The sequence below is a fragment of the Manduca sexta genome, chromosome 20 (genome assembly GCF_014839805.1).
Source record: "Manduca sexta isolate Smith_Timp_Sample1 chromosome 20, JHU_Msex_v1.0, whole genome shotgun sequence".
NCBI classification, from domain to species: domain Eukaryota; kingdom Metazoa; phylum Arthropoda; class Insecta; order Lepidoptera; family Sphingidae; genus Manduca; species Manduca sexta.
This window is the reverse complement of record NC_051134.1, coordinates 4715323-4852621: the sequence shown is the minus strand read 5'-3', so window position 1 is coordinate 4852621 and position 137299 is coordinate 4715323. Positions and strand designations below refer to the sequence as shown.

The following is a 137299-nucleotide window of genomic DNA, read 5'->3' as shown; positions in this document are numbered from 1 at the left end:
AATGCATTCTATAAAAAACTAAATATTTACACTAAAAGAGCGATGTTCTACTTCTTAAATTATGGCAGATAATGCAATTTTGCACCTACTGTAGAATGGCTTGGAAGCCTTGAAATTAAAATGGGTACTGCTATATCGAATTATCCTATTGCCCTATATCGCTTTGTTTGTCTGATGGCTACATATTTAGGTTTAGACAATATTGAAGGCTCGGGTTTCGGATAATTAAGATCTGTAAAACTCTTGCGATTGGAAAACACTTGAGCTGCCTGCCCCGATAAGGCGCCAGAAGCATTGTTACATTAAAAGGCTGTGCGAAACGAAGAAACACAAATGAGCTACAATCCAAATACTTTGCAACGAAATAGCAGTCACCCAGGTACTGAACTGCAATATGCTCACAAATGCAGAACACTTTACATAAACAATTCATAATAACCACTGAAGACACGTAAGTAATGACGTCGATGCAATTGGTTGGATCAAAGTCAATGAGGTCGAGCCTCGATGCTGCAGGTTAACGAATAAATCATCGCCGGGGCTCTCGCGGGGCCGTATCAATTTATGTTGTTTATCTGTTGCCCCCCGCTGAAAGCGATGGGAAGAGGGGAAAATAGCGCGTGCATCTCGCATGAAGGTTGACATTCGCTGGCCTCGTTTTGTTTCTAGATCATTCTATTTATAATAGTGCTGTTCATGGGGAGGATTTGAGGTCGTAGAATGCTACAAATAGGTTGGTTAAATTTCGGACCAAACGATCTTTAGGTTTTAACTTATTTGCATTATTAGTATTTGTATATTTTTTGTATAGAAAATAATACCCATTTTACTCACATCTGCGTATTTAGTTGACTTACACTATCATCATTATCATCATCAGCCACATAAAGTCCACTGCTGAACATAGGCCTCTCAACTCAACTAAAGATTTCCAGACGGACCTGTCGAAAGCGCTCTGCATCCAACGTATTCCTGCGACCTTTATCAAGTCTTATAATAAAATAATATTAAATCTCTTCTACATATTCAAGTCGCGTTAGCAAAATACTTAGAAAAAATAAAGTTTGACAGAATTACTCGTAATTAAATTCAATACTACAGTAAGGAGCAAAAGTATTATTACCCGGCACGTTTAAATAAATAAGCAATGCTGAAGAACTCACACCATATAATACAGCAAACAACAATTTAACATTTGGGTCCGCAGAGATATCATCAACGTCACATATGCACGAGGGTCGAACACGCACATGTTATTCTTAATAGCCCAATTTGTAAAGTGGTATTTGTGATAATATACATTACGCTTCTTCGTAATGCAGGGGACGAATAGTCTTGTGGGCGACTACCGCAAGATTCACTACTACAAGTACTTTATGTAAATATAAAACCAAAAAACAGAAAATATTGAAATCGACATAACGTCTTTAAATGTTTACTTCTATACATAAAATTATATTTCTCGTATAATGTAAAGCATTTAGTGAAATTGGCTAATTGCGGGTTCTCACACGGTTCACATACCCCTACATCGTTCACTAATAAAAAGAATAAAGTTAAATACCAAAAATAAAAGAATGAACAAACGAAGCGTTATTTCGTATCGTAGCAAAAAAACACTGGTACTTACTTTTGAAAGCAATTCAATTTGCAAGACCTAAACAATGACAAATGATATCAATAACGATGTTTTTGTGACAAATGACACAAAATGGCGAAGTATTTTATCATTACCTTCACAAAACAACCTCTCTCTTTTTTATACAATGTAATGACGAAAACAGCCAGTCGCACGCCCCACAGTAAACTTCTCGACTGCTCATGAACTCTAAACAGAGTGCAAGGCTATTGCTACACTGTGCTGTTCTTAGATAGACAGAATGAAGGCGGACCATATTGCGAGGGAGGATAAGAGACGCTTCAAATAAATAGAATTTACGAGGGAAGACAGTTCACGCCTTCAGAATTGCTGGAACCGTACGAGTTTCCATCTTCTTGACAATTAAGTTTGACATTTGACAACTTGATATCGCGACGGTCGATTCTGTAACTTCATATCAGCTAGGTCCAGACCTTATAATGAAGAGGCAAACTGCTTTTGCTACATTTTTCATCAAATGTTTTCGTCTTTACATAATAATTACTCGACTCAGACATTGTTAACACGCTACAATGATTTCAAGTCTCGAAAACTGTAACGTTACAAAAAGTACTGTTTCAGTGTTACGCAATGTTTGCCCCAATTCCTAGAACGTGAGATTTTTTGTTTGTCCGAATTTTATCTTAATTGAATGTGTGTTAGACTGCATATTTAGAATGATCGTGAATGTAGGAAGCGATTAATGCAAATGAATTGAAGATTTATGGATTATGTGTTTGTAAAGTAAAAACAGCGTCAATTTATGAGATATTAATCAAGTGTAATAATTTTAGAAGAATTTTATTACTTCTTATAAACAATTTTATCATATTTGTTTATAAGACCATTTAAAATATAAAATCATTAAAAAAGACAAATCAAAATTACTTTAAAATCTTTTTGTTTATTGTGAGCAGCGTGAAAATTTCACTAACATTTACATTCCTCACAAACTATTCATTGAACTCTGAAGAAGTACCAGTTATAAGCTATTGCTGTACCATAAAACTTATCACTTACTTTCACAAATCGTAAAACGAATCGATTCAAAACCGATGCGAATGCAATGTTGTTGGATGCATCTAATGAACGGATTGCGTCCCGTTAGAGCCAGATAATCTGTGGGATGGCCGGTGGCTAGTAACGGTACACAGGCCTTCGGACAAGCTGGCCTGGCGTGACAGAAGCCTTGCAAACGTCCGACTATCGAGTATCGTATGACGTGAGAACATCGGGAAACTAAGCTATGACTACTATGTGAATGTTTGTGACTTGTCTGGTCTTAATCAATATTGAAGACACATTTCAAACTATCATGATGAAAATTCTAAAATTTTGTGATTATAATGTAACGGCTGCATATAGATTTCAAATTGGCCAAATTATGTTCAAATTGCTTCATTTATAGAACTAGGGAAATTATAAATTGGACTCATTTGCGAAGATTTCCAATTCCAGTCATTATAAAAAAATCAGTAGCAGAATATAGTATAGTTTGCTACAAACAAATTACACAATTAAAACATTAGATCGCATAGATCTGTTTAAGAAGCACTTTCTAATCCACCGACCATAGATGGACATCTTATGTTGCCTAATCATTGTTGAAATGTCAATGGATCCGTTTATGATGAGAGCTTTCAGCTTTCACTCTCTTTTATGCAATGAAAGCATTGTACACTAATGCTGTGTGTTGACCTTAGGCATTGCGACCTTAGCAGTTTAAAGCATGATCTCGGGTGTAAAAGTTTTACTGGTTTTCAAGTAATTAAACTTTGAAAGCTGGAAGCCAGAAAAATCTAAAAGACTGGTCACGTATTTTGTTGTAGTTTTATAATTTGCATAGTCATACCGTTGATGAAATTAAATTTGTAATATATTATATTTGACTACTTAAGAAATAAAGTAATTGATACATATCTGTCCGATGCCTTAGAAATTTGTAAGTCAGTTCCAATTTGAAGTTAGCTAATTGTCCCATTCTTTATATTACTGGCTGTATTATCATTTATGATGCAATAATAACAGTTCGCGCAGGCCATGATATTATGCCTGTATTACTCACGCGCAAAATAAATTAATTCCGTCTAACATCGAAACAAAACACCACAATAATTTTCACGGTTGCAAATGCATGACGAGAATTTCTATGAGGGTAGACCACGTGTTCCGTCTATCCTTTTCGTCCTGTTAATTTACATGTAGAGTGAAAGATACAGCACTATAGGTCGGATATCCGTGTTTAGACAATCGACGCGTGACCGTGCCATCCGGCGGTAGGGTGACTTCTACCATGACGCGCACAATAGTCTGGTCAGTGGTGAATGACGTCATAATTTAAGGTAACGGAAATTACATGTATCGCCATCGTCGGTGACAGGCAAGGACGTATTTCTAAATCTAATTTACATAGTAACTAGAACTTGGAACATTGCAGTAATATTTGATTTTTTTATAGGTTAAGGCACGCACAGGGCTGTATAATGCCACATAGATATAGGTTGAGATCCTCAACGATTACTAGAATTATGGCGGCTTACCTGCGATACTACGCTTCGGAATATCAACGAGAACCTAATGAATATAATGGTTCATGAAACAAGATATTTTTTGCACCTAACAATGTTAAATTAGATTACTTATTTGACAAACATTTTCTACAGCGTGGTGAACTTGGCTTTGATCTCTTTAAACAATAATTTAGAGCGTATAATCAATTGTGACACTAAGGCGGACAAGTTTTTGCCAAATTTACTTACAGTAACGCTACTAAATAAGAAGAAATTGAACACAAGGTTAATAAAAGCGCTTTTGAATCTTGTAAAATTGTAAAAAATTGTTTATGAGTTTCAAACACTATTTTATAAAAGAGGGGTCAAGGCTGTTCAAATATATCTCGAGAGAGACCTAATGCGACCAAAACCGAGATAAATGCTAGTCAAGAAGATTTATCATAAAATTATTTCAGTAAATTATAATACACTTAACATGTTCTGCCGTCTATATCACAAGCGTTCTCAATAATAGAACATTTAGAAAATACTTTGTGAATTCCCAACTTCCCATATGTTAATATAACAGACATACTTAAACTCACGTCTCTTACTGGGAAGGAGTGGCAGATAGGCAATTGGGGCAGGTGACAGTAGATCAAGTTTATTTTCGTCTTATTACAAAGATAGCAAACGTATCGGTATGACCGCAACCAATCAGTATTTTTATATTGAAATGTCATTAATTTCGATTAAAGAAAGTTAATATGTCCAAAACCAGCAAGGAACCAGGACCTCAAAGTACAAGAAAGCTTGACATTGACAAATGCAGTAAAACGTAATATCATAAACAAGTTAAAAGTGAAATCATATAACATACCGAACTCATCTCTGATACATTATAACAGACAGTGGCGAAGCCTCCATACAACCGATTCCTACCGGCTTCCTTTTAGGTTTATTACGTTTGTCTTAGTTTTTGTTTTCTGTTAAATTGGCAGCGATATGCTTACTAGGGCAATTTTTTTCACATCGGGTAACCTTTTTGAAAAATGTCACCATTCGCCACTGATAACTGAGGTATATTAGTGTCTTACATGTCTATCAAAATTACGAGTATTATTTCGCTTTCTTACTGCTCTAGTGGCGACAAAACGGTCTTTTTGGAAAGCGTAAGTGTGGTATCGCGATTTGCACACCTTAATATTCTTGTCGTGACTTGATCTACATTGTCTTTGCGTTGTAGACACCGCTACACGGTTCTGTTCTTAAATGGATTTCGTGTTTTTACCAGTTTCATAATGATGTTGTTAAGACTGGACGTTATTTTCTCTTTTTTAATTTTTAATAGGTACCCCGTATCCGACGTCTCGGATCTTTAATATCGTATTCGAAAACAAGCTTTGCTTTAATTGTAGCGGGGCATAATTATTGTCTTGGAATCACCGTGTAAAAAGTATAATGTGATTAAATTGTAGGTAAAAAGTTTATCGAATGGAACAAGGATTTGAAGTTCGTGATAAATCATAAAACGAAAATAAAGTTGATATAATTAAAAAAGGTCCTAAAGTAGACGACAACCGATTGAAAATTATAAATTCAGATCAATATTAGTCCGAAGAAATTTTTGTTAAGCAAATCTACGACTAGCGTTTTTTGATCAGAAATTGCTGCGTATTTGAGGTAAGCATGGAAACCGTTTGTTGAAGTTAGATCAATATGCTTACGTAACCAAATGACGTGGCGTATGCAGACCGCGGCCTTTCCCCTTGATGATTCCTTCAAGGCGAATACATACCTTTCATAAAGTGAGCACATTGATAAGGAAATATAGACTTTATTCTATATTTTATTCTCTTTGAAATGGTATACTTTGCTTAAAATATCACTGTTCATTCAATAAATGTTATTTTTATTTGTATTTAATTATATTTAAACTTAAGCGTTAATAGTTGCATTAATGACAATTTTACGTAGGAATAATTAAGTGTCATTATATTTTTATCGAATTAAATAGTATTACTGTAGGATCGAAAATTCCGGAAAAATATAATACTCGTTCAATCTCTCGAATAAAAAATACGATTGGCAACAATGTTTTCAGTCAACATTTTATTATGAAACATGCTGTTTGTTTAGATTAAAATAATACTTAAATCTAAAAGCTAGACTAGTCACAAAATCTAGAAGTTTTAAGAATAAACCAAAATAACTTCATGGTAAAAACAGGTCATAGAACCTCATCCTCAATGTTTGTCATCGATAATATTGTGTTGAAGACTCGGAGCATGGCGTCATTTATGTCAATGTATTATTAAAAGTTCTATTATCAAGATACAGGAACTTTATCAACTCTTGCTCATAATAAAAATAAACTAAATGACTGTAATAATGTCATATCTATTACTGGAATGTGTATTACTAACGTTACTGTTAATCAACTGAAAGTTAAGGAAAATGATAATGAAATAACTGGATAAAGCCTAGACAAATTTGTCGAAAAATATTGGTAAAATAAGAGTTTCGTGAATTATTTATCCTGAAATAAGACGGATTAAGATATATTTGTCACGAAACCTCAGAGAAGAGATAAGATAAGGAACCTGCATATCAAATTGTATTGATCTATTTCAATAATCACGAATCTCGTGTATCATAATATTAATTTCTATAATTTACTTATTCTCTCTTTAGTAGAAGGCACATAATTAATCATCATGAACATCGATAACAGTCGGAGGGCTACAAAAACTAATGCCGGTCTTAAAGGATTAGAAGATGTAGAGGGCTGTACATATAATCACTAAATGATAATGTTTCCATCGATTACAGTTAGATATTTTAGCCTCTACAAGTGCACATCGGGCTGCAATACAAAGGCTGATGTTATCTAATCGCTCGCATACCTACTGTTCATTTACAAGGCGTGCCTCACTCTACGGGCAAATAAAAGGCATCGATAAAAAAAATTAGAAAACGTTTATTACAATATAATGTTTATAAATTAATAACAAATACATCACATTTGACGACGGGTACCGAATGAGATGCCCGACTGCTGACCCTTGTTGGTGCCGTATTGCAGCGAGATGACGTTCTGTCCGGCCTTCAGCTGCTCTTCGCTGAATTCACGAACGTTCTTATCGGCTTCCTTCGGGCCGATGGACGGCTTGCCGTAATTACCCGCCTTCCTGCCCAAGGACTGCAGACAAATCACCACCGAGTACAGGTTTTGTTTCTCCCACAGATCAATGGTCTGGAAAGTCTCCTGTGGGGGCACGCCGAGCTTCTTCGCCGCTTCCAGGAACGCGTTAATATTCTCCATGCACTTGAAGGCCATCGTCGACTGGTTGACTTTCTTCACTGACCCTTCCTGGATAGCGTTGACTAGTTTGCAAAGTAGCGTACCATCCTTAAGTACCTCGTAAAGATTCTCGGCGGTTCCGGAGGTGTTGGCCGGTTCGCCAGTTAGCTTCCTGATCCACTCGAGGGTCTCCTGTGCAATCTCGTCGTTGTACTTGCTGTGGATGCGAGCCTGGGCCTCGGCGTTGATGCCGGCTTTGCCTGCGCGGTGTTCAGCCATGTTGTGTGTTGACAAGTGTGCGGCTACGTGTCCACTGAACTCCTCGTGATAAGCGTCCTCACAATATCAGCTTGACGATACGTATGATAGCGACTATCGCTTTTTCTACGTACCAGTATACGGTTTATCGCGTCGCAGCATTATCTTGCCGTATAAGTGATTTATAATTGTGATTAAATGACGGCATGCATTAAACTTAGAAAATGTTAGTCACAAGATTAGTTATGTCATGGCCGTATTCATCTGTGCACACAATACAGACTACATTTTTGGAGCTAGACGTTTTAAAATTTGTATCACCAATTTATTATTTATTGCTTTAAAACACTGCACTAAACCTACCGGAAAAATTGCTTGCTCGGTATTGAAATATTACACATTTTATTTTTTATTAATGTGTGTATTTTTTCGTATATATACAAATTGTATCGTGTGGTCTAGAAAGCTCTAGAACAGTCGGTCACACTTATCAGCTGATAGATGCCGGTATTTGCGATTACAAATATTATCGTATCTACTTATTACTATAATATCAGTACGTTTTGGAACACTTCCAATATGTACATTGTATTTAAAAGGTAATTACGAATCATTTATATCTGTTTAAGTGAATATAATAACGTAGCTTGCATTCAGAAACAGAAAATTTTGTGATGTAATATGACTTGAACACAATTAATTACGTATTAAATATTTAAATCTAAGACAAAGAGGAAAGGGGCAGAAGAGGGAATGCATAAAACATGAAATATCCAGTCATGTTGTTAACTATATATCTAACCATAAACGATTATGATTGTATCATTTTGTATAGTCTCCAACCGGAATCAGTTACTAGTCTAATGACTGATATGCCTTACATAAATTATCTAAATCCCGTCTTACTCTAATCGCATTAGGATTTGGTATAATATTATTCCGTTAAGGGCCGATACATTGCATGGTTGTGTTAATGGATTTTGAGTAATATTTCCGTGAAGACAAAGCTGATAATAGTTTGACAGCAAAAAAAATCTTTGCGCTGCGCTCCGCTATATGCTCTGCCTCTAAGGGCGCTGTTTGCAACCATTAACATTGATGACTAGAATATACAACTAAATGCTAAAAACAAGCTTGTCAAGCTGTGACTGTCCTTCATGCATATATTCCAAGTTCAACCGCTTTAGAAAATGACCAAAAAACACAGCTTTGAAATTTAAAATATTTTTTCTTCTTCGACACTAACAGTACGTTACCCATTATAGCCAATTCCAATTTACTTTGCAGCTAATGATATACGCAGTAGTCGCCAGAAATTTCGACCTTCTAACCATTCAGAGACAATACTAATTTGCCGCAAGTTTCGCAGCACAGGACGTTCGCGAGGCACTTACAACATTTCTCATAATCTGGAAAACAATAGCAAATTGCGCATGCGCACTGCAGACACACCGTTGTTATTGAATGGCCACATTTTTACAAACGATCCATTCATTGGTCTGTTGCGAGAGCCAACCTTGTTTTAACGTTACTAGGGCTGCCTCGCTGCTATTCTAAAAATAAATGTCTTATTATAAATTTAAAGATAAGAAATGTGACAGTCCAAAGAATCTTGGGAAATTAACTTCGAAGTATGGTATCGGGAGTACACCAAGAACAATGAAATGTTAATAAATGGTTAAAGATCTTATTAAATATCCTCTAGCGGTGAGAAAATAAGAACTATATTCCTGTGAGCAATGGCATACTCTAAGCATAGAAGAAAGCAGCTTCGAGAGCTTTGACTATATTTCAAAAAATATTTATTTATAAAAACCAACAGCAACATCTTAAGAATTTTCCATCAAACCTCAATGAACGCAAAGCATACAGCATAATGTAAACAAGCAAAATCTAATCAAAATATGTTTAATCATCCGATTACTTTGCTATTTTGAGAGAAACTATTCATAATCGTAGTTCATCTATGTCTATCCGATATACTATTTGAAACGTCACAAAATTTCACTTCTGATTAGATAAATTGCATTACTGAACATGACTTTTAATATTACTTATGGCGTTTAGATCTTCAAGCAGCTATGGAGTATTTCTTCGATTTCAGTAAGTATAGAAATTGATTATGTAATGAAGTAGTTATTTCGAAGACTTTATTTACCTATAAATTTTGTTGGAGTAGACTTGCAACTCATAGCTTTTAGGGAGACCTTTTTTATTATGTGATCGTTAGTACGGACTCCGTAGGGGCGGCTGTGGAAGTAGACTTAGACATTTCCGTCAGAGGAAACTCGCAGTCGTCCCTAATGCGCCGAAGAGGGCCACCGCGGAGTTTTAGTTGGTATGCCGTGCGTTGTATATAGGTTAGGGACTCGGCCCGGCGGTCGCCTGAAGGTCGACATCAAATCCGGGCGGCGCAATGCCGGGTCGTAAGGCACGGTGACCCCAACATAACCGCTCAGTCGCCCCCACGAAGGCTGAGCGGTAGTCATAAGACACTTTCTCCGCGAAAACAAAAACAAAAAAAAAAAGTACGGACTCCGTACTAACGATCACATAATAAAAAAGGACTATATGTTTATACTAATCTACTCCGTACTACGGAGTAGTTTAGTATAAACATATCAGGATTTGCCAGCAACAGTTTGCGTTCAGGACACGAAAACAGTGACGGTGCAGTCTTTGTGGTGTTCACATCCCTATGCTGTTAATCAATAAGGGCACAACCCTGATTTAAAACGTTTTATATAAGGGTCAATAGATGTAAATGAAAGGGAAGAGTAAAATAAAAATAAATCAGTTAATAAGGCAAGTAACGAGTGCCTATTCGCGAACATGTCATTACCGTTTACAATGGGCTAGCCCTATACCCATTTACTTCTTAGTAATTTATATGTTGTAAAACTGGCTTCCAATTATAGACCTTGGAAACAGTGCACTTTTTTTGATTATTGCTTTGAATGACGAGCTCGTCTGATGGTAAGCGATACGACCGCCCATAGCAATACAAACACCATACAATACTTTGAATTACAAAATATTGTGTGATATTGTACTGCGCTCGCCTCCTGAGACATGAGATGTTAAGTCTTATTATGTCCAGTACTTACACTGGCTACAATGTTCTTCAGAGCGGAATATAACAGTGACTACACACTGCTGCTTGGTTGCAGAATTAGACTTTACGGTGTTGCCTACTGAAGCAGACTCTCACATATGAGAGACCCATCACCGGTAATAATGGTTAGGTTTTTAAACAGATAATTTTCGTGACGTGAAACGTTAATAGATGTAATTGTTACCGCGACTGGTAAGTAAGAAACTAGATCACGTATGAACGCGCTCAGTTGACGATTATAGGTCTTGATGTCTCAAGATCAATAGTGTCAATACCTGAAGCGACTTCCATACATGTATCCTCTGATTTATATGGTGTAGTTATGCTCATCATTTTCTCGAAAATTGTAGGAACCATTGAATGACAAATCATCACGTGAATTCTATCCAGTATTTCACTTAATGCAAATGCAGAATTGGAGAGCCTAGATCTTGACCAAAGGTAGTTCGGGATTAAGATTGTAAGGGGTTTTCTTTGAAAATGACAATGATGTAACGCTGCCCTGTTCTATTGTATAAAATATACTTGAAGTACTTTTCGATTAATTTTTCGAATAAATATTTAATGCCTTTACGTACTTAGGATGTACCCAAACAATCAACAATTGCAATGACTGATAAATATGTTTCAAGGTAGATCGAGGTGAACATAATTTGTATATTTCGTAAAATTAATAATATCAATAATGACATTCAGTAATTACGAGCAACAGCTGATAACGGACATTGAAAACAAAGCCTTTTGTTGACATTTCAACAATTTGTGTGCAAAATTAAAGGTCATGTTAGAAGCTATGCCGTACCTTCAAGTGAGTTATTAATTTCCCTTAACCATAGCAATAATAATGCTATGATCATAATAGACCATGATAGGTTTGATATCAGGCTAGTATTCATAAAAACTAGCCAAATGTATTAACGTCATGTTAAAAAGTGTGTTCCCCTATAACCTTCAAGTGTTCTTTAACAGGTAGAAGAACAAGCTATGATAAACCACATAGAAAGTGGACAACTAATTTCTAGAGAAAGACAACTCTTTTGCTATTGACAACCTAGGAAACTCAATAGTATTTAAAAACATTATATAAAAAATAAAAACTACATAGTTTATTAAAATGAGACAAGGTATTGAATGACATGAGGCAGGACAGCACAATTCTGGTGACTATTGCATAATGGGTAGTATATGCGTTGACTTTAGTGTTGACATCAATCAATATCCGTTTTTACAGTACAGACTGAAATATAAATAATATAAAAGATCTTTCTAGTTCCTACAGGCAGCCCTACTGCGGCACAGATGTGCAACACATTATTTTATTGTTGTTCAAAACACAATAGAGGTGCGTTGAATTGTTATAAACAAAGCAAGCACTATCACCAAACTGATAATCTGGACAACAATCTGTATAGGTTTTTTACCTATTCGGTCAAACTTATCTATTATAATTAATTATATCTTTATTATAGATATTGTTATTTTTCTTTGTAGTCTGTATTGTATTTAACGAAAAAATGATAAAATGAACTATTTGGATTATCATTTGATAATGGAAAAATACATTTTGTGTTTTAACAATAATTGTTTGTTCAAAGAAATATAATTTCATATATATATATATATATATATATATAGATGGATAACGAAAAATCTTATTTTTATATTGTTATTTTGTTTGAATTAAACTCTTATGTGTAATCAAATAATCATCTTTATGAAGAGTTTAATGCAACATTATGTTTTACTATAGGAAACAGCAATATTAAAAAGGAAATTAAGGTCTTAAAACTATATCCAAAGGAACTCAATTTACATTGAAAAATCATGTCTAGACAATTTATCCGTCACTACTTATGGTTGCCTGGTAACAAGATTGGAACATTACAAACAAACTGAAAGCATGGACACATTGTTGAGGATGTTAACAGAAAACAAAACTATTAGACTGTCAATAAATTATTATAACACAATAACAAAACATAAAATGTTTTACATAAATCTACTTGTCTTACAAATGCGAAAATGCCTAGACAACTGAAATTAATATTTCTAAAGAATATTACACTATATACAATAAATAAATTTAATCAGATGTAATTTTATACATATTCTTTTACAAATCCTTAAATTTAACAAGCTTAGTTTGCTTGAAATGTCCACTCTGATCAGCTTATATGTATTCTTTCATAATCCCAAAAATGTTTTTTTATCAAAACCCTTGCCCTGTCTGAGGCAGGACCCAAGAACACACTATTAATATTCCCTATTTTAATATCTAAAATATGAGGTCCATTCCTCACACACTCCGACTGTATATGGTGTATTTTTTCTGCAATATCATATTAATATTATGTTATTAATAAAGTCTTATGTACTTTTTTTGTATTCATGTGGGCCTATAGAACTCAGTTTTTATAATTCCATTCTCAGACCTCACCTACACTGGAAATGTGATATAGGTATGCTGAAATAAGTGTTAAACATGTATTTTGGGCATTTACTGTAATAAATAATAGCACAATGACTTGTTCTGAGTCTTTGCTTATTATGTTCATGTTTTGTAATTTTATATAGATATCCGAAAATATTATTCAGCAAAAAAACAACGGGGTTTTAAAATTTACTCGAAATCTTATTAAGTACAGTCCTGTTTAATACTGTTAATTATTTAAACAACTGTATTTATGATAGAATAAGTAATTTTAATTTTTTGTAGTGTAAAATATATACATACATATATATGGTCATCATATATAAACTTACGACATCAAATTTGACCACAGCATGCAAAATTATTTTAAAAGTAAAAAGTTTAAAAAACTTTTTATATGTTGCCGTCCTTTGAAGCCAACTTCTTATTGGAATCTTCTACGATTCGTGAGTAATCGTGACTGAAAGATATAGAGGCGACTGGCTGGCAATAATTTCTCGATAAGATTACAATAAAATCAAACAATACGGCGGCAGGTAAAACAAAGGTGAGAAAACTGAAAACATGTTTAAACTTACCGCAAACACGAAATATATCTGCAATGCCACTTTACACAGTATTTTAAAATTAATTAATATCCATTGTATGATTCACAGTCACTTCGCTTCACTACACATTCACAAGATAAACTTTTTCAGCTGACTACCGGCTGTGCCACGAGAATATAAACGCAACTCCGCTGTCGAACGAAAAATATTGTGCTTGTTCGTTCAGAAATGGCCGGCGTTCCCCCACCTCGTGACAGTTGAATGACAGTTCTCCTTTTCTCACTTGTGATTGGCCAGCATGTTGAGTAATGCCATAGGGTTAAGCTCTCGTATCGATAGAATATGTTCCCATAGTCGATATAATTACAGAAATCGGAAATTTTAATTGTACTGTAGTTAAATTGGTAACATGCAAACTTATCCAACTTGAAGAGTCGTGCTAATTTTTAGCTGGGATATTATAGGCACTAAAGTTATTGGGCGTAGACGAAAAAATGAATTTTAAAACAAAATTTTAGTCTTGGGTAACAAATATTATTTTGATTTGAGCGAAACTGTAAATTACTTATGACACTACCTACTAAATAATGTAAAAAGAAACATAATAAATATTGAATTATGTGCATTTTTTTGTTTGTGTTATTATTATTTATAAAATGGTTAATGGTGTTTCTTAAAAAATAGAATTAAAAAAACGTATACAGTCGGTCCAAATAAATTCATTAGAATATCGATATTTAGATATATGTATTAATCCACACTAGGGATCTGTTACTTTTACAATTGGCATTTCGTTTAGAAATTAATGCCACAGAGTATAAATGTTATTTTTGCAATGTTCATGATTAATGAATTGCAAGGCGCGAAATTTAAACCAGTAACCATTTAAAAAAGTTTTTAATTGTTCATTAATTGTTTAATCAATCGTTCAATACATTCTTTATAGTGACATTATCGTAACAAATAGAAGCAATAATTTAATTTAAGTCTTAAACCTATAATATTTTGTATCGTAAAAAGTAAATGCTTTGACGACAAATCATTAAAATAGTAGCGCATGCACCGCACTACTGTTTAGATTATATATTACCGATTAGATTTTAATTTGTCAAGTATAATGGTGTCAAGATCAGTAGGCTATACATAATTCGTTAAATGATGTATGTATTTACCTTTTTTTTGGCTTCGTGGAGAAAATGCCTTATTACTATGGCCTGACCTTCATGTGGGGTGATTGAGCGGCTATGTTGGAGTCACCGTGTCTTATAACTCAGCGATGAGCTGGCTGTCCGACTCTATATACAACGTACTGAATACCAACTAATACTACACAGTAGCCCACTTCGGTGTATTAAATACTCGTATTATATGGGTATTCCTTAACGGAAGTGTCTACGTTTCCGTCCGCAGCCGCCTCTGCGTGGTGCCGCCTGCTACTGTCCGTATTTTCTTCGAGGAGGTCTCAGAAGACCCCGCGCAACTTAAAACGCTGTCAATGTCAGTGAGAATGCGAGGCCTACCTTAATTTTGACAGACTCTGACAATTCACAATTGCTACTTTGGTAGGTAAGTAAGTTCTCAGATCGCGCAATCGGATTTATTATCAAATTGATCTATTTTTATTTGGAGCTATTAAGGCAAGTATGTGTAGGTAGAAGGTATTAGATTTTTTGTTGCACGTACTAAATATATTAGAAATCCGAAAGTGTGTGAAGATGTTTAGAATTTAGACGTTTTTTAGAACTCAGGAGTAAACGCAGAAACTATTGATAGATTCAGATTAAATTTATCACGCAAACTATGTCCTAGACTAACTTATATAACAGAGCATTTTTAAACCTGGAAAAGTAAATAAAGGGACTAAAACATCTGATTCCGAGTAATTCCTAGGATATTAATTCGTGCGGCCTGAGCCGGGAGCAGCTATGTGTCAATTTATCTGCAGTACACCCACGCTGTAAGCATTAGACATAATTCATAATAATTTACAATATGATTGGGCCCAGGTCGACCGGGATAATACCACGACGCAGGGCCGAATCTAGGCAGGAGGCAACCTAGGGCCTATGCCCAGGCCGCCGAATTCAAACTTGGCAGGCGAATACACAACTCGTCATTAATGCAATTTTGACTACTGATACGTCCAGTACATTAAATACATAAATTAAATTCCGCGGGGCGCGAAATGATATTATGACAAAGGGAAAAATATAGTTGGGCAGGAACGACATTTACTAGATTCTGCCCCGTGTCAAAAAAATACAAGATCCGGCTGCCACGACGATAATACAAAAAACCGATGCAGGGGAACAGTGTGCTTTTGTGTTTTGTATAATACTACATAGTTCGTAGATTTGTGTGATTTTCAGACTGAAGGAATCTGGGCCCCTTTCTAATATTTATCCCATTTCTTTCCACAACTAGATATGCTTAAGGATGGTAGAGTCCTCTATAAACCGCACGTAACCATTATCTTAGTATATACATCTATAAAATAAACTCTTATACAAAAAGTGTGTGGCCTATTTCGTTTTATGATAAAAAAATTACCAGTCATTACATCTACCTTTAACAATGGTAAAGTTCTTAGCATAGAATTATTTTGTACAGATATCGGAAGGGTATACTTGGTTCTAAGATTTTCGATGTAGTATTGTCATCGTCAGTGGCGGACTTCGATCTTAGCGAATGAGACATCCGGCCAAGGCGTCACGCTTGCAAGGGGTACTAAACAAAATCTGAATCCTTCTTCAACTATCGGGTAAAAAGATCTCACTAAGATCTATCCACCCAGAGCCTCGCGTTAGTTGACGCCGTCATTAGCAGATCTCTCAACCAGAGCTAATGTCATCATTGGCAACTGTAATATTTACCTATCTATATATATACAAATGAATCGCCATTTTTCCCTTGGTCATGCCATCACGCGTGAACGGCTGGACCGATTTCACAATTTTTTTTAACAGTCAATTGTTTGAAATAATTGTCAGCGATTGACAGAATGCGCGCTGCAAATTCATAGTTAAGACGGGAAAACGTCTGTCAGGTCAACTAGTATTATATAATATACAATATTGGATGGAATGTAAATTGACGCCCTCAGAAAAAGCCAGTGTATTCTAGAATGAGGCCTGAGCCTTTTTGGTAGAAGAGAATGCCTGTTTCTAGCAGTCCCCATACAGTGCCTGTAAATAGTCTCTATATATAAAAATAAATCTCTATTTCCCTTGGTCATCGCATCCCGAGTGTACGGATGGAACAATTTCGCCAATTTTATTTATTTTGTGTTAATTATTGTGAGGGGAACGTATTATATTTATGTGTGTAAAGAAATAAATGGCTTAAACGGTTTAACGTTCTTATAAAAGAAAAAGTTAAGGAAGTTGAGCAGAACATTAGAAAATTTAAGAAAACTTAACGAAAATATTAATTTTACCCAACTTTTATTTGCTTGAAATATCTGACAGCAATTGGCAGAATACGCGCTGCAAATTCATAGTTAAGACGGGACAACGTCTGTCGGGTCAACTAGTTTTATTACTTACTAGCTTCCGCTCGCAGCTTCGCCCGCGTGGATTTCGGACTTCAAAAATGGAGGAGGTGCTCAATTTATCAAGATGTTTTTTTAAGTATGGTGGTATGCAGGTGGTCCGATTGTCCTGTCAGGGTCTGATGATGGGATCCTGGTGAAATCGAAGGAAGCTTATAGCATGATTCAGTATTCACGCGTGATGGCTTATTATTAGCGTATTTCATGTATAACTTTGGTGTTTCTATACCGATTTCTATGATTCTTTTTTATGGAATATTTAATAATTTTAACTTTTTTAATTAGGGATGACTGAGAGTGTTATAAACGTAAGAGTAGACAAATATAATGAGAAAGCTTCGAACTGCTAAGCTATCGGGAGTTACACGTGTTATTGTGAGTCAACCATAAAAGATAGACATATGCTGTCGTGGGATATTTTTTACATAATTTTAAGGAGAACATTTCCGTCATACATGATTTCTGCGTAGCTTTAACCATTAAGGTTGCACACGCGACGGAAGCTTAAACAGACAGACAGACAGACAAAAATTTTACTAATTGCATTTTTGGCATCAGTATTGATCCCTAATCACCCCCTGATAGTTATTTTGGAAATATATTTCATGTACAGAATTGACCTCTCTACAGATTTATTATAAGTATAGATAACTCGATAAGTGGATGCGGTACTTGGAAATAATAGAGCAACTATCCAAAAGCTCAGGTGTAAAAAAAAAATTCAAAATGTGTGTAACAAGACTATTGGTGGCATTATTTGACGCGAGGGACTCGGAAGCCATAGAAGCTCCACCACCTAGACCTACGAGAGGTATGCAGGAGCTTGAAAATGGCCACATGGTTAAAGGCCGTTATGTCTATTTATTCATATGACCAAAGTCGCATTAACTACACGCCAGCGGTACCCGGTCTTTTCTTTCTTAGACGAGGTAATAAGTAATCGTTTGTTGTACTTGCCCATACTTAGAAACTACACTCGCAGAAACGGTGATTAGGTCAGGTGTCTAATGTTTTCATTTTCTTCTTGAAGGTTTTTAAATATGAATATACTAGATATTGTTAAGACCTAACTGCTTAATTTTCCGTAGTTTGTAGGCAAATACCAGCTCTATTACCTATGTAGTTTATAAGCAGTACTGAGGTCACGGCGCCGGGGATTTATTCTTTATCTCAGAAGTTTTAAACCTGGCGATCAAATCTTAGCCACCCCTATTGCCATGGAATTTCAAATAGGCTGCAACTTTGTGTGTAGATTATTGTGAAGAGTAGAAAAACAAAATGAAGATAAGTACTTAGTTACTTAGGTATTTCTTTATTAGTTAAGTACTATGCTTACAGAATACGGGCTACGGTCATTCGAAAATAAGATAAATATCAATACTGTTATCGCTATATCAGATCTTATGTAGATAATCTTATCTAAACTTTAAGAGATATCACATTGGATACCGAAAATCGGTCCGCCAGAAAATTTTAGACTTCATTTCAATTGGTTCTAGCTATATTCCCCTAGTTTCGTTGTACCGTGCGTCATAACTAGTGGCATTGAATAAAATTGTCATACGTCGATAACTAAAGCTGCTAATAGATAACAGCTATCGTCGTGGAATTTGATTTAGGTGGCATGTAGCGGTGAGACAGGCCGGCGCGATGTAAACAAAACCTAGCGCATCGGCGCGCTGCGGCGGCGCGTGCGCGTGCGCAGGCGCGGCCTCGTTGGGCGGGCGGCGCGGTGGCGCGGGCGGCGGGCGGCGCAGGCGCAGGGCGGGCGGGCGGCGGGCGCTCAGTCCGCGCGCGCCTTTGCCATGGCTCGGTGGCCGCTCGCTCTGGCGGCGGTGCTGCTGCTCGCCGCCGCGACGACCGACGCGCGCAAGTCGTCCCCCGCCCCCCCGGCCAAACAGGAGCCCCGCATCGAGGAGGTCACCGCAAAGCAGCTGGAGCGAGTGCTCGACGAGAAGGACTTCGTGGCGGTGTACTGGTGTAAGTGCGGCGTGCACCGTCGTCGTGTCTCCGTCTAATTTAGCGAAGCCCGCCGGCGGCCGTGGCTGGCCGCCCGCCAGCGCCGCCGAGGGCCCGTCGTACAACGGCGCGGCGGCAGCGCAGGACGGCCGTGCGAGTATTTTGGAAGCGGCTCGGTTGGCGCCCGCAGTTATGCAACCGGGCCGCGGAGACAATAAAACTTGACCCGGGCGCCGGCCGCCGCGGCCGCCGGCGCGACCTAAAATGGTGGCGAGTCTCGTTTCCCCGCGGTGCGCGGCTGCGCCGAGGTCGCGGGCGCCTACGCTCGCGGCTCGGCTAAAACCGTGTGCCGCTGAAATAGACTCCACAGCGCGGTGCCGGCATTCCGGCCGTTTTCTTTTGTCGCCAGCTATCGACGTGGACCCTGCGGTCGCGTCGCATTCCTCGCGGTGGTCTTTTCGCAAAAGTGCCAGTTGTGCGTACTTGTGTGGGACGAGCGCCCGCGCCTGTTGCCGAGTGTCCGATCTAATCTGGTCGGCTATTCATTAAGCATCTTGGCTCGCGCGGGGCCGTTGCCGCGTCTGTTATGCACCTCTCACTCATTCGAGGGATGCGATGACCGGTCTAGACGCAAAAAGTGCAATACATCACTGTCGGGCAGCCACCGATGCAATATTGTCTTTTGGCTAAGGCACCACATCTCATCGTACACATTATGAGAAAAAAGTCCTTCGTATGGCTCTTTTATGGATGCTAAATTTAAACCAATTTGTATTGAGTCACTAACACTTTATTCACACTGGCTCGGTAGCTCATATCCTTCGTTTTAATTTTTTATTATAAAGTGTGCACGATCATAATTATAAGATTGACATTACAATCAAGATAGTATCTAGCGATGGCCAATGTTAATTATCTATCAAATAATCTAAATTTCAAAGCGATTATAGAAGCAAGGGCGAGATCGTCAAAACGTTACAATTTAATAAGGACCTTCCAAGAATTGGTATAATTCCAAGACATCGTGGAATTGTTTCAATGCAAACAACATAGCCTTGATGGCTTGTCGTCCGAAAACATTTTTTGTAACGCAAAAATAGTTTCTCGTTGCCTAGTAAATGTTAGAGTTAGAGAATATACATAATTACGAAGATGCTCTCACGATTACAAATGTTTCTATTGGAAAACGTCCAAAATAGTGGATGCCGCCGTTAATTCCCGAATTAATGAAAATTGCGACAATTCACGCACAAGAATACATTAATTTTAACAAATTAACTTATAATTCAAGTGCTAATGATGGCACGGCACACGTCAACCCAAGAGTTAGTCAGCCAACGAAACTTCCGGAATCTTGCAATCATAATTATTGTACAGGAAACTAGCAACATCATTAAAGTAATAAAATCGTTGATTTTTGCATCTTTACTTTGTCGCATTAGAAATATGAAAATGTGCATGATGTATGTAAAACAATAAATCGGATAAGATATTTCAAAGAAACACCAAACAACATTTGTACTTACGATACAAAAATAACCAAAATTAAAGCTAAGTACCCCGGAGGATAAAGCATAGGTAGCCAAAACTATGTAAAGGATAATATTCCTTTAAGCTTATTACTAAATAGGCATTTGTTTATAACTTTAAATAAGTGTCAACGTCCTAAGAATAATAGGAAGAAATCAAATCTTGCGTATGTCATCTAATCACATTTACATCTCGTTCGTTTTGTTAAATCTCGTCTCTGCATGCAATCATTAGTAAAGTGACAGATGCAACAACCCACTGTCACTCAGCCGCCGATATGTCGGTCGGGTGGATCGTTCTAGTTCATTGACGAGTTTCCTCATTCCAATTCTATTTTTCAAATACTTGTGATTGCCAAACGTTCCATTCCACGTTGGCTCGATAGCCCCTCTATTGCATCTTAAGGGTATCATTTAGACCCTAATTAGAACCACCTACACAATACATAACAATAGAAAATTTCATACCAATGACAACGGCGTATCTTTAGATTTGTTTATCACAATAGGACCGTGGCCTCGTGTACTTTGGTTCCTCGATGAAAATAATTTTTAATCGATGGTGATTCATTCTGATGGACGTTTGGTCTGAGTTGCAGTTATATACGTACGATACTATCTTTTTGAAATTGGAATTTAAGAACGACTATTGATTGGAGAGGTTTCTTAGAATATTGATATTGCCCACGTGTTTCAAAAAGGGAAGTGGACCACGTGTTGTGTTAATTTTATCATCTGACATGTTCAGTTGACGATCTTAGCCGAGGACAAGAATCTCATTCAATGTTACATTTTCTTTTCATTTAGGTAGTTTTATATCTTTTTTAACATAGAAATTTACTACGACATCTAACCAAATGGGTTGCCTTCATTTTCTATTAGATCAATATTGCGTGGCTGCAAATTGCTCTCCTCGGTTTGAGACACGAATGACCTGATTTCGATTATTTAGCAAAATAGATTACTATTACCCTCATTATGCCAATTCGCTATAAACTCATTGTAAATATTAATCGAAATAATGATGATGAAATAATTTCGATGATGTTTATTGAAGTTGAAATATAAATTCTCAAACACAGTATACCAATAGTCGATGTTACAAAAAAAAAACGACTCATAAACCACGACATATCCAAAATAATTCAATTTTATATACGGGTAATATATGTTTAATACGGTAGTATATTGGAATTATGCCGAACACAACACAAACATAATCGTCCAAGACCATTTTTTTATTGCTTTGAATGTATGCTTTGCAACAAAATAAGCTTGCTCTTCGCCTGATGGTAAGCGTCATATTCAGTAGATCCACCACCAACACTTTAAACTACAAAGTATTGTTCGGTATTCCACTGCGCTTTCCATCCTGAGACATGAGATGTTAAGTCTTAATATGCCCAGTAGTTACACTGGCTACAATGTTCTTCAAACCGGAACACAACAGTGACTACCCACTGATGTTTGGCGGCAGAAATAGTCATTGCGGTGGTATCTACCCAGACGGACTCTGTCATATGAGAGACCTACCACCAGTAAAGTATTTGATTTTGAGGAGTTCTCTTCTGTATTATCGAAACCGAAGGTCATATACTTACCGATTAAATTAAAATGATACCATTTATAAACTACTTAAACATAAACGAAAATACAATCATTAAGTAGGATCACGCGGCAAAATTAGCACTAATATTAAAAAAAAATGACGAATAGATTTTTCCTTTGGAATTTTTTCTTTGAACTCATTCATTCAGATGTAGATAGAGGTAAATATTATAAAAACATGTCAACTGTGATGTACAGAAACCAAAACATTGGTATTATATAAAATCATTTTCATATTATATTCGTAAACAGCATGTATAGTTAATGTTAATATTCGATTTGCTTTCGTAGGAAAACATCCTATTACTTGGGAATGTGTTAACGATTTTATGGTTTATTTAGGTTTTCGGTTTGCAGTAATTAAATGTTAGAATGTAACGATTTAGTATATTATCGCTAGAAGAATTACTTTTGGAAGTATAGAACATTTCAATTGAATATTTCATTGTTTTTAACCGACTTCAAAAAAGGAGGAAGTTATCAATTTGACGTGAATGTTGTTTTTTTATTAATTACTAGCTTTTGCCCGCGGCTCCGCCCGCGTTAAAAAGCTTTTCAGCCTAAAGTTTTCCGTTATAAAAGTAGTAGTTTCCCGGGAGCCTATGTTCTTCCCAGGGTCTCAAACTGTCTCCATACAAAATTTTATCTTAATACGTTGGGTAGTTTTTGAGTTTAACACGTTCAGGCAGACAGATGCAGCGGGGGACTTTGTTTTATAATATATTTTTTAGAACTTTTTAAGAAGAACAATCCCGTCATACATTATTGTTGCATAACTTTAACCGTTTACGCAGCGCACGCAACGGAAGCTCTCAAAACTAATATTTTTTCTCCGTTTTTGCAACATGTTTCATTACTGCTCCGCTCCTATTGGTCATAGCGTGATGATATATAGCCTATAGCACTCCAGGAACAAAGGGCTATCCAACGCAAAAAGATTTTTTCAGTTTGGACCGGTAGTTCCTGAGATTAGCCATTACTGCTCCGCTCCTATTGGGTATAGCGTGATGATATATAGCCTATAGCACTCCACGAACAAAGGGCTATCCAACGCAAAAAGAATTTTTCAGTTTGGACTGGTAGTTCTTGAGATTAGCGCGTTCAAACAAACAAACAAACAAACTCTTCAGCTTTATATAATAGTATAGATGGTTGATTATAAACGTGAGAATTTCAAGAGAACTTCGTAATTTAATCATAAAGCATAACTTCTAGATGTTGGTAGTAGTTCCGCTGTAATCGATAGATAGCGTTGAGATTGGCGGTCGTGTCGGAAATCCGGCTAGGAGTGAATCAATCATCATCAATCAACCGGGCAATATGGTTTTCTCAGCCCCGCATTATTTCTTCAATATTTAATCAAATCATAGTTTAAATATTTACTACAAACTTATAGATACACTCAAATATTGCTTATATATTGAAGTACTTTTTTATTACGTTCATAGATTGAATGCTATTTTACATATAACCTAATGCAATTATTAGTCGTAATGAATATAGTATAATATTGTAATGAGTGAAAATAATATGTATTTAGTCATTAAAATGATTCTTGTAGTCGTATTTATCATTCATATTATATTAATTACCAAACGAAGCACACCTTTTAATATATCCTAGTACTTGCTTGGATACCTTACATCTAATATCTATAAGGTTAAACTATATACGAAGGCATGAGCGGAACCCATTCAAAAAAACCACGTGGACAAATCATTAGATATAAAACAAAGTCCCCCGCTGCGATTATGTCTACGGGAACGCGTTAAAGTCAAGAACTATCGAACGGATTTTCATTCTAGTTTCACTAAAGGACAGTGTGATTCGATGAAGGTTTATGGGTGTGGTCCATTAATGTTTTATACCGAAAAAAAATGTAGGAAAACATAGATTATACTCTAGTACTCCTGCGGTGCCGGGGCGGGTCGCTAGTTAAAAATATAGAAGAAATACACAGTACCGCATCATTTTTTTTTTCATTTTGCAAATTTTCTCTTCATAGTTGGATATGAAGACAATGTATTCTCTTGTGTAATACTGAGTGACGTGGCATCTCCCCACGGTGTACATAAAGTCGGCTTGTCATATCGGTTGCCAAAAAAGTATATTTTAAACTAATGTCTATTCTGTCTACTATTTACATTCCGAGAATAATATACAGATTAGAACATCGATATAAATATAGATATTTATAGTAGTGACAAATTAGATTATTTACACTATGGTAATTGGTAAAGTTAGTGACTTGGTTTGAAGAGGGCAATAGCAGGAATAAAGTTTTGAAATTCTGTGAGCTGTCCTCAGTATATATAAATTAATTTTGTATTTCATTCAGTTTCCTTTAATTGTGTGTATATTACGCCTTAAAAATTTTGTGGGAATGATCCACTTACAACTTAAATACTTTATATGTTACAATTGTATAACTACATAAAAGTAGTTATTACTTCATTATGAAAAATTACTGAACTACGTTGAATTGGTGGTTAATTTACTCTAACATATAATCTAAGACAGACAGCTTATAATATAAAGGATATTTACGTAATAAAGATATGTACGAATATAAAGTGAATTTTATAAATTACTTGCTGAGAAAGTGATGATGTTTTTGATCTACTAAAAAGTGAAACTACTTAATCACCGTTTTGCTATCGTATACTACCTAAATAATACCCCGAATAGTTGAATTTAATAAAGAAAATGATATTAGTGTCCTTCAGATTTTAAATTGACGTCAAATGTTGCGGTTGTATAGAATTTATAACATCTCATCTTTACGGTATCACGGAAGTCGATTCTTAATTCTAAAATAAATCTTGAGAGCACATGGTTACCGTGATTCAAATAACTTACACTATAAATACTTTCGGCACACGAATGATCTTCATACACTTTGCAAAAGCTTTCATAAAGAGATGGTATCAGGTATTGAAGAAACTGATCTCTGGAAACTAGATTGAATTCTATATGGGGAACTAGTCATTTAAAATTTTTCTATTACCTGAAGCATCTTAAAAAATTAATTAAACTCGTTGTCAGTATTCATCTCTTATTTAAATCCATGAGTTTTATCATTATAACAGTTATAGAATAGATTTTGCGTTCACGCTCCTAAAACCTTTATAATTCTTTCAAAATAATATTTATTTTATATTGAAGAGCATCGTCATTTTCAGTGGATACATAAAATGTAAGAGTCGGGTTCATTGGCAAGTCTGAGAACACTTCTTCACTAAAAACTTCTAGTGAATCCAGAACTCCAAACTCAAGGTGAATCGTTTGCGCTATAACTCATACTTCATATATTACAAACATGTAGCATGTAGCGCCAGCGTCAGTCAACGCAGATACACATCCAGCAGCAACTGCCGCCATAATGGCCAGACGCTGCCAAATTCTGACCGTACGTCATTACAAGTTTTCTACGTGGCCATTCCTTTTCCCCATGAATCAGTTAATGCTAAATATACACAAGATACGTGAAATGGGACGCCATTCGCGTCATCGTGGTAATAATAAAATATAAAAGCGTTTAAACTGACTGTTTCTTGTCGCGAGTTCGAGAGGACAAAGATTCCCGGAGGGCGATAAAGAAGATTTATGGGTTAGAAAGTGAATCTGGGTCGTTGTGATTTTAATTTTCCTTCATCTAATGTCGTTGGTGATATATTTAAACAAGGTATAATATCAGTTGCTAATCCTAAATACGTGTACGTAGATGACGGTGGCTCGAAGTCTATTGTTCTCAATAAAGCTATTTACAATGAAATTAAATTGTTCAGTTCTGCGGCTTCCCTTGTCGATATTATATTACTTCTTACAATTACTTAAAGACTATAAGATTATTTGAAGAAGATGAAATTGAAGTCCGGATTCTTGGTAGTCGCAGACTGTTTTCATATTTTCTGATCTATCGTGTAATTTACAAACCGAACTATAACATTGTATTTACACAGCGAAATAACAGCATTCCAAAAATTTCTTACGCACACTGAACAATTTTAAATGTGTCTGGATAATGCCCAAGTGTAATAAAAATAAAGATTTCACACAATGACAAATTATAGACGCTATTTACAAACGTTGAAGTTATATGAAATAATAAACAAAAAACTTTAACACAGCATTTCAACTAACCACGCAAACACATGTACATAGGTACGAAAATAATCCTCCGATATTGCCGTGGATTTTAAATTGACTTTGCTTATGTTTATACTAATATAAGATTGGAAACAGCGCAAAACAGAAGTGTTGCGTTAGTTCGTAAATTGCAAACGTTACCACAGTGAATAATGCGAAAACAATTGTGAAGGAAAGGCAATCGTTTTCGCTGCCCTTCCCACTATTAACCTAAATCAAGTCAGGAGAATTGTTAGTATAGTTTTATTTTGAATTTATCTTATATACATCGCTGAAAATAACATGTTGGAATCGCCCACAGATGAACTTATTTATTTTGTATGTCCTGCGTACTTGTGTAATGCGAGCGTGAACGGTGATATCATTCTAAGCGTGAATGTAGTAGTAATACGCTCGGTCTCCACTCTCCACTCCACTTCTCACCGAATTCTCGGAAGGACCTTTGTCGCGGCCCTAATCACACAGTAAAGTGTGTATACGTCATGGTAGCCAATTCTCATGGAGCCCTATAAGGGCTCGCGAACATTTCCTGGCCTTCTCCCCTCCTCCAATCCTAAGGTTTCCTTATTCTTCCTCCACACTTCCTTTCCAGCTTTCCCCTCCCAACTTTCCTCCAAGGCCCTGCAATCGCTAAGCCGAGGGATTCCAGTATCCCATTCGCAGGTTTCCCTCCGTGGTGACTACGGAATCCGGATACCCAAACGAAACTGAAACTGGAAAATGTGTGATGAAAGTTAGATGATAATAGCGCAGTCTATTCATTAGTGAGGGAAGTTAATTTTAATAATAAAGCAGTGTCGAATGATGTTGATAATGATAGACGCGAACTTGAATGAGTGCTCTACGCAGAGCGCCGTTGGTTTATGTTTAAAAACTCAAAACTTGTAAACAATATTGCACGTGTTGTCTTTGAAGTTATTTTTATTAAATAACATAAAATGACGGCTATGAAAAACATTTTTGTTAACAGACATTTCCTCTGTTAAATATTTAAATTTGTTTTTAGTGTTCCATTTACGTGGTACTATAATATTGTAAGTTTACGACTGAGTGGGTATACTTGTAGATATTATCTAGTACCAGGTCAAGCTAAATTGAGGCCACATTAAGGTAAAAATTTGCACTATTCGTAGTACACGCATTTACGTCCTAGATATAGTTTCAAAATTATTATAGCACTTATAGTATATCATATCATTCGAATATTATACTCTTAACAACTTGATAAGTGTTTACCTGTTTCTATTGGTATCAAACCATCTGAACTCAAATAAGTCTGATGACATTTAAATACTACCATTAATTGGCGTTCCACGTGTTTGCATAATAAAGCACGGACACGGCACATAAACTGTTGGATGTAAAGTTGAAAGCTTTGTTGCCACGAATTACACTATTATGTGGTCCGGCACAGAAACACTGCGTCGTAAACGGAACCCGCTCGTAATGAACTCTTGATTTACAGATTTATGTGTTTGTTTTCATAAATCTGGAACTGTTTGTACTTAGACAATAGAAATGTCTAGCGAGTACGCATTTATATACGTAGGTTTTTTTTTATTGTATTGAATAACGAGACGAGCCCGCCGTTCGGCTAATGGTAAGCTATACGAACGCTTATAAACAGCAGAAACGCCACCCAACACCTTGAATTACAAAGTATTGTTTGGTATTCTACTGCACTCGCCATCCTGAGACATGAAATGTTAAGTCTCACTATGTCTAGTAGTTACAGTAACTACAATGTCCTTCAAACCGGAACATAACAGTGACTATACGCGACTGCTTGGCGGCAGAAATAAACATTGCGGTGGTACCTACCAAGGCGGACTCTCACATATGAGGTACCTACCACATATGTGGTAATGTCTCTGGGTTTTTTTTTTGGCAAAGACAGAATGGTGCAAATTATAATGTACTTTAGGAAATTGTAAGTTCGTTGACTTAATTATACTTTTGCTGGAATTCTTTAATTTAATTTTATACTGGTATTCTCAAGAGCTCTTTCGTCGACGCCATCAAACTTATCTTCTCCTGGGTATTCGTATATCAATTGTTTGTTTCGTTTAATGATCTCGACAGTCTGTTGCTTATTTTCCCATTCACCGTGGCTATCTGAAACAATATTATCGATTCAATTAAAAATAATATTTTTGCTATGAATCATTCGTGTTTGACAGATCCCATCAAAAATGAATGGTAAAACGTAGTGATTATATTCTTTTTGATGAATGGCAGTAACAACAGTATGGCAAGTGATTGAAAGTGACGAAAGTCGGGGTCTTATTGTTTAGTAACTATGATTTATACACTGTGTAACGTCCAATCAAGATTTGTGTAGGCGTTTTTTATCAGATATGAAAATTAGTAATTACCTCGTGTTATGTGATCATATCAGATGCGTTTCATATTCATGACCTTGAGTGAAAGAAATGGAGAGTAGAAAATATTTGCTTCCAGCATTTGCTGTACTAAACGCAACAATAAATCTGTTAATTGTCGGAGGCTTTGTGAGGCAATACTACCGATTTTCATATCTCCCTATTTTCTATCAAAACTGTTGACTGATGACTAAATAGATATCATTTGTACAAATTAAACCACTTCAAACTTACATTGAATTATTTTAGTTGCGCAAGACTATGTAATTGTGTATACAGACTCGAGCTTTGCGAAACAATTAATGCTTCGGTACGTTGTGGACATAGATTTGGCGCACGTTGCTTTGACTACCGTTCTTGGCCAAAGCAATATGCATCTTATCCGATAATCATAGCAATGCCAAAACTGTTTGACTGACAGATTCTGTTGATGAGTGTTGTGCGATCAAGCTTTAAATCATACTTAAAGACCACGGCCTGGGTTTAACATTTGCCACTTGAAAATGTCGCGTAATGGAATTGAACAAAAGTGCTTTTCACTTCGTCTATCTAGTTAGAGGAGTTAAGGACATTTCGGTCATTTAAATTCTTGTCATAGGATACAGTTGCTGTAACCCTTGTTACGAACTAATCTTACTACTTTTGGAACCTTTCATAGGTCTTCATTATTATGACGCTGGTCTAAATCCAGCCCATTACAACAAACAGCTACAATTTGTGATTTACGTCATTCTTGGCGATGCGTTATCCTATTTTTTCTGTTAATTATACAAAAATTCTAAACGATGCACACAAACGACGCGGCAATCCCACGCAGTAAATAAGGTCAGGAAGGTGAAAATGTGTGATGTGATAAAAAAAATACACGTATTGCCTCGAGCTGAAAAAGGAACACAACACTCCTTGCATTCTGTTATTTGGCAGAAATAGAGGTGTTGGAACCATTTAACTGACCTAAAAATATAAAATACAAGAAGACCTGTGATGTAGGCAAACTATAATACTAGTTTTGGTTGTAGATATTGCCACAAATATTTAATTCTAAATCAGGTAACTTATACTTTTCAAAAGATTTTGAATAGAAGATTTCTCTATTTGACATATTACTAAATTTATTTACTAAAACGAAAACGTTATTATTGAAAATTCTGGTAATGATACTGCTACACAACTTATGAATAAATTATTTTGCGATTAAAAGAAATATTTTTAATTTGATTGCCTCGGTGATGTAGTTGTATTAAGGTACGACTGCACTGCTGAGGTCTTGAGTTCGATCCCTGGATCAGGCAGTAATATAGGAGTTATTCTACTCAGTATCATATAGATATGGCGATTGGCTTGCCCCTTAAGATATCATGAATCGAAATACACGCGATTATTTTTTGCAGCGACGATCACAATATCCAAAAATATTATTGTTGCTATAGCATTTAATTAGAGTAAAATATCTTTGTAGTCAGTCTTCAATAAAGCATCTTAACTGAAGCCCCGTCGTGCCAAGTCTTCTTCAGGCTATCATTTAGAAGATGGAACTAAATCCTTTCACTATATTGTCTGAAAATAACTGTCGCTCTCACTTATAAATCCCGACATGACATCGCAAAATGACAAATATATTTTACTTTCCAAAGTTTTCAAGCGGTTATGTAAACCAGCGTTTCTCACACCACTACTACCAGACATGGTCTAAACAATAATTGTTATTTATTCATCCGCCTGTTTAATGTATACAAATGCTCAGGTTTTTCCAATTTCTTCACAGCACGCAACGATCAGTCAATACGCAAATCTACATCTCAATAAATCTTCGTCTCTTGCCCTATTTCAAACAGCTTCCTCGAACCAAAGTAAATTAATTGCAGAGTTAGTTCTATCTATATTTAGTAAGTTCCTACGGGCGGATAGCGGAATATATTTTTGGCATGGTTGCGTTTGCGCATACGTTAATTAACAATCGTCTGGCTTCAGAACACCTATGCCAGGAATATCCCTTATGTTGATTACATCGTTTATGTTTTGCAATAAAAGTTAAATAATTTATAATTTCGTTTTATAGGACGATAATAATAAACTTCATAAACACCTTCTATTTTGGGAGTGTTCTATAAGTATTGCTGGCCTTAAAAAAATAGAATAGGAGTTGGAAAAGAAAGGGAGTGATTGTTCCTCCGAAAATCTCACTTATTCACCATATGAAACGCAACAGAAAGTTATCGCGTCATGACGTGAGGCATCACCTCGGTTTACTGTAAGCCAGAACAAGCTGGCAAAATTATTTATATTATACACAAATTTATCTGCCGATTGCTGGGTTCACATACATATATCTATTATACATTAGATTTCTCTTGCGCGTATCGCACATTCCCAGTCTTTATATCTTGTTATTTTTTTTTATAACGGCTACGTCAATCTGTAGTCACTGCCCCTAATGGTAAGTCGAGTTGGGTCAAATAGAATGTCGACTGACGAGAGACGATTACCCCTCGGTAGTCGACATAATTATCCCGGCCTGTTGGAACCGGACATACACAAGCTGAGTCCGGAACTCGTCACTCGTGGGTCACTATGGCAGGTTATAACACCTTGTTTACGGTGGTCGCTATCCGGGCGGATATAAAATATATACTACCACCAGTAAGTTTCTGTATGCGCGACAAAACAATAATTAATTACAAATTCCCCACAGTCAAATTTCTGTTTCCGTTTACTTATTATCTTAACATTGGTTTATCCGCCAAATGCAAGCGTGGTTAATAGTTTTGGCATTACAAATAAATACGTATCTATTACAAAATGGATTAACTAATGAAATGCGTATTTTGAATTATATTATGTTAAGTTAGGTTCTGCAATATTCGTTTATTCATCAAATTTTTATCTATCTAAATCTTGTCAATAAACATTTTAATCCGTAAATGTTTGTTGGCTTTGTTTCTTTTTTATGGATTAGCCAAGCTGATATTTTTTATACAATGACATGATAAGACAAGCAAGTGACTAGGCTGATTGTACGCGCCACGAATATCCATAAACAGTAACAACATAATATAGTACTTTTAATTATGTATGGCCCTTTTGGCACCACACTGTGTTTATCACGCGTGACTCTAGATGAAAAATATTTTAATTCCTAGTAATTAACTATGGTTTCGAGTTACAATACTCAATAATAACATTTATTACTTAATGGAATAAATATCACCTTCTATTCCGTTTGTTTTTCTATGATATTGACTTGAATTGACTTGACTTGACTTGAATTATTTTCAATTTTACGCAAAATAATCCATACAAGTATGAAGTTAAAAAAAATGATATATTGACTTTAATGTGAACTGTAAAATATGACAATTTAGTCTTTTCCGTTACGAAATTGATTAGCTTTACATAAAGCAACAGTTTGAACTACAAAAAGTGGCTCGTTCACCACCATTAAGAAACTGAATGAGAAACATTCTCATGGACAAACTCACTTGGACAAAACATAATAATGTAATTATGTCCACAGATGCAAGAAGCTGTGTGACATGCGATAAAGTGCTCGACGAACTAGAGAAGATTGATGACGACACGGACACCTTCGGGGTAGACTTCGTCAAGATCAATGACAAGCGGCTGGCGAAACAGTATGGCATCACGAAATTTCCCGCCCTCACGTACTTCCGTGAGAAGGAACCGATCATTTACGAAGGTCAGATCTAATTGTTAACTATTTCATATTCCTATATTCTATATTCGTTATTAATATAAGTAGGTGTAATATTATTATGAGGCATCATTATTACCTATTCATATCGCGTTACGAAGAACATTATTATATAAATAGTAGAATAAATGAAGGTATAAAATATTTTTATCTTCTAGACAACGTGAAGATCTGATGTCTTAAGTGCTCTCGAAATAAAAGCAAACAGAGCAAGGAGACACAGTCATGTATATGAAACTAAATATCAAAGCGAATTATTTTAATCTTAGGTCGATCGTATTTATCAAACGGACTTCGAGTGCCAAGGTTTCGGTTGACTGTTTCTATTATTTTTGAGCGGTTTTGAGACGAATTGAAGGTCTACTTATGACATCAGACTGTTCTGTTATCATTTTAGAATGATTGCACGTGTATTATACAATTAATGGATCTGAAATAGAAGTGGTTACATTTGATCTAGAGTCCAAATCATAGATGGCAATGGCAAAACAAACTCAATGATGTTTATTAGCAATTTCAGGTACAAAGGTGTTTACAGAACCAACCCATTCCACGATGAAGTGTACTAAAGTGAAATAAAGTCTTTGTTATAATATTGTAATTTTTAGTTATCCAACATTACAACTGGAGCACTAGGTTTATGAGTCTTTAACATTTTATGCTGCCGTAAAAAGCACCAAGCGTAAGTTTGTTGCTATTTTCAAGGAGTAGGTATTGTTATGTCAATATTTACGTACACGTAGACGAAACTGCCAATCTGTCACTCTGCCGGAAAGATGCCGTGACATTGGCAACAAAACTGCTCTTAGGAAGCAAGCCAAGCATATTTGAAATTGTAGCTATTTCAATAATTTGCTAATGGAATAATAACTATCACCATTTCTTGCCATCTCTTTAGGTTTAGAATGCCTAATTTAGACAGCAATTATAAAATTAAACATCTTTATTGTATGCTAGATGAAACTATCGGTCAATACGGAAGAGATGCTAATTCGCTGAAGTTAAATTTAGGATGTTTTTAGAACAAAAAAACTTAAAATTTATGCTCAAAGTGAATTGTTAACTAATTCACCTATGTTTATTCCCTGTTGTTTTAAACCTGTGATTGTAGGAGATCTCATGGACGAAGAAAGCGTCCTGGATTTCTTGACGAGTTTAGAAGCAATGGACCTTCCTGACCGGATAGAAGAAGTGAACCAAAAGATCCTAGCGAAAATCATCGAAGATACAGACTATGTAGCGGTTCTCTTCTGTAAGTATCGAATTAACACGATTGGGTTTTCTTAAATCAGCTATTGTGGTAAATTCGAGGCATTTTTCAACTAACCATACGTTAAACTGTAAGTTCTATGATTGTAGTTCTGTCTAGTAGAGTTATCTTTCGCTCAGTAATCATCGTATCTGTTAACGAAGGTTTGAAGGAGGCGTCTGTATATTGTGCGGTGTGTTTGATAGTGTTTTTGGCGTAGGTCCCGATCACAAAAGTTGCGGCCCGTCAAACAGTAAGTAAGGCCCTCAGATGGCATGGACTATTTATGTCGGTGTGGCAGTAACTCTTCTCGCTTTATAGAATAGAATTGGTGTAGTTTTACGTTTCAGCCGTGCTTCTTAGCTTTATACGCGATATAGAGTCGAATGGAGGAACTTTCTATGGAAATTAGAGTACCACGATTATTTTATACAAATGACGATGAACACAACCCCTGTCATGATTAATACACAATAACACTATAAGAACTACACACAACAAATAATTTCAATCGATATTCATTTGCCAAAACTCTAATGACCTTTAATTAAACACTTGCGTTCATAGTCTCTTATTAACTCTAAAAAGCCGCAGTAACTTTCTGCCTAACTAGCACCCATGTTGTGTCTAAATAGGTGTTCGTGAGCCTAGTCTAAAGGAAACCTAGAATCAAAAACACGTTTGCATTATCGGGCTGTGAGGCGAGCTATTTTTGTGGGGCTATTTGCGGCTCGCCAGCAAGCTCGGATTGACGAACCGACGTGTGACGACCGCGCCATCAAATGCCCGTTGTGTCTTCTTAACGACAACTAAATTAACATTAAAACCTATTCATGTTCATTATCGTGCGTAGCACAACGTGTTCTCCATGCACCCAAAATATCATTTAACAATGACCTTGACCTATATATCTGAACGGCCGTGTGCTGTCTAGCAAAGGTGTACAAAACACTATTTATATCTGAAAGACAACTTCAATGGCACTCTTGAATGCACACACATACCTAGAACAACCTTAGAAGAGTTGTTTGACCCTTAGCGTCCACTGAACAGCTTTTAGTTTGGTGGGTAGAGCGAGAGTGCCGACACCTGGCGATTTATCACTTTGCACGAGACACGCTTTATGTACCTTTACTCGCACACTTTCTTTAACATACAGCCGATTCATGTAGGCGATGCACTTAACTCCACTGCTTCGATCCTCAAAGGAGCATGATCTAGGAACTTTCCCTCGTTAGTCGAATGTCCCGTCGTGTATTTGAGGAGATGATTTGATATTCCAGACAAGCCAGAATGCAAGAAATGCGCGAAAGCTCTTCAAGAACTGGAGAACATCGACGACGAGGCCGACCAGCTTGGTATCGGATTCGTGAAGATCCACGATGAGGAATTAGCCGAGGAGTACAGTCTTGGAGATCTGCCAAGACTAGTGTACTACAGGCATCAAATACCTATTATCTACGAAGGTTTGTGACTCATCATTACTTACTGACGTTTGAATTACAAAATCTAGTAGCGAAGCCGACGCTTGTGGCTGTTTCGCGTCAAACCCGCTGATAAACTTTCACTACGCTGCAAATGATTGGTCGTAAACCGCGTACTTCACCTGATATATTACACATAAACTAAGTAACTTATTGGTAAAACACATGTTTTCTTTATCTTTTTGCGCATGTGCAGAAATAGCTTTCTTCAAATACACCAGAGATTTTACCTTGATTTTAATTGAAGTTATCTTCGAGCGATATTATTGTATTTTATTTCATTTAGAGATTTAGCTTATGATAATCTGATATTGATATTGCTATCATAAAATATAAAGCGAATGTGAAGGATCTGTTTTGATTCAAAATTGTACGTACATACAGTAAGTAGCAATATAAGAGCTTATATTGCTACTTTGTTGACGTTATAAATCGCCAATTAGCAACCGCTCATACACTGCTGTAATAATAATATTTAATGTTTATTCAGATATCCAGGTTAGTCTAGCAAGTATTCAAAACATTTACGTACGTTCAAATATATAATAAATTAAATAAATTGTGATATTGTACGGTAGTAAAGTAAATTAGGTGTAGTCGTGAACTATACACCTAAAATAATATAACAGCATGAAAAATAGACACATAATTGAATGTAATTGTACCTTAGTCACCATATTCGAAAATAATGATCCTGTAGCAAAAAATATATTTACTTGTTCTATCTGTAATCCTATTCACCTTCTAGGTGAATTAAGCAGGGAGGAAGATGTGCTCGAATGGCTAATCGCTAACAAATCTACTGGGGACGAGGAAGACGTTATCGAAGATGTCACTGCAAAAACCCTGAACACACTGATCGGAAACGTCGACCACCTTGTTGTGCTGTTTTGTAAGTAGTTTTAATTATACTAGTGTAGCATTTATATTAGCATCTAGAGGCATAATTTTAAACCTGTATTCAATTCAATTGCATATATTCAAATAATAAAGATTTTAATTCCAATAATTCTGCGTATTAGCCAAAAGAAACCATTTCGTATTTCAAGTGTTCTTATCTAGATAATTACTAACAAGGTTGACACTGTTCCAAACATTTAACAAAAGTAAATAGGAATAATCGCAATTGTTTTTCAGATGACCATGGCGAAGAGGAATCAATGACCGTCCTCGGTGAGCTAGAGAAGATAGATGACGACTGCGACCGCCACGGCATACAGTTCGTCAAGATTGATGACCAAAAAGCCGCGCGAGCATTCGGGATCGACAATATGCCCTCCATCGTCTACTTCGAAAAGCAAATTCCTAACGTTTACGACGGTAATATTTGATACAAAAATACTTGCGTGAAGCTTGTTTGTGATAATGACGAGATTCTATTAATATTATAGGTGATCTTGAGAATGAAGAAGAAATTCTGGAATGGCTCGTGGACCAATTAGAGAAGGACGAAATCGAAGATGTAACTGATGAAATGTTGGATCGCCTCATCAAGGACGGCAAGACTGTTGCCGTCCTCTTCTGTAAGTCACCTTGTTGTGCATTATATTACTAGAAATTAATGACTTCAACAAAAATACCATTATTCATTGGCACCAGTTTATGTAGTAAATTTCATAGAGTGGACTATCCGATGCAGGATAGTATGTTTTTAATGTTTTCATGAAATGTTAATTACTCAGTATACATTTTATGATCTGGATTACGATATCGATATGCAATAAACCTTACACTTTTATAGCAAATAAAAGATTTATTAATATAAACGAATGGTATTTGTAGATGATAATAACGACCGTAAGTCTCAGAAGGTGCTAAACGAACTGGAGAACATCGATGATGAATGTGACCAACTCGGCATTGCGTTTGTGAAAATAGACAATGATGAGGAAGCTAAAGAATACGGCATTGAAAAGATACCCACGCTTTTGTACTTTGAAAAGGGCATCCCTACTTATTATGAAGGAAATTTGGAAGAGGAGGAGAAAGTCCTCGAATGGCTGAAACATCAAGCTGAAAGTGACGAAATTGAAGACATAACCGACGAGATGCTCGACCTGATCATAGAAAAAATGCCGTACGTCGCCGTTCTGTTCTGTAAGCATTTTTTTACACATCATTCTCTAGGCCTTAACATTGGCTTGTTTGAAACAATGCCAGGTTTTTATATTCACGATTCTAAAATTAGATCTCGTCGCATGTAATTCACTGTAGTCTATAATGTCAAGAACTGACATATAAATGAAATACAGTTCTTCGAATTAATTTCAGACGACAAGGATCATAAGAAAAGTCAGAAGATTTTAGTTGAGCTGGAAAACATCGATGACGAGTGCGATCAGAATGACATCGCTTTCGTTAAGATTGATGACGACAAAGAAGCCAAGGAGTACGGTATTGAAACTATTCCAACGATGGTGTTCTTCGAGAAAGGCATTCCGCACATGTATGAAGGTGACTTGATGAAAGAGGAAGAGTTGTTGGGATGGCTGCTTCATCAGAAACGTCACAGCGAAATTCCCGAAGTGACTGATGAGATGATGGACAAACTTATCGAAAGCACTCCTTATCTCGCTGTTATTTTCTGTGAGTATTCTAATTGATATCTATTTATAGAACATTTTTGCATTGGTTGAAAGATAATATCTCATAATAGTAGCGTAATTTTTTAAATTAAATTGTCAATAATTTGTACAGATCTTGGATTCGTACAATACTAATATTACAATACATACTTTAAAGTGCTAACTTGATTTAACTTCTATAGATGACAAGGACGACAAACAAGACATCAGAATCCTAAACGAATTGGAAAACATTGACGATGAACTAGAAAAAGAAGGCATTGTCATCGTAAGGATGGATAACGAGGCTGAAGCAAAGGAATTTGGTATCGACCACCTCCCGACCTTGATTTACTTCGAAGAGAACATCCCAGCGATCTACGAGGGTGATTTGATGAATGAAGATGAAGTGCTAGAATGGCTCATTGAGCAGAAGAACAGCGCTACTATTGAAGAGGTTACCGACGAAATCTTGGCTGATTTGATTGAGGAACACGAATACGTTGTTGTGTACTTTAGTGAGTATTATTATTTATAACTATCGTAATTAGTTTCAATTTAAAAAAGAAGTTATTATTTAAATTGTCCTAATACCTTTAGGCAGTCAAAAAAGATCAAATAATTTGTATCTATTTTATGTTTAGAGGATATTTATCTAGGCCAAAGTAATTTAGAGACGAGCAACTCAACATTAAAAAATTATTAACACCTTACAGGTGGTAACTGTGAAGAGGGCGAGGAGTGCGACAACATCCTGGACGAGTTAGAAAACATTGACGACGAGCTCGACGAGACAGGCATCATCTTCGTCACCACTGAGGACATCTTGCTCGCTAAAAAGTACGGCATCAAGACCTTTCCCACACTCGTGTTCTTTAGAAACAAGGACCCTCTTATTTACAAAGGTATGTTATTAAACAAATTGTACTTTTGGCTTTGAATCTAATTTTAGTTAATTTAAAATTCCGAAAAAACATTAATAAACGGGCTCGTATTTTTATTATAAAGCTATCTGTAAAATAGATTGTCGATATCAAGCAAACACTATCAGACAGATATTCAAGAACTAGATAAGCATTTGCAAAATACGTTGGTATGAATAAAAATTAAATGAAAGTTATTAACGCGAAATTTTGATTTGCAGGTGATATCGAAGATGAAGATGAAGTGTTGGCATGGCTAACTGATGAAGACACTTTGGAAATTCCTGGCAAAATCGAAGAAGTCAATGCCAAAATGTTGGAAAAAATCTTGGAAGAAAACGACCACATCGTTGTCTTCTTCTGTAAGTATCCTATAATAATGTTTAGACTCCTCAGTGACCAGTGTATATTAGCAATTTAAATTTGTGAAGTAGTTTGGTTAGTGGTAATATAATGTTTTTATGCTATTGTAAAGCAAATGGTTCAATGGGTTGTTATTTACAGACAAAGAGGGTGACAAGAAATCGCAGAAGATCCTGAGCGAATTAGAAAACATCGATGATGAATGCGAAGAGAAAGACATTGATTTCGTAAAGACCTCTGATGATGGAATCGACAAGGAATATGACCTTCCCGACCTCCCAGCTTTGGCCTTTTACAGACACAAGTTCAGGACAATTTATGAAGGAGATCTAATGCATGAAGAGGCTATCCTCAAGTGGGTGTTGGAGCTTCACGATTCACAGCCTGATATCATTGAGAACGTAGACAGGAAGACTTTGAAGGCCCTCATCAACGATGTTGAACATCTAGCCGTGTTTTTCTGTATGTATTCTTGTTTTAATCTAGAAATATGAATACTTTGAATTCACACTTCATTAGTCAACACGATAAAGATTTGAGAGAGTTTAAATTTCTCAAATCTTTATCGTGTTGACTAATGAAGTGTTTATGAATAAAAGACAGACTATTTCTTCATTTTTTCACATATACATATAACTGTCTAAAATTATTGGTGTCCTGATAAAAAACAATTGTGTATTTGATTGTACTTTTTCTAGTCATATCGATCAGGATAGACAATATTTATTCTTAATTTTGCTTCTTTCACAGATAGCGAAGACTGTGATACTTGTGAGGACATTCTTGAAGAGCTGGAGACAATAGACGACGACACAGACAAACACGGCATTCAGTTTGTCAAGTCTAAGGACTCTAAACTCGCTTCTGATATTGGAATATTCAGCTTCCCAGCGTTGGTATATTACGAAACGGGAGTTCCAATTATGTATGACGGTAAGTCATTGTACATAAATTCTACATATTATACTATTTCTTAATAATTTTACCTAATAATTTTTTAAATTTTCTAAATTAGGAGGATTTTAAGAAAATTTATGTGTACATATTATATCTAACCTTTATCCTGTTTATAGGTGATTTAAAGAACGAAAATAAGGTTCTGCAGTGGCTTGTAGATCAGAAAAGTAAGATTCCACATCCATATTATAAACGTTTTTAATTTTATGTCTTCTAAGGTTAAAAATATCTTTCAAATTATGTTCAGTTACAAAAAATTACGTGCATGACATCGTTCTTAATTATGATTCCTTTTTGTATGACAAAAACAATATTTACGCGTTAAATGCTGGATGTTTGAGCTATGTCATTTTGCATGACAGTTACTAATGCCTGCAGGTGAAGATAGCAACCGACATAAAAGTAAAGCTAATGTTAAGTCGATGGCCAATGCAGATGGTGATAAATTGAAGGGGCATTCAAGGAGTAAAAGCAATGTTCCTATCAACAAAAACGTCCCTAAAAATGTAAAGTCTACCGACTGGAAATCCATGGGATCCCAAAAAGTCTTAATTCCGACTAAGCGCGGCAGTAGTAAGGTTCCTGCGAAAAATTACGGGGACGACGACGATGATGAAGCAGATGTCGAAGATGATGATGAAAATGAAGATAACAATGATGATGAGGAAGATGATAACGATGATGATAACAATGATGATAACGACGATGATGATGATGATGATTATGATGATGATGATGAAGATGATGGCAATGACGATGAGGATGACGATGATGACGACGATGAAGACGACGATGATGATGATAAAAAAGTTGGGATTAAGCATGTAAAAAGTAAACCGGGGGCTACAACAAAGGTAGTTAAAAACATTCGTCATCGAGAACAAGATGATGACGATGATGAAGATGATGATGATGATGACGATGATGAAGATGATGATGATGATGATGATGACGATGATGAGGACGACGATGATGATCAAGATGGTGGTTTCTTTGGTAGAATAAAACGAATGTTCACAGGTAAATAAGTAGCGTTGACCCCGAGAGATGCTCCTGCACGAGGGATGCCCCCAGTCACCAGTGTCACATCTGCATGGTCGAATATCGGTACCCGCATGGGTCCTAGCACTCGTAGCTGTCGCCTGCAGTCATTCGCGCTTCCGATCTAAACGTTTTCAGTTCTTATACTTACTAACAAAACATATAGATGTAATTGCGCTTCACAACTGGCGCATAAATTATAAATAATGCACAGTATTAACTTGCAGTTAACAGTTTTAATATTACCGTATATACGGGTTGTAAACAAAGATTTTTACTGACTGCAGGCGATCGCTGTTTCTACATTGGATTGGGGGCGAAACCGGCTGTCCCAAAAATGACTTATGAACCCTACCAGTGCTGTCCCACTAAAGTTCAGAGCCCGACAAAAGTAGCCAAAGCCACGCCGACCAAGGTGCCGCACAAGAAACTAGAGAAGGAGAAGCCGCGACAGCCCGAGAAACCCACCAAGGGCAAAAACAAGGCCCTTGCCAAACCGGATAAACCGTCTAAGGGAAAGAAAGGTGGTCTATTCGAGTCTGACAATATCTGGTGGTGGTAAATAATTATGTTAGAATATCAAACGCACTAATGTCGACGTACTAGTGCAATGGGATGTGCACACGCGGCATCAAGTGGACACGAATGTTATCTCCCTTGCAGATCTATCTCACCTCTGTTATAGTATTTAGTATGATCTAACGATGCATCTCTTTGTCATGGCATTAACATTGCTAGCTTTTGTATAACCTCGTGTCCCTTGATCCTGCAAGCACTTAACAGGGTTGTATGTTGTGACATGTTGCGGTCGGGCTGTGCTCGCTGGCTCCCCCTACCTCCCGTACAATATATTTCTCTCAAAGCCACGCAGTCACCAGTAACAGAAGCCCGCGTTGCTAAGTAAGCGAGCACAGCCCGATCAAAAGTCCTTTTCAAAGTACTGCGCTTTACGTTATAAATTAAAGATCACGTGGAGACTAAATATTGGAGCGTATAGTGACGTTAGGAGCTGGTGTACAAATCGTTATATTCATTGTTAATTGATTCCAATATTTAGAAATTATGTTAAAGAAACGAGACGTAACAGTAACACCACAAAGGCATTTTTAATTGTATTTCGCCGTGCCATCTTGAAAGACTTATAATTTGTTGTAAGGATTTCATGTTCATATTATAGTTTTCTAGTCTTCATGGAATCTCATTATTTTGTAATAATACATTTGATAAAATATTACGTTTATTTATAGAATTTAAAAATATAGTATGTACTATTTTGTATCTACATAACTAATGACACGACTTCTTCACAAGCTCAGTGCCGGATATCAGTGCAATAAACCTTTTCAATTATCTATTACTTCTTTTATAATTTATTTTATTGGTCGGCTGCACACGAACTCTGCCAACGGTCTGGTTTGTTAATACGGCTTATAGCAGTTCATTCATGTACCATGTTGGTGGAGAGCTTGTGCAGCGGACCGGTCGAACAGTGCTGGCGTTGTGTGGCGATTTTATGTCGATATGTAAGTTGTATTGTTTGGCCGAAAATTCGCATGAATGTTTAATCTTATTTATTTGTTGAAACGTTGAATTGTTGAGTCGGCGCTGGAACAACTTTTTTTTGTTAATAAATACAGTTTTCTATTAAAACAATATGTCATTACTCATTTCACACACGAATGATGTCAGCATGGTATAGCAGTAGTTATCCACGCATGCCCTTTATTGGATGTATGCCGGTGAGTTTCCAAAATGAAATGGATGTGGTTTCTTAATAAAATGTTAGTTATTAGGGATTTCAGCATGAAGTAAAATGTGGAAACATTTTAGGAGATCTATTGGATGAGTCTGAAGTACTGGATTGGATGGTAAAGCAAAAAGAAGACGAGAGCATAGAGGAAATAGATAGAGACAAGTTATTCAAATACATTGAATCAAAGGAATTCTTGGCTGTTATATTTTGTAAGTACTTTAAAAATCGGAAATGTGTCTTTTTAATTTATGCGCAATATCATTTTACTAACACGCTAATGTATTCTAGATAAAGAAGAAGATCCAGAAAGCCCCAGAATTCTGCGACACGTGGAGTTGATAGACGACGAAGCAGCGGAGTACGGTATAAAAATAGCTAAATGCAGCGATAGACTTATGGCCAAGAAGTACGGATTCCGTAATCCGCCGGGCATTACATACTTTAGGAAAACTAAATACATCAACTATGATGGGGATATTGACGATGAGGAAGAAATATTGGACTGGCTGACTAACCCTGAAAACATGGAGCTCACAGATCATATTGAAAAAGTTAACAGAAAAATGTTTCAGAAGATAAGACAGACATCGGATTACGTTGCTGTCTTCTTTTGTGAGTTTGTGTTTACACGTTAATAATTTTTTTTTGTTAGATATACTAACTGATCTTTCAAGCTTTGAAAATGAAACCTAGATGTTGGTATTGTAATTTTTTTGCTGGTTACTATAAATCAAATTGTATTTCACATATCACATGTTTTAGACAGTAATGACTGCAAACAGTGTCCCAGAGTGCTTGCTGAAATCGAACACATTGATGATGATGCCGATTCTGCTGGAATTAATTTCGTGAAGATTGATGATAGGCAAATGGCGAAGGAATATGGAGTTTTCGCTCTACCTGCTGTTTTGTTTTTCAAATTGGGCTCTAAAGATCCAGTCATATATGCAGGTAAGTTGATAAATCAGTTACAAAATACACTGTAACATAAAGCTATTTATAACTACAATGTAATAATTCTATGTATTCTTACCTTGCTTTTTTGTAGGTGATTTGTATGACGAACAGCAACTATTGAGTTGGTTGCTGACTCAGAAGAATCCAGCAGGGGATATAATAGAAGCACTGGAGGGACAAGACTTGTTAGATCTCATACAAGAGTCAAGTTCACTCGCAGTTTACTTCTGTAAGTTGAAGCAAGCACTGTCGCTGTACACCTCTACACTGCACAGACATGACACACTAACGCAGCTGCAATTAAATTTCCAACTTTTCTACTGTATATACTCTAATATATTTCTTGGTGTTAAAGTTGTTGGTGTTTTTACCACCAGTAACTTTTTGTTTGCATAAAGGTAATAAGATGTTTTTCTTCTGCATTATAATAAACCTAACTGCTTTTTATTAGGGAACAAAACGTTATGCGAAATTTGCAATTCGAAAGCAATGAAAAAGATGAGAAAAAAAGAAAGGGAAGACGACGAAGAGGGACTGGAGCAAGAGGGTACATTCATCCCTTAGAAAAACCAATAAATTGTTTCCTAACGACACGTCCCATAGACTTAGATGATCCTTCTGTTGCATGTTGCATGTTCTGTTTAGGCACTTTTCTAATTTTACTTATGTCTAGGAATAAATGTTTGTGTATGTCTGCATTTATTTTGTACCAATTACTCTAGTAGATTTATATGAATGTTCGTAACGTAGATTGCAAGGTTAGTACGCACTTAGGACCTCCTGAAAACACGGTTGAACCTCAACAGTTTTATCCTTTATTAGTACTTACTCACAAATCGTGAAAACACCATAATTGGCAACAGATATGGAAATTCCAGATGGTCCCGACTGCGATCAATGTGCCGGAATCTTGGAGGAGCTTGAGAACATTGACGATGATTGCGACAGGCACGGAATCAAATTCGTAAAGACTCAAGATTACTCTATCGCTGAATCTTATGGTGTCACTGACTTCCCTGTACTCGTTTACTTCGAACATAATGTGCCAAATGTATACGAAGGCTTATTAGCTGAGGAAGAAGAAGTGCTGCAATGGTTGATAACGCAGAAAACTGAAGATCGAATTGAACTTATCACCAGAGTTATGCTTGAGAAGATGGTAGAGGAAACGCAGTACTTGGCCGTGTATTTCTGTGAGATTTCAATATAAAAATAAACTTACTTCATTAAAATATTTTGTGTGTATTAAAACATAATTTTTTGTAGATAAATTAAATTGTCACATCTGCGACCATATCCTTGAGGGATTGGAAAGCATTGACGATGAGTGCGATGTATACGGCATCCACATGGTAAAGATTCAAGACCCCCAACTGGCTAAGAGATATTCTATCAAGACCTTCCCAGCTATGGTTTACTTCAGGTATAGTATTTTAGATAAGGGGCGTCATACTTTCATAAATGCATTTCAATGTCAAAAATAAATCGTCTTTTTAGGAACGGTAATCCACTTCTTTTTGAGGGAGACCTGCAAAATGAAGAATCCATTTTGGAATGGCTTGTTGATGATGATAACAGGGAGCTGGCTGATGAGATTGAATCAGTCAACGAAAGAATGTTAGAGAGACTTCTCTACGAATCACATTTGCTTGTTGTTTTCTTTTGTAAGTATGTTTACTATAACGAAAGTTATAGTATTAAGTTACTATAAAGAATATCGTTTACAATTTACCAATGTTCTCAGATGACGATGAAGATTGTCCAGAATGCACGGAAATACTTGAAGCACTGGAACAGATTGATGGAGAAGTAGATCAATATGGTATAGATTTCGTAAAGATCGCGAGTCCTGAAGCCGCTGCCACGTACAACATCGTCCACATACCATCTCTGGTATATTTCAGGAAGCAAGTGCCCATGCTTTATGATGGAGATTTGCATCAAGTGGACAGAGTACTGCAATGGCTCACTTCTCAGGATGTTTTTGAAATTAAAAACGAGATTGAGGAAGTGAATAGGAAGATGTTGGATAAACTGTTGGAAGAGAATGAATTCCTGGCTGTTTACTTCTGTGAGTATCAAAAATTTAATACAGCTAGACTTAACCACATCATTATCGTTTCTATGCTGTGCCTTCTCTTGTAGTGTTACAAGCGCATACAAAACGTACAAATGAAATTAATTACAATGTAATTATGTTTTAGATGAAAAGTCCTCTGAGAGTCGAGCAGTTCTGGACAAACTCGAGAACATTGATAGTGAGACTGACAACCTAGACATCACATTCGTGAAGATGCAGGACCCGCGCTATGCTCGCAAATGGGGCGTCACCCGTCTACCGGCTATCGTCTATTTCAGGAAACGATTCCCAAGCATATACCGAGGTATGTGTATTTCTGGTTATTTGTTAAGGCATTATTAATGTACTTTGTTCGTTCTTTATGGTATAAACTATCATCAAGCTTGCTTTTTTACTACCTGTCATATTAAATAATGTATATTGCCAGAGTAAATCATTTGAAAATATTGCCTACATAGGTCGCCTATAAAGGTTGGCGTTAGAAATAGGGGACCGGACAAATTTTCAGAAGGTGTTTTAAATTGATCATTGTGGATATAAATAGCCAAGAAAAATAGTATTTTGCACAAATAAAGCTTAAAAAGGACATAAAACCATGCCTAAATGTTAAATAGCTATAATTCCCGCGCAAACGCTACATTATGTCATTTCGTCTCGTGTGACGTCATACGTGGATAAAGCAACTTGACAAGTCTTGTCATTTGAACAGTGATTCAATAATGCCAGATTAGGGTTATTTACCCTAGATTTAGGGTAAAACTGAATCAGCAGGGTATTTTTTATGGTAATTTTTGGGGTAATTCTACGAGTTAAAGTATTAAAGCTATTGTTTCACGGTATTGTAATAAATATTGAGCTTAGACAAAGATGTTTCCTACAAAAATTGTAGGCCATGAAACAATTATAATTTTTTATTCAATACAATTTTCGTGTACAGCTAGTTGTTCCTAATAAAATGAGATAATTAAATTAATAATTATTGAAGTGGAAGTGAAGAAAGAAGTGGCGTCTGCATAGATAAGGATATAGAAAAAAAGTACCGAATTATTTATGATTGGTTTAAGGGTAAAATTTTAAATTCCAAATAATCCTGGGGTAAAGAGAAATTATGATCTGGCAACACTGCATAGACCGTGTTAATCTCAGGCAATCTCAGGTTACTGTGTAACAACCAGAATTCTATATAAATAAATATTCTATTCCATATCATGTGGCAGCTAAAACATAAATAAATACATCTCATAACCATAACCTCCCTGGGTGTACAAATGATTTAATTAATTGAAATATTCATCGATTTATTTTAAACCGAAACACTATTTTTTTATTTACTTACATCAAAGTGATCCTCACAGAACTAAATCGGTGAGTCTGCAGACATTCCGTCGTAGGTTCGTCTTGCTAACTGCAACCACTTTACTCGTATATCTGTTTTTCGTGGTACATCTATAAATAATTTGTTTGGTAAAGATATAGAAGTATTATTACATTCAGGTACGACACACCAACGATATTTTTTGCGGTCCATTATGATTAACGATTAAACAATCTGTAAACGTTAAGCTGGAAGATAGTAACAACGTCCCGTATAAATTAATATTAATTATTAGAGCAGTTCTGTGACAAAAAACACATTTAAAGCATTAAAATAACACAACGCGGTATGACATCCAGATGACGTCTGTTTGTTTACATTTTACCCACGTGTGACGTCATGCGCCGTGATTGGTGTTTCATTTGCCGTAAAGAATAGACTAAAAATACTATAATTATTGTATTTTATTTATTGTTTTAAAAATACAAATCACAACTCTTTTACAAAAACAAATATGAGATAATATTTTTAATATTACAAACTTTACTTTAAACTGAATTTCAGATGTTTTGGTAATACCTGTCCGGTCCCCTATTAGCCTCAAGTCTGTAAAAGCTAGCCAATAATCATCAGCTTTATATGCCATGACAATTACATTGAGGTTTTTTATTATTTCTAGGCGACCTGATGTCAGAAGAGGAAGTACTAGAATGGCTGCGCAAAAACAGATTCAGACAGCCAGAGCTGAACATTTTTATGTACGCTTTGATAGCTTTATCGATAGCGTTCATAATGTACACTGCATTCTTACTACAGTGCTTCAAGCCCGCGCCGCCTGCTCCTGCTCAGCATCCCAAGCAGGCGTGAGGCACCACGCACTCATATTCAACATTGTTGTGACTTATCGGCCTTGGGCCTTGTGGCTTTACAATAATGGCGGAGTTGCCAAATCAAAATAGAATTTATTTAATTTGTCCAATCTTTCAAGTCCAATTATTTTTGTTTTGCGAAAGATTTCAGTTAAACGTCTGTTCATCTTTTATATTTTGAAGAGGCTGGTCCTCGCATAGAACTATTAGGTCTTCTAAAATAACTTTTATTATATACTATACTATACTTCGCTACGATGTGGCAACTCTGCTATTACACCGATTTTGACAATAATTAGTCCGTGAAAATCCAAAAACTCAAAGACGATCACGGATTATCTTAGACGTTACACGTTCTTGGGATCAAACTTACAATGATAGAGATTAAGAGGTACATAATCGTATATCTTACGAGAAACTGGATTAACAACTAGGAACTTTCTAGATTTTGTAATTCTTTGATAAATTTCTCTTGTGTTACTAATGACATTCGTGTAATTTGTTAAGGCATTTTCACGTTGCCCTCTTTAAGACTGTAATTTCGGTAGAACGCAGTATGATTTAGTGTGAGACGTACTGTTCCCAGTTTATCCAGTAACATGAGAATCGATAATCACACCGACATTTTCTTCTATATAGCCATTTAGGTTTCGTTCGGCCTTCGTTAAGTTTGCGTTTTTATTTTGCGAGCTCACGAGTAATTTCATAATGCTCCTCGCTTTCAATAGTGGACAGTTGATTCGTTACGGATTTGTGGATGTTCTAGTTTATTTTGATCGTAAAGTTTTATTATAACACATGTTTTAGTGTCGTAAATTGGTATAGAAATATACGAGCGATATAAATGTATTTTTAGTGATTTTGCTCTTGAGCTCTTTTTTCGAGTGACTGTCCAATGTGCGGGAGGACTGACGCCCGCGTGTTACTACGTTATTCCGTCGTTTGAAATGGTTAGATTCTAATTTAAGAGCTAATAAATGTCCCCTTGTTATTCTGTTTTGTAACTCGTAAGAGGTGTAACTCCTGAGTGAAAGCTCATTCTGCGGGAAGCGTGCACCGAATATCTCAATTGACAAGAATGGAGTTTGAGTCTTACCTTAAATAAGTGGGATTCAGCTGCCTCCATGAAAACGTGACTGGGTCAATAGTCGTGCTGCACGTTCCGCTTTACCACACGCTCTTCTAGAGCGGGCACTCAGGTCTTACACTAACGTAGTACCATGCCCGAAATATTCTGTATCATTCCCGCTCGTGTTGTATAATATTATTGTGTATAAATATAATAATACCTTTACAAAGCATCAAAGGAAGCATAAAGTTGGGAATACGTGAAAGTTGACATTCTGTTTGATCAATGTTTTGTATCTCTATACTGATTTTCCGATAACTAAAATAGAGCCGATTAAATTTTAGATTATGTCCCATTCTGACAGCAGCCAATGTGACATCTTTCATGAATTGTCAACTTTGACAAACATTATGCTCAAGGAGGCATGTGGGCTAAGACATGCGCATTCGTTTATGTTAACGTTGTATATAAAATGTAAATATAATAAAATAAATAAAAAATGGTAAAACTAAGGAGTTTGTTCTTTTACTTCCTAGAAAAATTTTCATACAAACTTATACGAAAAATAATTTGAAAAACGTATTTGGGAAAAATCATTATTTAATAACATTATTTTACGAAAAACATAACTTAGTAAGTAACATCTTATTGCTGCTATAATTTTATAACAATCAGTCTCTATAATAAGCATGAAAATCATATAACGAAGTAAATTACATTACGTTTTAGTGAAAATAAGTAAGATTTATTCATTGCAAAAAATTGCAATTACCCACATAAAAGTAGTTTTTATTCCAGCACAAAGAAGCATTTTACGTATATTTTATTATATATTAAAGAGGTTTATCTTCTGTGGTATGGCCTTGTTTTATATATTACATAGTCGAAAGCACGTAATTTATTAAAAAAAATATATATCCTCATTAAGAGTTTTATCTGGGATAGCGTATATTATTTAGCCTCGGTGGGTCCAAATTTAGGCCAAGAAGATTTACTGAATAATAAGTTTACTACTTACGCTCTCGCCATGTATTACTTATACAATATAATAACCTACAGTACTATATAAGGCACAATTGAACACAATAGAATTATTAATGTTAAAAATATTAATTATTACGACAGATTTATTTAACACCGGATAAATTTTAACACATAACTTTATAATTTTGATATAATATTTAAAGGGAACTTGTTAAAATGAGAGTCATTTACTGTAAACGTCTATCAATCGAAAATTGAGCCCCTAATCCAAAATGGTCGACAATTTGACAATGTACATGTAGTTCTAGAAACATCTATGCTATTTCTAGATCTGTGAATTAGTTTTATGTAATGACTAGATGTATTCCTTCATGATTTTTAAGATATTTGGACTTTTCCCTCTCAAATAATTCAGTGAGACGTTTTGAAAATTCCGCGTGCACCGCGTCTATCTCTTCGCTTGTAGGTTCTAAGTTCTTTTTAACTTCCATAGGTTCTCCAACTGAAATAATTAAAATATATCGTATAGTACTATTGTTTAAAGTAGAAGATAATATAGTGTTAGACTGAATTAGGAAATAGTATGTGTAGTATGTGTAGTGCTCAGCTGAGATAATATTTTTCATTTCTTGCACTAATCAAAACTCAAATTAAATGTCTATGGTTACTTATTGTCATATTTTAAATGATAATACAGATTTTACGGAATCTATGCCATGGGTGTGAAAATTTTAGAGCAATCAGGGAGATACTTGATTAACCCTCTTAAAAATCTATTAAAAAACCTTTATTTTTATTCATGAAACCTTTTACATTAAAATTGGGAATTGTAATAATTAAGCATTATTTCATTCCTAATATTTAAGCAATTTCGTACATATCGCACGTACATTGTATTTTTTCTGTAGTCGCATTTCGTTCGAGAAGCTAAAGGTCTTTTAATTTAAATCTGTCTTTATTAAGCTACAAATGTACATCCATTGAATATGGTTATAAGGTCATATGGAAATAAATGTTACTAAAAAAATATGTTATCAGACAGAGAGACGATTGTATTCTATACCTTAAACATTGCTTGCACGTCCGTTCTTTGCAAATATATGATTCGATGAATTGCGACCAGAATACGAAGTCAATTAACAACTCTATTGATTTTACAATAACTTCGAATAAGTAGTATGTTATCTAAAGTGACTTTTTCTTTGGTTTGATTTGAATTTTTTTAACCATAAGTAGGTACTGATACCTCATACCTGCATTTTTGATCTGATGTATTAAAATTAAAAGTTGTTTCTGCATATTCATGTTAAAAAAGAGCTTTCACAGCATCCTATTTTCTTAGGTAATTTTTTTTTCTACCGAGCATCGTAGCTTAGATAATTCATTCTTCTAAATCTACTCTAATATTTTTTTTCATACTCACCGACAGTGGTTACAGGTGTTCTTATAGGCACAACTCCAAAGGAATACTGGAAGACACCCCTTCCCAGAGGAAACATGGGAGATATGCCCGTCCAGACTCGAACCTTCTCCTGTATCCTCCTGAGGATACCGTTCTCAGGGTTGTCGATTGGACGGAACACGTCGGTTTCGCCAAACGAAAATACCGGTACCAACGATGCCCTGGAAATTATGAATTGGAATATCAGTTTAAGTTCTCGGTATAATATCATGTTTAGGAACTCCTCTACGCTTTGTTAAGTAACAACTAGATTTAGCGAGTGTACTTTCATAAAGTTAAGTCGTCATGTTCTTTACAGTTGTGAGACGCCACGTTTCTCGTTGGTAAACATTACATTAGAACTAGCCTGCCATGCCAGGATGAAAATTACTATGACGATAATTTGTATATCACTAACATTAATTAAATTGCATAAATTATTAGTGAATTATATTTTTTTAGACTTATAAACGTGAAAGAGGCGAAAAAGATATGTCAATGTAACATAAGATACATAATAGTATCTGCTTATTATTTAAAATTACAACAAAAAGTAAAAATAAATAAATATGAGTAACAATCAACATACCCAGACTTCATAGCGACACGGATGAACCCCTTCCTTCTACTCAAGATTATTTTGTACTTCCCCGGGTGCGAGTCGAGGGCCTCAGCAGCTCCACCCACCATTATCGCTACACAGTTACCCTGATACCTCTTTGGATCTAGTAAATACAGTATACTTTCTTGAGAAGATGAGCATAATCCTAAAGCTAATATAAGGTCTCTGAAAAATGGTACTAGGAAATGCCCACCAAGAACTATGAGATGGGCAGACATTCCAGGGAATAGTTTGGGGAAGTTTGCGCCGTTGGTGGCGAAAGAACCGTATGCTCCTGAAGAGAAGATTCCGTGTGGATAGCACGCGAAGAGATAGTTCTTCGATGGATCCAGATCGGCAGTCTTGACGAGTGTGATAGGGAAGTAGTCGCAGAAGTAACGCCACCACGACCAGTTGCGGGCAAATTCAAATCTGAAACGTAAGCATTGGAGGATTAAAACTAGGGGCAAAGAGTAAATCGTTGCCAAAAGGAAGCCAACACTTTATTAATGTGGTTCTAACGGATCAAATATTGACAAAGTATAAATTGTAGATCCCATGTACACCGTAAAAAAGGAAATTAGAGATACACTATTATATTATATTACATGTAAATAAAATGGTGTAACGTGTGAAAATAGTACAAAAAATATATGTTTAATTAGTTTTTGCCTCCCTATTATAGTAGACATGTAATTTTAATATAACGATAATAATAACCACGGACCACCCACCAACCACCTTTTTTAAATATATTACCACAAACCTGGTGATATATTCATAATACAATATTTTAAAATTGCCGCCATTTCAAACTAAATAGGTCAAGCTAAATGCGCTTCGAGTTCGTTTTTATTGTCTGAGATATATTCGAGCGCACCAATTACCGATGAAATCATCTCTGGTTTGAGATTATAATAATTTAAACTGCGTAAAAGCAGGGCATAGGTCTAAAACTCCTAAGATATTTTTAGTGGTATAGCGTTGTGGAAAGTTATATGTGCAATTAATTAAATAATTGGATGTGTCCAATCAGGGTACCTCTATGTATTAGAATGCCGGGAAAATGTAAATTTTGCTATTAGGTTTCCTCTAAGTTTCAGTAAGATCGACTCCGTAAAAAGGCTCGAAGTATTGACTAAAATAATTGTTGTCGTTGACCGCTTGTTTACTTCCGATTTTATGAAAAAAAAATGGTGCTATACGGTGCAGTTAGCGCTATGTTCAGATACTAGTTCACCTTGCAAACAGCCTGACGCGACGGTCACACATGTCTATAATATTTTTTTATTTATGTGTGAGGTGTGTTGCGAAATCCGTATTTGATCCTATATACACAATTCATAACGACGCATATAATATTGGTAAAGTTTATTTTATCATTGAATTTTTAAGTGGTGGGTTAGGTCCATTACAAACAAAACAAACACATGTATTAAATTGCTCTCTCTAATGTTTCAACTTTCGTAAGTTAATTCTAGACGGATTTAATCTAACGAGATATAAGCCACAAACCATAATATTACATTACGAGGAAATGCATATCATTTTACTTGATCGACTTATTTGGTACAATACCAGATTTATTAGCTTATTACATGTCTATGCTCAAATTTATATAGGTCATTGTACACACTACCTAAACGGCTTCCAGGCACAACAAATCCCCGGCATTATACTATTTGGACTACCTACTTATTAATAAGTATTTTAAATATATTTAGTGATATAAAAAAATTAATTGAAAGAAATTTTCACGGTAGGTAGGTATTGGTTTGCTGAACCCCAGCATTGCCGCCATCCATGCGAGACGGTGACCACTTATCATCAGGTAGGCTGTTAGCTGGTTTGCCTTCGGCAGCAATAAGTAAATTAGATACCTATAGCAGGATCATTGTATTTATTAATTAAACGCAACGTACTTACGTTCTGCCTCCTTTGTTGCAAATCTCGATGTCGTTTAGCATCCAATAGCCGTATAAGATAGCTAGCCACCAGTAATCCGAATACACCAGCTTAATGAACAAGTAAATAGCGAGAGCTTCTCCGAACAGCGCCAAGCATATCCAGGCGGTGGCGCCCAGGGTCTGCAGACGCCGCGACATCGGGATGTCGAGCGGCGCCCATTCTACACCCAGCAAATCTGATATTTTACTGAAAATAAAGAAAAAAAACCTGTTAAATATAAACATAACATGTGCGAAGCAACTAAGACTAATCGGTTCGTTATTGATATGAAGATACTACATGAAATAGACAAAAATACATTAATTACCGTGGTAACATAACGCCTATTTAATTTTCTTGGCTTGTCACAACTCACAAGTCTTCATTAATTTCACGGATTAACTGTCAAACGTAATCAATAGATCGTTTTATAACCAATTTAATTTCAGTATATTTGTTTATTCAATTTATTGCACGCAGCCACTGCGCGGTACGTTCGCCGCTCGTATCATGATTGAGACAAGCCGTCGGCCCTGACGCAATGGCGGTCAATGTCATGGAAGCCGGCAAGGCATATTGTGGATACACTTGAAAATATTGATTATTACCTATTTTTATTAAGGAAATATTTAGTGTCCTTTATTTCCTATAAAATTTCATAAAACTATTGATCGACTATCCTTTGGTTTTGACTACCTATTTGTGCCACGACAAGGCTCCAATTCTAATAAGAATATGGCTTTGGCCCACTGGAATCATCATTTCCATTTATTATCTACGGTTTCATAGACATATATTATATATTTTCGACATTGATAATAATATTGAGAACTGTTAGATAAGCGTGCAAATTTCTTTGTAATAATTTTTGCTCCAGGATATGTCGAGAAAATAAAAACATTCCACAACTGTTCGTCCTTATAGGAATTATTCAAGTACTTCACTAAATAAATGAGAAAAAAATATTTTTCCACTTTATTTGTCAACCCAAAACAAAAAATTGTTAAAACCGCTATGCAGGTATATGAAATCTGTACATTTTGTAAAGGCTGACGAAGTTATACAGTTAACTATTTACACGATAGATATTGCTATGCTAAAAGGAAGGTGCATAACCTATAAATGCAGAATTTGGGTTTAGTATATGTATTTACCTTCCTTAGAAAAGGAGCAACTCAGTTACTAATAAAAATACCCAGACGGAGGAAAGTCCAGATGTATCTGAATATCCTTAAAGCACATAATATGAATTAATAGGTAATTCATAACCAATTAAATTAAATTATTATTAGGTACCCATTCAGTTTGGGCTGGAGTGTTAAACACAACTCATAAGACCAGACATATACTATCATTGAAAATGGGAACTATTTTTGGTCTTATAGGTTGAAAATTTGGAATTCTTTTTCCGTTTACTATAGAGTCTTGGTCTAATTTTTAAATCGATAAAAAGTTTAATACCCAGGAGGTAGAATTACTAGTTGTTTCCTTTCTTTCATGGTTTAGCAGCTGAAATGAAATTGTTGTAATTCATTTTAAAATATACTAAGGTTCTTTAACTACATTTAAAAGTATGTATAAATAACAGCAGTAACGGGTGAGATTTTTCCAAAGAGAACATATTATAATGTTATTTATAAATGTTATTCATAAATGCAGTCCGCAAATCGTTTTAATGATAATTAGATTTCACATAAATGACGAAAGGGAAGAAGGTACGAATCAGGTAATATGGACCCTTCTCCACCGATACATAATATCTTATCTAAATTATCAATTATTTTATTAAATTAATGAAAATACCTACTAAGTACTAAGGTATCTCTGTCATAATACTTCACTACCTTTTGTGAGAATGATAAGCTACTGTTCCTTTATAATTCTCTTTATGCGTATGATCTCATACTATTACAAAGAACTAGATTCAGAGATAAAAATAATACATTTCATTATATAGATACCTTTTGTTTTCCGCTAACCTTTGCATCTACACGTATTTCGTTACTAAGTATAATAGTATTATTATTTTCATTGAGTCATGAGGAACGTGAGGTGGAACGGAGTTCAAATGTCGTTGCCACATTAATCATCATTTGGAAAATCATAACAAATAAAACTTAATATAAAATATTGCCATAAAAATCGAGTCGTTATAAAAACCTTTCAAACATACGCTATCATGGTTACTGAACTTTATCAGTCAAGAAAGTATAAGCGTTATCTTATCGAATACATTATTTATATTATTTGGGACATCTTTCACAACTCCTTAGGATTAAATACAATATTAGTTAACTATGAAGTTTATACTTTTTAGTAGTGGCAACGTAGACACATTTGACCATTATCAGTCTTATAAAAAATTCGCAAAGCTATGTTTAGTCAAAACACAAATTTACTCGATCAAGTGAAAGTCAAAATCCGCCATCTTGCCTCTTAATAAGGTTGAAACTAGGAATCGGTGATATTTTTGACAGCTATTTAAGCAATTCTTAAGCACCTCTTAACGCTTAAACAAGACTGTACCTATATCAATTAAGGCTTAGCGTGGACATAGCCTTTAGTAGACTGGAATTGTAATTTGATTCAATCCATCGTTTTTATTGGTAGTTCATTTTCTTCATTGGTAGTAATAATCAAAATTATTTATTCCTTTTGTCTAAATTATTATGTTTGTTTTACCGCTTTTACTGGAGCCGGGCGTAGCTATCTCAGTGATTTTTTTAAATTTTTTTGCGCCCCTTTTCCGCCGTTCTCTTATTAGTTCCCAAGTGTATGCCTGTGATGCCCCTCTAAAGACTTTGGCACCCTCTCTAGATCCTGAAGCCCCGGGCGACCACCCTGCCTGGTCCACCGTAAAGCCAAAACTTGTGTTTAATTTGCGGAAATGGATGTAGGTATTGACATAATTGGTACTATGTTTGTTTGCAATATATTTATCTTCAAAACAATGTAGTAAAATAATTAATACTTGTAAACACGAGTCACACGAGAGCAGCTTATCATTATTATTGAAATAGCAGTGGAACACATCCAAATATTATGATCGTTATTTTACAGTTATGAAAAGTATTTTCCTTAAAGTTTTATATTATTTTGAAAAAAAGATAAGTTTCCAATAAGTCGTAATTTTCCTGGTATATTAACTGATCTTCATTTGTTAAATAACATTCAATTTAAGTGCATTATCTATTCTTTCCGTTAAATTATTTGATAAAATGATAATTTCTGCAGATGTTTTTGCCATACCTATAAATATTCAACATTATTTCGCACTGCGTTTCTATTTTACTGAGTATTCTGTGCCATTAAACTATTTTAAAATGAATTATTCTCTTTTATTTCTTCTAAAATGGTAAGCAGTTCTTAATAATAATAATTTACCTTGAGTATTATTACATATTCGTATTATACGTTAAGATACGTATTCGTAAGGATCTATCCTAAATATAACAAAATGGTTCAACAAAGTTAATCTTACTTGTGAACAAGATTGTATTGAAATATTTATTGATGATTCATGAATCTTATCAATTGTATCTATTATAATAAATAAAAAATACTTACATGTGTTACAAGTATGTCCTATAAAGTTAAACTTGTCTTTATGGAATTACATGCATTATCTTCGTGGAACTTTCCTTATTTTTAGTATGCTGTTATGCTCTTTATGCGCTAAATATTATTATTTTATTTCAATTAATAGTCAATACGCAAGTTGAGTATAAAACGATTTCTATATCAAGAAATATCTAGACAATGAGTTCCCTTTTTTTCATCTGATCATATCCTTATTAAACGCAATTGTTATGGTAAACAATAGGTAGGTCGGAATGGCCTCTTACCTACATAAGCAATTTATTATTCAAGTAGCTACGTATTTTATTACTCCTTAGTTATTACCAAGTACCAACTAGGGGACGAAGGTTGAAAATAATTTGATCTCTCTACAGTCTCCACATAATTGTTTATTCAATTTTCTTAGAATACTAATAGTCTTTGATATATAATTACGTATTTTTTCATACGTGCACGGAAAAGTGACTTCACTGCACCTGACGAGAGATGATTACCCCTCGACAGTCGACACAATTATGCCGGCCTGTTGGAATCGGATATACACAGGCTGATTCCGGAACGCGACACTTACGTGGGACACTATGGCGGGTTTCAAAACCTTGTGTATGGTAGTCGCTATACTACCGGATATCCGTATTATCCTTTACTTAAAGATGTTCATAGCTTTAGGGCCCGATCTAGCTATTTAACCATGCCCTTTACATTCACACAATAAGTGTTATTAATGACATACGTTTGTTAGCCTGACAAGGGCCAGCTCATACATCGTACTTTCGGGTAAACAGGTTTAGGCGCTAGGCCTTGAATTAAGTCACTATCCTGGGGGCAACCCATTAACGGGTTAAGAACCTTGAAACCGCCCGGTGCCCCCTATTTTACCGTTCTGGGCATTTGGCCGGCTGGTCCCCCTTTACATCGGGCCCTGCATAGCTTGATTATGATTAATGAACAAAAGCCGTAACGTACTGAGCGATTAGCCAACTACGAATGGCGAAGTCCCTGGTTCGTTCATACAGGGCGAGGGACAAATATTATATCATATCTTCCGATTTAGAAATATATGATTTAATAATTTTATAATATTATAAATTTATAAAATAATTCATAGTAAACTTTATATTCTACATGTTAATAGTAACATGAGAAGGAGCGTATTAGCAGATTAATAACCGATTATTAATTTTATTCCTACCTAGTTTTTGCGCGCGGTTCCGCCCGGGTTAAAAGTTTATATAAGGGATATAAAATGGCCTATGTCCTTCCTAAGGTTTTAAACTAGATACCAAATTTCGTCGAAATCCGTTGGGTAGTTTTTGAGTTTATCGCGTACAGACAGGCACACATTCGGCGAGGAGTTTATTATAGTATATTCTATAGAACTATTTAAGAGTAATAATTCTGTCATATATTATTATTGCGAAACTTTAACCGTTTACGCAGCACACGCCACGGAAGCTCTGAAAAGTATAAATTTTCCCAGTTATTTTTTTCATTGATGCCCCGTCCCGTTTAGTCATAGCGTGAGGTTATATAGCCGATAAATGGGCTATCCAACAGTTAAAGAATTTGTCAATTTGAAGCAGTAGCTCCTGAGGTTAGCGCGTTCAAACAAACAAACCTTCAACTTTATACATAGACGAAATTACATTCTTATATTACAACAATTAAAGTTAAGAGCACATTTAATTTATAAGACGCAACACGTGGGAGCAATTAACATCTAACACAAATTTCCCATACAGCGACACAACACTATAGGGCCCAGAGAATTCGAGAAGTCACGCTAATTATATCGAAAAAGCTGTTCAAACATCGCCGTCGGAGCGTTGACAAATAATATTGTAAATATTGAACCTATAGCTTAAATGTTGGCGTTAACTAGGTTATAGAAACAATTTAAGGTATATGCACGACTTGATGCATTATTTTATCACTGATACTAATAATCCTACCGATTATGCCAAGATATATCACTATACAAGGTTCATTGAGCAGAAGTTTGGTAATTCAATGGGTTTTAGAGTTGATATTCTCAGATGCTCTTTATGTCTTGACGTATAAAAAACTACGGGGTACCCTAATAATAAATTAATACAGTAAACACATTTTTCATGAGCATACATGTCTGCCATAATAATAAATTAATGCAATAAAAACATTATACATCAAAAAATATTATAAACGATTTCACACTTCATATCCGACTGGAATACAATATTTTTTGTTAATGCCATAATCGCCTTATCAATTCACGGCAAGACCACCATCCTACACAAAAATGTAGTTATCATTACAAACAGCAATTTATTATCAAGACTAACTCCTTGTAAACATATTTCTGCGGATCGGATGGAAAGTATGGAAGCAAATTAATTGGATATTTCTAATAACCACTGCATTGATAAATATATTTACAGCACCTTATCACGGTGACCTTAAAATATGTTTGGTTATATATTGTAACATAATATATGCTTACGGCTTTGTACTAAGTAGCAGAGAAGTGTAAATAGTCCACATATTGGGTAAAAATATCGTAACTCGACCCTTATGTTAGGGGGTGAATTTATCACAAACTTCAATTGTTACAGCTCAGGCGCTTTATAAGTTTTTGCAATCGATTAATAGAAATACATAGTAGTTATATAGTAATTTATAAAATGAATAATACGTACCTAAAAACTTTACGTAGTGTATCAATCATCGCGCACGCAACTCCCTATCTTTGTCACCGAAAATAAAACTGTGTCACGTCTGCGCGCCATGCGTTCACAGCCACAACTAAATAAACTACATTGGGACTGATTATTGTGAATCATTGTCAATTGGAGATTGCAAATTCAATACATTGGAGGAACTACCCACGCGATTTTTTTATCCGTTTTCAAGGGTTCATTGTTTTTGTTTCCTTTGGAGTCGATATGGTTCACGGAATTGAAAGCTACAGAGCGTAGTGATAAGCGGATAGGATAGTAAGAAAACTTGCAGAAATTATCTTTAGTAAGAAATTTTTACCATGTTTAAAACAATCATAAGTAGTACCTTGACTTCAGCAAATTAAGCTTGTAGGACTTTCGATAAATTGCACGTGTAGGTACTTACCTAGATAGTACCTAGGTAGACCTATTGAAGTATAGCTAGGCCGTACGCAGTTAGTTCTTGCGCAATATATTGCTGACAATTTGACAGAATTTATTGCTTTCATTCGTACAATAACAAAATAAAGCATGATTTTATTACTGTTCTGATGTTCTGGATGTCCTAAATGCAACTTAAATTCCCATCGGAAGAATAGTGATATCGCTATAGGCCTTAGAAAAAAAAGATAGATTTAGGGAATCGTGATGTTTGGACTCCAGATTATTTCCCCTCTAACTACACTGAGCCACTATATATCGTAATTCGTAGGTATAAGATTAATCTTGAATGAGATAAATTATTCGCAATATTTCATGATAAGTATAGATAGGTATCTACCTCATACTTGTATAGTATGCTCTATAATAAAATTTCTTCTATCGTTTTTTTTATCAATGACTTTCCAGTTTAGATGTTTAGACCATATTCGTTCCACTTTTTCATAAAACAAATCAATTGTTTAAAGGGACAAAAATTTTTATTCCATAGTTCCGGAATTCCGTTGAAATAGTTTCCAAGGGCACTAAAATCATTTTCAGACATCAAAATCTAAAATCAGACATATTATGCCTAAAAAGATCTTATTATTATTACGTGAACGTAGACACTTTTATAACTTAGTGCGCTGGAATCGAACCCACTAGAGCGAATCGCAAATCACGGTCTAATGCATCTTTCCTATCAATTCGTAATATCTTTCTCTTATTTGCCCCCGCATGACTATTAGAAGCAAGGCAGAATTTGCATCATTCCTGTGCCTATATAGTATGTACTTCATATTCCTACTGTTGTAGGTAGGTATACAATTTTATAGTTTTTTTTCAATTTCATATACCTATTTGAAGTGTTGCTAGTATATAAAATAATAAATACGTTTTGTATAAAAAGGCATTCTTTTATTTTTAAATTTAATACAATGGAATTATACATATATTTACAGTTCGCCCGTAATAACACACAGGCTATTTAACGTCCATGTTAATAGGATGCATATTGCCTTGTTCGAAAATCCTTACTCCTAAGGATCTAAGTAACACTGCCAGTGACAATACTTGCTTTGGTTTCCATTTTCCCCATGAAGGTAATGCCGAAAACTTTGTCATAACTCATAACTGAACACATAGGTACCCACAGATGACATAAACCTAGCGAATTAACTAATCATGTAAATAGGGTCCATATTTTTTTTGGCCGAAAACAATCTTCTATATCGAGAGTGCGACTGAGCATTTTACTACACATTGGCGAGTGTAATACTTCTGTATCCTCTATAGATAACTAGTATCCTCACAGCAACTATTGTATATTCATATTCCAGGTCATGTCCCTGCCATAAACGCATATAATTTCATTATTCGTAAAATACTTAGATCCTAAACATTTATATAAAAATACGATATATCAGTCGAAATCACTTTCTATAATATCTCTGAAATTTTTTATTCTCTGCTCCGTTTCTTTTATGCTGTCTCTAAGGTCTTTGTGTACTTCACTATACGCCTTTATAGATTGATTGGTTTCGGTGAAAATGTTTTGAAGAATTTGAAGATGTAGAATCCTGAAAAAATAAGAATTGAACCATTAAGAAGCATATGATTATGGCTAATGACGTCACATTGAGTAAAATGTCTTGTATTTTTGGTACCAGAAACTAAGTCTTTTGGCTATATTGGATTGAACCCATGGTCTTTCATGTCATATCTATCTGCTATGGTAAGCAGGCTGTTAATTAAGATTAGTGTACAATGAGCCTCTTTTAGGCCAATTGATACCTGGATCTTAATTTTAGCACTAGAAATACCATAATTTTGATTTAGGTAACATTTGACATAGCTTAATGCCTTTTACTTATTGTGAAAACCTAAAATGTGTGTGATACGTTGATTTAACCATAAACAGCTAGATAAACATAAACATACTTAGATTTGAGCTCCAAGACCCTAGTCTTCAATGTGAGCAGTTCGCTGGAGCTGTCATTGAACCTGGTGACCTCCTGCAGCCGGTGGTTCAGCCACTCCATCATCAGCTCCACTTTCTCATTCTCCTGCTCCTGGAGCGTATTCAGCTTATCATCCAGACCTTCCTGCAGTTCTTTCATTTGCTCCTTGCGAGACTTTTTGCCTGTCAAAAAAAGTTGTTTTCATAACTCAGTTGCTCTACCTCGTTAAAAGACAGTATAATACTTACTGCACCAACAACATCAACCGGTATGTCTAGAATCATGGGGTGGGGTGTCTGCTCAGTCAGGTGCACAGTAATCATTTAACATTCAGGTGTAACTAGTTTAATCATATAATAGGTACAGTACAGCTGCTTGATCATGGCCGGTGTGAAGTTAGACACAAATGGTGATAAAAGAACTAGCAGTCAGTGGAGGTATGGTGGTAGTGGTATTAGCGGGAGGTGTACTGGACAATTGCACAGACTTTTCTCTTACTGGTGTCTCATGAAGTTGAAGGACCTATTTTTACTTACAAAATGATTGTCAATTTATTTTTGAGAATAAGAATTTGATAAAAGTTGCTTGTTATGTAATCAGTGTACATTGATTATATAGCACTTCTATTAATCTGTAGAAATTTTAAATGCTGTGAGGCTCTAGGCTCAAGAATCAAAAACAATGTGAGGCCATATGCAAAGCAAATTATTCTCTATATCTATTAACAGTGGATGATAACAGATACAGAGAATGGGTGTTGTTTCTTGTTTTTCTTCACTTCATACCAGCCACGACAAAGCATCCATACAGGAATAGTTATACCATTAACAGCAGTCTGTTTCAGATGTTCCAACTCTGAGGTGAGTGTGGGTATTTTGTTTTGTATCTTCTGTATAATTGCTTGATTGAGTTCCGCTTGCTCCTCATATGACAACTCGGCTGATGTTTGGTGCATGAATCCTGAAATGAGGGAGATATGATCATCATCATCAGCTACATAAAGTCCACTGCTGAACATAGGCCTCCACTAAAGATTTTCAGATGGGCCTGTCGAAATATTCGAATATACTTAGTAATTAAGTATAAGTTTTCCACTACACAGTGCTTACATGAAAACATTATCCTCCTGATCAGAATGGACAACGAGAATACTTTTAATATACACACATACAGGTAGAATGATGAAACCTTAGGTAAAAAAAGCAATTTCACACTTGGTCTTTACACTGAGAAATAGATTTACCTAATAACGTAGAAGTGCTTTCATCAGCAGTGCTCATCTTGTGAAGACTTGAGTGATGCGTGAGGTCACATTCGGCTATTATCCTATTCACTTTTCCTTTCAGTTTTGTTGATAATTTACTCTCACTGCGTAATTCTTTAATTATGTCCAACAGGACATTCTCTTGGATAGTTTTCATTTCCAAATTCAAGTCATCCGTGCTAGTTACGGAATCCATTTTTTAGTTCGAGAAAAAAAATCTTTCAAAATAAATAATAAATTCGTATCCACGGCAACCGTTAAACGAATTGTCAAAAAATTAAAAAAGGATTATTTTTATCAGCCGTTTAAATATGATATTTATAGGATAATCAAGCTTACTACGAACATTTTAAAACTTATTTTATGTTGCATGACTTTCTTTGAATCGTTTAAAAACCGCCAGGCATAATCAGCATTGAAACATTATTTTTTAATTTTGATGATTTAATATTAACTGTTGTCAAAATTGCAGTATGATTTGAACGTTTGTTTTTGATTTAAATCATATGTGATATGTAGTTAAAAATATATTTTACAAACAGTTACTAAGATCATTATGTTGAATAAATACGTGGTTTTTGAACAGAGTTTACGCGATAGAGTATAGGAGTAACATATTTGTTTAGTTGTCTCTGTCGCCTATATGCAAACGTTGTTGGCTTGAAAGGGATAAAAGCTCAACTATAAATTACATTAAAAAAGTCTAATATTTTTCATACAATGCATGTACTTTGCATTGTGTCCGCTTTGAACTTTCGTATCTTATTTATTTATTTTGTGTCTCATTGATATCTTTACAAATTTATCAAATGAGTACTTGTGGATCTGATTAAATGTAGTGTTAAATTAATGAAATATTCAATCAATATGTCTTCTAATTCTGATATGAAGAAACCAAGCGAGGCAGATGTCGGCCCTAACAACTCCCAAATGGAATGTCAAAAGCCGGCTGATAACGCCGAGAAAAACAAAATAAACAAAAATTCTGGTGAATCTCAAGGAACTTGTTACTGGTACGCACATTGACAACTTATTTTTCTTTTTGTTTCTAAATTTAAATTGGTTTTAATTTTGTCCTAACCTATTTATCTTGTTATTTTAGCGCCAAATTGTCCTAATTAAGCAACTAACGTGGAAATTTAATGTTTTTTTCCTGGATACTAAGATAAGAATCTTTGCAGTTACTGGTGTTATTTTTGCTATATTGTGTTTAACGCAAATATATTATTTTCTTATATTATTGAAACCAGTTTTTTTTCTTTTTACAGTGGCAAAGATCGCAACCTCAACATAGCAGAATTACTGTGCGCCTCTTGCAACAGATGGTTCCATGAATCCTGTATAGGGTACCAATTGGGAAAACTGGTTCCATTTATGACCAATTATTTATTTATTTGTAAAAACTGCTCACCAACTGGTTTGGAGACGTTTAAGAAGAATCAAGCTCGTAAGTCTCTATAAATCGTTTTTATACCCATAAGGTATTGTAGGTGATGTTTTGGATGCCAATTAAATCAATAGAATTATTTATAATACTTATAGTGAATATCTTCAATATTTTTTTATAGTAGTATGACAAAGGCTGGGGTCAGCCAATGCACACATTAAACACAACACATTATTCATTAAAGGATGCAATGTGTTTTATTGATGAATAATACTGTATTTGAACCGCATTGTCCATCAGATATAATGTACCTATTATTGGCAGATTAAATTAACAGGACCTAATATTTGGATAAAATATAGCTTTATTTTAATACTTGGTAGCTTAGTGAGTGAGAAAAGATTTTTCCCCTTTTTTTAATTCTCCCTAACTATATGTTAGTCCAGTTCTTGGTTTAGCCATATGCCAAATTTAATTAAACTTGTTTAGCTGTTCTGCGTTTACTTAAAACAAACATCCAAAGATTTTAATAATTTTTTGCTTACATAATATTAGTAAAATAAGATGTAACATTACTCAAATAAAAAAAACTCATAACTTACCATCATTTGTTGCAGCATTCCCTCAGATGTGCCTGACAGCTATAGCTAACCTGAGACAGGAGAGTGTCAAAGATGGCAGCAACAAGCTCCTCTTCAGTAAGGATCGGGACATCATTCCTTACATAGACCAATACTGGGAAGCCATGACCACCATGCCCAGAAGGTATACTCTTTTTTTAATTAATGAATGGGTTTGTCAAACTGGGAACAATATATTGCCATCTCCTCCTTATCTCTCTATTTTATTAATTTTGTTGAGGACATTAAAAAAATCCCATTGCATTTTTTAATACATAGGTTCCTACAGAGGTTTCCATACTTCATCGAATTGAAAATTACATTAAAATTGAGTATAGTGCGACTTGCCAGTTCTATTAACTTGCAAACACTATAATTGTTATGTCATAACAAGACATTTCATTAGAATGTCTGACAATATGCATGGTATAAATATGTTCAGTTTGACATTGCATTACTAAATTAAATACACAAAATAAAAATTTGTGACAGGAACTTTGTTGTAAATTCGCCTTTACCTTTCACAGATTTGATTGTCTTATGTCTTCATCTTGAAATATATTAGATCTTTTTGGTAATAACCATGGAGAAAAAAAAACTGTCAACTGAATAAGTGATTGTTTTAAATTTTTACAATAGAAAATTTAACCTATAAGATTTTTTTGGAACTGTAAGTATAAAATTGTGATAAGTATTTCTTTTTTATCATTGGTACTTTCTTTATCTTATTCTTATGTATTGGTACTTGCGTGGGATGCTACTGTAGACCATTGGAATCATCTACCAATTTGGTTAGTTCAAAGATTTTTGGATTCGAAAACATTAATTGGTCAGACATTTTTGGTCAGATCTTTGAACCAGACAGAGTTTACGAGTAAGTGCTCATCTAGAGGTAATTGTAAAATCGTAATTCCACAATAAAACCTAGACAACTAGGACTCAATTCATACTAGTGGTTCAACATGCGAGCCCTACGACAGTTTTCTGCTAATAAAAAATATGTACATATATTTCCCATTTTCTATCTTTCTGACTTTCATTACGGCTTAAAAAAAACTTTATAAGACGATAGATATTGTAAGTTATTGGTAAATATTATATTGTCTGTCCTGACTTGGTAAATGTGTAAGGGCAAGGATGTCGGTGATATCAAAATTCATGGAATAGTGAAACTTTTATGGGCGGCAGGAGGCAAATGAGCCAGGCTTACTTGAAGTTTAACACCATAGTCATGAACCAATGGTGGCCTTAGTCGACGAGGCCAATAATAAACACCTGTACTGCTTAAGGAGCTGTAGAGATTAAGAATTTGGTAAAGAGGACATATTCGTCACGTGGGGTTCACTTGTGGATTGCCTAATGCTAGTGGGAGAGTGTCGGGCTGGGTTCAACTAAGTTATCAATTCAAACCATTCGTGCAAATTAGTGTTAGCAACACCCATAGCATCAATTTAATCAAATACTGGTAGGTCCCTCATATATGAGGGTTCGCCTGTCACCACCGCAATGTCTATTTCTGCCGCCAAGCAGCAGTGTGTAGTCACTGTTGTGTTTCAGTTTGAAGGACATTGTAGTCACTGTAACTGGACATAATAAGATTTAACTTCTCATGTCTCAGGATGGCGAGCGCAGTGGAATACCAAACAATACTTTATAATTCAAGGTGTTGGATGGTGTTTCTAATGTTTATGGGCGGACGTATCGCTTACCATCAGGCGGACGGCAAGCTCCTCGTCATTCAAAGAAGTAAAAACAATGGCCCTCTGTAATTTGTATTTTAAATTCAATACTAAAATCTTTCTCATCAGGGTAACTCTGTCTTGGTACGCGACGGTCCAGCGCGCGTTAATAAAAGACATCGAAGTACTCTTCACTTACGAAGAGGACGCATCGCAGGGGCCTATGTTCGGCCTCTACAATATGGAGCTCACCTCCATCAAGCCCAACTACGAAGCTATGATCAAGCAGGGCCAGTTGAAGGTCACCGACATGGGCATCGCGACCAGTGAGTTTATTTTCAGCCTTATTATTAAAGACTTAAGTTTCATTCATGTAGAACGTATTGCGCCGCCTTTTTTTGGCCTCTACAACGTGGAGCTCACCCTCATAAAGCCCAACTATGAGGCCATGATCAAGCAGGGCCAGCTGAAGGTCACCGACATGGGCATCGCGACCAGTGAGTTTATTTTTAGCCTTAGTATCAAAGACAAGTTTCATTCGTGTAGATCGCTTGCAATGGCCTCTTTTCGGCCTCTATAACGTGGAGCTCACCCTCATAAAGCCCAACTATGAGGCCATGATCAAGCAGGGCCAGCTGAAGGTCACCGACATGGGCATCGCGACCAGTGAGTTTATTTTCAGCCTTAGTATCAAAGACAAGTTTCATTCGTGTAGATCGCTTGCAATGGCCTCTTTTCGGCCTCTATAACGTGGAGCTCACCCTCATAAAGCCCAACTATGAGGCCATGATCAAGCAGGGCCAGCTGAAGGTCACCGACATGGGCATCGCGACCAGTGAGTTTATTTTCAGCCTTATTATCAAAGACAAGTTTCATTCGTGTAGATCGCTTGCAATGGCCTCTTTTCGGCCTCTATAACGTGGAGCTCACCCTCATAAAGCCCAACTATGAGGCCATGATCAAGCAGGGCCAGCTGAAGGTCACCGACATGGGCATCGCGACCAGTGAGTTTATTTTCAGCCTTATTATCAAAGACAAGTTTCATTCGTGTAGATCGCTTGCAATGGCCTCTTTTCGGCCTCTATAACGTGGAGCTCACCCTCATAAAGCCCAACTATGAGGCCATGATCAAGCAAGGCCAGCTGAAGGTCACCGACATGGGCATCGCGACCAGTAAGTTATTTCGAGGCTAATTATTAAAAACAGGCGCTAATTCTTCTGGAGGGCATAGCATTGAAGTAAATTATGAAGCTGTGACAATCGACGACAGGCTGTCATTTTTTGTTTCTATTTGATATACGCATTTTGAATAATGTCAACTTATTAACCGACTCAGCGACGATAGCCTAGTTGGGTATGGAACGGTCTGCCGAGACGAATGTCCGCAGGTTCAAATCCCAAGGGCACACACCTCTGACTTGTGTAAAAAAATCATGTGTGTATTCTTTGTGAATTTATCGTTCGCTTTAACGGTGAAGGAAAACATCGTGAGGAAACCTGCACATCTGAGAAGTTCCTCTAGCGGAATTTCGAAGGTGTGTGAAGTCTACCAACCCGCACTAGGCCAGCGTGGTGGACTAAGGCCTAATCCCTCTCAGTAGTAGAGGAGGCCCGTGCTCAGCAGTGGGCAAGTATATAATACAGGGCTGATATTATTATTTATTATTATTAACCGACTTAAAAAACAGGAAGATGTTCTCAATTCAACTGCATTTTTTTTGTAACACCAAAAATGTGATTACTGGCATTCAAGATTATAAGTTTGATTGTGGTCTTTGATTTTATTGAAATGGTCAGCTGATTGTCTATAAAACATTATTGTAGTCTCTGTGTGAGCTAACATGGTAAGTGCTGGTATTATAAAAAATATATTATAGTTAACTTTGGCATATTCAACCTGCTCTTATTCCACTCTAAAAAGTCCGGGTACCACATGTTATTATGTTTAATATATTTATTTTTATTTTTATGAGGTAATAAAGAAACCATAAAATAATTTTATGTGTTATTAAATTTTGCGCGCATTTCCACTCGGGTTGAATACTTTTTCCGGGATAACTCCTGCTTTATATTTTCCCGGGATAAAACTCTAGCGCTCGGGAGTAATGTAGCTTTTTATTAGTAAAATAATATTCAAAATCGGTTCAGTACTTTTAGAGAATAGCACCCCTACAAACCTACAAATAAACTCAAATTTTTATTTTTTATAATATTACGTTATATGGTTATAATCGATATAATCATCATCACTACATAGTATAAAACAAAGTCGCTTTCTCTGTCCCTACCTTTGTATGCTTAAATCTTTAAAACTACGCAACGGATTTTGATGCGGTTTTTTTTAATAGACAGAGTGATTCAAGAGGAAGGTTTATATGCATAATAACATCCATTAAATAGTGGAGAAATATTGCACCCGTGCGAAGCCGGGGCGGGTCCCTAGTAATTTATATGTTACGGATGATTATTGATTTGGTTTAGCGTTTACGACAAACTGCCTTACTCACTTAAATTCAATACACAGGGAGCCAAGATGCCTTCCCACAATTGTTAACGCTAATAAAAAAAATGTATAATCGATAAGTCTATCGCTACGATATGTCATTCCCATACATAATTTTAGCGTTAACGATTGTTGAAAGACATCTTGGCCACGGCCACTGTCATCAATTAGTTCTCCCTTTTTATCGTCGAAGGGATGGGAAGAATGCTTCCACGAGTCCGAGCTATAAAACATTTCTATTGAAATAAATTAGTTTTTTTTATCGCGGCCCGTTTATCTTGTTTCAAAAGATTTGCAGCTTTCACGGTCAAGGAGCGGATTGAGGTATTGGTTTTATGATGAGGAGATGGGAGATTGTCGTGATGTTGGACACATGTTCCAATTCTGGACAAGAAAGTCATATTTTGTTTGAAATCTATATCTATACTATTATATAAAGCTGAAGTTTGTTTGTTTGTTTGTTTGAACGCGCTAATCTCAGGAACTACCGGTCCAAACCGAAAAATTCTTTTTGCGTTGGATAGCCCTTTGTTCGTGGAGTGCTATAGGCTATATATCATCACGCTATACCCAATAGGAGCGGAGCAGTAATGGCTAATCTCAGGAACTACCGGTCCAAACTGAAAAAATCTTTTTGCGTTGGATAGCTCTTTGTTCGTGGAGTGCTATAGGCTATATATCATCACGCTATACCCAATAGGAGCGGAGCAGTAATGGCTAATCTCAGGAACTACCGGTCCAAACTGAAAAAATCTTTTTGCGTTGGATAGCCCTTTGTTCGTTGAGTGCTATAGGCTATATATCATCACGCTATATTCAATAGGAGCGGAGCAGTAATGGCTAATCTCAGGAACTACCGATTCGAACTGAAAAATTCTTTTTGGGTTGAATAGTCCTTTGTTTGTGGAGTGCTCAAAGTCATATATTATCACGCTATGACCAATAGGAGCGGAGCAGTAATGGCTAATCTCAGGAACTACCGGTTTCAACTGAAAAATTCGTTTTGTGTTGGATAGCCCTTTATTTGTGGACCGCTATAAGCTATATATCATCACGCTATGACCAATAGGAGCGGAGCAGTAATGAAACATGTTGCAAAAACGGGGAAAATTATAAGTTTTGAGAGCTTCCGTTGCCTGCGCTGCGTAAACGGTTAAAGTTATGCAACAATGATGTAAGACGGGATTGTTCCACTTTAAAAGTTCTAAAAAATATATTATAAAACAAAGTCCCCCGCTGCATCTGTCTGTCTGAACGTGTTAAACTCAAAACAACCCAACGTATTAAGATGAAATTTGGTATGGAGACAGTTTGAGACCCTGGGAAGTACATAGGCTCCCGGGAAACTACTACATTTATAACGGAAAACTTTAGCCTGAAAAACTTTATAACGCGGGCGGAGCCGCGGGCAAAAGCTAGTTAAAAATATACACAAACTCGTAGGCAACGGAATCTAGCCCTCATAGGTCTCGTTGAAATATGCTCCCATTATTCGTTACCTCGTATAGGATATATGGAGTGTAGTACACAGTGAAATGAACCCATAGGTATACAAATACATTACTTTTTTCAAATTCATTGTTAGTCAAAATTTTAAAATATTCTAATTCTGTTTATGACAAATTCGTTAGTAAGTTGGAAGTCGTGGTACGTGATTCGCGCGCCAACTTCCATCCAATAAAATATAGAGTCGTGTTCATACGACATTGAAAAGTCGCGTGCAGTTTGAAAGCAATGGACTTTTTTATATCTATTGGTTTTTGGATTTTTCCAATCACTGTAATCACATTACCCATTTTATCTTAAACGTGCAAGGTGCAATAGTCGAGTTTACATCTGCCCCATAATTTGATATAGGACGAGCCTACCACCATATTTAGAATTTTAGAACATGTATATAATTTTTCTTATTCTCGCCCTGAAACTTTTAAATATTGTATACATCTGTAAAGATGTTTCATATTGTGAAAATTGCCATATATTTAAATATCGTTTAATTGTACGTGTCGTTGGTGTAACATAGTAAATGAATAAATAAAATAAAATAAAAAAAAATCATATTATAAATTATGATTGAAAAATTATTGATGTGTCTAACTACTGGCAATTCATTAACTTGCATGGCAAAGTGACCCCGAGCACCTGACGGTAAGCGACAAGCGTATAGAATGCGTACTAACGAGAGTACTAATGATAATATACTCACCAGTCGATACAGTTAAGCCGGCCTGTTGGAAATAACCTTTCAATATTTTCGAGGATAACGATATTAAAAAATAAGTAAATTTATGTATGAACGATAAAAACGGCATGTGGACTCGACGCTGAAAATCGAGTCATCGGGGACTGTGGGGTCTTATGACATGTCAAGACCTATATAATCTGCAATCAATGTATTAACTAAACGCAAATAACAAATAATTTAATAGTAGGTATGCTAGTTCGTTCCTTCTCAGCATGTTTCCATTGTGATTTTTGATTATATATTTTTTAATTAATTTGAGATGTTACATGCAATTCTAAAACCATTTTGTTACCTTATATACGAAATAAATTGATATTACCAATATTCACCTATTGCCAAACGAAGACATGAAATAAATCGCTAGGAAAATTTGCTTCAATTTACACAGACCTTTACAACAACGCCACAAACATAAACATACATAGAGCTACTCAATTAAGATTTATTGTAAAGGATTCCTTGCAAGTCTTAATCTTCATCAAACAAGCTTATTACACGAAAACAGTATTCTATGCGTGACGTCACTACATGTTTGTTATCATGCGTGACGTCATCCATCATAGTAAGAACAGTGTGGTATTACAGCGCTGTTTATTAAGATTTATGTGTTCATAATGTGCACTCCACATAATCTAGTACACGACTTATTACCGTCCATTTGCATCGCACTTATACATTACGATTGACGGACTCTGTTTCAGACATTATGCGTAATTTTTATTTCAATATAGAAATTATAGAGAGCAATGTTCATAAGGTCTATAAAACGCCACGAACTGTCGACCTGAAGCTTGAAACATAAACTTGACCAAGCACCATCGCTGTATGTAATTGGCACGCGGCCAGGCTGAAAAATCGTGGCGCGCTGCACGTAAACTCTAGACCAAGACACTAACGTAATGACATTGTTCCCTTGCATCTGTGTTGGATGCTCGCACACCGGCGCGCGGCACACGCGCACACACGCACGCACACTGCGATCCGTACTCATGTTTACACGTATTTGACGATAACACTACATCGCGTCGCGTTAGCGCTGCGATTTCTCTATTGATTTTAGATTTAAATAGTTCACAACGGCATCACCTTGAACTTATGGCTGGTAAGATTTTTTTCCATGTACAATTTTATATTGTTTCTGTGTATTCGGTTAGAGGTAATCGGTATGCGCATTTTTTTTTGTTTACGTTTGATTTGGTGATGGGTGCGCTCGCGATACGTAGTATCTTATCACCACTTGCTTAGGAGACGTCGGTCATTCGTGTTTCGGCGTTTACGACATGGATAATAACCATAGTAAGTTTGTAGCTTCGTTCTCCGCTTGCCCATTTACGTTCACATCCTTTGCAATGTATAATTATTTCCTGTGCTAATATGTCGCTTTGTAATAGCTAGTATTGTATTTGTGTTGTGACGTCACTCATTGAACGTTGCCCTACTTTTTTGTTCTTATTAAACAGGCTTTAATGTCTCATATCGATATAATGAAATAGTTGGTTAGTATAACAATAATTGAGATAGCATGAAGTGTTATATTTTTATGTGCGAAACGTTAATTTCCTCAACATAAGCGATAACAAACGTCTATAAATAAACATTGCGCTAAAAATTCCGTTTGCGAATTGTTCCACATCGGGCAGAGGTGTGATGATGCATTTTTTAACGTTGTGTACATTTTATACTGACTATTGCACTTGGCAAACGCTACTGTTTGAGTAGCGAGGATTAATTGAATGGTCGTTACTGTTATGCCCGCCTGTCTAGTTGCTTCTTCAGTTTTGTGGAAGTTAAGTCCGTCTCTATCATAATTTTATTAATTTAATATAACATCGATCAAGCTTATCATGACGTCACCTTTACTAGTTTTAGGTCAAGGATTCCTATGTCCTCAAGTACTTAGAAGTTAGAAAATATATTTAAATAGTTAAATACGCTTTAAAAGCTATAATTGTATGGTGATTCTTCAAATAACCACAAACGCATCTGTAGTCTTATTTTTTACTTCGCTTCATTTTTATCGTTAAAGTCGTTCTAAATAGAAAGATATTTAGATTATAATTTAACCATAATAAGTAACATTTTATTTACATCACCGTACGCCAGTAGTTTTATATAAAAGGACGCCACAATCGCGGAAGATAAGTCAAACATCCGGTAGAGCGGCTCGGTGTAACGCGATACGTAAACTACGTCGTATTATGGAAGGGTAAGCATGGAGCCTCAGTGGGGACATCGTTGGGCTGTGAACCGTGAAGTTCTGGCTTTTATTTTCAATACTATCTGTTTAGGTTTGATGGGGTCGTCTCTATAAATTCGCGGTGACTTTGATTTCGATTACATTAGTTTACATTCGTTAAACACCTTAGTTATCAGCTTGTGTCGCATATGTCAATAGAATCTTCTATCACGTCAGAAGGATATTATAAGCTTGGTGGTACGTGGTAAATGCGTCGTCTAATCCTTCGGTGTGATCATGACTTTCAAAGAGCAGGAAACGTATTCACTAATTAATTGGCACTTTTGAATTTATCACTCCATGATCATTATGTTTCGTACATATCATTTCATTTACATAATTGATCATCATTAAAATTTTCAGAGTCGCGCTTTTTTAACCTAATTTGACTGATTCGGTCAAAGTGACACTGTTTACTCTGACAACTGCCATGGCTAGTTGAGTTTTTGTTTCCGACGCAAGAAAACGTCTTGATTCCCGGTCAATCGTTATTACATGTCGGTTAAATGGCATTGGTTCGTATCCACCTGACATGGTTATCTAGGACGATCGACCAATTCACCGGTGATAAAATAGTCGACTCTAGGTATGTTATTCACGGTCTCATCATCCTCGCCATCAGCCTTTGGAAGTTCCAAATAAAGATATCCAGGCCGCCACTAAAGATATCCAGACTTATCTATTAGAAGTGGCCTGCATCTAGTGAGTGCCTGTGACCTTTATCCATCTTGTATTATCCCAACCTCCCCTGAGACCCGAGCGAATTGTAGTCATAAATAAATTTCACGAATTTCTATGCTATCGCCCTTCGCACAAGATTTATATTGCAATTTTACGGACCCTTATAACATTTCTCTTTGTACAGTTTAAGTTAACTGGGCTTTTACCGTTGTTTATAGAAAACTCGTCTAGTGTAGATTTGCTGTTGCTATACGTCCGATCAGTAAGAATCCAAGATGTGGGTTCACACATCATGGTTTATCACAAACTATTTTGGTGATTGATTTTATCTTATAAAATTTGCAATATTGGTGTAGTATTTTATTTTGTCTCTAAACACTGCTGTACATGGATGCCAGGCCATTCTTCATCAGGCCAGTCTGATTGGTTGCTATGATATAAAACGTATGGTGTTTGTTATCCACGCGGATATAAGCTAATGATAGTCGCACGGAATCCCTCGATCGCCTCACATGACCCTGTTGGAATATGCTAACGATCAATTGATATTCTCTAACCGTAGGCCACGGCGCAATGTTCCATGCTTTACGTTAAATTATAATAAAAGATATTCAATAATGCAAAATATTTTGATAGCTAGTTATTGGCATGTGGCCTCGCACTTTAAACCCCGGTTCTGATATAAACGAAACATAAAAATCAGCAATATTGAAGATCCATATTATTTAAAGAAATTTCAGACTCAGAACGGTTCAAAAAAGGGATTAAGATGAAAGTCGGACTAAGTAGGTTTTGGATTCCTTGGGGCATTTTTGGAAACTCTAAAATGACAAACTCAGGGGCGTAAATGTAAGCTATTTTTAGGCCTTTGCCATCTAAATCCGTCCTTTAATATTTACACGGTGTCCGAACAAATGTACTGACTACTGTTATATTTAACGTATCATTAGAAGTATAAATTTCTCGAAAGATAAATAAATTCAATGGAAATAACTTTCATACTTGTGTGTAGTTTAGGCAGAGGTATGTCGATTCATACATAATGTAATTATGTTAAGTGCGATTCAAGCGATACCTATGTGAAGAATATGTTTAAGTGTTTTCCTTATTGTGTTAAAGTGTAAAGGAAAAACCTGGCACTAATTTTCAATAGGTTCACGTAGTTGTAGTTTATTAAGTACTAGCTTCCGCTCGCAGCTTCGCCGGCGTGGATTTCGGACTTCAAAAATGGAGGAGGTGCTCAATTTGTCGGGATGTTTTTTTAAGTATGGTGGTATGCAGGTGGTCCGATTGTCCTGTCAGGGTCTGATGATGGGATCCTGGTGAAATCGAAGGAAGCTTATAGCATGATTCAGTATTCACGCGTGATGGCTTATTATTAGCGTATTTCATGTATAACTTTGGTGTTTCTATACCGATTTCTATGATTCTTTTTATGGAATATTTAATAATTTTAACTTTTTTTAATTAGGGATGACTGAGAGTGTTATAAACGTAAGAGTAGACAAATATAATGAGAAAGCTTCGAACTGCTAAGCTATCGGGAGTTACACGTGTTATTGTGAGTCAACCATAAAAGATAGACATATGCTGTCGTGGGATATTTTTTACATAGTTTTAAGAAGAACATTTCCGTCATACATGATTTCTGTGTAGCTTTAACCATGAAGGTTGCACACGCGACGGAAGCTTAAAAAATGGAGTAACTTCTCCCGTTTTCCCAACATTTCCCTTCACTGCTCTGCTCCTATTAATTGTAGCGTGATGAAAAGTATACTATAACCAGCACAGGAGTATGACAAATAATTGTACCAAGTTTCGTTCAAATCCGTCGAGTAGTTTTTGTTTCTATAACGGTTATACAGACAGACAGACAGACAAAAATTTTACTAATTGCATTTTTGGCATCAGTATCGATCCCTAATCACCCCCTGATAGTTATTTTGGAAATATATTTCATGTACAGAATTGACCTCTCTACAGATTTATTATAAGTATAGAATAGATAAGGCAAATTTTTTTTATTGGATTATTTTGGTTCGATGTATGGGGTCGTTTGATGTTCATATTATTTCAACTACACAGTGTTATTTCTGCGATAATGATTAGATTTACACTAGTTGCGATTTTACGGTGCGATTTTATCGTACGATATAAATCGTACGACTTATACGATTTCCAATATGGTAATTATAGGCAATCACTCCAAATGCCGAAAACATACGTGTTTTGTGTCCAACATTGTACATTCATTGTCCAGTCTCCAGTAATGTGTTTAAAATAAAAGGCCGCAGTTTATTACGATTCAACCATTACTTTAGAATTCGCGTTTTGTAATTCTTATTCCCCTAGTTTAGTAAGTGATTGCTTTGATTTGTTAAAGTATTAATTCACTAAAATGTCCTGGTAAGATCTTGAAGACTTTTCTGTTCTACAGTACTATTATTTCAGCTGGCGTTTGTAACTTTGATAGTACCAATTTACTAATATAAAAATGAAATGCAGCTTAGAGAACCTGTTAAAATCTATAATAATTTCTACTTACAGCAGCATGCTATAAAATAATCCATATAAGGATTGTGGCTATAGGAGTATGACGGACAATGAACTTTGGCGACTGATTTAGTGTTTATAGCATCTTTAGTGCATTAGCCAATTATTTATTTGTATATTTATAGCAACAGCGATAGCCAAGTTGGTTATGGAACGGACTGCCGAGAATGTCCGCAGGTTCAAATCCCAAAGGCACAAACCTCAGACTTTTCTAAAAAATTATGTGTGTATTCTTTGTGAATTATCGTTTGTTTTAACTGTGAAGGAAAACATCGTGAGGAAACCTGCATACCTGAGAAATTCTCTATAGGAATTTCGAGGGTGTGAGTCTACCAATCCGCAATAGGCCAGCGTGGTGGACTAAGGTCTAATCCCTCTCAGTAGTAGAGGAGGCCCGTGCCCAACAGTGGGACAGTATATAATACAGGGCTGATATTATTATATATTGTATATATGTATGATTATCTTTCCCATGCCACATAGAACTTGAATTATTTAATGCAAATCAAAAAAATTTGGAGATTAAAAATTTAAAACGAAGATACGCAACGCAGAGTAATTAGCACTTGTACGTCAGTTGGTTGGATAAAAACTGTGCTCTATTGACCAATTTCATCAGGTGAGGCCTGACATAAGGTGGCAATCTTGCAGATCTAGTCGTATCCCTACTAATAAAACTGAAGTTTGAACGCGCTCATCTCTAAGTCTACTACACTGAATCTGAAAACTCTTTCAATAATAAGTTGTATCAAAACAGTCATTTAGAGAAATATGCGAGTACATCTTAATGTTTGTTGTCGTTGTTTTCATCAATTTGAATTTGGTGCAACGTGTGGCTTTGTGTTTGCGTTAAATTCATGCTGTAATACCTACTTAGGTATTAGTGAGTTTTTCGATTGGCAAATTTTTTTTAAAATTAATATTTTTTTTTCCTTCGTTGTAACAACTAGGGTATTAGTAGTAAATTACAATCTAGTCTAAAAGACTAATAAGCAATACAATCCTTACTTAATTTTCTAGGTTACATATACTACATTTCTTTTAATATTTGAATGTCTTATCAATAATGTTGAATTTTAAAACAACTACAAATTTAATCATCTTTCCAGTTCCACTAGCGGGTAACGTGAAAGGGCGTCAGGGCAAACGCCGGCCGGCGGTGGGCGCCGCGGCGGATGCTGGCGCTCCCGTGGGAAAGAAGGGACGCACCGCCGACCTGGGCGCGCTGAAACTACCCTCGCACGGCTACCCCACTGAGCACCCCTTCAACAAGGACGGCTATCGGTACATACTGGCTGAACCTGATCCCCACGCACCGTTTAGACAGGTTAGTGTGATTGTTTTGTTGGTTGATGCATATCGACGGTTGAAAGGCTAATTAACTTAAGCGACATTTTTCGCGACATTAAGTTTCATAAATATTTAAAATCAGCAGTTTTTTTTTTTTTTTTTTTAACCTAGTTACAATTTTTCGAAAAAACAATGTCGCTTAAGTTAATTAGTTGATATAGTGTATATCTCCTGGTGCAGTGTGCTTTAAGATATAGATTTAGGCATTAGCTTGTACATGATTTATTTGCTTTTAAAATTGGTGTAATAATTATTTACGTTTTGACATTCGTTTTTGAAATATAATTAGACCGGAATATTGGTTATTCCATGATGTTTACATTTCATATTACTATATTTTTTACTAAATCAGCTAGTTTTAGATAATCTTATATCAATTTTATACACCCCCGGATAGTCTCCTCAAGATCCCTGGAATTTTAAGGTTCTGGTTAAATAATAATCGCGGTTATGCAGTTTATAATAAGGTGTAACACTGCCAGGAGTTCGACGAGAGCAACGAATGGAGTGGCAAGCCGATCCCGGGCTGGTTGTACCGCTCGCTGTGTCCCGGGATCGTGTTACTGGCGCTGCACGACCGCGCGCCGCAGCTCAAGATCTCGGAGGACAGGCTCGCCGTCACCGGGGAGAAGGGATACTGCATGGTCCGGGCTACCCATGGTAAGCTTGTCGAGGGATAGATACTTATTGTGTTAGGCATAAAGGTCATCTCCTGTCTGAAACAATGTCTGTACAAATCTCACTTTCCGTAATCTTCTCCTAACTAAGGACGGTTATTTCAAAGTTTTCGGAATTGTGTGTATTAAGCTGCAGTACCTGGTTACTCGTCATGAATTGCCAGTCTATTATTATAGTTAAACTAGCTTTTGCCCGCGGCTCCGCCCGCGTTATAAAGTTTTTCAGGCTAAAGTTTTCCGTTATAAAAGTAGTAGTTTCCTGGGAGCCTATGTTCTTCCCAGGGTCTCAAACTGACTCCATACCAAATTTCATCTTAATACGTTGGGTAGTTTTTGAGTTTAACACGTTCAGGCAGACAGATGCAGCGGGGGACTTTACCCTTAACATTTTTTTTTACAATAAATAGGGGTTGGTGATAGAAGGGTATAAATTTAGGGTTGAATGTATTTTTTAATGCGACATAATAAAAAAAATAAAAATTTGTATAGAATTATAAAAAAAATGTTAAGGGTGGACAACCCTTAACACTTAGGGGTATGAAAAATAGATGTTAGCCGATTCTCAGACCTACTGAATATGCATGCAAAATTTGGTTAAAATCGGTAAAGCCGTTTCGGAGGAGTACGGAGACAAACATTGTGACACGAGAATTTTATATATTAGATTCAGTTTTGCATTGATTGCCTACTCATTGGGAGTTGTCCGAGGTTGCGCGGTTGTCAACCACTGTAAGGCTTGCTATAACTTTGATCAACTATATGATAAGTTTATCGTGTGTTGCAGGCGTGTCGCGCGGCTCGTGGTACTGGGAGGCGAGCGTGGAGGAGATGCCGGAGGGCGCCGCCACGCGCCTGGGCTGGGGGCGGCGCTACGCCAACCTGCAGGCGCCGCTCGGCTACGACAAGTTCGGATACTCCTGGAGGAGCCGCAAGGGGACCAGGTATGTTGGTTGCACACTGAGGGTAGAACCGGTTTTGGGTCCTTCGAGCCAGATAAAAATTATCTTCAACAAATATTGACCATTTGCCTTCTCTTCATTGTATTTAATTCGATTGCCTCGGTGGCGTAGTTTATTAGTGTATGACTGCAGTGCTAAGGTTGGAGTAATACTGGGTTTTCGACTCAGTATCAGCCCGGAGTCTGGAATTAGTGCTTGATAGGACACTAGGCTCAATCCTTATCACATCATGGGACGGAATACACACGTCGAAAAGTGGGTGCACATGCTGCGCCTCTGCATGCCCCCTCGGACATAAAAGGCGTGAGTGTGTGTGTGTGACACACATTTAAAATTAATAATACTCACATACTTCCACATCTTTATACTCACTTTGCTATATCTGTATAAGGTCTTAATATACGTCGCGTCCTTTTGCCCTCAACTATACCTGCCTATGTGCTCAGGTTCCACGAGTCCCGCGGGAAGCACTACAGCGCGGGGTACGGCGAGGGCGACACGCTGGGGTTCCTGGTGGTGCTGCCCAACAGCGTCAACACCAAGTACACGCCCAACACTTACAAAGACAGGGTCAGTATCCAAAAAAATAATGACTTACTGAGTTTTACCCCTATATGAGTTTTTCTGTTTTCCTCTACATGTTTCTCTCTGTATGGGACTGCTAAAGTTAGATTTCAACAGCTTTAGAACCATGAATATTATTCATTATATCCTTTCACAAATTTGCAAAGTTTTTCAAGTAATATCAGAATTTACTTAATTATTAAATTTATTTGGTTTTTATCTTCATTTTAGCAAAAGAATTTTCACCTGTAAACTAAAACCATTACATACATCATAAATAAGCTATAGCAGCATAAAGTTCTGCAAAATAATACAAACATAAAAAATGATCTTTCACAGCCCCTCGTAAAATTCAAAAGCCACCTGTACTACGAAGATAAGGACAACATACAAGAATCTCTGAGCAATCTCAAGCCTCTGCCGAACAGCAAGATGTACTTCTTCAAGAACGGCGAGTGTCAAGGGGAAGCGTTCGTGGACATCTACCAGGGCTGTTACTACCCCACCGTATCACTGCATAAGAATGTTACCGTCAGCGTCAACTTTGGACCCAACTTCAAATACCCACCTGCTATTGAATATCAGTATAGACCGGTGAGTTGAATTCTAACATTTACAGTCTTATAAAAATTTCGAAAACCTATGCTTGGTTAAAACACAAATTTACTTGATCAGCTGTAAGCCAAAACCCGCCATCTTACTTCTTAATGAAGTTTATCTAGGAACTGGTGATGGTTTTGACAGCTATTTAAGCAATTATTAATCACCTCTTAACGCTAAATAAGTTAATAAGTAAGACTGATAATGTTATATCTTAGATTATAATATAAACTTCGTAATAAACTTCCTGTATTAGTGTTCCCTAAGTGCTATGACCTGTCCTTTAAATGAGAAACTTAAAAAGACTGCTCACTTCCCAGTAGAAAATAGCTTGGCTGTGCCTCTGGCACTGGAAAGTCAATGCGCAGCGATTACTGCTAACCATCAGGCAGACCGCTTGCTTGTTTACTTGCTAAGGCAATAGAATAAAAATATTTGTTAGTAGACTAACATAAATTAATAGACCATTATTTATAATCTCTAAAGTGAATAGTTTACTCACAATTTGTATTTTCAGATGTCAGAAAAGGCAGAGGAAGCGATATGCGAGCAAACCATGGCAGATTTACTTTATCTAACAGAGAACGAGGGCAAGCTACGACTAGACAACTTTAACCTCTGATACAACTAACACCGCTAGTGCGGTGTGTGACTGACTGACACGAGTGTTGTGTTGTGTTGAAAATGTTCATTTTGCACTTACTAATATAAAATGTGAGGTACAGTTGACAAAACAAGTCACTGAGTATAAATTGTGGAATAGGCACTATCTGCAATTAAAAATATTGAACAGTTATGAAATTTCTGATAAATATAGTGGTATTTAACCGTTATGTGAAATGTATGTATTTAAATATAATATATATAGTATTGTTAAAAAAAATATGCTAGTGATAATGATTACAGTTCATTTGTAAGTATTCTTTCTGTTTATAACTTGACGCAATTATTATATAACATGAACATTTTGTGAACTAAAAATCTTATGATTATGTATTGAGAACAGTGACTACTTAAAAATTTTATGCTACATAGTTGTCATGAATATTTTGTTGGTAACTTTGCTGGGCATAGAAACGGGAATACAATGCATCTTATATTTATTGGAAAAATGTATAACACAATGTCAGTATGAGACATACTTCCAACTGTCTGAGCCTAATAAAACTAATTCGATTTTAAGTTATGCTGTAAAAAGTAAGCCAAACTTTTTGTTTGAATCTCTTTGCAAAATCAGAATTAAGGTACTATCAGTATTCTATAATAATGTATTAAACAATTATTGAAATGTAAAAATAAAAAAATTATTCAATTGCTACTAAATTAATATACAATTAATATTGTTACTCATAAAAATATATAAATAATGTAAGCAAATGATGCACTTTCAACTCAAGTTGTTTGAATGTGGTGAATTGAGTACATAATGTAAGCAATAAATATTTTGTAATGAAAACATTTTTTTATGTACACTGTACGCTCATCCTAAATTTCGTATAACACATTAAGCAAGTTTGGAAAATACTCAACCAGGCCTATGAAACGCAAGTTACTGTTTGTGAGAATGCTAAAAAATTTGGTTTTGATTCATCATCAATGATCAAAATCAATAATGATCTTGATAGAGCAGCATGTAGTAGCTGTCAAATTAGTAATTTTTATTAATCGCACAGGCAAATAAGATTCTTTGGCAATTCAAGATCTAAAATAAAAATGGCCAATTTATGATTTACCACCTCAAATTTTGGAACAGTTTCTATATTATCATATTAATTCTTTTATATCAAACTAATAATATGCTAGAGAGTAAATAAACTATTATAAACCAATAGCTTTAATTAATTAACAAAGTAATCTAAACTAATATTTATAATATTTATTTTCCAAAGCCACCTCTGCAGTTAGGGCTGCTCTCCACAACCTTATCACTTGCCTCCCATTGGGCTGGAGTTTTAGCTTCAATTGACAGTGCATGGACACCACTCTTTAATTCCTCTTTTAGGATATCATTTACTAAGCGATGCCTCTGAAATAAACAATAAAAACTTTTCATTTATATTTTTGTTGAATATATATTGTAAAAATTTTCTTACTTTTAGTAGTGGATTTAACCGTCCATGTCTTATTCTATTTGGAGGTATTTATGATAACAGGAATTGAGGATTTCGACCACGAAAATCAAAGCACTAAACTATTACATTAGATTTGAAATTGACTTCTTATTAAATCAAAATAAATGTTCTAGATGACTACACTAAGTTTAGAAATCTTGGCAACATTTCAAGAATGTTCTTCACCTTCAAACAAGTTCAATATATTAAACGTAAATTGAATCATTATATATTAAAATGGCACTATACAATATTTTATACTCACTTTGATCAGAGTTAATCCATCAAACTTATCTGACACTACAACTACTTTGAAATGTGTCTCAGCTCCTTTTGGCACATTATGCATGTAGGATTCATTGATCACATCCAAATGTTTAGCTTCTAGTCCGGTTTGTAGTTTGTTTCTTATGATACTTTCAATTACTCCTGGGGCAGAAGCCATTTCTCTTCGGAATGTTGTCAGACCTGTGGAATTACATAGTTTAAATTGTTTGCGTTTGAATTTAGAATAGGAATGGTCGAACTAAGCCCAGAATATTTTTATTCTGTGTTAAAATAATATTTTATAAAGGCTAGTTAAAAACTTATAAGCCTTCCATTCAAAGGATTTATAAAATGGGTAAGTCTAAACATTACTATTATTTATATAAATTAAATTAAAAGGCTTTAAGGATATATGTATATTGTCTAATGAAAGTCAAGGTACTCACAAATAAAGAATTCGGAAAAATATGCGAACAAAACGAATGAACTTTTCGATGTGTAAGTTTGTAGGTTATGACTAAACTTACTTGGTCGCAATAAAGAAGACATAAACGTTGTAACGTGGCTAATAACCATGGGTTCGTTTAGCGAATTTAATAATTGTTTAACAAAAATAAATATAGAACAACTAAATCAACAATACCACTTTTTGTTATTGGCTTATGTCAATGTCAAACTGACATTCCCCTTTTTTTCGTCAACGTTATGTTATTGCAAAGTGAATCTGAATAATAATGGTATAACAATATTTAAGAACTTTATTTATAGTCAACTCAATTAACTTATTTATTATATACGTACTATTATTTGTTATTACGTATCATTATTTTTATTGCCAATAAAGTCAAAATTTGAAATAGTTTGTATTTTATGTAGGTAACTCTTATCTAATATGCATTTTTTCTGCTAGGCAGCTATTACTTTCCTCCCTTATAATATCCCTTCTATATCTCTTTTGTATAATCCCTTATAATAAATCGTTTTGCTTTCTTTCTTCATTTCCCTTCTGTGCCGTACAGAGTAGCTGTAGCAGTACTGTGATTTAAAAAAGGTGCTTAATTATCATTTTACTCGTGGGGATAGTCACCGACACTAAAGTTATTGATGACCAACACGTCAGTCTACACCGTGATCATGTTTCATAAACGCTTAACGTTTCGAAACATCAGGAAGATATTATAAACCATATTATTATTTTTGATAAAATCTGTGAAAAGTACCCGCATTTATTATTATCAGCTGACAATAGTTTGACCTTTGAAGGGCCCTTGTGGTCTTATTCGTTGCAACGAAGGGCACGCATGATGCTGCAGTGGCGGATTACAAAACTAACTTTGTTGAGTGGTAGATTTAGAGCAGTCATTTATTGTCTTATTAAAATAAATTGGCAAATTTCCCGCGCATTTAATTATTTATAGTAACAAATTGCAAAATTTTAAAGAATAAGTTTAAAGTCCATTTGCAATTGAATTTCGTATGCAAATCGCTTTCATGAGATCATGATTAACTCTTTCTACATCTCAGTCTAACTTAAATAGCGTCTAGACGAAGCAATATGGCGTGAAGTCTAATCTCTAGGTCTAATCTAGTTTTGTAGCAAAAATCGCCCCACAACGTACTACTCGGGTAAAAGTGTTAACTATTAATTACTTTTACCTATTGAGTTTTACCGACATAAGATTTATGAGAATTACTCCTTTGATCTTATTTGTTCCGTAAACTGATTAGCTTCCGCTATTTAACTAATTTATCATCATCAGCCGCAGTATGTCCACTGTTGAACATGGGCCTCCCCCAAAGATTTTCAGATTGAGCTATTGGAAGCGGCCCACATCCAGCGACCTCCTGCGATTTTTACGAGGTCATCTGTCCACCTTGTGGGTGGATGTTCGACGCTGCGCTTGCGAGTTCGTGGCCTCCACTCTAGTACCTTCTTGCCCCATCAGCCACCAGTTCTGCGAGCTATGTGTCCTGCCCACTGCCACTTTAGCTTGCTAATGGCCTATGTCGGTGACTTTCGTTCTTCTTCGGACCTCCTCATTTCTAATTACGCAGTAGGGATACTATCATTTCATTCACGCCATTTCGGATTCCAAAATAGTAACATACAGATTCGAATGGGATTTATAGCAAGACAAATCTCAAGGTACGTACATATCTATGCTACGTATGGTACATGAGTACCTAGATAGCCTTTTAATCCCAAACACTTCTGCCACGTCATAAGTTATGAGTGGCCACAAAAGCAATGAAATATTAGATTAACCTCATTTAAAGAGAGAAGCCTGTCATGGCGGACAAACGATACACCCTCACAAATCGTCCCCTGAAGCTATAACTCAGTAATGGCTTCTATATATTTTTTATTGGGCGTGAGGGATTGATTTTTCATTTGATATTGAAGCTGAGTTTGTTTTCCACATGTCCTTGTCATGTTTTGGATTGCATTGATATTCGTTATTGCGAGTACTTACCAAATAACAGATTTAATAATTAGTTTCAACTATGTTTTGATAGATGCCTACTCTATATTATACACTAGCTTTGGCTGGCGGCTTTGCTTGCCTGAAAGAGTTTTCCAGGATAAAATCCAGCTATATTTTTCAAAGAAAAAGAAATCCATTTTCCCGTTCTTGCAACATTTTACATTAATGCTCCGCTCATATTGGTTATAACTCATAACGTGATGTTATATAGCCTTCCTCAATAAATGGGCTATTCAACAATAAAATATTTTTTTTAATTCAAATGAGTTGTTCTTGAGATTAGCGCGTTCAAACAAACAAAGTCTTCAGGTTTCTAAGTGTAGATATACATTATACAAGCGGGGTAATTGCTTGGTAGTAGACAACCACAAGGTTCACCTAAGAGTAGGTATATTAATGGCAGGCTGCTATTAATGTACTCTTTGATAAATTACATATTCTTAATCAAAGGATCTACTTAATACTGCCTAGCCCTTTATCCATAGATTCTGAGACATAAGCTATACTTATCACAATGCCCAGTAATTGCATTGACGTCATGTCTTTTAAATTAAAACATAACTGCGCTTGAACTCTGCTGCTACGAGGTAGAACTCTCGCTATCGAGATACTGATCTACCTACCAACTGAGAAAATCTTTCAAAAGTAGAGAAGAAGAGACGAGATAGAAGAGACTTAATCTTCTAGCACTAGAATTATCTTTCACTTCCAAAGAAATCAGTATAAAGATTTGGTTATCTAAAAACAGAGCTACAAATTAACGTTATGAATGGACTTAAGATCTCGCTAATAGTTAAACATAAAATCAGGACATACTTAATTGTAGCCAAGAGCAGTCATGCTCCAATAAGCATATTATTGAAATGTTTACGCAAATCCCATATCTACGAACAGTAAACATTGCATAGGCGCAGATGTATCGATAAAAACGTCATGCAGCAGAATAGAGTTGTCAATGTAACGCCTGCAAAGTGTGTGGTGCCGTGCAGTGGTTTCAATATCCGCTTTGTCAATCGCTTCGCCTGCACCGTGGAAATGGCGGGAATATTGAAGTAGTGCAATGTGTTGCCAGCGATACAAAAATATGCCGTGTATCGTGTGATAATTCAGGATAACGCAATAAAAGTCGGCTTTGGATCTAAACAATTGGGTTGCGACGCGTAGATAAACGAAAATATGACGCACAACGCGTTCGAATTTTGAATATTTTATATTTTTTTGCATGAGACCGTAAATTTTAAGACCTAAAATTCAATTATTGTTAGTAGACAGTCGATGCTTGTGGAATAATAGGCGCTTTTAATTTCTTAACACCTTCATAATATTTAGTATATTGTAAGTAAATTAACCTACGTTAAATTACTGTATAAACCAGAGTTTGTTGTTGGTTTGTCGTGTCGTCGTTAGTGACTTAAGATCTTGAGCAGAAGTCTGTGTAGTGCTCAACTTACACGCCTAAGTATCACGTTTTGCTCGCAATACACGAATGAAGTTTGTTGGTTCATTATGTTATGTTCATAGAGAATGTACACAGTTAACGATGATTTAATATTTGTTTATATTTACGTAAACGCTTGTTAAATCAGTAAACATATTTGATATGTAAAAATTTATATTTCTTTATTAAAGTTTGTCTCCTTTACGTACGTTATTTAAATAGTGTAGGCAAGTTATGCTTTTAGATATTATGAAGGATTGATATAAAAATTTCTAAAAAAACGTGAATGTAGCTTTAAAGACTCTAGTTAGTGCTCGCAATTTCTCTGGTGTAAAGTCCTTTCTCGATAAATCTTCATATCTCACTCTCTAAGACACTTAACAAATTTCATCAAAATCTTTTCAGGGGTTTACTGGTTAAAAAACATTCAAACTTTTTAATTTATAAAAGCAATTGTAAAAAAAGGAGAAAAATTGCACCTCAACCCTGGCAACCCTTTAAGGCATCAGTCGCGTGTCGGAAGCGTTGAACCCGGCGCAGCGTGCGAGTCGACAGCGCACGCGACTGCACGCGCCGCGTCAGCTGTCTGCTAATGCTCTGCGATGAGCTTGTTCTACCCTCACTTGCATCTAATTGGGCTCGGCCGATTTCGTTTAACGTCACCGGTAATTGTGCTTTCCCTATGTGATTAAGATCGTGTTTTAAATGGCACGGAATAAGTCCATGGTAAATAGTAGTTTTAAATTTGAGAAATGTTAATTAACGCTGGCAACAAAGTACTAACATAAATACATTTTCTTTCAATAATTATTTAAAAATGAATCAATCAAATTTATTGTCTGTACATAGAAAGAAAAATAATAAAATAGAAATTAAGACCATTTAAAAAATGCCTTCGCAATATACCTTTTCTCCTTCAATGATATAAGTAATACCCATCCAAATATCAGAAATTGGACAATTCGTAAACAAGCCGTCCGGAACCACAGTTAAAACCCTCATTAAAATTTCACAATTGACGTCATTCAAAGTAGTCGGACACATTGAACATTGTTTAAATTATGTACAATGACGGAGGTTGTGTTAATATTTGTGATCGTTTTGTTATCCAACCGGGGAGGGGCGGCAGTCTAGAGGTAATGTGAGGGGGATTAAGACTCTACAACACTTTTACTAACTAAGTTAGGTCGCTTTAGAAGAGACCCGTTTAGTGTAAGAACTTTTAATTGTCAATCTTATTATATTAAAATAAAAAAATAAAATGCTTTATTCATCACGCAGGCGAACATAGTTGCACTTATTATAAGTCAAGGTACATGAGAATATTTAATTATAATTATGTAATAATAATTCCTTCTCTCCTTCCTATTAATGGTAACCAGTGTTATTATTGGGTACAACTTATGTTAAAAAAGCCATACAGAGCGAGCGACGTAGTCATTCACATTTTGTAAAAAAATCAAAATGATGGCAACTCAAAGATTTCATGAATGCATTTGATCTCAGCAACGTTTGGATATTTGGCTAATTAGGGGGTCAAACTCCCACGATCCCCCATCAAATACAGTGCATTAAAATAGGTACCTCTTTCATGATTTCACAATGGCGGTCGCAGCGCGGTCTGTCATCGAATATGTATTCATTCGGTTACTGTTATTACTTTGCGGATTGCCAACTCGCTATTAATAAAAATGAGAATACGTATTGAAAAATTTATTACCCGAATAGCGTATGAAGAGCGTTTTACGTATGAATTTAAGTTCTTCACGCAGGGATTTTTGGATATTAATATATTGGTGCAGTTTTTTAATTATTGTTGTTTATTGATTCAGTGGGTTATCATAGCTTACGTCACTCATGTGCTGCGATATGTAGAGTTGCATTGGAGGTAACTTTATAATTGAAGATAGAAAGGTTAGGGTTACATGTATATTTCGCCATCTACGTGTTTTCATTCAGTTTAGTAGTCCGGCATAATTTTGGTAACAGTTACCATTTACTGACCCTCGTTGGTCGATATTATATTTGCTTTGTTCTATACAGTTTAGTCATTTCCCGTGCCATACATAATATTGTCCCTCGTCCAAGATGACTCAAACTGGACATCCACCCTGTGCTACAACCCGAGGTTCGTACCCGTTAGTGGGTTGCCCTCAGCATGGTCGCTTAATTTTCAAAGGTTTCGAGCGTCTAATGCGCTTACCCAAAAGTCTGCTCTGTTTGTATAAGCTGACCCTTGCCCTAACAAACGTAGTCGGCATAAAAAGATCCGAACTGCAGCAAACATTTCAGTTAACTCATACATTTGATTGTTGTTAGGAGACCGTTAGTGGCGCATAAACATTATTTTTGCTGCAACAGGGCTGGAGATGCCGCCCGATAACGTATCGCGTTAAAAGCGCAATAGCACGAACCTGCCACGCTTGTTGTTGGGGCGGATGCGCGACGGGCCTCTGGGGGCGATTACCGCACGTATTTATATGTTTAGTAATGATATTAATAATGTCAGCCCTGAATACTGTCCCACTGCTGAGCACGGACCTCCTCTACTACTGAGAGGGCTTAGGCTTACCACTTACTTAGGTCCACCCCACAGATAATGCGAATTGGTAGACTTCAAGCACCCTTAAAATTCCTAGAGACAATTTCTGAGATATGCAGGTTTTCTTACGAAATTTTCTTTTCACGAATTCACAAAGAATACACACATAATTTTAAGAAAAGTCAGAGGTGTGTGCCCTTGGGATTTATTTGAACCTGCAGACATTCGTCTCGGCAATCCGATCCACACGCAACTCTGCTATCGCCGCTACTTTATGCGCTATGTTTTATTGTAATAACTAAATGTAAATGCTGTACAAAAGTGTGTATTCCAAACTTTTAATCAATATTATTAATATACTATTCCGTGGCGTATATTCCACTATCGCCACTTATTCGAATAACCAGCATGGCAGGTCACTAAACTATAGATTTTGTTATGTACCAATCGACACGTTATACCAACCAAAATTTGCCATAATACTTATAAGTTAAAAAATATTGCAAAAGGAAGCTCGTATTGTGCTCGCGCTCAAGCCGATTGTGTCTACGAAATACAGCTTACAAATATGCAATTATTTATCCATGTATATTGTCGCTAATAATTAATAGATTAAATGCATTATGTAGGTCTGTAAATTATTTGTGTTAGCGTATTATATTTTTGTAGTATATTCTATATCTTCTCTTATCGATTTTTTTACGTACGCTCTAAACTGCCATTTCCCCTATTTTTATCATCTCTATCTATCCAACGGTTGTCTGGTAGAAATCAGCTCGAGTGATCGCCATTTGTACCACCGATGTTTAAATTATTTCCTCCATATGTATATACATAACGCTTCTTTTTTCTTTATTATATAAAAAACTAAAATAAAATAAGTAAGACCAACAGCGTTAAAAAAGCGATCTCAAATAAAACAAACAGTACCATGGCATTATGATGTACTACGCACAATGCTATTCAAGAGATACTTATGACGTTTTTCCGCCCGCTCCGGTCCCCCCATTTCTGCGTGGCGTTGCCCCCCTGAAACGATTCTAATTACGCGCCTCGGCCGCTTTATTCGTGGGAGCACCAACAACCATTGCACCTATGTAATCGTTGTTATAAAAACGAAATTGCAACCATTTATTTTTTATTTCCCTCTCATTTTGTTTACGTTTGCCTTTGATTAACATGTCATCTACAAAGTAGCTTTGCGTTTATATTATTTAATGTGCTATTCATTTATTCTATGGGCAAAATTGTGGCTAAAGAAAGTGTTAAAAAAAGATTCTGTACTTTAATTGTGACCCATTCGGGATTACTAGTCAGGGTCATTTTTACACTACCTATAAAAGTTTAAGTTAAATCCGATTTGATTTCTACGAATGGCTTGTTTTTTTTTTAATAGAAAAAGGAAGTTTTTTTTCCATGGAAATGTTAATGCTCTAACAAGAGCAGAGTTAAACCATTATTGATATTGTTTATTCTTATGGTGATTTGATTTCGTGGTGAATACTTTTTAAGCCATGATCTTGTCGTGGAAATCGAGAAATCAGAAAAAGCGGTTTTGCTTTATTACATGGTGACCTAGATTATCTGATCATTCCTACTGCTGCTTATCAAACAAGAAAATACATTTACAATTTACATAGATGTATGAAACCTAGATAGGAAGAATGTTCGTTTACCGTACATTCTAAAGTAATAAAAAAAATTGCCTTTGACTCACTGCCCTCTCGACTACCTCGGCAGAATTATGCACTAGTCGTTACCAGATTCAGGATACGAGTCATAAGAATGCGTAAAATAAAATTTAAAAGAATATTAGTTATAAGGACAATGTTTTATGGAGTTTCGTAATAAACTGGTAACAGCCTATGACGTCTACGTTGTAAATCTAGGCTATAAAGCGGAGTGTTTTCTGCAGCCGGGAATTTACAACAACGAATTAGTGTAATCGGTGTCAGAGAGTTATGTGTTCTTTGATGGTAGGGTCTTATAATTATGTTTTTTATGCTTCAGTAAAACGTGTATTAAAACATGGTTGTCTCATATCCCATATGGATGTTTTTAATCTGACAACAAAGTAAAAATTTTGTTTTACAAGGCGCTTTCTATCATAGTGAATATAGATAAAATTACTGTCTTCGATAATCAGTTGAACATACCGTTTAATGTATTTACATTTTAAACTATTTTAGTTTCAAGTATATTATAGCGATATATTAGTGGAATATTTTTATCAGAAATTCATGGGTGTTATTTAGGTTATGGAGTTTGCGGATATTGATGCGATACTTCGTGGCCCGAGCGTCTAGTATAATATTTTTATATTTTTTTTATGTATATATTTAATCTCTATAAAGTAACTTAGTGCTATTGGTTCCTGAATATTTGTATGATAAGTAGTGAAAAAGAGAGACCAGTGAAAAATATTATTCCAGATCCATTATGTTACCTAGATTATGTAGTTCTCATGTAAGGCTTTTTTATAAAATTACATGATTATTGTATAGATTCAACATCTGCATAATTATACTGCAATGCGGAAAGTATTTTATTCCCGGTAAACAATTTAGACGTGGCGGCTTTAATGTTCTTTTTAATGTATTTTCTGTTGAATAAATTGTAAGGCATAAGTGATATAACAAGTGTGTTTAGTAACTGTCTTAATTGAAATATTTCCATATTCAAAACATCCTTTCGAAACATGATGGTTTTAGGTGAACCGTAAAGAAATTTACATAGAAACCAGAGAATAAAAGTACATTTTGTGTTGAATTTCCACATTTGCGCACGGTGTCCATTACTTCGTCTCTGATGGCGTTAATTTCAACGAGACGTATTAAAAGCACGCCTTTGCCACGTCGTGGAAACCACTTGCAAATTTATTCAGGACACTTGTATCTGGGTATATATTCTCGTCATACGATGTTTTCATTTAAACATAATAATCCTTATTCCGATGCACTAAAGTAGTTTTCGGTGTACATTTAAATATTTGTTTTCGGACTGATTATTGTGAGTGTTTTGTGGACTTAGAATAATCATACATTTTGCATAATTGCATATCATTAGAGCATTGCATTTGAATCTAAACACGGTTGTTTCATATAAATGTACACAAAATGCTCTTAAAATGGATTGTTTTTGAAGTTCGAAATGTTTCCCTTTACACGATGTAAATTAGAGAACCAACTCTCCTCGCAAACATTTAAAATATTATAATTGGAAAAAGTATTCTAAGATTTACCGCAATGTTTACTTCAGCCGCCAAGAAACATTGTGCGAGCTTTGTTGTATTTCGGTTTGAAGGTTATTTCTAGTTACTGGGCATTATGAGACAAAATATTTTATATCTCATGGCGAACGCAGTATACTGTCACGGTGTGCCACGCAGTATCTTGTAATCTAATGTTCAGAATGTTTGAACTATCGGAGTAACAGACTCTTTTCTAAATAAGGTTAAAAATGCCGATAGACATGTTGATCCCATCAGAGTTGTATACAAGTATACCATATTTCACGTAAATGAATTAGAATTGTAAATTATTCTTAGTGTAATAATGTGAGAAATTCACAATTGTATAAAATTAATGTTCCAAGAGATTCGAAACGCCTATAATTTTTTTTTATGTCCACGGTAATTTGACCCCACTGCACCTTATGGTAAATAGAGTAGGGTCCAATAGAATGTCGACTGACGAGAGGTGATTAAGCCTCGGCCTCGGCACAGTTATGACGGCCCGTTGGATCTGGATATACACAGATTTATCCCTGAACGCGACACACTTACCTGTGCCACTATGGCGGGTTTTAACAACTTGTGTACGGTGGTCACTATCCGGGCGGATATAAAATATGTATATCCTACCATAGCAAATAAGGCCACGTTGCTAAATCAATTTGCTGAAATTGATTTAGCAACGTGGCCTTATTTGCTAATTTTGGAACGTCAATATCGGAAGCGAAGTTGATTGCTGTGTACTGGTTTATTGAATTGATTATGTTTGTTAATTGTTAAGGAGCAAACGGGAAATTAAAAAAGCTATTACTATAAAAGCGGCCTTCTGGGTTTCCTGGTTGGATGCTTTAGTCTTGGGTTCGTTTCCAGGTGTGTCTACATATCTAGAGGTTTTCAAACACAATTTTCCTAAGACTGAATTCCTCAGAGTCTATTGAAGTCAACATCATGCTGAATGAAAATGCTGCATGAAAAATTGTCTTATGGCAACCCACTTGGGAGTCGCATAGAAGCCCGTAAAAGGTCAGATTTATTGTTTATTATATAACTAAGTATAATTATCATAATATTTTACATAACTTTAACAAAACACCCAAACACAAAGGTGCGGCAGCATTCCTCTTTCAGCATGTCCGAACTCGGCGAAATACGCAAACTAGAGCAAGAAAACAATGCATTGTCCATGCTTATTTTGGAGCAAATTGTTTCCAGCGATAATTTGTAAGTGTACAGTTTAATTAACGCTTGTAAATTCAAAGTGCGCGGGGTTATTGTAGTTTCTAGTGGAGCAGCCATCTTGTTTTTTGAAATAAACATAAGTAAATTTCTACACCGGGAGTATCAGTATTTTTTACATATTTGAAAAGAATCAAAAGCTTCTACCCGAATTTTTGGCAACGGCAGCTAATCTCAACAGAGATCAGCCAGGTACGCAGGAGTTATTATAGTGCACTAGTGTGTACGCAATACATAGGCGCTATCTCTGTTCCTTCACCATCATACCTAGTCCGGTGAGACGGCAAACCAACATGACCGGCGAGAGATCGCGCATGACCAATGGCTTAACGTGCTTTCCATGGCACAGGGGTAGCACGTCAGCTGCGACTAAGTAATGTTTTTAAGATGGAAAAACCGAGTCACAATTATTTTAGCCCGACCCGGGATTCGAACCCAGGACCTCAGCGCAGTAGTCGTACTCGTACCGTGTACAATTATAACTGCGCCACCGAGGCGGTCATATTTTACATATTTACATATATTTTTAACCTAAAGATTTATTAGTTTGATTTTTGTTCAAACACGCCAATTTTTAAACTGCTGCTTGATTTAGATTTGTTTATAGGAAGCTACATTACTCGTAAATGCTATAAACTATTCTTTATCTTGAAAACTGTTATGCGTGAAGATCTACGAGCAAATCTATTCAAATAATTTTGAGACAATATTCAGATATTATCCGTCAGAATTCCTTGACAATCGATACACGATCGGAACATGCTCCAAGGCGCTCCTGGGACGTACTCAAATCGTCTCATGCCGCGTTCCAACCGCATACACTTCGTTATAGCTGGGCTGCACTAATTGGCTTAACAGACTTTGTCTGCGTCGATTGAAGGGCGTCTGAGTCTATGTTAAATGTAAATTATTGTTGTGCTTTTCGGATTACCTTTGAATGTCTAAGGTAATCAAGAAGAGTAAGTAGATACCGTGTCCATGAAAGGAAACGTAAAGAGGTTTCTTACTTTTCTATTATTTCTTTGTTTCCTTAAATTTCGAATGCAATAGGATAATTGAATTCCATAATTTGATTAGTGCAGGATCTGTTGCTACTTCCATATCGAGCTAAAATACAATACTAGGACAGTTTGTCTCTTTTTTTAATTAAAAATCTAGGATCTAGGATCTAGGATTTAGGGTTTATAAATGATTGTACATAGTTAAAGAATGCCACTAGAATAATAAGTAATCCTAAAATATGCAAAATTAGACATAAAGACGTTTGGAACGATCAGCTGTTAACTGTTTAGAATCTATCTCTGGTGATTCCGACACATCATATATGATAGAGGTTGTATATGTTAAGCAGGATATCGGATTCGATTATCACAGTGAGATAGCCTGTGATTGATATTCGGGTATTGTGTGACCAATCTCCATTATAGTTAGAGATACAAGGAATTCGGGTGTCTTCGTTGACGGCTTAAGGTAAGTTTAATAGAAATTGTAAAATAATAAACTATTGAACGCTTCACAAGCGCCTTGTGTTAGTAAATATACGAAGTTAAATTTATTTATTCAAAACCGTAAATCTGTCTTAAATTCCTAGATGAAATACAGATACAGCCGGTTTTCTACCTACCTTAATCCCTTATGGAGGCGATACCATTAAAACATCAGTTTATTTACATTTCCCGTTTCTAAATAGATATACCTATCATTAGGCACAACATACAATTATACAAAGGTATAACAATCTAACAAATGATTGGAGTGCCTAACGGCTCCGGGCATCCTTAATAACAGGCGATCCTCGACGTTCAAGCTTCCATTTGTTCGTATTTTTTCGGACCTTTACCATTGCGTGCTCATTCCCAACGTTTCCTTTACTCTACTTGTTTTTGCTCACTCGTAATCTGTCTTCGTTCCACTGTTTTGTCAGCTCAACAAGCCTAAGCATCCTTGAAGGTCGTTTCAGGTCGCCCACTGGCTGTATACCTCGACAAAATAGCAAAGGCTCCGAACACAACCGCCTACCTTGAAACGGAGGTTCCATGTAAATTGGCAATGTCGTAATTGAATTGCTTTCGAGTCAACGACTCGTATTGTTAGTTACTTGGATGATATCTTGTGTTCTTTATCAAAATTGAAGTTCCTTTACAATTGGGGCTTTGGTTGTGTTTGTTGTACGCAATAACTCGTGATTGGAGTTTCGAGAAAATTCAAAAATAATCAAATGATATCAAATAATTACCTATCTAGTGGTTCTAGAAAATAGAAAAAACTAACAACTTTTACCCGATAACAGCGATTCGAGCGAACGTTAGTTGATATTACACCAGTGCATTAAAACTAAATTTTATGAAAAATAGTTCCATTACAGTGTCTTAATCTATTTCATAGACAGTTATTGACAAATAGGCAACAATATCCCTCATATTATATCCGAGCCGGATCCTCAGTTCTACAAGCCGATACTGTCTTGCAGGCTTCATTCAAAGCTGTCATGCACATATCCCAGATGACGTTGTGTTGAACCATTCAGACGTTGCCTTGATATGCTATATGTTACATGATGTATTCTTGATATGGGCCGCATTATTGTTCCTGAGACGGCGTATCTAGGCACTTGTGAAACGGGACGGGTCTAAGTTTTACATTTCTGGATAGAGATTTGTGCAGCTCGGATTCGTGTGTGGTTTTTATTGGGCTATGGTAATATTTATATACCTTTAATATGTTTATACCATTTTATATATTTACGCGAATGTTAGACATTAAAATTAAACTATTTTTCGTGTTTTATCGCGGTTTTAATGTTTTAGTTTTCTCCCGACGTTTCGAAGACTTGGAGCGTTCGTGATGACGAAGTTCCGCAAGTTATACCATGATAAATCTACCTATGTAGATTGGTATACAACGCAAGTTTAATATTATTATGTATATATAGTTATTAAAATAACGGCTAGAATAAAATGAGATTGGCCGCCATGGCCGAAATTCGGTTAGAAAGCAATAGTTTTATTTCTTAGTCTAACATTCGCGTAAACATAAGAAACCTTTATAGAACAAATTAAGCAATTAAATTAGACGTTGAAAATATGTAAATAAACGTACAGAAGGACAACAGAATAGAAACTTCGTTTAAACAAACAAAGAACCGAACGTAAGTCCCAAATCAATGAGCTGTAATTAACATCGGAGAATGATCGTAAGATTCTAAGTATAAAGTTTCTTTACAAATTAACTTTGATGTTATAATTTCTTTTGTATGGCTATTCATTGGCTATACTTCGGTCTTCAACAAAACATCGAGGGAATTGTGCGATAAATTGTAATTCTTTATAACAGGTATTTTTCTGGCACCGTGAACTGATTTAAGTTAAAATAAGCCAGTAAATATAAATATTACAATCTCGAGTTTGCAAGAGGTTTTGTCTTTAAAAATAAAAAATATTTTACCTAGGAGTGCCAAGCCTATTTATTTTTAGATTTTATTTTACGCAATTACATTCTTTTGCTTACTTTCGGAAACCTTTACATAAAAGAAAACATACCGTGATTCTTCGAAATATTGATGTTACTGGTAAGTAGTTACAACACCGTCATGATTGGGTTTATAATTTGTTCTCTGATGTTAAAAGTATGGTATTTGGGTAGACCTGGTCTACATGACCAAGCAGATACATATTCTAGCGAGCATGATCTTGAAACCTTTTTCAGTAACAAGCCCTCAATATTCGCTCACTATTGAGCCTTACAGGTCAGTCGACATCTCACAAACGATGCTCGTGCCTTTGAGACACGTCTTATTTGAATTACAAAAGAAATTCTTCGATTCTAGCTTCACATTCCAGCGTTTTTCAAGATTCATGGTGGAGTGTGTGCGACGGTTTTAAAATATGGATGCCATTGAAAGGTAAGTAATGATTTTTATATAATTTTATTCCTCTTACATTAATAATTTCCAATGGTTTAAGCTGAAGTGCCTTTGACTTTTGTTCACAAAAAATAATTTAATTTAACGGCCGGCATGACATGGGTCTTAATTCCTTTGCCTATCCGTTTGGAAATAATTTTTTAAAGAGCAATAATTTTTAGTTCTTAAATCTTTTATAAGGTTACCGTTTTCAGTAACTTAATATCGTGTAACTTGTATCTATATTGTTTTTCATTAATTTAAAGCTATAATATCTCAGTATTGTTCAATAATATATTTTTATTTAGTTTTTAAACGTGACTGACAGTTTTCGCGCCACGTCCATATAGGTTATGTCTGAGGGTTATGTCACCCGTAACCGTGAAAAATTGGTGTCAATTTTATCCTTAGTGTTGATAATATTTTATGCAAGATTTCGGTTAACAATGTTTGAGATAGCGAAATTCACATCACGCCTTTATTTTCGAGGGGGTAGGCAGAGTAGAGTAGTCCACACAGGGCACCCACTTTTTGCCAAGTGTGTTTCGTCTCATGATACAGCGAAACAATCAGAAATAAGATATTGTCAACAGAGATTGCATTAGAATTGAGCTCCGAATGCCTCTTTAAAACTATATTTAAAAAAAAATATTCAAATCTTATAAGAGTATGGCATATGGAAACAAAACAGCCGTCATCGCTGCAAGCCACCACCGGGGAAATTCACAAAACGAAATCAGACCCATTCCTACATTCTTGACAATTTCTACGAAAAAAACAGGCTAAGTGTCGTTTCGTAGCGTGAAATTGCACCGCCTCCCACAGGAGTTTGCGGGACATGTCTCCGCCAGCCTGTCCGAACGGCCTTTATTCATTTCACTGTATCCTTAGGGAACCGGAGTTTCTCACTAGGTTTCTTTTATTCAACCACGCACGATATTTCGTTTAGTTGATGGGATTCTATTTGGACTTTTGGTATAATTATCACAGTGTTTTGGGATTTGAATGTCCTTTTTAGGCCACCGAATAATAGAAATAAAGGCAACGAGATGCCAAGAGATTCTTTTGAGTTGTGTTGTCACTGTTGGCTGCAAATCGTACATACCTATGGAAAGAAAACTATTTTACGATTTTTTATATTATAATTTTCTCCTGATGTTGCATAGATATTGCAGCTTTCATGGTAACTTACTGTACCAAAATCGAAATAAAATTCATAAAGTTGTTTTATTTCGATGTCTAACATTCATGTAAACATAATAAATCATTACGCGTACCTACCTAGTTTTTAAGCATGACTAGAACAGTCTAAAGTCACGAGATATCTGGTATCCCAAGGTATAGGCACGGCCTAGTTTGAGTACCCCTGGTAAATACTTTATTTTTGTTTTTAGAAATTTGTTTTGTTATACCACTGTTTTTAACTGTAAAACACATTATGTACTTTTTTTCAATAAACTTATTATTATAAGAAATCGTAAACACAGCTACCCATCTACAATACAAACGAATAAAGTATTAAAAATACCTATTGAATTGAAAAGCGACAATTACTTTGCACCACCTCCGTATGAATATTCCACTATACCCATTTCCGCGTGAAACGCGCGACACAACAGACATGTAATGATGTATCTTTATCAATATTTAAAATGCAACGTCCAATCAATATGCATGACGCTGTGTATTGTGTTTTCAATAATTATTGAAGGCTGAATGACATGTTTCGTGAGAATGTTTTTGTGTTGTGACAATGGGGATACGTGTGTATTTTATAGGCCATAATGTTTTTGTTGGTGGTGTATTTTATATCCGCCTGGATAGCGACAGTACAAAAGGTGTTTAAACCGCCCATGAAGGTCCATTTAAGGTGGTAGCTCAAGGTCCATTTTCATACATTTTGTTTCGGCTTTAATCTAGGTAACTAAACAAGTATTGGCAAGTAAAGAATTTAAATTCACGTCTAGTTAGTGATTAGTTCTCGCAGTTGAAAGAAAAATGTAAAAATGGACCTTGAGCTACCACCTTAAGTATTTTGCGTTCCGTGATTAGCCTGTGTATATCGGGTTTCAACAGGCCGGCATAATTGTGTCGACTGCCGAGGGGTAATCATCTCTCGTCAGTCGACATTCTATAAAATTCGCCATGTTTGTAAAAAAATCTTGTAAAATGATGATAATAATTATATACCGTAGGTCTGCTTTCAAGAATATATTCAAGTTTTCGGAATTCCTTTTTTAGTTACAATGTTATCATACTAGAAAAAAAAATACCTATGTAAATAACAAAACATTTCAAATAATTTTAAAATTCGAACCCTAAGTAATCTAATTTATTTTTAACAATATCACTGGCCATTTTCGCCAAAGAGGTTTTAAGTCAAGCACTACATACAGCTTAGTTTGTTCAAGCAATTCCGAACCTGTAAATAAATAACTTCATATTACATAGACGTGTACGTCGTATCTTCATCTACTTGAGACTGGTCGGGCACGGTCGTCTTAATATCCCCGCTTTATGAGCCTTCCCAAGGGTAATATGAACGCCGCCTGACCTACGCAATTTAAAGGAAATTCATAAGTTAACAGGCTTGTTTCAGGTGTATTACAACAATAAAGGTATGAATACATAATTTAGGACATACTTTAATTAATTATATGTGCTCGTGTGTTTATTCCTTAAGGAGTAGGCAGTGGTTATACTGGAGCTGGTTATTTGCATTTCGATAGTATTTTTCTGATATTATCGTCATAAACTTGAAAATTATGTGTTGAATACAAATCAAAACAAGGAATTTGATCAATTAGTTGTCTATAATAAATTATTATAATATCAGCTCTGTATTATACATAGCACACTGTCCCACTGTTAGGCTTCTTCTACTACTAAGAGGGATTAGGCTTTAGCCACACTAGCACAGTGCCAATTGGTAGATTTCGCACACTCTTAAAGTTCCTATAGAGACCTTCTCAGGTATGCAACTTCTCACGACATTTTTCTGCACCGTTAAAGCAAGCGATTATTTATAAAGAATACACTGTTACTTATTTGTCTATTTTATAATAACTGTCTTACTGTTTTCTTGCTCATGTGTGTATTTTCTAAAATATACAAAATTTTATTTAAAAAAGAACCGTAACAAAATGTGAAAACGGTGTTATTTACTTTTTTAGACGGAGTTATAAACTTATTTCTAAATGTTGAACTAATAAATTGTCACATTGTGGTTTGCCAGTGCATTGTTAGTATTTACGGTCAACAAAAGAATGTTAATAAAAATGTTTTATTTTTGAAAACAATGACTACTCAGTTGGGAATTCGTTTTATTTTCTATTTTTCATTTCAGGCCGTTTTATGTGTTCGTTTTAGGAATTTCAAATAAGTCTGGATATAATAACTATGTTATGAGGACAATATTCTTACTTTTTCTTTTGTAATTATTTGATATTTTTTTAGAAAAACATGTTTGATATTATTGCTAAAGCAAGTGTGCAATTTTCCTCACAAATGCAACTGGATTTTCATTGTATTTTTACCAATCTTTAAAATATAACCACATTAAGAAGACGCGTTTTATTGATTATAAAAGAGCATTACTTTTGTAGAATTTAGAATATTAAAACGTGTTATTCAAAAAATTATTCTAACTTATACATCTCGCTGCAAAAGTCGCTTAGAAATATTTAAAATTAAATTAATTAACATTTGCCAATTAAAATATCACTAATAAATTATTTAACCTATAAAATTACCTATTATATAATAATTTTAAACTAAATCCATAGCTTTTTGTCCACAAAAAGCCATTTTATCGTTAAAAAACATAATATTTGTTTTGTTTGTATGCCGACCATCCGTGGTGGTCAAATATTCGCAATCAGTGAAAACTCGGCTTGTTTGCCGTAGGCGGGTGCAAATTGCAATCGTCCGATGGTGGCACTGTGTGTTGCACCTTTAGCCACCGCTCGCTAAGGGTGCGTTTCCATATGAAGAAAGACTCCTGGCGATTAATGATTATTCTTTATTTTTTACAAATATTTTTGATATGTAGAATGTTTTTTTGTAGATGATTGTTGTAATATATCAAATAAATAACTATTTATCAAATATATTATGTGGGTTATTTTTTTTCAATGCTGAATTTATTTAACGAAGCTATTTTCTTTCAAATATATTGTTTATTTAGAAATTTAATCACCATATAATAACTTTTACCAATTTTTTGTCTATCGTAAAAAATATAAATAATTCATAAAAATAAACCTTCGTCTTGAATCATGAAAAAGGAAGCCGTTTGAAAATCTGTTCATTTATTATTATGAAGGTATTTATTATTAAGGTATATTAAGATTATATTTGAAAATAAAAAAGGATATTTTAATGCAACTGAAATCACTATAGCCATGGAATAAGTTTATTATAATTACGACAACATAATGGCTGTCTATTATAGCCAATTAGTCCATAATCCCAAATAAAATAAGAAATTATTAGAAATTACATAAATGACATAAGCAGATTTAATTTAAAACAATAGTTTGTTAAACAACGTCTTAGCTGAAAGAGATTATTTCTTATGTACCTATTTTAATACAGTTACGTCATACATAAAAAAAAAACTAATAAAATAGATATTCATATTTTTTTATTTCATAAAAAATATTAACAGCGAATAAATAAAAATTAACAAAAATATAAACAACAGTTGCCCAAGCACACATTGAATTCGTGAAAACTGTTGCGTTTTTTAGCTTCAATGGAATCAGACCGTAAGTTCGTATAGAAAGTGAGGGCTCAAGGGAGTAAACAACGTTCTCCAGTTTGATTTCGTATCACGTCGAAATTTGGTTTCCTATTTTTGAAGATGAACTAGGTTTTGCTCGCGGTTGCATCCAAAATTATAGCATACATTTTTTATGACGGTTGCTATAAAATATCGATTGCTTTATACGTACTGTTGTGTATAACATTGATAATTATATATATACTTGTACACATATATTGATAATTGCATAGTTGCATTTCTATATGCATGTTTGTTTGGCGCTGTAGAGTAGTCCAGTTACGCCCGGCACAATGTAGAGTCGTTTAGTAATAAATAGTGTAGTATATTTGGTGGTTTGATTTAATATAATGAGAGACTTTCTATGAATACAATATACAAGGTTCAGTGAATATATTATAGTTAAACTATATCCCAAAATACTGTACATTGTTATGTATCTATAAGGATTCTTGCATTCAAGAAACAAATATTTCAACTCACTATCACTCTGCTTAAAAATATTTGAACCAACTAATAAAGACGTAATAGAAATTATAGCCATTATTTTCAAGTTTTTCTACCGTCTAAATATGATATGAAATCTATTAAATGACACTCATACGTTCTCCATTGGGTTTTTCTGCTCAGTATCAGCCCGAAGTCTGAAATTTGTGCCCGATATGGCGATAGTCTCGCCCCTTATCACATCATGGGACGGACTACACACGGCAAAAAGGTACACTAGGTATATGTATGTATGTGTTTCTGTACATGCTTTGAAAATTTCACACCAAACAAAAATTATTTTCATACAGCTCTATACTTTCTCTTAGGCCCCAGAGGATACAATACTAAAGCCCGGTTCTATTTTCGAATATTCGATTGTGTTGTACGTTTTTAAAGTTGGTTTTTAATTTCTACCTTCAGCTTTGTTTTCATCAATCATTGGCGGCAATCAAAATCGTAGCGCAGAACTCTAAGCCAGAGCGAACAAAACACGTAGGTTCGATTTTCGCAACGAAAAATGTATGATGTGCAAATATTTTCCAATATTTTTAAAGTCACGTTGTAGGTATATTTGTCTACCGCAGAAATGGCACTGCCCGTAGGAACACTGTTGGATAAAAAATGTTCAAATAGCCTGCTCTTGCGTTTCGTATCATGGTAGATATAAGTCTAGAGACATCTCTCCTCTTCCTATACTCATTCATTTCCTTTGTTCAACAGCGCATCTAATATTTCTAATTCTGAATTTAGTTAGTTCATGTGCGATGAACATGGATGATGAAGTGACACATTTGCTCGTTTGTCGTAAGATGATTTTCTCATGATTAATGAAGTAAGATACACTAACGACTTCGCTCCGAACGGACACATGAATAATACATCTATATTAATACGGGAAGAAATAACTTTGTATCTTTTTTACGCAGGCGCACAGAGGAGTATGAGATTTAGAATAATTATAATACAAATAGAAGACTCGAGAAAAATAAAATTTATTTATAATACCAGTTACAAGTGAATTCTTATGTTTATACGAATGTTAGGCATTAAAATTAAACTGTTTTTCGGATTTCACGGGCTCACGGAGCCTGTAAAGTCATCGAAACGTCGGGAGAAAAACTAAAATATTAAAACCGCGATAAAATGTGAAAATAGTTTAATTTTAGTTACAAATATTATTCAATTCGAGTTTGAACACTAAACTAAAGATTACTAGTATGGATTAATACGTTTAATAATGGAAGATGAAGTCAGACTGAAGACAACTCAAAAAAAAAAGATAACAGAATTTAGCTGTAAATCGCTATGCGGACTTGAAATGGGACCCATAGTAAGCAAACGCTAGTTGTAAAAGCGAAACAGGAGAATGAGTTACGACGACAAGCCTTTCCCGTATGTATGACCTGCTATCTAGATTGTACAAGTTACCTAAAACCCAGTTGCGACTATTTTATTACAAAAGCAGTGAAATCTTCCTTAACAGTAACTATTTTACTATGTCTTAGTAATTCAAATAATAATATTAATTATAAATCACCACCCCATTGGTATTCTCTTAAGGTTATAGCTTAAGGTCCATTTTTCATACATTTTGTTTCACCTTTAATCTGGGTAACTAAACAAGTATTGACAAGTAAAGAATTTAGATTCAAAATTTCGTCGTATTAAATTTTAAAGGCCGAAATATCCATGCATATTAATTATTTTTACGTTTTTCTTTCAACTGCGAGAACTAATCACTAACTAGACGTGAATTTAAATTCTTTACTTGCCAATACTTGTTTAGTTACCCAGATTAAAGGTGAAACAAAATGTATGAAAATGGACCTTAAGCTATAACCTTAAGAAGGATAACCTAAATGTCTACTTTCTACATTAGATGTTAATTATGTTTGTTGTCAGTTTACTTGACAAAAAGGTTCTAAGTGACCTCTTTCTAAATTTTACTAAAAATAAAAAAAACTGGTAAAACCCATGAACACTCATGCTACAGAAATCAGTTGTATTATGATCAAGGATATGAATTTGGAGGATGAAGAAAAAAAATTTGTGCTCTCAGAAATTTCATTGAAGATACACCAGTTATTCCCTTTATGAATGATGGACGAGTTCTTTAATGACATTTCCAGGTTCTTCATGGCACAAATTAAAATTGGAAACCTTCTAAATGTTGAAATAAAAGACGATAAGTTCGAAAGCATCTTCCTCTATATTCTCTGTCACTTATCTCCAGTCCACTGGCGTTGAAACTATGATTCTCGAGTGCCGTTTTGTCACCGGCCATTAGTTTGCGAGCGAGATATTAGTTGTAAGTCAAGAAGTCTGAGGTTATATAAATCGATCTCTTTAGCTGACAGATATCTCAACGTTCGCGTTATATAACTTACTGAAGTTAGAAGGTTTCTATATGAGATTTGTCTGTATAGCTTGACCATAATAAACCTTGCCATTTTGAAGGAAAATATTTATTGTATTGACAAAGTTAATTTTAAAACTGAAAAGCAAATGTAGCGCCTCAAAAGACGTCTTATTTTTCTGGTCATGATACAAGTCGATACAAGATTTTAAATTGCCTAAATCGCCTTCATGGTCACGGGGGGGACTGAAAGCCTGCAAAGTCTTCGAAACGTCGAGAGAAAATTGTAATATAAAAAACCGCGATATAATCCGTAAATAGTCAGTCAATAAACATAAGAAACCGATATTGCTAGCTGCAATATCGGTTTAAAATTACTGATTTTAAGTTCCAAGTTTCTGAGTGGAAGTGCGGTGTAGACCCTGCAGTACTTTGTAATTAAAAGTTGTGGGTCCTGGTGTTGTTTTTACGCAGGTGTGACGCCACTGGTAAGGCGAGTGTTCGTCTTATAACGTTTAAAAATACATAATTCCTTAGTACTTAGTTCTGGGTTAAAAGAAAACATGCAATGCAAATTGTGAATCCGACTGGAATTAAATTTGTGCCAACAATTTCACTCAACAATTTGGCTGTGTATTTGAAGTTCCTTATGACATTTATTAAAAAGTAGGTTTTCGAAAATGGAATATACTTTTGGCTGGAAACGGTGAAAAATATATGTTTATAGATTCATATACACTATAATGTGGTGACGTACTCAGTACTTAGTTCTAGGTGGAAAAAAAACACGTATAGCAAATTACGACTTCGACGGAAATTAATTTTGTGGAAACAATTTGGCTCTAGATTTGAAGTTCCTTATGACATTTTTTAAAAAGTAGCTACAGTTAAGTTTCAAAAAATAGAAAATACTTTAGATTAAACATTGTAGATTCGTTCAGACATTTTCCAGATTCATATACGCAATAATATTATGAATAATGTGATGACGAAATTAATAAACTAGTACGTAAAAGTAGTAATACTTTTATTATTTATTTCTGAGGATACGTTTCATATCTGTAAACATTAAATGGCTAAATCGGTTGGTTTTTTGAAATTCCAAATATACGCAATATAGGACTAAAATGTTATAAATCTCCATCCATTTAAATTCGGTTACGTTGATATTTGCTAACGTAAAAACTAAATTAGAAGTCGAAAACGGTTTCATGTGCAAAGAGGATTAAATCAATGCCGATGGAATTGTGTTCTCTCGTACGTTACGTCGAAGTATAATACTTTCGTCAAAATTAGAGAATCACGTGTAAAAAAACGCGCTGTTTTTTCGTGCTATGGAAACTGTGCCTTATTTTTAATAACTATTCGAAATTTATAGTCTTTTAATTAGGTATACGGAATTATTTTTGGTTTATTTAAGGCGCTTTAAAAATCCATCTGTTTTTTTTTTAAATTCACGAAGTTTTGATTTGAAAATCTAAAATTTTAACTTCTGAATAGTGTATATTAAAGTGTTATGATTGTGTTAATTGATATAATACTATGTCGTTAATAAGATTAGTTACTATACGATTTAAAGTATTCCGTATATTTACTATCATAATTCAATCTTTAACCCAAACGTCGGTAATGGGGAAAACTTAGACCGATAAACCCGCGGGATTTAAGTTATGGGAAGAAGGGATTCAATAAAGAATTGAAATGTATTTTCCGTTAGCATTGCACGCGTGTGGGGAATACGGGACGCGCGTGATTACTGAACTGAATAAACGATTGTTTCGCGTACGTTGTTTTGTACCTAATAGGCGTTGAGATGATTCCGATGGTAATTATTACCATCGATATATATACTACGTAGTAGATCTGGCGTTCTGGACACTCACCGTGTTCAACTGAATTGAACTGCAACCTATTGAAACTTTAGTATGGTCAATATTGACAGCTTGTGGTTGTGTACGGAGTGGCGCTGATGATATAAGAACTCGAGTCTAAGTGTAAACTTGGATGTGAATAAAAAATATTAGTCAAATAAGTAAAATTATTTGTTTTTCAAGTGAATAAATAGGTTATAACAGTGACATTGGTTGCCATTTTAGTTCAGATTTTGAACAAATAGTTTATGTGGACGTTTGTGTCTATAAAATATACGTCAATGTATAGTTGCTACTTTTATTTGTTTATAATAATATCAGCCCTGTATTATATACTTGCCCACTGCTGAGCACGGGCCTCCTCTACTACTGAGAGGGATTAGGCCATAGTCCACCACGCTGGCCTAGTGCAGATTGGTAGACTTCACACACTCTCAAAATTTATTTATTATACATTTATTTATTTGAATAGTTAACATTAATACTAGTATTACTTTTTCAATGTAGGGTGTGACATCATAGAATATCGTGCATTTAAGTTTATTATTGTTCACATTATTGGAACTATTTATAAAATAACTACTTGATCTAATTACAAATAAATAGTATAAGATTTAATACTGAGCGAACGCTTGCATTATGTCGACAAGATTAACTAATTTCGGGGTCGCATTGTTTTGAAGCCACAATGGCGTGTTAGTTGGAAATGCCTTAATCCGTTAGCGGTGTGCGGTCTACCCACCACCGGCCCCCACTTATCGCTTCTTCAGAAATTGTATATGGTATTAATAAGTCTAGGTTTTGGACGAGTGGAACGATAAAGATTTTTAATACGGGCATGGGAAAGTGGCTCGTCTGCCGATGGTAAGTGGGGTCAAGATAGAGTATCGACGCGGAAAAATAGATTACACCTTAGCCAGTTGATACAATGAACCAATATATAAGTTTATTTATATTTTATATCACACATACACGAGTAAGTCGATTTCAATAAACGATCTCAATCTAAATATTTAATCCGATTCCGAGCAAAACAATCAAAGTAACTCATTTGTAAGCATGTCGAAAATTATGCTGGTATTTCTGGTTTGTCTGATTGACTACTAAAAAACCATAACTATGGATGTATGTCTCTAACAGCCAAGATAAAGATTTATACTGGATCTTTTTAAATTCTCAGCATTGGCTGATTCCCGCGGGGTTTGTCACAACCACGTGGCGATGTAACGACATTCTGGTTATTTTTACGGGGTAAGCCCTTGTGCCCGTTAAACATTAAGGGTTATGTGAGGTCACACCAACACGATCCGTGAAAATGTTAACTTTTAAGTTTTATTCTTGTGGGATTTGTAGATTTGTTCTTGCGTTTTCTACTTTTTTTTTTTTGGGGAACTGCCGTGGTTTTCACCGGGGGTACCCCGCTAATGGTGTACAGGCGATCTCCCGGCTTAGCAACCACGGCAGCCCCTGATGAGTTGGTAGGCCCTACCGCCATCACTGGAGGTTCGGTAGCCTCCAGCTAGGCGGTCTTAGGGCCCGGGAGGAAGAAGGGGGGGATAGAGGGAAGGAAGAGAAGGAGAAGGAGCAGGAGTTATTAGGATGGTTGAAAGGAAGAAAAGGGAAATGTTCGCGAACCCTTAGACAGACCTCACTGTGAATTTAGCAACCAAGAGGCATACGCACGAGCTGTGCGCCTAGGGTTGCGGCAAATGTGCCCCCGTGCATGGGCGTGCATTTGGTGTGGAGACCAAGCGCACAAGAATTGCCTCCTGGGTCCGTTTTCTATTATTGACTGCCTCGGTGGCGTAGTTGTACTGCATGCGCGGTACGGCAGCGTTCTGAGGTCCTGGGTTCGAATTCTGGGTGGGGCAAAGTGGTATTTGGGTTTTTCTGCTCAGTAGCCCGGAGTCTCGAATTTGTGCCTGATATGGCGATAGGCTCGCCCCCTATCACATCTTGGGACGGAACATACTCGGCGAAAAGTGGTGCCTTGGTTGCATCTCTGCATATCCCTTCGGGGATAAATGCGTGATGGTGTGTGTGTGTGTGTGTGTGTGTTTTCTATTGTTAGTTGGGAGTTCATAATTTCCATTACTAACCAGGTATGTAGGGTATTCTCTGGAACGCACAATACTTACTATGGTGAAGTACGAAATATTTTGGTAATAGGAGTTTTATGTGGTTAATGTTAATTTCTAATATTAATATAGGAAAACTATAAGATAAAATATGTTTTATGTCCTAATAAATACATAACGAAAATACTATTTTGACAGGACTCCTAGGCGGATGGAGCCGCGAGCAAAAGCTAGTTTCGATAATTATCATCATCATCATTAGCCTTTGGAAGTCCACTGCTGAACATAGCTCTCCTTAAAGCTTCACAGACCAGCCTGTTAGAAGCGATCTGTATCTAGTACCTAAATTCCTATGTTTTGTTTATGATAATGATAATTTACATACTCGTTCATCACACAGATCTGGTATTTCATAACATTGTCATGTTTACAATAGTACTCATTAATTTTTAGAAACGCTTTTAAATATTCCATAGTTTAATTAAGTATTGGAAATAGTTTTAGTTATTTCGTTATTTGTTTGAATTTTATTTTATTGTTACTATTGTATTATATTGTTAAATTTAAAGTTAGATTATATTATTGTTAGATGTAAGTGTTTTGGCCAAGTGCTGTAAACTTACATTAAATAAATAATGCCTATATTTGTGTATTTCCGACACAAATACTCTCTTAAGTACGTGGACTTAATGCAGATAAGTGAAGTTGAGAGCCAGTCGAGCTTCAATGAGAATAAACCTTTCCTTAGAATCATCCTTATGCATACAAATGGTGAAAATTAATTTTCCAGATAAGAAAATACGGCGGGAAACGTTGAAAACTGTGATTTATTGACCAATTAATAACAGAGTTCAAATAATTGTACACAAGCTCACACCTACGACTGAGGAGGGGTAGGTAAGGTCGCAACTAGTGTATTTATAGTTCACAGCATATTTCCGTCCTATGATATGATAAGAAATCTTATCGCCATATGGGACAAGAATTAAAATCCCATGATAAAAATTCGAATGTACTGCAAAAATTTTAGTTCCCTATCTTAGGAATGCAACCCTGAACCCAATGAAAAGTTGCACCAATTCCATAAGTTAATTAAAGCCATCACTTATGTACTACTTCTTTAATGTGATACCTCAGTGACTCGGAAACAACGTAAAGCCGTTGGTCATGCACCTGATCCCCGTCCGGTCATGTCGGATTGCCGTCTCACCGCACCATGAGAGTTACGAAACGGAGAGTGCACTTGGGTATTGCGTAAAGCCGTTGGTCATGCACCTGACGTCTGTCCGGTCATGTCAGATTGCCGTCTCATCGCACTATGATAGTCAAGGACCAGAGATTGCACCTGTATATTGCCTACAAACATGTTTACTATAATATATCCCGCATACCTGGCTGATCTTCGTTGAGATTGGCCGCCATGGTCGAAATTCGGCCAAGAAGGACTCATTAATTCAGTTCTTTAAGTAATAAATACTAACGAATGCAGAGTACGGATAAAAAGCAGAACTAATTACTAAACTACTCGCGCTCCTCTTGAGAATTTACTTTTACAGTTAGTTCTATTTACTTAGTTTAATAGCATTAGTAAGCCAGATACGTTGGTAATGAGAATAAGGTCCAGCAGAATTTGGGTTCCGTTGTCAATTGCCTTGGTCACTTCACATCACTTTTATTTCAAGCCATTCAAAAAAATTGTTTATAAATGTACAAAATTCACATGTAGTTTTTTTTAATACGAGCACGCCGAAGTGACCCCGCTGCACCTGATGGTAAGAGGGATGGGACCAATAGAATGTTGAGTGACGAGAGATGATTACCCATCGACAGTCGACACACTTATGCTGGCCTGTTAGAACTGAATATCAGACTGATCCCGGAACGCGCCACACTTACGTGAGCCACTATGGCGGGTTTTAAAATCTTGTGTACGGCGGTCGCTATTTGGGCGGATATAAAATATATTAAGATATATGTAAAATATATTATGGTAAGCCATAGACTCGAATATTTGTTATACATTTCAACTTGATACCTCTATGCGTTCTTGAGAAAAAGCGTTTCGACAAACGGGCAAAGTGTTCCTATAAGGGTTTCTTTTGAGACACGAAATTATAAAAAATTCTGTATTATCAATCTAAAGTTAAGTATAATAAGTTTCAATTTAACTTTGGCAATTTTTCGTCACTTACGCGATATTATATACTCAGTCGCTATGTATTTCCTAACGCAATAGAAAAGCTAGATCTTAATACTGGTATCGAGTCCGTTGATTAATGCAGTGCTGTGATTCAATTTATTGTGGCTTCTCGCCCTTTTGCATATTAATAATCTAGCACACCGCCTTCCCACCTTCCCACGCTTCGCGGAAATTAAGATTCAAATACAGTTTTTATTAACGTTTTACTCAATTACCAAGAGTTCTGAAGTGATGTTTTAAAATGCAGGTTTTAAATAGGTGTTGATGGCGGCTTCACCTGCGTGAAGAATTCGGAATAATATAGCCTATCTATTTATTTAGAATACGATGTATTTGTGTGCTTTATTTCATCAAAATACGAACATTTTTTATGGCTTACCCACTTCTAAAAAAGATTGAAACGTATACATAATGTTTCTCATTACAAAATAAATAAATAATGAACAGCACTCTTTAGTATCATGCAAATACTGGCCACATAAAAATAAAACTTTGAAATTCGAACACGAAGACTTCCAAAGGCAAATGCACAAAAAACGCATTATTTAGACCGCAATAACCACGACGAATTGGCGTGCCCTAATAATGGATGGTTATATGCAACATGCGTTCACTTGGGCCATAGCCAACTCGGCCAATTGTTTTACCTTATAGTCTTTGTGGCCACTCGACAAACAAAAGTGCACCGCGGTTGTGTCGTGCAATTAATTTACAACCGGGCCTTTGCAATTGCGATATACGACGACGTAAATGTGAGATATTGAGATGACTTATAGCGCCGGCGGCATAATTGGTCGCTGTGGAGAAAATCTAGGTTTAAAACGAGAATTATTTTTTTCAGTGCGGTTTGAATTTGGAAAAAGAATTTTATTTGATTCATCGTCTTAATGTTATTATTTTTTTGTGGTAGGTCTTACGTGTTCGCAATGCTTTTTAATTCAATGTTTAGGTAGTGGTGTTTATTGGGAAGTCGTGACCCGTGTGACATTATGGATGAGCATCATCATCATCATCAACAGCTGTAGGATATCCACTGCTTAACATGGGCCTCCCCTAAAGATTTCCAGATCGCCCTATTGTAAGCGGCCCGCATCCAGCGACCTCCTGCGACTTTTATGAGGTCATCTGTCCACCTCATGGGTGGACGTCCAACGCCGCGCTTGCCAGTTCGTTGCTTCCACTCCAGAACCTTCTTGCCCCATAGGCCATCATCATCGACATTATGGATATCGCCTTTTTTGTTATACCCTATTGGGTAAATGAGCTAAGCTCCACTTAATTGTTGGCTAAAAAGTTTTATTTATTGATGATGTATTTCTTTCCTATGGTTGTAACTAATAACATGCCAAAATTTCGTCACGAACATAGCTGGTGAGTAAAAAGATCTTATTAATTGAATATGTATCGACTTCACACTTTCAATATATAAAAATTTTATCTCCAATTTTATTTATTTTCTCCTTGCATATCCGTTAAAAGTTACAATCACCTTGCTTTTTCTGTTAAAATGTAACCTAAATGAAACATCACCGAGTACAGCTATCGGTAATCGGGCATCTAATATGGCCCGCAATGAGTGGCCATAATACAGGTCTCGGGAGTGCTTCGTACAGCTCTGCAATACAGCCCGGGACACTATCATGCCTTATTTACGTTTAGTTCGCACGCGATCTGTTTGCTGTCGCTTGTTTTTGTTGTAATATGTCGCCCTGTTTAGGGGTTATGAATGCATGTGTGTCATTGACTTCCTCGGTCGCGTAGTTCTGTTTTGTAAGGGGTTAGGTTCGAATCCCGGATCGGTCCAAAAATAATTGAGTAGGTAATTTTTATGCTAAGTTAACTAAACAAAAATCCTATCATCTTGTAAACATATCTCTATGTATTTATGAATAATGATTAATTATTCTTCTTTTAACAACCATTTGAAGTTTTCTGGTTGACTTAAATTTAATTCGACATATATTTAATATAATGAATATACGAATAATGATAATAAATTAACGTGTACACCCGAAATGACTTTGATTAAGCTTGTGCGCATAAACACGTCATGTAACGGTAAAAGTAGGAACGAATGGTATTTTTGCAACAATTCCAAAGTAACAGCTCAGCGGACACGTAAAGAAATTCTTTTCTGCGGTTCATTCAGTGTAAAATACATTTGGCGTGCCGGAGTTCATTTCTTCATTAACTTTTTCAAAATATGAACGCATAAAGATGAACATGAGTTAATGGGTGTACCTATGCACTGTTATTTTATAGTAGTTTTGGAACCAACATGTGGTTACTTAGAACAATTTGTAGGACCAAAAAAAATTGTGAATGAATTGTAATTAAAAAAATAGTTGATGATAATATTATTTTTCACTCGTTCAATGATAGTAACGTCGCGACAATTATTCATAGTTATGAATGGCACCGATCGTAGTGATCATAGCACATAACATAACATAACATCACGCATTTTATCCCCGAAGGGGTATGCAGAGGCGCAACTAGGGCACCAACTTTTCGCCAAGTATGTTCCGTCCCATGATGTGATAGGGGGCGAGCCTATCGCCATATCGGGCACAAATTCCAGACTCCGGGCTGATACTGAGCAGAAAAAACCCAAATATCACTTTGCCCGACCCGGGATTCGAACCCAGGACCTCAGAGCGCTATTGTACCGGGCATGCAATACAACTACGCCACCGAGGCAGTCTCAGTGATCTTAGTATGTGAGATTTAGTTGCATTATCACGAGTTCTCATTTATTATTCGTAAACGTTCATAAATAAATATTTTTATTTTAAAACATTGGTGTTTTTTAAACGCTATTATTGTTACAGAATTTAATATATATTTGGTTCCAACTATAACATCACGATGTAAAGCGACATAATACGTATATAGAATTCTCGCCAAAAATGAAGACTTATACGGTTCTCGATGCATCCAGAAATAATTTCGATTAAAATTTCTTTTCACCTGTTAATTAATTCCATTCGTTTTACCGAAATTTTACGCTATGAAAAGCTTTATTTTGGTCCTTTTGATAGTGCCGTCTGCTATTTTCCTTTGAATTTTTCTCTTTTACAACTAACAATGGTGAGTTTACTGCATAATTGTAAAATGTAGGTAGGTATTGTAACTTTGATTATTTGGACAAACAAAACCTCAATCCGGAAGCACGAAGGCAACGTTGTGAGAATATCATAATATAAAAAACGCGAAAAAAAATGGAAAATAGTATTTCAATGCATAAAAACATTTAACTTTACTGGTGGTAGGTCATATGCGAGAGTCCGCCTGGTTAGGTACCACCGCAATGTCTATTTCTGCCGCGAAGCAGCAGTGTGTAGTCACTGTTGTGTTCCGGTTTGACGACATTGTAGCCAGTGTAACTACTTAACATAATAAGAGTTGACGTCTCAGGATGGCGAGGGCAGTGGAATACCAAACAATACAAAATTCAAGGTGTTGGACGATATTTCTACTATTATGGGCGGTCATATCTCTTACCATCAGTCGAACGGCAAGCTGGTTTCGTCATTCAAAGCAAAAAAAATAAATAAAAAAAAACATTCCAATACAATTTTTTGTAATCATGTTGGTAAATATGTAATACTGACGCACAAACTCGCACGCCGCGCAAACGTCGCAACCTAAAACGGTTTTTCATTTTACATCTAACGCATACGTAACGCGATTTTATATTTCAGTGTCTGCTAAAAGGCAGTTTTCTGCAAACTAACGTGTGCCAGGATTGTTAATATTCCACGTCCTGGCCGACACGAGCGACCGACGTGCTCCGACTCGGAAAACTGCGGCAGGGGCCGGATTTGGAGGTATTTGGGGGCGATAATCTAAATAATATTCTATATGTAATGAGGCTTCATAACTTTATAGTTTTATAATTTATAACTTAGATCCTTAATTTACCTTGTTTTGTTTTATAAAGAGTTGTAAGTGGATAGTACACCACAGATCACGTTCTATCTGTATGCAATATATACTGTGCAAAACTTGTAAATGGTCTTGGTACCCATAACACAAGTTAAATCTTATCATGGGTACCAGTGTTCAATATACCTACTACATATTTTTGTTATATGTGCATTTCATAACTGAGCATATAAATTGTAAGTGGTATCTGTAACATAAAATATTGTATTTCTTCATTAAAAATTCTTTACCGAAAAAACTACGCTAGTTAAGACACTGTGAGCTCATTCTGCGTAGATCGGCCCACCAACAGCTAAAAATTAAAAAAGTTGTATAATTGTTAAATGTAGGTAGATATTGTAACTTTGACTTTACGAATGACCAACACCTCAGTCTCCTCCGTGACCACGAAGGCTGCAAAGTCTTCGAAAGGTTGTGAATAAATTGAAATATAAAAACCGCGAAAATCCGAAAAAAAGTTTAATTTTAATGAAAAAGTTATGTTTTCAATATGTTATGCTTTTTATTCTTTGATTTATTAATTACAATTTATAAAATACAGTTTAATACTAGTCGTCATTTAGCGCTGTACGTTATACGTATTTATATGAATTTATACCGAACTATCTATTATTTCAGATAATGAGTTAAATCAATGACAGTTGCAACAGGTTTTTGGTAAATAATTATTGTTTATAATTGAGATTAAATTTTGTACAAACAAATTCATGCTTCGATTTGGAGCAAACATAAGAAAGAACGTAATATATTTCAGTTAAGTTTTTTTAATGCCGCGTAAGCGAATTCCCCAAAACACCCAAAAATACATAACTAAATCCGCCTCTGCCGCATCTCGCCAATGCAATGTCTTTAATAGGGCCCATAAATTGAATATGTACATTAGAATGCGAGAAACTAACCATGAAACTAGACTGTATTTATTTATTTTATACTTTTTGTTTGAATATTCATTCGGGTGGTCGTGAGCCTGCACGCTCGCTGCACCAAATAATTAGGGACTCTAATTTAAAGCTTCATGAGAATCATTGCGCGAACTCTCGATGTTTTGTCTTTCTTCTATACAATTAATTGGATTTTTAATTGAATGATGGGGTTTTCGTTAATGATTCGTATTGTTTGACTTTTGTTGGTAATACGTTACTTATAGCTTACGTATCATTATTAGTTGAGTAAAGGCGCTTGTAAGAGAGCTAGCGTGGTAGCCAATGTCTGATTACCGCGGCGGAGTAAATATTTGATTCAGTTGTAGTTTGGCACAAATATCCTTGTCAATTCTGATATCTACAATACGGGTGTAGTGTCATGAGTATTTTAGAACGGGGAAGCGTGGAAACCATGAGCCACTATTTATTAATCATAAGCGATATAAAACAGAATAACCGTCAAAACTAACGACACCAAACTCCTTCAGCGAAGATAACCTGTTCGCGAACCTAAATAATTAAACTTAACGAAGTTCGTATGCAAACGAGGTCTCTTTATCGTTTCGGCTAAATAATCTATTGCGCGACATTATAAGGCATCCCTTGGCACAATACCTCGATTTACAACGAAAGTTAATTTTGTTGGGAAACCATAAGAGACATTATTCCCTAGCCCTAAACAATGCTTCCAGCCGGCATATTTAAATTTAATTAATAAGAGAGTTCACAACAGATGGGGATTCTCACATTGTGCTGAACACGGGCTACGGCTTACGTAATTACGTCTTGATTTACGTTCTCTAATCTTTTGTGTCTGCCATTTTGAAACGTTTGAAGTGTAGGAGTTATTGTTATTCGTGGAATAATGGAGTATTCCAAGATTGGTGTTGGGGTTATTCGGGCCGGCTCGACCGTGGTGGTACCACATTCTACAATGAGGTTTAGATTAGCAAGAAAGTTCGCTAATGCTGACTTTTGCAATTAGCGTGTAACCACCACGGCAAGGTGACTTTTGCAAATTTTGAAGCCTGCAGTATTAGCGGCGATTCGCATGTCTATAGAACTATTGAATTATTGTCGCTAGTGGAAACGAATCTGCAAGTTCTTTCGCAATTAATTGGGGAAGAAACATGTTATATACTTAGCTTAACAGTAAAAAAAAAGGCAAGGTCAAGGTCGTGCAATAGTGCAATAATCATATAGTTATAATTGTAGTGGTGTATAATTCTATAGTTGTATAGTTATAAAGGATTTTTCTTATACGAACATGGCAAAGTGACCCCCGTCTGCACCTGATGGTAAATGAAGTGGGGTCAATAGAATGTCGATTGGCGAGAGAAGATTACCTCTCGACAGTTGATACAATTATGTCGGCTTGTTAGAACTGGATATACACAGGCTGATCTCGGAATGCGAGACACATACGTGGGCCACTATGGCGAGTTTTAACACCTTGTGTACGGTGGTCGCTATTCTGGCGGATGTAAAATATATCCTGGCACCTACCAAATATTTCAATACGTCTCAGAAAAATGAATTTAAAGAATATACATGTGACGTTAACACAACCAACATTCTGCAAAATACCTTCAGATTTCGAAACCGGTCAGAATTGAATCACGATTGACAAAATGGAATGATGAGAAAAACAAACGTATCCGACACGGCGCGTGTCAAAAAAATTGAAACGCGACGCTGGCGGCTGCAGATAGCTTGTCGGCGCGACACCCGCCGTCAGATTAATGGATGCTGCGACTGCCGAATTGTATTGAAGTTTTGATAAGGAAATAAAATTGTCTGTGTTACGTAATAACTTTTCAATGTTTTAAATCAATGTCGTAGTCACTTTACTTTTAATTCACTGTCAATTTTATATCATTATTTTTTTACATTGGCAATAGTCAGTTGTGTTTATTCGCACAGATTTGACAATGGTCGACAATCTAATCATTCAAGAACGAACCATCGTTATAAATACAAGGTTAGTGTTACGATTATAGTATAGTGTACCAAATAGAAAATACCAAAGTGTTATTTAATTTTATATGTCGAGTGTCTGTGATATGGTCCGTGAATAAAACTATGTAATAATATAGTGAGTCGTTTAATTTCTTGTTCTTCGTTTGACTGCCTCGGTGGCGTAGTTGTATTGCATGCCCGGTACAATAGCGCTCTGAGGTCCTGGGTTCGAATCCCGGGTCGGGCAAAGTGATATTTGGGTTTTTCTTCTCAGTATCAGCCCGGAGTCTGGAATTTGTGCCCGATATGGCGATAGGCTCGCCCCCTATCACATCATGGGACGGAACACGTGTGACGCGTGGCGAAAAGTGGGTGCTCTAGTTGCGCCTCTGCATACCCCTTCGGGGATAAATGCGTGATGTTATGTATGTATGTATGTATGTATGTTTAATTTCTTAACACTTAAAGGTGTCTTCGTGTATATGAAACACGAGTTTGAGACTAGGTTACACGGATTTGGTCTTGGAACTGTGAGAGACTTTCATTTCCACACGTTAAAACCGTTAACTCAAAGTGATTTTGATATGGAAATAAAACTTGGAACTATGGAGGACTTTCCCTCCTACATGGTGAAACTCTTATCTCAAAGTCATTTTGGTAGGGAAATAAAATTGCCAGGTTTGTTTAATTACACAAGTATGATCCAACGCTATTGGTCATGTCGTATGAGTAGCAATAAAGAAGAAATTTTGGCCTTAATATTGGCAAGGTGAAAAAAAACAAAGGGTGAAAAGAAAAAAAAAATATATAAAAATGATTACAAATTAAAGCATAATAAAGCAGTAATATTGTAACATGGACTTTTCCTATGAGAGATAGAGAGATGTCCGGAAATAACTCTCAACTGTTGCTTAAATGCGTTTTCTTTTTTAGATCGGCAGTGCACCCATAATTAAACTGATGTAGGTAATTATGAGCGTAAATTACTTGACATTAGGTTTCTCATGTACTCTTAGGTTATAATTATATATGTTCTGTATTATATATACTATATTGTCTAACTGCTGGGCACGGCCCAGTACCGTAGGCCTTAATCCAAGAATAATATAGCCCAATGCAAGTTGACAAACTTCACATAGTTTCTAAATTCTCTATGGATAATACTCATTTGAAGGTTCAAATACCATGTTTTCCTTCACCGTTAAAATGAAAGATAATTGAGAACTGCCAGCTGTGTAATGGAAATAGAAATACATTAAACAGAAGTTGTTTCGAAAAATCTAAAACCGCGGAACAGTCGCCAATTCCTAGCTAAAACCACCGAACATTTACAAATCTTCCAAGCCCTGGCTAATGTCTATCCCGTTCGCTCTGTATTGAAATAGTTGCATTAGTGAGTAAAAGGTTTTTGTTTGTGCGTCACAAGGCACCCTGACGGCAGGAAATGTGGGGTGCGGTGCATTTTATATCTTTGTTTTGTTGGAGTAACGTTTGAATAGTTTTGTGTTTGGGTCGAATTTCATGGCGAATGATATGGAAAGTAGTTTTATTTTTGTGTCCAATATAAAATATTGGATTTATATAAGGGACTTAATTGGAATAATAATTAAATATTCTCATGTACCTTGATTTAACATAAGCGCAACTATGTTCACCTACGTGATCGATAAAGCATTTTATTTTATTTATTATTTTAAAAAGCAATGCATAATGGAAATCCGATTTATGTGGTACAACGCGTAAAATTTAACAAACCAGACCAACATCCACTGAGGATATAGAATCCCTATTCAAACAGCAAACTTATTCCATTATTGTTTAAAACTCTTTAGTTTTAAAGTCGGTAATGACACTTCGTATACGATCCATAGGAGCTCGTAATATCCGGAGTATGAGCAAAACAACCTCGGGCGTACATAAACCGAACTTGGATCGGTTTAGTTGCCAATATGCGATAACGCTAGTGTATTTGCCTTTTTTGAAACTTGGGTATCGTGTTAGGAAGATACATGTGTGGAGCTGTTTTTGTATCGGACCCTGTAGTTTTCATTGTGGGAAATCTGAGAATGGGATGCTTGAATCCCACGGCTTAGCGACTCCAGGGACCTGGAGGAAGGTTGGGAGGGGATATTTGGGGAAGGAAGTGTGGGGCGAGGAGAAGGAACACCTTTAGGATTGGGAGGAGATGAGAAGGCCAGGAAATGTTCGCGAGGTGCCATAAGCCTCAATTTTAATTGGGAACTATGAATGTATACACACCTAACCGTGTGTCTAGGGCTGCAATAAATATCCCCCCGTGCATGCGCGTGCATTCAGTGTGGAGATCAAGCGCACAAAAAATGCCTCGGAGGGTGTTTGGAGAATTGGAACGTTGTTTTTTTTTTATTAATTTTCGTTTTCTGCTACTTTATATTATGGCCTCCTCCGTTCTTCTATCGGTGATTTCGCCTATATCGAACAAAAATGGCGAATAAAAAACAAAACATAATAGGACTGTGGAAAACGATTTCCGCGCTCTTAATAAGTACAACAACGTAATTATTTAAAAAAATCTGAGTCGTGACGAAACAGATTTTAATGCTCGCATTTTTACGTGACTCTCAAGTTGGGCCTCTACTGTTCTCAGGGATAAAGGCTGGAAACGGACCGTTTACACTTTTAGTATTGTAGGTTTCAACACAAAGCCTTCATGAACTGTGAGTAACACTTCGAAGATAGCGACTGAGTAAAAAAATCTTCATTATTCCAACATAAAAGGTTAAGAAGGTGCCTCGAAATTGGTGTTGCCAGGTATAAAGAACACTATAATTGTTAGAGATCATAAAACAGCATTAATTGCTATTAGTTTAATTTTTAATCTAAGATTAAAAGAAGTATAAAATAGTGAAAAGATATTCTATTTAATAATCAGTAATTTCATCACTATTTTGTTTTTTATAAGAGTGAATATACATTTATGTAATCAGAGGGTGTAAGTTTGACTCCTGTGATGAAACAAGGGTGTGAAGGACTGAGGTTCTTTACTTTTTTTGATAGCTAAAATAATAAGAAAGGCAGTGATCAGGAATTTACATTAATGTGTATTTTTATTTTATCTGCGACAATCAATCAATAAAAACAAGGAAAAAAATCTATGATATATCCGATCAATATGTCTATCGCTTGGATGTTTCATTTTTTTTTGTTTTTTAATTGCAATTAATGATTGTAGAAAGGCATTTTTGCCCCTTAATTACTTTCGTTAATTGGAACTTCGATATGATAATAATATCGACAGTTGCTTAAGGGACATATTTATTTCGAAAATTTTAGATAAAGTTCAAAAGACGCAGTAAAATACACTGATTCAAAATTTTTGTGTGTAATCTTATATCGCAAAAAATGTTCCATTTTTTATTTATTTTGGCGTCAAACAGTCATTATCTTACATGTTATGTTATATAACAATTAATAATAATACAATAGATTTACTGTGACGAATTATTAGTATTTTAGATTTAGTATTTATTAATAATATTGAACTTTACATAGTTACTTAAATCTTCAACCGTTGATATATTTTAAATTATCCAGTATTTTTTAAATATAATTGTTTGAGCTGGCATCACTGTCCATAGCGGACCCTCTGTTCCCGGTCGGTCCCTTCAGTCGAACGTCAGATTAATGGCACCGTTGGCAATTTGTCCATTTTCATTTTTCACTCCATTTTTATATTTCCCTTTGTAGGTCTGCTCTTGGAATTTTTTATGTCCACAATTTGAGACTTCATGTTGAAAATATGTTTGGATGTAAGTTCAAGTTATGATAATAATAAAATTAAATTTCTAAGAATAATTACTCAGCGAGAGATAATATATTAAGATACAACAATATTCGCCAATCGTAACGGCCCTATGTCTACGCACTGCAAAGGCTGCGATGCCGTCAGCACTGAGAAACAGACTTGTTATCACAGCTTTACTCCGTCCTTAGATAAAAAACGTCTATGAATAAGGGGGTTAGAATCCAATCGATACAATTTGTTCGTTGAGGCTAATCTTTGGAGCCACCGAACCTATTCTATAAATTCTTTTACTAATAGAACGCTACATCACTCTTGAGTGCTATAGGCTACTTTACATTCCAGGAAAATATTTAGCACTGAAAAACTTTTTCACGCGGCTGGAGCCACGGGCAAAAGCTATCGATTATAGTCATTTTCGAGTTAAAAAAACGAGTAAAATCACAATAATATATCGTACAGTCTTGTAAGTGGATATATTCAAAACGCCCCATAAATATCGAAGCGGTGTTCTTGCTCCGAGTTAGGTTATTTTTCAAACTCGCGGCGTACGTGAGTGGGAACATGAAAAAATGGACACCCTCCGTCTCCACGGGTTTTCGGCGGCGCGTCGTTGATATACGCTATGAAAATACAACTGCGCCGATACTTTGGACAAAAGAAAATATTGTGTTAGGTTTGCGGACGATCACAGGCTCTATAGTGTTTCGCGAGTCGTCTTGTGCATCCATTTTTACAAGAATGTATAATTTTGGATATCGCGTTTTACGTTTTACGTTTTGCAATAGCAGTGACGAAGTATACAATTTTCCTGAAAGAGAACCCGATACAATTTATAGGTACTAAAAATATGCATAAGTAAGGTTTGGAAATCGTTCAAATGATAATTATTTTACTTAATTATGAAAGGGAAGTCGGCAGGAATCGGGTTACATGGACCCTTCGCTTCTACTCAATAGTATACCTTTTATATTATAATTTGATTGAATTATTGTATTAACAAGGTGTAGTTTCCGATATGTGGTAGTAATTTGTCTGAGAAAAAATATATAATATTGGTGTCATTATGTTCGCATAATTTTTCGTCCATAACCTTATTTTGCTTCTCATATTATAAGCAATAACAGGTTTTATTCCTTGAAATTAAACTATGTCTTGTATACGTTGCAATAGCACTTATAGATTACAGCGGGTGTTATTACTTCACAGTTCCCAATAAGTCGACATAAAAATCTCTTTAAACAACAAGACCAAAGACGCAGACAAGCCCGGCACGCGAGTTCACAAAGTAAACAGCTATCGAAGTGAATCCGTTCAGTGTTGTTATTTCACACGTTCCGAGCACTCGCCGGATATTACGGCGGTTCTAGATTTCTGTCGGATACCCTACTATCGTTATATCGTAAGTTAGTAAAAAGCGTACGATCATTTCCTGGGTTTGGTGATTTGACTACATTCTATTTTCAAATATATTTGAAAATCGAAAGTTGATTAGGAAAAGCATTATTGAAGAAAGTGTTTCCTTTTTCCAAAGAGTTCTTAGATCATATAGAGCGGACATAGGGAAGATTGTTATTCGACAATTTTGTAGTCATGCGATGGTTACTCAATCTACCGTGAAATAGCAATACACCAATTAAATACTTCATATTTTTTCCATATCATTTTCTGCACGTTTTTAACGCACTTATAAGCTTATTTTCTGCAAATATATTATTTTTGTATGAATATCTAAGGATGCTGTGACATATTGTCGTCGACTTCTGTAGCAGTTGCTAACAGTACAATGATTTATTATGTTGCCATTGATTGGAAATTTGATTTTTTGGGCGACTTTGCTATTGTTTACATGTGATTTACAAATTGCATCATTCTGTTATTTTATCCGTAGTAGGGGTAAGCACACGTCCAGAATGCTGAACTGTGTGACAGAAAAACGTCTTGGGAGCGAGCATGGCGCATACAGGATGAGCGTGACGTCACAGGACTCGCGCCCGTCACGTCGCCGCCACTGACAGAACGATGAAACTATCATTCCATTATCATAAATTTAGTCACGTTGGTTTTATTCGAATATAATTTTATTTTGAACATGGAAATATACAAAAGTCTTGTAAGGCATGCTACAAACGCTACTAAGGGCTTATGCACACGGCATATTTTTAACGCGCTGATGACGCACGTTTTCGAACACGCATTCACAGCGCTGTAAGTGAACAAAAAGCGGATTGTCGCATTTGTATCAATGCAAATGCGCGTACAAAGCAATATAACGCTGAAACGCTCAAAGCACGTCTGTATCGTGTGTATTATGAATTGTCGCAGAAATGGGTATGGAGGAGGGGCTACTACTGTTGAGGAGTCTGGTGAAAACGCCTAGATTTTTGCATTACAATACAAACGCCATTGCAGTGCATCTGTATCAATACAAATGAGCCTTTACAGCGCCACAAAATTTTAGAACATGAGTAAGGTTTACAGTTTTCTCTGAAAGTCATTTAAACCGCGTTAGTGCGCATATTCAGCGCGGCATCGGCGCGTTAAAAACACGCTCTGTGCATAGGCCCTAAAACGTGCAGTAATATTCTAAAATTTACTCTGTAATTAATCAATTTTGAAAATAACACTTTAGAACCGTCATGATTATGCTGCTGGCCTAAAGAAGAATAGTAAGTAAAGTACGGGGAGTGATTAGATTTCAGAGAACTTCATAATATACTTTTGTATACAAGTTCTCAGTCAATACTGTATTGGTTTCACTAAAGTCCACATTTATTCATTATTATTAAATAGATCCAGGCCAAAGCTTTGTAAATCATCATAAACCTGTTTCATAACACCGCTTACTCCTAAACCTTGGGTTATTAATTCCACAACCATATTTTGTAATTAAGTAATGAATTATTCACCCAACAATTTTGCAAGAGAGCTAGAAAAATTGGCGGCGCACGTTATAAATTGCAGGGTAAATAGAAAATAAAAGTGGATGAACAGATTTAAGGATGTTCGTGTAATTGTAAGTTATGGAGGTGTAAACAATGATGTATGCTTGAAGGAAGCTGCTATTAATTTGTTAATAATAATATTTTATTACTGTCTCAGTGGCGTAGTTGTACTTCATGCGCGGTATGGCAGCGCTCTCAGGTTCTGGGTTCGAATCCCGGGTAAAAAGTGATGTTTGGGATTTCTGCTCAGTATTAGCCTAGAGTCTGGAATGTGTGCCTGACACGACGACAGGCTCGCCACCTATCACATCATGGGACGGAACACACTTGGCGAAAAGAAGGTGCCCTGGTTGTGCCTTTACCTACCTTGTCGGGGACAAAATGCGTGAGTGTGTGTATGCGATATTTTCATGGTTTGTTATTGCTGCCCATAAAACTACTATATTATGAGACTTGATTTCTTGACTTCGTACTCTTTTCACAAACAGTCTATTAAGTAACAATATTCTGAAGATTGATAAAGTTTATAGGGAAACATGGTGATATGGAGCTGAAGTATTAAAAAAATAAACTTGTTACACAAGTCGAACTGTGTACCGCTGTAAAAATAAAGGAGTGACTGTGTGAGTGTTTATGAGTAAATGTATTTGTTACTATCTCCTCCTCGTCTTGCCTACTTGAGATTATTAGTAAGACTTAATTCATAGTTGCTAAGGGTTTTCTTTGATTATAACAGTTAAGACAACGTGTAATCTTCTATTATATTTTTATAACTCAGTTGTAATAGCCCATATTATGTGAGTGCTATGATTTGTAAATAAATAGAAATAAATAAACTATAATCAAGTATCTTAGCCTTCCCACTATATTAAGACAAGGAAATATTTGCCAATCAAAATTGTAAACCCAATTATGAAAGTAATCCGTCCACTCGTACTGTAGTTTACCGAGACCCGATCGGTCCCTAAATGTAAATGCTGAAAATTTACAACTCCCATTATTATATCTTAAGAAAATTTTAAAGAGCGAGCAAATCCCCGTGAGAATTGCCCAACTTGATTTAACGGGGTTCGATTTATGTTTCTAGAGCACGCGAGTAACGCCCGCTCATAATATGGTGCATGGTAGAAGAGGAGGGAATGTTTAATGAATATGGCGTGTAGTTTTAAGTAAGGTATTTATGAGAATAAGCTTTGCTGCTTTTGCGAAAGTATTTTTTCGGAATAAAAACCTATGTCCTTCCCAGGGTTTCAAATTATGTCAATACCAAATTTCATAGGAATCCGTTCGGTAGTTTTCGAGTTTCTCACGTTTAGCCAGACGCAGCGGGGACTTTGTTTTATAATATGTAAAGTTAATCAACACCTTTTTTTATTACACGAGTTCACACCTTTACTGAAGGTCTGTGCAGGGTACTGGTGCACCTGCATATTTCATTTATAGGATGCAAGCCCAAACCTAGTTAGCCTAACGTTTTGGGTAAACATTTTAGTCCTGGGGAATTCCATTCTTAACTGAGACACATATATAACACTAGAATGCACAGATATAATACTACTTAATATCTTTAAAATTAAACACAAACACCTCTGAATTGACTTGAACCAAATTAGCACACAGATGACCCATGTCTTGATTTAACATATACGTTTCTGATTTCCTATGTTTACGCGAATGTTAGACATTGAAATAAAACTATTTTACGGATTTTATCGCGGTATTTTATATTATTATATTCTCCTGACGTTTCGAAGACTTTGCAGCCTTCATGGTCACGTATATACGTTTCTATTTATCGCAGCAAAGCGCACATCGAACATTTTATTTGCTAAAAAATAACTAATACCTAGTTATAGTTTATTTCGCCACAATTTTCGTTTTTAGTAAAATTTGTTTTTCGTAAAACTTGGACCAAAGTTAGTGACTTAATTGAATTTAGCGATATACGCTCCCTCCCGAATTTGGAAAATGTTCGAAAACAAAAGGATGAGTCTTTAATGTAATTTGAAATTGAGGAAGCTGCTTCAGGTAACCCACCAGGGCGAATTACGGATTACAATTAGATTAGTACATCTAATTTATTGTGTTCTAAACATTACGCGAACATTTCTAACGAGGGATTTCAATTTGTATCAAATGTAAACAAGTAGTACAAATCTTCATTAGATCTGGACTAAATGAAAATTATATCATTAGATCTGGACTAAATGAAAAATATATAGGTTACTCCTGTTATTTTATTTATTTATTTATTTATTTGCACTTTATATTCAGAATTTTACATAGGCGGACTTAATGCCGTAGGCATTCTCTTCCAGTCAACCTTAGGGTGGGGCAGAGATAATCATGGTAGGTGCATTAAAGAAATCTATTTTAAAAAAATAAGAAAAACGAAATAAAGTCGTGGGCGGCCGGGTACAAAAGGCGATGCGCAGCCGTCGCCAACCAGTATTTTTTTTATTAGTTTGCTAATAGCGTTTTATTTTTTAAGTACAATCAGTATTGTCATTATTCCGAACTAGACAATATCATATCTCAATACAGGGTCAGCGTATAACTATGAAGTTGTTACTAATTTGGGTTAACATCTGTAATAACAAACACGTTAACTAACGATATAAAATCTGATATCTGATATGGAATAACCTCAAGGGAACATAAAGGGAACGACTCCCCTATCGCTATTCAATGTTATTATACAAATTGGGATAATAGTATAGGCATTTAATTGGCGTTATGAGGTAGATGTTTCCTTATTTATAACTAGCATAGCCGATTCTGCCTCGATGGCATTGTTGTAATGCGTAACTGGTACGATTATCGCGTTTGGGACCTGGGTTCGAATCCCGTGTTGGGCCAAAAATAATTGACTGGGTTTTTTCATCTTAAAATTTACTCGCAGCTAGGAGTCAGGAAGTTGGCGGTGTGATACTCGTGTGCCTTGGAAAGCATGTTAAGCTGTTGGTTATGCGCCTGATCTCTCTTCGGTCATGTCGGATTGTCGTCTCACCGGAGTATGAGAGTGAAGGAACAGAGACTCCGCCTGTCTATTGGCACGCACTTGTGCACTTCGTCTCCTGTATACCTGGCTGATCTCCATTGAGATTAGCCGTCATGGCCAAAATTTTTGAATTAATTTATCATTATTTATATACTGGTTACTAATTTAAATAACCGAGTTCTGTGTAACAAAAATAAAATAAAAATAGAGAAACTCTTCCTTTTTTGAAGTCAGTTAAAAAGTAGGTGTATAGCTTCATCTTCATGTCATACAAATTACAAATCGGGAACCTTTTGTGGAATCAAAACAGTTCTTTGATGTAGTTCGAACCTAGAACCTCTGCTTCTAAACAAAATGACTAAGACATTTTTAACTTTATTACCATGCAATACGGGCTGCGATCTTATAAGGTCACGAGGTCGTAAAACAAACAGACGTATCTGAACTGCGGTAAAGTGTCGTTAACTGTCCGCGGTTAACTCGTGGTTCTGTTATCTGTTTATTTGGTATATCGGGAAGGGTTTATTGTTGGTGATAAGCCATGATGGGGTCGTAAAGAAATGATGGGTTTTAATTGCCTGGAAGTCGTATATAATATCAGCCCTGTATTATATACTGTCCCACTGTTGGGCACGGGCCTCCTCTACTACTGAGAGGGATTAGGCCTTAGTCCACCACGCTGGCCTAGTGCGGATTGGTATACTTCTCATACCCTCGAAAATACCTAAAGAGAATTTCTCAGGTATGCAGGTTTCCTTACGACGTTTTCCTTCACTGTTAAAGCAAGTGATAATTCACAAAGATTAAACAATTTTTTTTTTGAAAAGTCAGAGGTGTGTGTTCTTGGATTTTGAACCTGCGGACATTCGTCTCGGCAGTCCGTTCCACAACCAACTAGGCTATCGCCGCTCATCGGAAGTCATATGGTAGTGTATTATCTGTCTATATTTGGTTCAAAAAGTCGATAGATTTGACTAATTATACTTAATCGTTTAAAATTGTAATTCTGTTTGTAGCTATACTGAGTTAATTTAGCTTAACTTGAATGTCAGATATTTTGTCATAGTTGTGTGCAGATCGTAGACTATGTAAATCAAGATGTTTCTGATATTTTCTCAGCAATTCGAACTAAGTCGTAAACGTTTCTGAGATGCAGCATTAATGACATTGGTTTGAAATTTTTATATTTTTCTTAAACTCAATTATACCAAGAAGGATCAATAAAACCTGTGTTACTTTAATATTCTTCTTTAAGACTTTAGTCAATATTATTTCGCCATTAAAAAACTTGAATCAACATTATCCTATCTCTTTATCAGCTTCATTGTTTTCAATATTTTGATTTATTTAATGTTTTAGCAGTATAAATGATAATTATTTTAGCTGGAATTTTTAAAGATTAATACTGAAATAAAAATGAAAATTTCACTTTAAAAGGATCAAAGACCGGACATCAGAACCTGTGCTCCAGAAGTTATTAACAAGTCATTGTCTTAAGAGACATCACAACGTCCTTAGATATTTAATACAAAAATAAAATATTTACCAATTTACATATTATCTATCTACTTATTTACCGAAAATATGCTACGTTAATATGTGCGTTAAAACCGTGCAACTCACGATATAGAAAAAAAAAATATTTGACATTGCTTTTTTACTATTTCACTGTAGATTGAATAACCATCCCATGCGCGCAAAATATTTGTATGACAATCTTCCCAATGCTCTCTCTAAACCTTCGAACTCTTTGAAAGGGGTATGTGGAATGAAAACTCCATTGAAAATGCATATTCGTACATGATCAGCCATCTCATATCGTAAGGGGGACATAAAAACTCTTCAAGATCACAATGTGTTTACGAGAATGAAGTTCCTTACGCAGTAATGTGCCATAAACTGGGTGACATTGATTTCAAGATTACGTGGATGAAGTAACAATGTCTCTTATCCGAGAAAATATTAGGACAGATCAGGCGGTAGTTTACCTGTATATCGCACTCTTAATAAAACAATGACCCATTCCAAAATTGCCAATTTGTGGGAATCGTCAAACAATCAATTTCTGTTTGCGACCTTTTAGATTTTTCTCTTTTTTTTTCGTGCTATAGGTTTCATTTTTTACTTATCTTTAATAAGCTCAATGTTATAGCAAATTCAAAAAAAGGTAGCAAGCAAAAATTAGTTTTTCGACTACTGCCACAAATTAACAATTTTGAAATAGGTCATTATTTTATTAAGAGTGCAATGTGTTTTTTATGATTTAACAAAGGTTCGAATATTTTTCACAAAGTTGTTGAAGTTGTGTTTTATTCCAAGCTGATACTGAGTAAAAATATCCAATATTATTTTTCCAAACCCGGGTATTGAACCCGAGACCTCAGCAGTCGTACCATAATACAACTACGCCACTGAGCCAGAATATCTAGTAGTCCCACGAGAATGCATAAACTACCCACAAGTGGACTTCAGACAGACCTGCATACAATATAACACTAAATCCTTTAGTCTACTTTAGTGTTAACTTCAAGTCAGGTAACATGAATCTTAAGCATCGTTCTAGTTCGGCGGAAGCGAATACACGGTTCCCGTTTACGTCCCCGACACGACACGTGTTCGTTAACTGGAACGTAAACTGATCGTTACGGTGTCGTTACGTCGCCCGCATAATGTGCTCAATGTGGCAGGTAGGGATTTGGAATTTTTTGCAGGGGCCAGTATCAATATAACGGATTCCAAATTCAAAATTTACCGGTAAAGGTTTAAGTATTTAAAAATGTTGTTAAATAAGTAATAATTACAATTATGTTTGAGGAAATTAATTACCAATTAATATCGAAGTTTTTATTTCCAGAGATTAAGCAGTGAGAGATATATTATTACATATTGGTAATAACAGAGATTGATAAACGGTCGTGTATTTCATTTAATTGTTAAATAAGGATAATATTTATGCTGGCGAGATGAACGAGTTCTACACATATAATAAAATTGTAGATTTTCCACATCTCTGCATTATTTTTTAGAACAAATGCCCGGCCTAATCGATGATAAATTATAGGGAAATACTCATTAATCAATATAAATTCCTGACTAGTTAAAATATCCAAAAATATACATAAAATATTGTCTCTACCGAACAATGTAGGCATCGGCTAATTTAATAAAGATCGTCAGTCGACGTACAGTTTATTTGACTCCGGCTCCGCAATGGGAGATTCGGAAGTTCCAACTACGAAGCCTCTCGCAAATTATGTTACCGCAATTCGAATTCAATTGACGTTTCGTTTGACAGTTGTACGATATTCGTCGTGTACTGTTTCAAACCTATATTTTTATAGCACCAGTTGGCGCACGAGCTAGTCGGTCAGTTGATATCAACTGCAGTACATAAATACCGGCAATACTCGAAGAATTAAACGACGAAGAATGAAAGAAAGACGATGAATTAATAGAAAGAAATAGAGATTAAGAAATAGGGTGTATAATGATCCAAATATTTCTTATTTATTTTTATAAGTAATTCAATTTTATGTTCTTATGTACTAGTACAATGCCCTACAAAACTACTTGTGCAGTTTGTCTGCAGGAACATAACGAGCCTCTAACTTATTAATAACATTATCATGCTTTCAAATAAATGTACGTACAATAATAGTACCTAATAAATGGTATGTAAGTTATTGCATATATATATTTTTAATAATCTGTCAAACTTCCCTTCATTCGACTCAGTCCTAATAAGCATTGGCAACTTATTTAGGAGATATCACGATAATATCACGTTATTATCAGAAAGCGTGAAGAAGCAATTAAACAGGCCGGCATAACAGTGCCGACCGTCCGGTGATATGTGTCTCTTGCCAGTCAATATGTTTTTGGGCATCTTTTCGCTTACCATCAATTGTAATGAGACCGCTTCAGCGTGCCCGTGATAATGAATAAAAAAATATGTAAATAATTAAGCCCCAGAAATCCGACTTTACTACGTCCCTGTTCTACATCCTTTGTGATTGTAAAACTTAATAGTTCTTGTATATTGTATGTTAGTACGTGTCTCTTAACTGTATAGTGGTTTGTCGCAGTATTATTGATGCGAAGTTCGCGTTCAAACTGTTTGGGACGAGTTTAATTTCAACTACTGTTTTATGGGTCAAAGATTTTATGAGCCAGTCTTGATGGCTTTGGATGGGTTTACAATATGTATTGTGATGTGTTTTAGAAAATGGCTTTTTGATGTTTGTAAATATTTGTTTGATTATAATTAATTTGAGTGCTTGTACTTATTTTAATTTAATAGGTTCAATTGTGTTTTGATATGATTAACTTGAAAAAAATATTTGATGATTTCAAATATTGAAGTATTTTATTCTTGGAAGAGTGGTTGCATTCAAAATTCCCAATCTTATTTATGATACTCAGTTTTTTAAACGAGATGCTTTAACTTTTCTATCGGTAAGATTGTCATAATTTCTTCATCATACGTTTTTTAACATTGAAATAAGAGATGTGAAATTTTGCTTACCTAATATACTATAAATTGCTGTTACCAATATAACACTTTCTCATAGTAAAATCTTTAGTTTTACCTGCGAACATAAACGAGTATTCGAATAGAGATGCGAACTTCACAGTCGTACATCGCACCGACATACTGGGACGTGTCGAACAGATCGCCGGATATCTTGCTCTGATCCTACAGCGGTAATAACACCTAAGTTAAGTTTATGTATTTCAGAATCTAGGGGTAGTATAATATCTTATACAAATCTCATTTTTGAGAACGATCTCAAGTAGGTGTTTAATGTGTTGATCTATTTTTTTTAACAAAGTTTAAATTGTCATTTAAGAGCTTACTCATATATGAGTGTTATAATAATTCAAATCTCATTTTTGAGAACGATCTCAAGTATGAGTTTAATGTATTAATCTATTTCATAAACTAGGTTCGAATTGTTATTTAAGTGCTTGCTCTCAGCTCAGATATGATAAAATATAATTTGAGATGTTGTCGATATCTGATTTAACGATAATTTGACAGCCATTTAGCTGATGTCGCATTTCAGAGCAAAACTGACTTGTATTTATTAATATGGTCTTAGGTAGGTAAGTAGGTACGTAGGTTCCTGATTATATTTGTTAATTTTATTCTTTATTTTCGTCGATAATCTTTAGGGGAAGCCTGTCTTCAGAAGAGGACTTTACGTGGCTGATGACGATGATGAACTATTCAGTGTTTTATATTAAATGTGTGTTAGACACTTGTGCATGTCGTAAACATCATTTCATTTTAATCTTATCACGCATTATGCATTAAAAAGGTTGGCGATCATAATGATTTAAAATTAAACAGCAACGAAACTCAAAAATGTTATGTCATCAATTAAGATAATTAGCCATTATCTGACTAAAGTTGCCATCAAATTAATGAAACAACAGTACTCAACAGTCTACATTGTGCGAAGCTAAGGTCCGCATTATGTAAAAGTGAGCGTAAAGTGCCCAAGTTTGTTACTGTGTAATGATGTGTCGGCACCTCGGAGGTGAGAGTCGCGAGTTACGGCCAAGTGTCTTGCATAAGTTTGTAGTGGAGTAGGAGCTCTTTCTTGAGGACACGTCGCTCCATCATTTACGTTGACGGACGACTGCGCTCGACACATTGCTGGACTGTTCGTTGAGTAATAGACTACGTAGTTACTTTCTACACTCTTTTTTAGCCCCTAAGGTGTAGGCGGAGGCGGAACTAGTACATTTAAGCCAAAGTATATTCCGTCATATGATGTGTTTTTTTTGAATCGATGTAAAAGTATGTTTAGTGGGTTTTGGAACATAGGTATGTTTGTAGTATGTAGAGTTAAATTACTGGTGGAAGGTCTTTCGTATGTGAGAGTCCGCCTGGGTCGGTACCACCGCAATACGTTTTTCTGCTGTCAAGCAGCAATGTGCAGTCACTGTTGTGTTCCGGTTTGAAGAACATTGTAGCCAGTGTAACTAATGGACATAGTGAGCCTTAACATCTCATGACTCAGGATGGCGAGCGCAGTAGAATACCAAATAATAGTTTGTATTTCAAGGTGTTGGATGGTGTTTCTACTGTTTATGGGCGGTCGTACCGCTTACCGTCAGGCGAACGGCAAGCTCATCTCATCATTCAAAGTAAAAAGGCTACAAGTAATTGTAGCCAAGAGTAGTCATGCTCCAATAATCATATTATTGAAATGTTTACGCAAATCCCATATCTACGAACAGTAAACATTGCATAGGCGCAGATGTATCGATAAAAACGTCATGCAGCAATATAGAGTTGTTAATGTAACGCCTGCAAAGTGTTACGCCGCGCCGCTGCTATCTGTTTAGAGTGGACAGCGCTCCACTATACCGCTTCTTTAAGTCTTTACTTTTCATTGGACATCCTTCCAACCCGTGTGTGACACAAGCGACCCGTGTGACTAATGACTTAGAAAACTACGTTCACGGTTTTGTCTGCAGCCCGCTTGTCTTAAGTTTTTTTCTATTAAAATAACTTGAAAAGAGAGCTTAAAGTCTTTGTGTTAAAAGTTAAATTCGCTTACCGGACTGGCGCCCCTGGGAAATTCACCGGGTTAATGCAGTTAAATATTTATATCTGTTGCAAATGGTATCGATTTCCTGAATTGGTTTTGTGCTGTCTTTTTTATGAGGCAGATAACTTGATGGAGAGTTTTAAATTTCTCAAAATACTTGTATTTATTTAATGTCCTGTTCCAGAACAGGAATCGCTTTTACAGTTGGACATGTTGTAGTTGACAATAATTAAGGTGTAGCCGTTTCGATATGCATGTCGGTGTAACACTATGTTCGGGCTGCCGAATGAGAAGTCCAGGGTTCGTGAAGTGACGATTCATGGAGGATCTGTTACAAGAGAGTTGTAGAGACTGATTTAATTACTTAGCGCTTGCTTACATCTACATGTTACTGATATTTATTTTCACATGAATTTGCGAATATCAATAATCTGACCTACATTGTTAAACTATGATAACATGCTAAGCTAATGCAATTGTATGAGCTATGATTAATCGGGGTAGGTACAATGGGTTTAAAGCACTGCGCGAGTTTATCTTTATTTATTTATTAATAGACACACCATCGATTTATGATCAAACATACATATGAGATATCCACAATTTTACGTACTTTTCTAAGTGATAAACCTTTACAGGTGTATACGAAACTATTTGCAAAATATTTTTTTTGGTCTTACAAAAATGTTTTTCTTTTTGTGTTTTGTCTTACTAATATTGCAAAAGCAAAATTTGTGAACATGTTTCAATGTTGTTAGAAGTAAATGCAGAAACAATCAAACAGATTTGGATGAAATTGGGTACATGGAGAGACCATATCCTTGATCAACACATAGCCTTCTTTATATCTCTATAATTTGCTCCGATGGAAAATAAAGAATATTATCTTATTTTTTAAATAGGTGGCGCTAGTCTTCTATTGTTTTAGGGAGTTATGTAATGT

The 137299-nt window shown here is 35.7% G+C and overlaps 6 protein-coding genes and 1 long non-coding RNA gene across 19 annotated transcripts; 2 read left to right on the top strand and 5 right to left on the bottom strand.

Moving 5' to 3' along the window:
- Window positions 1-7093: 7093 nt before the first annotated feature.
- On the bottom strand, window positions 7094-7799 carry LOC119189930 (myophilin-like). The gene has a single exon (XM_037440757.1). It carries the CDS (start codon window positions 7712-7714, stop codon window positions 7151-7153), a length of 564 nt encoding a protein of 187 aa, XP_037296654.1. The 5' UTR covers window positions 7715-7799; the 3' UTR covers window positions 7094-7150.
- An 11312-nt stretch (window positions 7800-19111) lies between these two features.
- LOC115445721 lies at window positions 19112-49811 on the top strand. 5 transcript variants are annotated; one of them, XM_030172098.2, is made up of 26 exons: window positions 19112-19317; window positions 32478-32660; window positions 33787-33927; window positions 34145-34177; window positions 35208-35390; window positions 36157-36300; window positions 36546-36728; window positions 36800-36931; window positions 37191-37505; window positions 37680-37994; window positions 38176-38490; window positions 38689-38877; window positions 39117-39257; window positions 39400-39720; window positions 40009-40191; window positions 43087-43218; window positions 43298-43621; window positions 43772-43960; window positions 44058-44195; window positions 44418-44513; window positions 44845-45159; window positions 45233-45389; window positions 45464-45630; window positions 45711-46037; window positions 46171-46350; window positions 48041-49811. In XM_030172098.2, exons 1-26 carry the CDS (start codon window positions 19143-19145, stop codon window positions 48226-48228), a joined length of 5166 nt encoding a protein of 1721 aa, XP_030027958.1. In that variant the 5' UTR covers window positions 19112-19142; the 3' UTR covers window positions 48229-49811. The 5 variants fall into 5 exon arrangements, with proteins under 5 accessions (XP_030027958.1, XP_030027960.1, XP_030027959.1 ...); XM_030172100.2 differs by lacking the exon at window positions 44418-44513 and having other exon boundaries at window positions 44830-45159; XM_030172099.2 differs by lacking the exon at window positions 34145-34177 and having other exon boundaries at window positions 48041-48228.
- On the bottom strand, window positions 26812-47425 carry LOC115445727. 2 transcript variants are annotated; one of them, XR_003938852.2, is made up of 3 exons: window positions 47383-47425; window positions 28404-28697; window positions 26812-27295 (listed from the first exon to the last, which is right to left on the bottom strand). It is a non-coding gene; the product is annotated as an uncharacterized LOC115445727 (long non-coding RNA). The 2 variants fall into 2 exon arrangements; XR_003938853.2 differs by lacking the exon at window positions 47383-47425 and adding an exon at window positions 44043-44131.
- Window positions 49812-50393: 582 nt separating the features above from the next.
- On the bottom strand, window positions 50394-60690 carry LOC115445724 (2-acylglycerol O-acyltransferase 1). 2 transcript variants are annotated; one of them, XM_030172110.2, is made up of 5 exons: window positions 60527-60690; window positions 54252-54479; window positions 52314-52757; window positions 51707-51906; window positions 50394-50785 (listed from the first exon to the last, which is right to left on the bottom strand). In XM_030172110.2, the coding sequence occupies exons 1-5, from the start codon at window positions 60553-60555 to the stop codon at window positions 50628-50630; spliced, it is 1059 nt and encodes a 352-aa protein (XP_030027970.1). In that variant the 5' UTR covers window positions 60556-60690; the 3' UTR covers window positions 50394-50627. The 2 variants fall into 2 exon arrangements, with proteins under 2 accessions (XP_030027970.1, XP_030027971.1); XM_030172111.2 differs by lacking the exon at window positions 60527-60690 and adding an exon at window positions 54601-54787.
- A 1601-nt stretch (window positions 60691-62291) lies between these two features.
- On the bottom strand, window positions 62292-64517 carry LOC115445725. The gene is made up of 4 exons (XM_030172112.2): window positions 64172-64517; window positions 63751-63888; window positions 62909-63110; window positions 62292-62547 (listed from the first exon to the last, which is right to left on the bottom strand). The coding sequence occupies exons 1-4, from the start codon at window positions 64386-64388 to the stop codon at window positions 62391-62393; spliced, it is 714 nt and encodes a 237-aa protein (XP_030027972.1). The 5' UTR covers window positions 64389-64517; the 3' UTR covers window positions 62292-62390.
- A 385-nt stretch (window positions 64518-64902) lies between these two features.
- On the top strand, window positions 64903-83702 carry LOC115445722 (set1/Ash2 histone methyltransferase complex subunit ASH2). Of its 6 annotated transcripts, XM_030172105.2 has the most exons (11): window positions 64906-65205; window positions 65461-65639; window positions 66197-66344; window positions 68008-68152; window positions 69000-69051; window positions 79206-79423; window positions 79929-80106; window positions 80908-81064; window positions 81529-81652; window positions 81986-82240; window positions 82764-83702. In XM_030172105.2, exons 1-11 carry the CDS (start codon window positions 65042-65044, stop codon window positions 82866-82868), a joined length of 1725 nt encoding a protein of 574 aa, XP_030027965.2. In that variant the 5' UTR covers window positions 64906-65041; the 3' UTR covers window positions 82869-83702. The 6 variants fall into 6 exon arrangements, with proteins under 6 accessions (XP_030027963.1, XP_030027965.2, XP_030027964.1 ...); XM_030172103.2 differs by lacking the exon at window positions 69000-69051 and having other exon boundaries at window positions 64903-65205; window positions 68008-68204; XM_030172104.2 differs by lacking the exons at window positions 64906-65205; window positions 65461-65639; window positions 66197-66344; window positions 69000-69051 and adding an exon at window positions 66729-66869 and having other exon boundaries at window positions 68008-68204.
- A 238-nt stretch (window positions 83703-83940) lies between these two features.
- LOC115445726 (bolA-like protein DDB_G0274169) lies at window positions 83941-85330 on the bottom strand. Of its 2 annotated transcripts, none has more exons than XM_030172114.2 (3): window positions 85152-85330; window positions 84623-84825; window positions 83941-84272 (listed from the first exon to the last, which is right to left on the bottom strand). In XM_030172114.2, the coding sequence occupies exons 1-3, from the start codon at window positions 85198-85200 to the stop codon at window positions 84123-84125; spliced, it is 402 nt and encodes a 133-aa protein (XP_030027974.1). In that variant the 5' UTR covers window positions 85201-85330; the 3' UTR covers window positions 83941-84122. The 2 variants fall into 2 exon arrangements, with proteins under 2 accessions (XP_030027974.1, XP_030027973.1); XM_030172113.2 differs by having other exon boundaries at window positions 85071-85292.
- Between the last annotated feature and the right edge of the window lie 51969 nt (window positions 85331-137299).

Coding starts and splice junctions, on each gene's coding strand:
- LOC119189930 (XM_037440757.1), bottom strand. CDS start 7,714: ATGGCTGAACACCGCGCAGGCAAAGCCGGCATCAACGCCGAGGCCCAG.
- LOC115445721 (XM_030172098.2), top strand. CDS start 19,143: ATGGCTCGGTGGCCGCTCGCTCTGGCGGCGGTGCTGCTGCTCGCCGCC. Junction 33,928..34,144: donor CTATGTAGCGGTTCTCTTCT/GTAAGTATCGAA, acceptor TTTTTGGCGTAG/GTCCCGATCACAAAAGTTGC. Junction 36,932..37,190: donor GACTGTTGCCGTCCTCTTCT/GTAAGTCACCTT, acceptor TGGTATTTGTAG/ATGATAATAACGACCGTAAG.
- LOC115445724 (XM_030172110.2), bottom strand. CDS start 60,555: ATGATTGATACACTACGTAAAGTTTTTAG. Junction 52,758..54,251: donor TGCAACAAAGGAGGCAGAAC/GTAAGTACGTTG, acceptor CTTACGTTTCAG/ATTTGAATTTGCCCGCAACT. Junction 50,786..51,706: donor AACACCTGTAACCACTGTCG/GTGAGTATGAAA, acceptor TAATTATTTCAG/TTGGAGAACCTATGGAAGTT.
- LOC115445725 (XM_030172112.2), bottom strand. CDS start 64,388: ATGGATTCCGTAACTAGCACGGATGACTTGAATTTGGAAATGAAAACT. Junction 63,111..63,750: donor GAAACAGACTGCTGTTAATG/GTATAACTATTC, acceptor TTTTTTTGACAG/GCAAAAAGTCTCGCAAGGAG. Junction 62,548..62,908: donor GTCTTGGAGCTCAAATCTAA/GTATGTTTATGT, acceptor TTATTTTTTCAG/GATTCTACATCTTCAAATTC.
- LOC115445722 (XM_030172103.2), top strand. CDS start 65,042: ATGAAATATTCAATCAATATGTCTTCTAATTCTGATATGAAGAAACCA. Junction 80,107..80,907: donor CATGGTCCGGGCTACCCATG/GTAAGCTTGTCG, acceptor CGTGTGTTGCAG/GCGTGTCGCGCGGCTCGTGG. Junction 82,241..82,763: donor TTGAATATCAGTATAGACCG/GTGAGTTGAATT, acceptor TTGTATTTTCAG/ATGTCAGAAAAGGCAGAGGA.
- LOC115445726 (XM_030172113.2), bottom strand. CDS start 85,200: ATGGTTATTAGCCACGTTACAACGTTTATGTCTTCTTTATTGCGACCA. Junction 84,826..85,070: donor TTTTTCCGAATTCTTTATTT/GTGAGTACCTTG, acceptor GTAATTCCACAG/GTCTGACAACATTCCGAAGA. Junction 84,273..84,622: donor ATGGATTAACTCTGATCAAA/GTGAGTATAAAA, acceptor TGTTTATTTCAG/AGGCATCGCTTAGTAAATGA.